This window comes from Dermochelys coriacea, chromosome 18 (assembly GCF_009764565.3).
Source record: "Dermochelys coriacea isolate rDerCor1 chromosome 18, rDerCor1.pri.v4, whole genome shotgun sequence".
Classification (NCBI taxonomy): domain Eukaryota; kingdom Metazoa; phylum Chordata; order Testudines; family Dermochelyidae; genus Dermochelys; species Dermochelys coriacea.
In genome coordinates this window covers 5,960,055-6,098,572 of record NC_050085.1, presented here as the reverse complement: position 1 = coordinate 6,098,572, position 138,518 = coordinate 5,960,055, and the positions used below count along the sequence as shown (strand labels likewise).

Sequence of the window (138,518 nt, the reverse complement as noted above, 5' to 3'; positions counted from 1 at the left end):
TGGACCACACACCAGCCTCTGGGGCGGGCTCTGGCTGTGCGCCTGGGCCCAGCGCCACCAGGAGAGTCTTGGGGAAGCAGGTGGCGTTCCCCTGCCAAGGTCTTTACTGTTCAATGCTTTGATCTGCACCTGGGCTCCATTCCTGGCTGGGCAGTAAACTGTACCCCAGCTTTTACCTATGACTGTGGCAGGCGAAAAGTGCTCCTGCTTGCCAAGCCCGGACCAGGGGCAGACAGGCAACCGAGGCAGGGTTCTGTGATGAGCTTTTTTGGTCTTAGCCCCGAGGCTGCACCAGTCCTGACCTCCCCAGCCTCCTCATCCACATCTTTTAAGTTTCTCTAGCACCTTTCGTCACAGTGTTGCCGAAATGCAGCCAGGTCTGGGGTAGGGCACAGACAGCATGATGCACAGTTTGGGGAAGGAGTAATTTTGGCCGAGGACATCTCGGCAAATCCCATGGCTTATCCACTGCAGGGGGAGAGGACCTCGGTTTAGGGGTCTCTTCTGAAAGATCCCCGCAGAGCAAACTGCCTGGACCTCCCTGTATCTGCAGGGCAGGTGGAAGGGCCAAGTCAGACATGCGGGTGTTGAAGTCCTAGGGAGTCACTCGCTACATCCTTGTGACCCCGGTGAAATGGGCGCTTGATCTTTGGAAGGGTTTAAACCACTGGGCCCTGCACACACTCCAGCGTTAACTGAATATGGAAGCAGTTAGTGAAGGGGCTGGATCTAAACATGGCCAGTCTCCACCCGTGCGCCATGCTCTGCAGAGGCTTTGGCTGGCTCAGGGCTGTCCCCCATGTCACTGGACCGGCATGTCCTCCTTCCTCCCGGCTCTCTGTGTGATGGGATATCCCTGAGTGCCTTGTGCCAGGGACTCAGCAGCCTCTGGGCTCGGCTGCCCAGTGAGCTTGGCTGGGACAATAAACCCTCGCTAAGTCCCTGTGCTCTTGGACTGGGCGGCAGAGCCAAGGGATCCCCATTGGCACCCTAGCAGCACTGTGGCTGCTCAGTGCGGCGGTGTGTGGACGCAGCTCATGGCATTGGCTGTAACAGAGCTGGGGTGGCAGATTGTACTGGCAGTGTGAACAGGCCCCATTCTGAATTCTCTGCCGCCCACTCCCCGGCTTCCAGGCAGTCCCCAGGGTCACAGGGTGCGAGGGTTCGCGGCCAGTCTGTGACAGGTGTGACCCGGGCAGCCAGGCGTTGGTTTCACTGTCCGAGCCGGGGGCAAGGTGACAAATCAAACAGCCTCCACAGGGAGCAGCCCTTTAGGTTTCCCAAGGTCCTTCGGTGTCGCCGAACCCAGGGCGAGCGCCAGTACCATGAGCTCGCCCATAGCAGCCTCCCATTGTGCATGCAGAGGAGTCACCGCTTCCCTCCTGAAAGTACCACCGCAGTGTGTGAAGTGAGCCAGGGCGCGGCACTGGCACCCGGGGGAACCTGGACCTGCTGGGTCCCCTGGGGCAAGTCACGTCCCCGCTCCAGGCCCCAGTTTCCGTGGCCCCGGTTGTCCAGTTAGACCGTAAGCTCTTCGGGGTACGTATTTGTACAGCGCTTGCCACAATGGGGGCCTGGTCTCAGCTGGGGGCTCCAGCTTCTGCTGTCATACAAAGAATAAATCGCAGCATCTTGCCCACTGAAAGTCCTAATGCCGGGGGGACCCGCCCCATTGACTGTAGCGAACTCAGACACTGGTTGCTTTCAGATCCCTAAGAAACGGGATCTCGTGTTAACCCGCCAGGGGCCATTCCCTGCAGATCACGGCAGGGCAGTTCTGCCCCTCAGCTTGTTACCACGAGAGGCACATCCTGAAGGATCCTTCATCAGTAGCTTGCAAGGCTCCCAGGCCAGCAGCGAGGTCGAGAACCCAGAGCTGAGAGCCCCGTTGGTGCCATTGGCTCGAACCTGACTCTGTGGCCCCCTGTGCCAGCAGAAACTGGGGGCCTGGCAAGCCTGGAAGGGGGTGGATGTCTCTCCTCGGGCGCCTGTTCCTCCGGGCCTTGCAATGGGCTGGCATCACCATGGAGGGATGCTCCAGCTCTTAAGGGCAGGTTTCCCCCCCAGGAGTTTCCAGAGTTGGCTGACAGGGGCTGGGGGACCTGGCTGGGCTTGGCAGCACACATGGACCTCACAACCTGACACCCCCCCCCATCTCCGGAGGCCCTCAGCAAAGCCCCGAGGCACGACGCCAGTTCTGGCAGGAGTAGGAGGGCATCTGGGCCCTGGGAACGCCCGCTGGTTTGGCTCCAGCTCTGTGGAGCTGCTCCAAGGGCGGTTTAGAAGCCAGAAGCCTGCCCTGTCTCCTTACCCCCAAGCCCTCGGGGACAGTGGAGATCCAAAGACGGTAAAGGGAGTGCCCAACCACTGAGGCTGGCGGGGCCCATCCCAGGGGCGCTGTGTGGATTCAAGCCCCTGGGATGGCACTGGGAAGCAACCAGGGCAGCACCTGGTGCACAGGGGCCCTGTGCCAGGAGGGGACGCCTCACTGCCCTGCGGGGTCTGGTGCATTCTGCCCCATCGGGGAACAGCCCAGCGAGAGCCAGCTCAGCTCGCATAGTGATGGCCAGGTCCATAGAATATCGGGATTGGAAGGGACCTCAGGAGTTCATCTCATCCAACCCCTGCTGAAAGCAGGGCCAAGCCCCAATTTTTGCCCCAGATCCCTAAAAGGCCCCCTCAAGGATTGAACTCACAACCCCGGGTTTAGCAGGCTAATGCTCAAACCACTGAGCTCTCCCTTCCCGCCAGCTACTTAGCCAGCGCGCAGAGAGGGGTGTAGGGCGGCCCCCCGCTGGGCTGTGACTGGGGACTCCAGAGCTGGGACAGCCGGGGGCTGCAAGAGACTCTGACATCCTGTGGTTCAGGCGCACACTGGGGAGCAGGTTACACTGGCCCTTGGCCACCTGGGGACTAGAAGCCGCTGGGGCTCCTTACGGGCCCCTTAGACTGCGAACCGCCTTGGCAAAGGATGGGTGCCCCCCTCCTCCCCACCAATTCCTCCGGGCGCTCCCTGCTACCCACCTGCACTACATCCAGTCAACTCCTCCTCTCCCAGACGCCTAGCATGGCCAAGCGATGGGAGAGCAGGGCGGGCCTGATGGAGGAGTGACCAGAGCCGCATGGCACCCCACACACTGCTGGCACTGCCCCCCCTGCTGCTTCAGACCAGGAGGGGACCCTGCGAACACAGGAGAGACCTTGGGGAGCAGGAGACTTGGTCCGACGCTGCCCTCTGAGCCTGGCACGGAAGGACCCATGTGGGCAGCCCTGCCATAGAGCGCTGCGCCCTAGCATTTCAAGGGAAGGTCGCGTCATTAGCTGCATTTTATGAATGGGAGAAACTGAAGCCCAGAAAAGTGAATCCAGTTCTTCCGCACCTGAGCCCTACCCACAGCTTGTCCAGTTCTGCCCCAGGACTATGATCACACTGGGGAACTCAACCAGCTTCCATGGAGCTACAGTGAATGACACCCGGTGGGATCTGGCCCATTGGCTTCAATGGAGGAAGGCTGAGTTACACCAGCTGAGGATCTGGCCTTATCCTACAGCCCCTCTTAGGGAGCAGATCACGAGGAGACACGTCCATGTTCCCTGAGCTTGGCCCCCTGAGCCAGCTGCTCCGCTGCTCCCCCTGCACACAGCAGGAGAGCCCCAAACCCAAACCGACTGCAGGAGTTTGTGACTTGGGAGCCCTCCCCCCCCCCCCGCCCGCAGTGGGGGCAGCACAAGCTTGGAGCTGTCAGGAAGCGGGAGGCTCCCAGTTCCTTGGGGGCGGAGGCGGAGTTTGGCACAGGGGAGCAGGGCAGCTGCAAATGCTGGCAGGTGTTTTTGTTCCATAGCTGTTGGCAGGGATCAGAGCCCTGCTCTGCCGGGCAGGGGTCTGTCTGGGTGGCAGTGAGGATGTGACAGGATGAGGGGTGCAGCAGGGGACTTCACATGCGGGGGGGTCTCTGCACCTATTGCAGCCCGTGCCCCTGGGGGCAGGAAGGGGAGCTATCCCCGTTCTGGGCCCAGGCTCTCCCGGGAAGGGTCACCAGGATGGGGAACAGTACTGGGGCCCAGGCAGTGGGGGAGCGCGGACACGCCAGTCCCAGCCTCTCCCAGCAGGAGGCGTTGTGGGAAATGGTGCAGGACCACTGACGGTGCTGGCATTCCCAGCTACTCCAGCCCCAGCCTCTCCCACCAGGAGGAGCTGCAGGGAATAGGGCAAAAGCAGCAGGTCTGATGGGGGACCCGAATGTCTTGCTCGAGCCCACATGGCAGAGGAGGGTCTCGAACCCAGGTCCGCTGCCTTGTAGGGCTGCCGGGCACGTTCTGATGCAAGCAGCGGACAAGCCGGGTCTTGGGAGCAGACAGGGAGTGGGGATGACGGGTGACATCTGGAGATGGGTTCTGAGATCCACTTGCAGGACAGCCAGACGGGTGCCCTGTTCCCTTCCCCTCGGGCTGGCCAGGCCAGCTGGGAGAACTGGGCTGTTTAATGGTTGCTGCAGATGCTACCCTCTAATGGGAGGTGGGGGACTGATCCCATTCGGAGACACCCCCCATCACTGACCCAGTTAGCTCCCCACCTGCTCCCAGCTGGACCTCGGGGGGCATTTCTGGCCCTCGCGTCACCTCCCACCTCAGAGGGAGACCTGGCCTGTGGCCTGCCCGTGCCTGACACGCTCCTGTTTTGCCTCCCCTACAGGTCTAGGGCAGGCCGGCCCTCGGTGATGGAATACCGCCCCCGGCCGGACTTCCAGCCACACCTGACATCGCTGCCCTACCGAGCGGGGAGCCAGCAGATGGGGATCCTCACTGTGGGCGGGCCCCAGGCCCTGGGGGACAGGCCTTGCCGAGCAAGGCACCATGTGGCCGTCTGCAAGCAGGAGAGTTTGTCCTTCGTGGAGCTGCCCAACCTCCAGCCTCCTAGTCAGGGGGACTTTAGTCTTGTCCCATGCTCCTCGGAGGGCCTGGGACTCCCCATCTCCCACAGCAGCCCCATGGATGGGCGGGGAAGCCCGCAATTGAGCCCCGAAGGCTGGTCTCCCAGTCATCACAGCTACTCAGATTTCCACCCCAGGCTGGGCTGGATCCCAGACTCTGGGGTCCCCTTTGGAGGCGATGCTGCGGGTGGGGGCTCTGGGACTCACCCAGGGGCGGTGGGGATTGCTGCCCCCCAGGGATGGCAGGTGGAGAGGAAAGCAGACAGCTGGCCTCACGGCACCTCCTTCGAGCTGCCCTCACCTGTCCACGACGTCGTCAGAGGGCCCACGAGCCCCCCGCCGCTGCCCAAGTCCCAGGGGCAAGGATCCCATGGGGTGGAGAAGGAGAAGTTGGCCTGTGAGTATTGCGTGCCGGGAAAAGGCTGGCCTCACGGGGGAGGCTGGATAGGAAGGGCAGGCAGAGGGGGTCCATCTGGCAGGGCAAGTTAGGGAGGAGGCATAGAGCTAAAGGCCAGAAGGGAACGTTCTCCGGTCATGCTCCTCCTGCACAGGGGTGAGGCCCGTGGTGTTCGAAGAGAAGGAGCAGGGGTCTAGTCCCGGGGGTCCCTGCAGTGACTTAAGAGCATGAGTGCTCACCTCAGAGCAGAGAGTTAGGGCAGAACCCCCTGGCTGGTTGTGAGTTCAATACTTTGATTTCCCCAAGAAAGGATCAAGGGCAAACCCCTCCGGCCCTGTAACAGCCCTAACCATGGTGTCCCAGCCAGTCCCCGTGGGCACTGCGAACTGTCTTGCCACCCAGCTGAGTCTGCCTTTGTGATAGATGGTCCCTTACACCAAGGATCACAGCAATACTCAGATTACTCCCAGTCGCAAAGGACCGGTCGCTTACCCCAGGTCAATAGAATTTTAGAGCCTACACCAAAGACAACGTTTGTAGCCAATTCTGTAATAAATGATCTGAAGATTTATTCTAGAGCAGCAGTTCTTGACCTTTTCCCATTTGCGGACCCCTAACAAACTTCAAATGGAGGTGTGGACACCTTTGGAAATCGTAGACACAGTCTGTGGACCCCCAGGGGTCTGCGGCCCACAGGCTGAAAAGCAAAGACGCAAGCCCTGTGTGTCCCTCAGGGCTAACCCAGGCGAAGCACTGGGGATCTTTTGCTTCTGCCCAGTAAACCTTGCCCCCCTCCCCCCCCAAGTCCAGGCAGCATAAAGATACAGTTCCTTCCATTTAGGGCTTTTCATTCCCTTCCCCTCTTCTGCTCTGAGCTGCAAACTCAGCTAATGAGAGGAATTCACCTGCAAGCCTCATCTTCATGGGCGGGAAGAGTAAACAACAAAGTCTTTTGTCTTCTTTAATGTTCCAGGCTAGTCCATCTGGTGCAATGGGCCTTCCTCGCTGGGCAGACATAATCCTGCCTTGGGAGCCCAGCATTTCACACTAGTCAGTGTCTCTCTCCTCTCTGTCGATTTACACAGTCCCAGAGGCTTGCAAGGCAAACGCTCAAATATTGCCCTGCAATACGGGCTGCAGGCATTATACGTGAGATGAACGCTGGCAGCCATGCACCAGCACTCCATAAAGTCAGAACGCTAAACACACTCGGATAACTTTAGTGCCTGTTTTAGCAATCCCAACACCCAGCTGAGCCAGACGGCTTGCAGCTAGGTGGTTGTCAGTATTCAGCTGAGGCAGGGGGACTGTGGCATGAGCTGGCACCTGGTCCGCCAGCATCACACCAGCACTGGAATTTGCCCCCCACCAGAGCCTGGATGTGGGACCCCACCAGGGATGCCAGTTTTGGTTGGACATGTGCCCTGAAGTTTCATTGCATGACATAATCTTTAATTCCTGGGGACTCCACACCCTATGGCAGGTGCTGAGGGAGTTTCTGGGAGGCTCCTGTGCTGAACCATTCTCCAAACCTCTAGGCTGAGCTTAGGGTGGCCACCTGTGCAGGGTTTCCTAGGTTGTCCCTGGTTTGAGGTAGCTGCCCCAGTAAATCTGTCAGGGTCCCAGTTCCCACTGCCAGGCCAGTTTTACAGGCTCAGGATCATCCCAGATGCCCTGCTGTTCTGTACCCCAGAAGTGGCAACCCAGCTCCTGTGTTCCGTGCCACACCCATGCCGAGAGAGCGCCGCAGCGCGGGCACGGCAAACCCGTCAGTAAATGACAGACCACTGAGCCCATCAGCCCCAAGAGAGAGCAGTAACTCGCTGTGCCGGATGCTGCAAATCATTCTGGGATAGCGTTTCTGCAAAACTAGCAAGCCCTGCCATGCTCCCCAGGGGCCCCGGAAGTATTGTCCAGGCCGTGTTTGCAGGGACTGGACCAGTTCAGGGAGCAGATAAGAGGAGCTCAGTGAACCGCAATCCAAAGTTCGAAACACTAGCACGCAATAGATCATATCACCTTGTTGTCCTGGTCACACATGGCCCTCTGCGATAGCCCCCTTGGATAGTGCCCGCTGGGATCATAGGAAGGCAGCTGATCCTGGAAAATGCTGTTTATTTGCTTACTGTGCAGCATCTGGTTTCTGACAGGCAGGACGGCCCAGTGGTTTTAAGGGCCTCGCCTGGGAGCCCCGGGTTCAGCTGGAACCCAATTAGCCCTACCATTGACTACGCAGGACCCGGAATTAAATCCAGCTCCCTGGCCTGGTGCAGGGCTGCGCTGGGAGCAGACTCCAGTGCTCTCTCCCCAAGCTGAGCTGGCTCCTGCACGTGTGACAGGAGCAGAGGGTGGCACGCACCTCTCGGGAGGCAGCACCTGTGACACACATCTGGGCAGATGCGCACTGCCTGCCATCTGCTCCCGTTGTCCGGGGGAACAAGGCTGCAGGTGAAATCCAGCTGGCTATGTGCACATCACATGCCCTGGTGCCCCAGGGGGGACACAGGCCTGTTGTGCCAGGGTCCGAGGCCCAGCTCCTCAAAGAGCTTAGGTGCCTAACTCCCATGGGCCCAACTAATTCCATCTGGAAACACGTCTGCAAACAGTAACGTGCACACATGAGCCCACAGCTTTGCTTGCTGGTGCAACCGCACGTTGGCTGCTCATGGTGCTCCAAGAGTGAGGCCAACCTGCTGGCTGGGAATCAGGAGTCCCAGATTCTATTTCAGGATCAGCCATCAGCTTCCTCTGTGCCTCAGTTTCCCCCTCTGTAGAACAGGAAACATCCTGTCTCACAATGGGGGCAGAGGAAGGGGCAGCTGTGGGGCTTGATTCTCTGCGGCCCCTGGCCAGAAGCTGCTGTAAAGGTCGGGCGTTGTTGTGAAAACAGGTAGGAGCAGGCAGAGATGGGCTCAGCATTCTGGGGTCCTGGGGGTGGAAGCTCACATACATGCCTTGTGTGTTTCATGCTCCCTTCTGATGACTAATCCACAGAGAGGATAATAGCCTTCTGCTGCTGCCAGTGGGTGGAGCTCCTCCTTCAGCTCAAGTGGGAGAGGTCTGTCTCCTGGGCTTGAGCCCTACTGATGCCCCGTGTGGCGGGTAGCACTGTAAGGCTGGAAAAGCTCCCAGCGTGGCAGGCCCTGAGTTCCAGGGGATGGAGCAGCCCCATGAGCTGTCTCCCCTGGGCAGCTCCGCTCTGTTGGACCCAATCAGCCCTGCTTCCACATGCCCCGCTTTCCTGCTAGCTGGGGCCCAATCCTCACTGTGGTTCCTCTCTCCTTCCAGGGAGGAAGATCAGGGTCTACTCCCCCGAGACCCTCAGTGACATGTCCCCCAGCCTGGATGGAGACGCTATTTTCCCAGGGTCCCCAGTCCATGAGGACGGCAGGTGTGCGGGAGAGCTCGCGCTGCAGAGGATGGAGCCGCTGGACCTGAGGCCAGCTCCTGAGGGGCCTCCCCACGAGGTGCCCGAGACACTAGACCTGGCGCTGCCCCCCTGCTTGGCTGGCCAGAGCGCCAAGGGCTCGGCAGAGCAGGAGAGGCGACGCTTCTCGGCCTCGGAGCTCATGAACAAGCTGCAGCTGTCTCAGCGCAAGGCCACCTTCTCCCTCAAGCTGGGCAAGTCTCTCTCTGCCAGGAGCGCTTCCAAGGAGAAAGGGGCTTGGGCAAGCCAGGAAGGTATTGGGATTCTCACACTGGGCTTACTGGTCAAACTGGTATGGTCAGCTTGGGGCCTTTCTTTCTTTCTTTCTTTCGACTCCAACCCCTTTGCATCAAATGCTCTGTCCCGCTATAGCGCCAGGTTAGCGGCTTTCATGCTGTGGTGTACAGGCCTGTGGTCCTTGGTGCCCATCCTGGGGATCTCCCTCCCAGTCCACATTCAGTGGGGAGGTCTGGGAGTGATGATGGTGGGTCCACAAGGTCTCTCTCATTGAGCGGTCCCCCCAAATGAAGACGGTGGAGAACCATGTTCCTGGGAGGAGACATGAGCGGAAGGGGCACATCTGTAATGCCAGCTCCCCCCATCCAGCAGGGACCCTCTGAAAGTGTGAGATGGGGGTGGAGTCTCCATGGCCATGGTGAAGAGACTGGGTGGAATCCTGGACAGCTGTCCCTCTCTTCCCCCATCATCGCACAGGTGCATGATGGGATTCTCCCTCTTCCCCTGAGCTGTTAGGTCTGTTGGAGGCAGGTTAGCGATGGACCAGTGGAGGCAGGGGAGGAAGGGCGGCCTGACACAGATGCCAGCCCAACTCCTCCCTGATCGGCTGTGAAGCTGCCGTCCATCCTTGCAGGTAAACTGAATGGAAGGGAGAAGAGCTGCAGCAGCATGGGCAGTGATGGCCTCCCGTCCCCAGAGTCACCCAGTGAGCCAGGGAATGTCTGGCCCAGGTAAGGTGTGCGGGGAGAGCCCATGGCCCTCAGGGGGTGTTCCCAGCCCACCAGAAGGCACAGGCTAATGGGCAGGCTGCAGGGATCTGGACTGTCGAGAGAGGGAGGATGGAGGAAGGTGATGCCGAGTTCTTTGGAGGAGCTGGATTTCCCAGGGCATGGGCTGGCGGGAACTGGGCTGCAAACCCAGTTATAGGTGAGAGCTGTGAACCAGACCCCAGATACCCAGCGCCACTAACTAAACTCAGCATCCTGATGGAGAAGGGGGTGAGCCCCCATGGCATCCGCCCCGTGGGCCTGAGCCGGCCTCATGATGTGGGGAGTGTGTCCCCCATTTCACCCACTGCAGCCCCGTAGGCACGTCTGAGCCAGGCTGGATGCCAAGGGGAGAGGCACACGGGAGGCGTTTCTCAGCCCGTCTGTTTTCTAATCATCTTTTATCTCTCTCCTTTTCTTTTCTTTTTTTTGAGTTTTTGATTTTTTTAAGATCCTAAAATAACCAATAAATGATCCACTCAGTGTTCACCTGGCGATAACACCTGGCCTAATAGGCAGGCCCTGGCCACTCTGGTGTTTGGAAGCGGGAGGGAACACCCAGCCAGGATGGCCCCACCCTCCTTGCAACATGCTGATGGCCTTGCAAGGTGCATGTCACACCCCTTGGGCTGGCGTGATGCCTGTCCCAGGTGCAGGGCAATGGAGGAGCAGGGCTGTGTCCATAGGGCTGGGCACAGTGTCTCCAGCTGCCGGGGGGTGGGGCAGTGAAAGTAGTGACAGCAGAGAGACCCTGGTCCCCCTGGCTCATTCCCACTGCCTGATCTTGGTCTGGGTGACACCTGCTGTCACTCCTGATTGACACTGGGGTGAGTGAGCTCAGGATCAGGCCCCATGGTGCAACTCAGCCTTCAGGCCCTGATCCTCCACCCTACAAGTCAATGGGGGGGAGGGGTGCAGACTCTGGATTACCTTGTACACTGGAGTAATAGTAATAGGATGAAATTTAATAGTGAGAAGTGTAAGGTTATGCATTTAGGGATTAATAACAAGAATTTTAGTTATAAATTGGGGACGCATCAATTAGAAGTAACGGAAGAGGAGAAGGACCTTGGAGTATTGGTTGATCATAGGATGACTATGAGCTGCCAATGTGATATGGCTGTGAAAAAAGCTAATGCGGTTTTGGGATGCATCAGGAGAGGCATTTCCAGTAGGGATAAGGAGGTTTTAGTACCGTTATACAAGGCACTGGTGAGACCTCACCTAGAATACTGTGTGCAGTTCTGGTCTCCCATGTTTAAAAAGGATGAATTCAAACTGGAGCAGGTACAGAGAAGGGCTACTAGGATGATCTGAGGAATGGAAAACTTGTCTTATGAAAGGAGAGTTAAGGAGCTTGGCTTGTTTAGCCTAACTAAAAGAAGGTTGAGGGGAGATATGATTGCTCTCTATAAATATATCAGAGGGATAAATACAGGAGAGGGAGAGGAATTATTTCAGCTCAGCACCAATGTGGACACAAGAACAAATGGGTATAAACTGGCCACCAGGAAGTTTAGACTTGAAATCAGACGAAGGTTTTTAACCATCAGAGGAGTGAAGTTTTGGAATAACCTTCCAAGGGAAGCAGTGGGGGCAAAAGATCTATCTGGTTTTAAGATTCTACTCGATAAGTTTATGGAGGAGATGGTATGATAGGATAATGGGATTTTGGTAAGTAATTGATCTTTAAATATTCAGGGTAAAAAGGCCAAATCCCCTGACATGGGATATTAGATGGATGGGATCTGAGTTACTATAGAAAATTCTTTCCGGGGTATCTGGCTGGTGAATCTTGCCCATATGCTCAGGGTTTAGCTGATCGCCATATTTGGGGTCGGGAAGGAATTTTCCTCCAGGGCAGATTGGAGAGGCCCTGGAGATTTTTCGCCTTCCTCTGTAGCATGGGGCATGGTTGACTTGAGGGAGGCTTCTCTGCTCCTTGAAGTCTTTGAACCATGATTTAAGGACTTCAATAGCTCAGACATGGGTGAGGTTTTTCATAGGAGTGGGTGGGTGAGATTCTGTGGCCTGCGCTGTGCAGGAGGTCGGACTAGATGATCAGAATGGTCCCTTCTGACTTTAGTATCTATGAATCTATGAATCTATGACTCCAGTCCTCACCCCCCACCTCCATGTGTTCCTCTCTGTAGGAGCGAGGTGGAGCCGGATGGGTGCCTGAGTGCTTTGGTCCAGCATGAGAGGCGGCAGTCGAGGTTCCTCCTGAACTGTAAGCACCTGGCTCATCCCTTCCGGGGGATTTCCCCTCTGCCTTTAGGAACCCATGTCCCAGCTGGAGCTGTGCTCAGGCTGCAGCTGGCAGGACAGCCGTGTCAGGCCCTTTAATGCCGGGGCAGGGCTTGCAGGCCCCCCAGCCAGCCAGCGAACCCCCATCTTGGGCGTCTGCTGCCTGGTCCAGAACCAGCTGGCAGCACAGGGCACAGAAGCCAGAGAGAAGTGCCTGCCTGAAATGGGCACAGAGGGAAAGAGCTGGCCTGGCTAGATGGCAGAGGGCAAAGCTGGTGCGGACCTTCCCCTCTGCCCTTATGGCCAGTCTGCTTCTCCCTACCCCAGCCCTTAGACCCAGGCCAGTCCCCCTGCTCCTAGCCATAGGGCCCCCCTCCCGCACCCAGACCATGTCCGCATGGGGTTACCCTAGGGCCCCCGGAGGGGTGCCTCATTCGCCCTGGGGATGGCGTCTCGTTTCCTGCTGAAGGGCCCCCTCGGCCCAGCTGACCCCTCCTCCCCCCAGCCATCCTGTACCAGGAATACAGCGACGCCGCCACCGCCCGGGAGATCCAGCGGCAGCAGCGGGAGGACGCCCTGGCGGTGGAGGAGGAGGAGGAGAAGGAGAAGGCCGCCCTGGCGCTGCCCAAGCCCAGCCTGTCGCCCAGCAGCTCCTTCTGTTTGCAGCGCTCATCCCGCGGCTCCACCTTCTCGCTGTGGCAGGACATCCCGGATGTGCGGAGCAGCGGGCTGCTCAGCACCATAAGCCTCCAGGAGTGCAAGCTGCAGGAGGTGAGGGGGCCGGCCCCCTGCTCGGAGCGTGGGCACCGTGACGCAAAGTGTTTCCCAGCGCTCGGCCAGCCACCGCCGACACAGAGCCAGGCCTGGCACTTACTGGGCGTCGTCCCTGCCCCGCGGCCACCAGGGCTGGCAGGACCTTCCTGGGCCAGCGGGTTCCTCCCATTGATTCCATTGTTCTTGGGCCCACGGTGTCCGTTCGCTTTGGTCGTTCTTCCCCCTCCCCGGGGCTCCCCCTGATGCATTCACAGGGCCATCACCAGCACTGGGCTAGCAGGGGGCTGTGGGTCAGGGCTGAGGGGCACTGGGAGCTGGGGAAAGAGGGAGCCCAGGGCTGGGCTAGCAGGGGGCTGCGGGTCAGGGCTGAGGGGCGCTGGGAGCTGGGGAAGGGGGGAGCCCAGGGCTGGGCTAGCAGGGGGCTGCGGGTCAGGGCTGAGGGGTGCTGGGAGCTGAGGAAGGGGAGAGCCAAGGCAGGGGTAGCAGGGGGCTGCGGGTCAGGGCTGAGAGGCGCTGGGAGCTGGGGAAGGGGGGAGCCCAGGGCTGGGCTAGCAGGGGGCTGCGGGTCAGGGCTGAGGGGCGCTGGGAGCTGGGGAAGGGGGGAGCCCAGGGCTGGGCTAGCAGGGGGCTGCAGGTCAGGGCTGAGGGGCACTGGCAGAGCTGAGGGAGGGGGAAGCCCAGGGAGACACAATGCCGCTGGTGCTGCACGCCCCTGTCACAGAGCCCGCGCCCTCTCTAGGGTGGCCAACTTTCTCATTTGTGAAAACCAGACACTGAGCACCGGAATCTCCCCCGCCCCTTGCTCCGCCTCTTCCCCGAGGCCCCGCCCCTTGCTCCGCCTCTTTCCTTGGAGGCCCCATCCCTGCTCCTTGCTCTCTCCCTGCCAGCTGAGCAGGGCTCTAGGAGTGGAGGGGTGACTGGGGCAGGGTGGGGGAGGGAGAGCCGGGCTCTGGGATTCGGGGGGGTGAGTGGGGCAGAATAGGGGAGCCGCTGGTACCCCTCTCCACCAGGGCCATTCCTGAGGGCTCCGGGCTCCAGCAGCGGCTGCTCTGCCCACCCCCCAGTGGCGGAGGCCCGTCACTGCAGGTAACCGGACTTTTAGTGTCCGGTCAGCCCTGCCGACTGGACACCGCCAGGGTCCCTTTTCGAGCGGCAGCAGCGTGAGGCCGCCCTGGTGGAGGAGGAGGAGGAGGCCGCCCTGGCGCCGCCCAAGACCAACCTGTCGAGGGTTCCCCCTCGCTCTCGCCCCGGCAGGCCAAGTTTGAGCTGATCACCTCGGAGGCCTCGTACATCCACAGCCTCTCCATCGCGGTGCAGCACTTCATGAACTCGCGGGAGCTGAACGAGTGCCTGGGAGCCCAGGAGAAGCAGTGGCTCTTCTCCAAGCTGCCCGAAGTGAAGGACGTCAGCAAAAGGTCAGCTCCTCCCAGGGGACGGGGCCTTTTGACTTCCTGCAAGGTGCTGCTGGGGAGCGGGGGGCGGGGTGGAGGGTGAGACAGGAGCGAGCCGAGGGGCCATTTCAGGTGACCAGGGAACTCGGTTCAGGTTCTTCTCCCTGCAGCTCTGCCCGGCGCCCTGGTCCAGGGGGGCCCAGGTTCTGGAGATGTTGGTGCTCAGAGCACCATGGGGTTGTGGTGCAGGCTTGTGTTGCTCTCGGGTGTTGTCTTGTGGCCCTATCTCAGGGTCTAACACCTTAGTCCAGGGCTGCGGGGAGCTGAGGACCCTTCTCCAGACCGGAGGGAGACCACTCCCAACAACGCTGTGATAGAGCCGGGGCCTCGAGCGTCCCCGGGCGTGACCAGGCAGTGGCATCACATCCCCACCCAGTGCTGGGAAAGGCCGGCGGTTTCCTCGGGGCCTCGGGTTTGCCTGCCCGCTACGGCCCCGTCTCACGCCCTGGCTCCCCGGCAGGTTCCTGCTGGAGCTGGAGGAGCGGCTGGAGGAGAACATCCTGCACTTCGACATCTGCGACATCGTGCTGCGCCACTGCCCGGCCTTCCGCCGGGTCTACCTGCCCTACGTCACCAACCAGGCCTACCAGGAGCAGACCTACCAGCGCCTGCTGTGCGTGAGCCCCACGCCGCCCACAGGCCTTGCTGCTCCACAGCACCGCCCCGGGGGCCACGCAGAGAGCAGAGCTGAGCGGGGAGCTCTGGGATGGGGGGCCAGTGATCAGCTGGGGGGGAGCTCTGGGCTGGGGCGGGTGAGCAAGTGGGGGGCTCTGGAGTGGGGGGCCAGTGAGCAGGTGGGGGGAGCTCTGGGCTGGGGGTGGGGGCTGGTGAGCAGGTGCGGGGAGCTCTGGGCTGGGGCGGGCGATGAGCAGGAGGGTGGGGGAGCTCTGGACTGGGGGGGCAGTGAGCAGGTGGGGGGAGCTCTGGGCTGGGTTGGGGGCTGGTGAGCAGGTGCGGGGAGCTCTGGGCTGGGGTGGGCGATGAGCAGGAGGGTGGGGGAGCTCTGGACTGGGGGGGCAGTGAGCAGGTGGGTGGGGAGCTCTGGGCTGGGGTGGGTGATGAGCAGGAGGGTGTGGGAGCTCTAGGCTGGGGGGCCAGTGAGCAGGTTGAAGGGAGCTCTGGGCTGGGGGTGCTCGTGAGGAGGTGGGGGGGAGCTTTGGGCTGGGGGGCAGTGAGCAGGCAGGGGGGAGCTCTGGGCTGCGGGGGCCAGTGAGCAGGTGGCGGGGAGCTCAGGATGGGGGGCTGGTGAGCAGGCAGGGGGGAGCTCTGGGCTTGGGGGTCCCCTGTGTCCCCCACAGCCTCCTTTCACCCTTCCCTTATCTCTATGTGTCCAGCTCTGTCTCCTCTTAGCTCCTCAGGGATTTGGTCCATCAGGGATGCAGGACGGTTCTCACCAGCTTCCCCTTCCCACCACCTCCCTCCCTGGCCAGTTAAGAAGGCTCCTGTCCTGCCCAGCCCTGGATCCTGCTAGTTCCTGCGGGGATGTCTCCTGGAGTGGGTGTGGGTGGGCCCTTGCCCAGTGCCAGGCCCTTCCTGTGGTGACGGCTTCTGGAGAGGGCCCTCGGGTGCTTCGATGGAGAGCCCCGGGTGCGTCGCACAGGCTCATCACTTGCTTCTGGCCTGATCCAACAGCCCACTCATGTCAGTGGAAAGCCTCCGCTAACTCCGGTGGGCTTTGGGGACCCGGCTGGGTGTGCTGCCCCTGACATCCTGGGAGCCTCTGCCCCTAGCACCGCGGCTCTGGAGACTTGTTAAAATTCCTGTTCACATTGTTCCAGGCAGGACAATCCTAAATTCCCAGGGATCCTGGCAAAGCTGGAAGAGGGGCCAATGTGTCAGCGCTTACCTCTCACCTCCTTCCTCATCCTGCCCTTCCAGAGGGTCATGCGCTTGCAGATGCTGGTGGAGGTGAGCCCCGGGGTGTGTGTGTGTGTGTGTGTGTGTGTGCAGGGATGTAATTGGAGAGTATCACTCCAGCCAGAGCCGGCCTGGCATTAAAGGGAAGTGCCCTGAATTATAGGGCACCACAGTGCAATCTAAGGCCTATCTCTGCCACTGACTCACTGTTTGCCCCAGGCACATTGCTTCCCCTCCCTTCGCCTCAGTTTCCCCCCCATCCCATGCAGATACCCCACCTTTGTGAAGTGCTTGGAGAGCTGCAGCTGAGGAGGGCTCAGTGTGACTACACAGCCCGTTGTTTGGATTCTGTTTGTATTGCTATTACTTGGGCCAAACTCCTGATGGGCTCCCTGGGGGCTGCACCCGAGTGACAAGCGGAGCTAAGCCATTGTCAGAATGGCAGGATGTCCCCCGGAGATTGTTAAAACCCATGTCACATTTCTTCACCAACCAACGGTGGCACTACATTGGTCAATCTTAGGCGGTTTCACTTTGCATCTCTCATGCCGAGCCCAGTCCTGCAGTGTTAGCAACCCAACAATGCAGTGATTGCTTACAACCTGCTTGCAGGGCATTCAGGCATTTCTGCTGTCTAGCTCTCTCTGTAGACCAGAGATCAGGTTCCCTCAGACCACCAGGTAGGGGTGTTTTAAGTGCCTTACAAGGGCACCAAGTCCCATTTTAGGGATGGGGAAACTGAGGCACGGAGGGGGTGACGAGGCTTGTCCAAGGCCGGGGAATTTAGGCTGAATCTGCTTGATTCAGAGCATGGTCTCTGGCAACCGTGGTGAGTGCTCTAACCACCCAGCTTCCGGCTCTTGTGGGGTGGGTCTCTCTCTCTCTCTCTCCAAACAATTTCAGCTGTGTCCCAATAAGAAACAGAAAATTTTTTTGAAACCTCGAAAATTGTCACAGGATGGGAACACCCATGTCCCGCCCAGCTCTGTTATGAAATCTTCCCCCAGCTGTCGGCAAACTTAACACGATCGCGAGCTGTTGGTGCTGTTGGGTGACAATGGGACAGAATAGCAGAGGGAGCCACTTTCTTCCAACACTGCACAAGGAACTCTCTCTGCTTCCCTGGAAAGCTTCTGCCTAGGGCTTCCCCCGTGTTACCCCTGGGCCTTCTCCAGATATAAAGAAACAGCTCCCAGACTGTCCCACGTGCTGCTTCCCACAGGCATAGATATCCGAACCAAGGCTTGGGGCAGCAGCCGCCTCCGGGATTCACGATTAGACCTATGGCATGAGCTGAAGCTTTCAGAGGCCCGGGATGTAGGGCACTGGTGACCTCAAGTGGCAGACTGGAGTCAGTGTACGCCACCCTCTCCCTTATGCCTCACTCGATCCACACACCTGCTGGGCTATCCCTTTCTTTGGTACCAGGCGCCTAACTCTCAGTGTCTGGAAACGAACTTCCTCCACTGGCAGCTGCCATGGTACTTAGCACTGGTCCGGAGTACTCGGGGAACCAAGGGAGGCAGCATGGCCTGGTGGATAGAGCAGACCTGAGTGGTTATTCCCAGCTCTGCTACTGCCTTGTTAGGTAACCTCCGGCAAGACACAGCCCCTTTGTGCCTCAGTTTCCCAGCTGTAAAATGGGGGTGAAGATACTGATCTCCTTTGGGCTGTGCTTTGAGATTTCCTGATAACGGAGCTGTGTAAGAGCTAGCTATTATTGTTATTTAATGTGCAGGAGAGACCAAAGCCTCCATGGAAAGCTACCGATTTGCACTGAACCCTGATCAGACACTCTAGATTGCCCTGAGATTTCCCCAGCTGCTGGAGCTCCCAGTACAGGGGGGGGAGGGCCCAATATAAGCCCCCAAATGGCCAGGTACTGTGCCCGGGACCAGGACTTGTTATAAATAGCTCCTAAGGTGCTTTTAGAACAGACTGGACCCCGTTCCTCGTGGCTCTGGACGGGGGGACAATCGCCGGCACCAGAGTGAGAGCGGATTGTTACCGCCCTGGATTTAGGCAGGGTTTGCCATCAACTTTGCCCTGGTCCGTGTTAGCCAGGAGGCCAGAGCAGAGCACAAAGGGCCCTGTAAAGGTTTGCCCAAGGGGCAGGGTCACAGTGCATTGGGCTCAGCCTACACCGGCAATGTTCCCTGCCATGGAAAGCTCACAATCGCACAAGGGCCCCGTTGTGCTACCGAGCACCTGTGCTGAGATTACCAAAGTCCCCCTGGATTCACATGGTGCCAGCCGAATTCGACCTCGAACACGCTACAGGCCTGAGTCTGTAGCTCTGGAATCAGCTGGTGCCATTGACCCATTCTGCTCCTGGGGCACTTCACGTTGGGTTCATGCTACTGATCTGTGCCCCTGGTACTGGTCAGGGCTGCTGATCTCTGGTGCTGAGGTGTTGGCTTGGGACTGACACCTGGGGCATCTGACGCTTCTTAAGTCGATACGTTTTCTGTCTCCTGCTGCAGAAACATCCTGAAACGCACATTGCAGGGCTCCCGGGACGAGGACACGGCCACCAAGGCCTTCAATCAGCTCAAGAAGGTAACTGGCGAAGGCCAGGAAGGGCTTTGAGAATGGTATAAAATCTCACCACATGGGCTGCGAGGACTGGGTGGGAGAGCAGGATGGGCACTGCTTTGTCTCTGTGACTGGAGCTGTGTGTGTGTGGGGAGGGAGGGTGTACCTTGGGGCCTTTCTGAGTTGGGGGTGTGTATGTGACTGGGACAGGTGTCCTTGCAGGGAGAATTGTGGGTCCTCTCTGTTGTCTTGGCTCAGATTCTCCATGGCACTGAGTAGCAATGTGGGGTGGCACAGAGGGGCCTGTCAGGGAACCGCTTACACCTTGGCAACACTCTGGCCATTGGCATAGGTTAGAGCGGCCTTAGGGCAGCTCTAACTTCCACCAGCTGGGAAAACACTCCCCCCATCCCCAGAGGACTGTATGCCAGCCAGGACTGTCTGGAGCCCAGAGCTCTCTGGGGATGACGCCGGGGCCATTTCTGCCGGATCTGCACCATCTGGGAGCTCCCTTGTCGGGGGGAGATTCTCAGCTGGCTGACCCTGGGGGCTTTCTGGCCCCTCTGCACTGGCTGAGTGGAGATTCGGCGTGGTGGCGGCTAACAGTTCCCTTACCTCCTCAGCTCGTGAAGGAGTGCAACGCCAGCGTCCAGTCCATGAAGAGAACCGAGGAGCTCATTCATCTGAACAAGAAAATCCACTTTGAAAGTAAGGTGAGTGCAGGGATTCGTCTGGGGGAAAGGGGAGGGGGGGCAGAGTCCTCAGAAAGCCGGTTCCCCCCAGAAAGCAGCGAACCCAGGGAACACAGACCGGACCCAGGGAACACAGACCGGATCTACCAGAGAAAGCACAGCCAGGGCGTGTGCGTCTTGGGCCGGGTGCATCTTGGGCCAACTCCAGGGACTGCGGGAGCTACCAAAGGGGCGAATCAGCCAGATCCTCAGCTGGTGCCAATCTGTGTCTAGTGGAGACAGACGAACACCCCATGGGGATCTGGACCAGGCTCTGAACAGGGTGTGCCGCCACCAAAAGCGTTCTAGACACAGACACTTCTGGTTCGATACCGTGTGTGAGTTCGACAGGGTGATGCTCGATCGGCCCTGCCTAGGAACCCAGGCTCCAGTGGGTTTTAAAGTCCAGTCTCGTAGCATGCAGGTGATGGGCTCTGAGTTCACATGCTGACTGGAGGCCTCCTCCATATGGCCACATATTCTGCCATGGAGACACCAGCTCCCTGCTCAGAACTGCCCCCAGAGCTGCTACCTCTGCAGGCATCTGCACAGACCACTGGCCTGCTCCTGTGACCAGAGCCCTTCGCGCTCTGTATCTTTCACTGATCCCCCAGCCACTCTCACTCCCACCACAGCCAGAATAAAATGTAAAGGGCTCCCCATCCTTACCGAGTCCCAGGCTTCAGCTGAGCCACTGGGCTCCACCAGCCAAGCCCCTGGTGCAGCTACATCATGGGAGGTTCACACCCTGGCCAGGCCGTTGGACCATTGATGTGTCGTGGGCTAGTGGTCATTGTGTCTCCGGGATGGAGCCTTGCAACATCCTCCCGGCTCTGACGTCTCCTTCTCCTTTTTGGGCCGGGGCCCTCGGCAGATCTTCCCGCTGATCTCGCAGTCGCGCTGGCTCGTGAAGCATGGGGAGCTAGTGGAAGTGGACATGCAGCTCATCAGCACCCTCGCCGCCAAGTTCAAGCTCTCCACCAAGATGGTGTATCTCCACCTCTTCAATGACTGCCTCTTGCTCTCCAGGAGGAAGGAGTGAGTGGTGGGGTGGGGCGGGGCAAGGCGAGCTGCGCGGGATGGATGGGATAGTCCTGCGGAGCGTGGGTCTAGCTGGCCTGGCTTTCCTCGGCTGGAGTTCATGCATTGGCCCCCTCGCACTCACAGGGCTGGAGGAGCAAGGCGGTGCGCTGTCCTCGCAGCAGTGGGACGAGAACCTGGGCTAACAGGCTGTAGACAGCTCTCCTTCCGGGTCTCCACTGGATGCCCCACTCATAGGTTCTCCTATGCTGGGAGGAGAAAGCAGGCCACAGCTCGGGAGCAGGTGCTTGAGGCTCCACATTCACCCTACGGTCGGTGCTCTGAGCCCAGACAAGTTCGTGGTAGTTTCTGGCCTGCAGGGGAGAGGTCCCGGCGGAGTCCGGGGGATGCATGACCTGGACCCATCTCATGCTGGGCAGGCCACAGGGTGAAAGCCGATCCTGTCTGTGCCTTGTTTCCCGGTTCCCTCCTGCACAGGAGCAGCTTGTCCTGCTCCCCAGGCGTCAGCGCCTGCCATGCGCCGGTGCCCCTCGGTCACCGTCTCTCTCCCTTTGCCCATCTCACCCAGGACAGGGAAGTTCGCTGTCTTTGTTCACGCCAAGATGCCGGAGCTGAAAGTGACTGACCTGAGCAGGAAGCTTCACGGGGTCCCGGGACAAATCTTCCACCTCCAGCTCTTTGACAGCCAGCGGCTGAAGCACCAGGTCTTGCTGCGGGCACAGACCGAGTGAGTGCCCAGTGGGAAGGGCCATCTCCATGTGACACCCCCAAACACCCCAGCCCAACTCCTCAGGGGAGGGGGAGAGAAGGCTCCTTCTCACTGGCACCTGGCTTGGGGGAGGGTTACGACCAGCCTGGGATGGGAGCCCTTATTGCCGGCCGGCTGGTGGGGACCAGCGGAGAGCCAGCATTTCTGGGGAGCTCCTGCTGAGCGATGCCGGGGAGCTGTCTCTCACTCCGCCAGCAGGGGGGGCCTGCTTAGCCCTTGAGCAGTGCCAGTGTCCCAGCAGCGGGCACAGCTGACACAGGCACCAAGCCCGCATCCCCCAAGCCACCAGGCTGCCAGGAGGGACCCAGCTGGCCCTGGAGGCAGGCTTACCAGAGTGGGAAGCATATAGTACCCAACAGGGCAGCTCCACAGGACCCCGGCAAGGACCAGAGCTGGTCCACAGGCTGCCAAGTTTGGCCCTGCCCCCGGGGCTGGATCAGAACCATCCCGGAGTTCTGGGGCATCAGGATCTGGGACTTGGGTTTGGCCTGTGTGGAGATGGGTGACCCGCTGCCAATTGGGGCTCTCCCCAGTTCTGAGCCTGTTCAGATCAGGGGGGCAGTCTGGGTGACTCTCTGGGAGCCTCGCCTGTCCTATTGGGCAGGGCTGGGCTGACCAGCTCCGTCTGGCCCTGCAGGAGTGAGAAGCAGCGGTGGATCTCGGCAATGGTCCCCTCCAGCCCCCAGACGGACAGGGAGCATGTCACCGAGAATGCAGGTACCCCTGAGAATGCGCTTGCCCCCCTCCTGCCAGGGCTTGAACCCAGCAAGGGACCAGCCTGGCTGCAGCAGGATCTTGGGTCGCAGGGACATGACAGCTCTGCTGTGACTTCTGGATTCTGTCCCTCATCCCTGGGTACTCCCCTGCCCCAAGCACCTAGCATCCAGGTGCCCCAATCACACACAGGTAACATGGTGCCATGGAGCAGTCAGTCCTCTGTCAGGCCAGCGCCAGCCTCCCCACTTCTGGAGTCACGTGCCCCTCACTGCTCCCAGCAGAGCTCAGACAGGGCTGGACTGGCTCAGGGGGGATGTGTCCGGCCACATCATAGGGAGATTTTGTCTCCGGTGGAACCTCGAGGTCCCAGAGTGGGTAGGAGCAGCCGGACACGGGCTCTGTGCTCTTCCCCCTGTTGGCGCTCCGAAAGCAGCACTGCCGTTTCCCTCTGCCGGGGGCTGCACCTGTGGGCCGATCCTCGCTCGGCACGTGGCCCAGTCCGGCCCAGATCGGCTCTCTGAACGGCAAAAGGTGGCAGCAGAATCCCAGCCGTGGCGGCTTCTGCTCCTGCCGCAACCCCGGCCACTCCCTCTCGAAGGGGATAGTAACCGGAGCTTGACAATCCCTGCGTTTCCCTCAGCACCTTCCCACAGATCCCAAACCCCGCTTACAAGGGCCCTGTCCGGGGTCCCGGGCGGTGCGTGACCCTCTGTGTCTTGCCGCTGCTTCCAGATACCGCCCAGGTCCAGTGCATCAAAGCCTACAAGGCCCAAGAGCACGACGAGCTGACCTTGGAGAAGGCGGACATCCTGGGGGTCAAGACGAGGACCAGCGACGGTGAGGGGTCCTGGCTTCGTCTCTCTTCTTCTCCCTCAAGCTGCCCTCTCCAGCCCCAACGCCGCAGCGGCTGGCAGGCCTGGCAGTGCCACCTGCCCCCCCCCACGAGCTAATGTTTCCTTCTCTCCCGCACAGGCTGGCTCGAGGGGATCCGTCTGTCGGACGGGGAGAGGGGCTGGGTCCCTCAGGGGCACGTGGAGGAGATCACCAGCCGGGGTGCCCGGCTGCGCAACCTGCGTGAGAATGACCGCATCAAGCATGCCACGAGCAAGCTGGTGGAGGAGCAGGCATGAGTCGGCCCGGGCGCCGGCCAAGGGAGACTCTGGGAACACAGTCGGAGCCCTGCGTCGTGGGCAGGGTGATGGGCAGAACGGTGGGGTCAGGGCTGCTCCCGTTGCTAAGGGGCTGCCGAGCAAGCATCCTGGGCACACCCACCAAACTGCACCGGGCGACGGTAGCAACAGGCTGCGGCTTGGTGGACGATCTGCCATGGCCTTCGTGCTCCCCGCTGCTGGCTGAGGCTCCAGGGAGGGAACGAGGCCCCGGGAACCCTGTCCACAAACAGACCTGCTGTTCTGTGCTCTCTACACAGTTTCCTGGGAAGGACACTGGCTGCGCTAGGTGGGATCCTAGCCTGGTCCCCACGGGCACGGCCGGCCGGGAGAACCATCTGGCAACGAACTGTCTGCCCTGGCCCCTGTCAAGAAACAGGATACCGGGCGAGGGGGACCCTTGGTTTGACCCAGTGCGGCCGTTCGTGTGTTCAGGCGCCACCCACCCAAAGCATCATCTGCCTGGAGGGCAGGGACCAGCCAAGCAAGTGTCTTCCCCAGCTGGGGAAGCAGGGGAACCTTGCGGGGGGAGCAGCGCGCCACCTCCATGGCCCAGGCTTCTCGGGGTAGGGTGGGGGCAAGTTCCTGCCGCTTCCAGCCTGGGCCAGCATCACACCAGGGAGGAGAAACCCCATTAGTGATCCCTGGAGCTGCCCATTCTTCGAGGGGGGCTGCAAGGCAGGGGGTCGCCCCGAAACAGCATCGCCAAAGCCGGGCTCCAGGCCCCTCCCTTCCCTGGAGGTTGTACTGCTCTGCCAGGGCACCGCTGGTGCATTCCCGCTGCAGGGGCTGGGTTTGCACAAGCCGCGCGTCAGTAAAGGCCTTAATTCACTGCTGGGGGACGGGTGTTTCTTTCACGGGTTCCATTAGGCTGCGCCCACTGCCAGGCTATTCCGCTGCTGACCCTCGCCTGCCCCAGCTCTGCTGATGCCCCTCAATCCCGACCCGCAGCCCCCTGCTGTTCACTCCTGAGCAGCCTCCCTGCCCCAGCTCTGCTGGTGCCCCTCAATCTCAACCCGCAGCCCCCTGCTGTTCCACTCCTCAGCCACCCCACCGTCCCCCAGCTCTGCTGGTGCCCTCAGCTACGGCAATGCACCTCAGTCCAGTCCTCTTGCTACCTCAGCCCAGGGCTCCCCACTAGCTCTGCCCCTCAGTCTTTCTCCACTGCATCCACTGTTGTCCTAGCCACGGCTGGGCTGTTCCCAACTGGTGCCCTGCGCAGCTTCCAGGTCACTCGCTTCTGCCCATTGGCCCCCCACATGAGCGTGGCCTGCTTGGTTATTTAGCACATGCTTAGCCCAGGTCTGGCAATCACCCACTACTGAGGGGTGTCAGGGAAGGTGTGTTGTTGGGAGGGGCCTAACCCATAGAAGAAGAAGAAGCAGAAGAAGATTAGGCTTGGAAGAGACCTCAGGAGGTCATCTCGTCCAGCGCCCTGTTCAAAGCAGGACCAACACCAACTAAATCATCCCAGCCAGGGCTTTGTCAAGCCTGACCTTAAAAACCTCTAAGGATGGAGATTCCACCACCTCCCTAGGGAACCCCTTCCAGTGCTTCACCACCCTCCTAGTGAAATAGTGTTTCCTAATATCCAACTTAGACCTCCCCCACTGCAACTTGAGACCATTGCTCCTTGTTCTGTCACCTGCTACCACTGAGAACAGCCGAGCTCCATCTGCTTTGGAGCCCCCCTTCAGGTAGTTGAAGGCTGCTATCAAATCCCCCCTCACTCTTCTCTTCTGCAAACTAAACAAGCCCAGTTCCCTCAGCCTCTCCTCGTAAGTCATGTGCCCCAGCTCCCTGATAATTTTCATTGCCCTCCACTGGACTCTCTCTCCAATTTCTCCACATCCTTTCTGTAGAGGTGGGCGCTCAAAACTGGACGCAATACTCCAGATGTGGCCTTACCAGTGCTGAATAGAGGGGAATAATCACTTCTCTCGATCTGCTGGCAATGCTCCTACTAAATGCAGCCCAATATGCTGTTAGCCTTCTTGGCAACAAGGGCACACTGCTGGCTCATATCCAGCTTCTTGTCCACGGTAATCCCCAGGTCCTTTTCTGCAGAACTGCTGCTTAGCCAGTCGGTCCCTAGTCTGTAGCAGTGCATAGGGTTATTCTGTCCTAAGTGCAGGACTCTGCACTTGTCCTTGTTGAACCTCATCAGTTTTCTTTTGGCCCAGTCCTCCAATTTGTCTAGGTCACTCTGGACCCTATCCCTACCCTCCAGCGTATCTCTCTCTCCCCCCATCTTAGTGTCATCTGCGAATTTGCTGAGGGTGCAATCCACACCATCATCCAGATCATTAATAAAGATGTTGAACAAAACCGGCGCCAGGACCGACCCCTGGGGCACTCCGCTTGATACTGGCTGCCAATTAGACATCGAGCCATTGATCACTACCCATTGAGTCCGACAATCTAGCCAGCTTTCTATCCACCTTATAGTCCATTCATCCAATCCATACTTCTTTAACTTGCTGGCAAGAATACTGTGGGAGACCGTATCAAAAGCTTTGCTAAAGTCAAGATAAAGTCAACGACCCCCCCAGACTCTGGGCGTGGGGGGAGGGTCTGGATCCAAACCTAGACCCAGATCCAAACATTGCTACAGGCCCCCGATGAATGGCTGAACCAAACCAGCTGGACGTGACCAACCCAGACCTTTGGATCCGGCCATCTCCAGCCCAGCCCATGCCTGAGCTGAGCTGGCTGCTGCGTTGCTGGGGGGAAGTGCTGGACAGCAGCGCAGGGTCCAATCCCCGATCCCAGGGCAGGTGCCACCGGGGCTGGGTTATGGGAAGTGCACCCCAGGGCTCTCCTTGGCCCAGGATTAGCAGGAAGGAGCCAGGGTCCTGGGGGAGCGGGTGCCGTGTTACTGGCTGACAGGCTGGGCTGTCTCCCCAGGCAGTCAGTGGAGCTCCCCCGTTCCCAGCGTCTGGGCCAAGGGGTGCTGGGACTTTGCTCTGCTGGCTGGCCCGGGCCCTGCTGCAGATTGCGGAGCGTCCTCTCCCTCCTAGAGCAGCAGGACCAGGGCTGGAGGCTGGGGCTGCTGATAGCCCTGGGCAGGCCAGGGTGGTAGCGAAAGAATCAAAGACAGGCCCTCTTGTGTTCTGCAAAAGAGGAGGTTCTGGGGGCCCAGGCCAGGAACAGCCTGCTGCAAAACAGAGTGTAAGGTGGGGAGAGCATCAGACATAAACACAAGGGCCAGACTCACGTGCTGGAGTAAATTGGGGCATCTCCTTGCTGCCAGTAGGGTTACACTGGTGTAAGCAACGGGAGTCTGGCCCCAGCAAGCAACTGAACTCAGGGGCACTCCTGGCCACTGCGGCTCCCTCTCCGGCACCAGAACCAGGGGGAAGTACCTCACAGCCCAGCCCCCCACAAAGCCCAGCAACTCCCTGCCCGGGGGCCAAGCCCACCCTGGTTCCCACCTGGGTCCTGTAAGGAGAAAGGCCTGGCCGGGGCAGGGCAGTTGACAGGCCAAAGTCAAAGCAAAGAGAAGGTCCTTGCCAGCCCCGAGCCAGCCCCGCGGTGTCACCAACTCCGCAAAGCAGGACGTCACCAGACAAACCCTGAAAAGTCGCTAGATGCAGCTGTTTAAGCACTCGAAGGAGTCCAAAATGTCACCAAAAAAATTTCCAGAGAATTCAGCAGAGAATTATACACACACACACCCCTTCACCCACACAGGCGAGTTACACACACACACACAGGCGAGTTTTACACACACACACACAGGCGAGTATAGTCACAAAATCATTCACAAGTGGCTCAATAGTGTTAATAAAATCCACCATGCTGTCTTACTACGTTCTGTTGCACACCAGAAGCAACTACACCAGGACACTGTCATCAGCAGGAGGATGCCCTCTGCTCATCGGGCAGGAAACTGCAGCCCTCTGCTCTTTGGGCAGGGCTCTCTGTACAGGGCAGACCAGTACAGCTGGGGTTGGTTCATTTCAGCCCATCCTCCCTTTCTTGCCAGCCTGGATTGGAGCCGACAGGTGAGTGAAAGAGGGAGCCCAGAGCCGGGGGGAAGAGGGGGAAGAGGGCATCCACCTGACCTGAGCTCGGCACTGCAGGAGCCAAAGAAAGTAGATTTAAAAACAAAAATGTGCTAGCCAGGTCCCTTCCCCCCACTTCCAGGGTTTCATTTCTGAAAAGAGCTGGGCAGGGAACCCCAGGCCAAGCCGGGGGAAGGAGTAAAGGGGAACTGAAATCAAGTGAGCTCCACCTTTGATCCTACAGAAAGGGCTTCATCCCTGAAGGCCTGGTGCCCCCGCCCCATTGGGGCACATGGCCCTGTCTCTCCACCTTCCATGCGTGTGGCTCTCGCTGGCTAACTTGCTCCCCGGCCCAGCTGCTTCATTAGCCATCTTCCCCTGCATCACAGGCTGGGCTACCTACTACAGAGCAGCGAGAAAAACATCTGGGTAAAAACAAGCCCTGGCTAACATGCTGCTCTCTCCAACGTGCACCTGGCTTTAGCAACGTATTTAAATAGCCTCCACAAACTTCTTTTCCTCACCGGAGATTATCGTGATCTCAGCCCAAGCAGCCCGGGAATGCGATTCCTTCCGAGGACGTGCTCAGCTGGGACGTAATGACACTGACTTGGGGTGCAGCAGAACGTAGTAAGAAGAGCACAGAGTGGATTTTATGAACACTATTGAGCGGCTTGTGAATGATTCGGTGACTACGCCTGTTGGTGACATCTTTCTCTCAATGTCACTCTCATTGGCAGTGAAAGTCGCTAGATTTGTCACAGGTCACTTGGACACTTATTTTCTTGCTAGGGAACCAAAAAGTCACTATATCTGGTGACAAAGTCGCTAAGCTGGCAACATGGCCGGCAGCACCTGTGAGCTCCGCGCACTCCTGGGGCCATGCCCACCACAGCCTGCAGCATGAGCCTAAGGCAAGGGGCGAGACCCAGAGGAGCCAGGAACTGGGAAAGCCCTTGTTCGGCTGGGGCGCTCAGCCAGAGGCCAGGCTAGCGCTGGGGAGGCTGGGGAGCATTGACCGAGCCCCGGTGCAGCACGCTGCAGAGGGGCCTGGCCTATTCCCTCCCTAGCGGAGGCAGCCAGTCCTGGAGATCCACCTGGGGTCCGTGTCCAGATCCAGATCCTGGTGCCCACTCACACCAGGAAGGGATCTCTGCTCCCTGGCTCCGTTCTCGCACTCAGCTATCTCCAACCTCCTCCCCCAGGCAATTCTGCTGGGACAGCGGCAGCATGAGCCGTGGGTTATCCCCAACACCCTGGCCCCTCTCCTGCCCTTTCTCCCCCAGATCTCTCAGGGCTTCCCAGCCCTGGCTCCGTGGACCACCACTAGCCAGGTGGAGACACTCAGGGCTCAGCCTACCCTGAAGTGGACCCAATGATCAAGAGGCAGAGCAATTCATGCAGGCAGCCGGGACAGGACAGAGCTGGGATTGAGGCCAGCCTCCAGGGCTAATCTCCCAGGGACTCAGGGCCTCTGTTTGCAGACTGGCCTCCACAGCTCCTCCCAAGCTTACAAACTGGGAATGGGCTCGTGCTGGGAGATCCCCACGTCCGCCCTTGCCTCTAGTTAGGATGGTAAATAGTCCCCACCTGGAGGTGCCAAGGGATCCCCCCAGCACAGCCCTCATTGCTTCGCTGCCATCTGCTCCATTGGGTGCCAACTAAGGGCAGCCTTTGGGAGCCCACGCTTGCTGCCCTCAGCTGATGAGGCCCCGGTGCACTGCCCCTTTAAGGAGGTGCTAACGAGGGAGTCCTGGAGGTTATTTATTGCAGGTGGGAGCAGCTGTACCTTCTTGCTCTCCCTGTCTGGGGGGATCCTCCAGGTAGGTGCTTTAGCCCCGGGAGCTGTGGCCCTGGCCAGCAGCTATGCCAAGGGCAGTGTGATTTGCCCAGGGCGGAGCAGGTGGGCAGTGGTGTGGCTCTTGCACTGAATCTCCCTGGCCATGGGTGGGAGGGGGCCAGCTGGCCCCCGGGCTGCCCAGCCCAGCCCAGAGCAGAGCTCCCTTCGGGTGCTTTGCCCCCATTTCAGCAGTTTGGCTGGTCCTGATCCCAGAGCACTGCGGGGCTTCCCTCCCCCAGCCTCCCGGAGGTGAGCTCAGGGTGGGGCATCTGCTCTAGCCTAGATGCTAGGCTTGGGCCAAGGACAGGCAGGTGGCAGAGAGGGCCTGAGCTGAGCCTGGGCTAGGGGGTTGCTGAGTCCACCCTGGCCCTCCTAGTGCCACCCAGGGACCTGCCCAGCAAGACACGGCCCAGCTTATGTACCTGGCGTTCGGGGTGTGGCACCGGGTGGCCCGGTGAGCACGGCAGGAGGGCACTTAAACCCGTTGGTGTTCCTGGGGGCCTTTCCTGGTGCCCAGCTGCTGAGAGAGGCCAGCCCCCAAGTGGGAGCAAGCCACCTGGCCAGGACTGAGCCCCCTTCTCCTCCGTCTGCCAGGCCTCTCATCACCCCATGGATTTCTCTGCCGGAAGCGTGCGCGCTCAGACTCGCGCCCAGGGCCGTGGCGCTGGTCAAGAGGCATGGCTCCTGCCCGGTGGCCAGAGACCCAGATGGCCGGCCAGAGAGCCGCCCGGAGCTCGGCCCCTTCCTGGCCGGCCTCTTCCGCCCAGGAGCGCCCAGAAGGGCCTTTCCGCGGCCCGCAGGGGAGGGTCCCGGGATCCAGCCTTGGCAGCGGAGGAGGAGAGGGTCCCGCTTCTGGTGGACAATCCGAAGGTCTGTGGCCGTCTGCCAGGGGTGTTCTCCTCCCCCACCCAGATAAACGGGGGGGAGGAGGGAGGAGTGCCCTGAAGGGGGTGAGTTTCAGTTCCCATAACTGGGACCAGGAAGAGTCCTGCTCTGACTCTAACTCTAGAAATTCATCTCAGACCTGACCCACAGCACCTGCTCTTCAAGCCCCCCCCCCCCCGCTCTGCCGGGGCCCCTCGGTCCTGACCTGCAGCCCCCCCCCCGCTCTGCCGGGGCCCTCGGTCCTGACCTGCAGCCCCCCCCCCGCTCTGCCGGGGCCCCTCGGTCCTGACCTGCAGCCCCCCCCCGCTCTGCCGGGGCCCCTCGGTCCTGACCTGCAGCCCCCCCCCCCGCTCTGCCGGGGCCCCTCGGTCCTGACCTGCAGCCCCCCCCCCCGCTCTGCCGGGGCCCCTCGGTCCTGACCTGCAGGCCCCCCCCCCGCTCTGCCGGGGCCCCTCGGTCCTGACCTGCAGGCCCCCCCCCCGCTCTGCCGGGGCCCTCGGTCCTGACCTGCAGGCCCCCCCCCGCTCTGCCGGGGCCCCTCGGTCCTGACCTGCAGGCCCCCCCCCCGCTCTGCCGGGGCCCCTCGGTCCTGACCTGCAGGCCCCCCCCCCGCTCTGCCGGGGCCCCTCGGTCCTGACCTGCAGGCCCCCCCCCGCTCTGCCGGGGCCCCTCGGTCCTGACCTGCAGGCCCCCCCCCCCGCTCTGCCGGGGCCCCTCGGTCCTGACCTGCAGGCCCCCCCCCCGCTCTGCCGGGGCCCCTCGGTCCTGACCTGCAGGCCCCCCCCCCCCGCTCTGCCGGGGCCCCTCGGTCCTGACCTGCAGGCCCCCCCCCCGCTCTGCCGGGGCCCCTCGGTCCTGACCTGCAGGCCCCCCCCCCGCTCTGCCGGGGCCCCTCGGTCCTGACCTGCAGGCCCCCCCCCGCTCTGCCGGGGCCCCTCGGTCCTGACCTGCAGGCCCCCCCCCCGCTCTGCCGGGGCCCCTCGGTCCTGACCTGCAGGCCCCCCCCCGCTCTGCCGGGGCCCCTCGGTCCTGACCTGCAGGCCCCCCCCCCGCTCTGCCGGGGCCCCTCGGTCCTGACCTGCAGGCCCCCCCCCCCCGCTCTGCTGGGGCCCCTCGGTCCTGACCTGCAGCCCCCCCCCGCTCTGCTGGGGCCCCTCGGTCCTGACCTGCAGCCCCTGCTGTTGCAGGCGAGTGCTCTCCCATTATAGGGTGATGGTAGGTGGCATCAGGCTTGCCAGGCAGAGGCAGTTGCCAAGTTCTCCAACTTGCCCTGCTGGTGTGGGGCTCTGATTGGGCCCCGTGAGGCTGGCAGCTCCCTGGGAGCGATGGGGAGCAGAGACGGGCGCGGGTTTGTTTTTGATGATGTGGCTCTGGTGCAGCGGGCGCTAGGCCGACCCCTCTGCCTGCCCCTGCACCATCCTCATCCCCTCGCTTCTGCTCTCCCTAGGGGCTGATCTGCCAGGCAGCGCTGTTCCTGTCCCGCCCCGCTGCCAACCCTCTCCTCCCACAGCTGAGCTGGCAGCCCTCGAGAGCATGGGCCCAGAGGAGCTGGTGGAGGAGCCCCCTAGCTCTGCAGGGCCAACGGGCCCCGCTGGCCTGCTGGAAATGAGGACAAAGCAGCCCACCCCGGTCCCCGGGAGGAAGGTCCTGCATGGCTCCCTGGAAGATCTCTCCAAAGCCACAGCTATGCAGATGTCAAGTCCGGAGCGCAGGTAACCCACCTCCCCCCGGGGAGCTCCCTGCATCACTGCCCTGGGGCTGGGAGATTGTCTCTTAGTTGCAATGTACCTTGTGTATAGAGAGGGATTCTTGCTTCCTTTTTCTTTAAGCTACTGGCATATCCATGACAATATCCACTAATCATTCCAGGTGGGGTGCAGAGGCTGAATGGGAGGGGTCCCAGCGATGCCCTTTAGTTCCCACCACAAACCAAGCTCTGCCCGTGAAGTGCCACTCTTTGGGAAAAGCTTTGTAATATGATTACATTTCTAAGTTCTCTGGTGCTTTGAGCATTGATATGGTATGTGCCATCTTTAGGTTTCAGAGTGAACAACCCCTTGGATTAAACAGAGGGCTGTTCCTCTCTGGTCTCCCATAACTGTGATTCCAGGCTGCCTCCTGGCTTAGTGTGTTTTGCCCCCCTCAGTTCCCATTTTTATAGTTATCATTGGAGCCAAAGGGCTAGAGGCTTCATTTGGGTTGAAACAAAAGATTTTCAAGCACAAGATGGCAACAACCAGAAAATGGCCTGGCTCTCTGAGCCTCTGCAGACTGGTTCAATTCAACCCCTGCCCAGATCCTTACACTTCCTGGACCCTGAAGCTGGCCTTTCCAGCTGCCACCTATTGCTATAATGGGATGATCCAAACATCTGGCACTTTGGGGACATTTGGAGCAGAGCTGGGCTTTACAATTCAGGCCCAGCTCTGATGATGATCTTATTCCTCTGGTACCTTTCAGAGCGGAAGCATAGCCCAGTGGGTAGGGCACTAGCCTAGTACTGGGGAAAGCTGGATTCAAAGCCCTGTTTTGCCGCAGGTTTCCTGTGTGACCTTGGGCAAGTCCTTACCTTGCTCTGCTGTGAGAACCTCCACTCCTGGGCTGTTCGTGCACAGCCTCTGGCATGTAAGCTGCTCCTTGGATTGTGCAACCAAATGACATTAGCCAATATCTCTGGTCCCAGACACAACCCTAGGAAACCTCCTTCTTGCAGTGTCCAGTTATGCCCCACTGGATGCCACAAGCTTATATGAGTTCATCAATTTAACAAAGAAATTGATATGTACCAGGCTTGTTATCCCAAGGGGAGTCTCTGACATGCTTTAAACCAAATGCGCTGCTTCAGGTAGAATAAACAAATTTATTAACTACAAAGATAGATTTTAAGTGATTATAAGTCAAAGCATAAGTCAGATTTGGTCAAATGAAATAAAAGCAAAATGCATTCTAAGCCGATCTTAACACTTTTAATGACCTTACAAACTTAGATGCTTCTCACCACGGGCTGGCTGGTTGCCCTTCAGCCAGGCTCTCTCCTTTGATCAGCACTTCAGTCACTTGGTGGTGGTGTCTGTAGATGGAAGTGGAAGAGAGAGGAAGAGTATGGCAAACGTCTCTCCCTTTTATCATGTTCTTTCTTCCCTCTTGGCTTTGTGCCTCCTTCCCCCGCCCTTCAGAGTCAGGCGAGCATTACCTCATTGCAGTCCCAAACTGACCAAAGGAAGGGGAGTGACTCACTCAAGAGTCCAACAGATCCTTTTGTTGTTGCCTAGGCCAGCGTCCTTTGTTCCTGTGAGGCTTGCCTGGGTTTGTTCCATACATGCCCTGATGATGTGTGAACTGCCGCTCTGCTCTTAGAGTTTTTGTCTGTGCTTGCTTTAAGCCATGAGGACACATTCTCAGCCTCATAACTATATACATGAAATTACAACCTATAACAACGATGACTATAACAACAATGCTCAGTATGTCATGTGCCTTCCGAAGACACCCGACATGACAAACTTTGCACTAGATACCACAGAATCATATGATAAGGATGAACATGGGTGTTCCCCTGTGGTACAGAACATCACAATTGTATATCACCCAATGTGCAGTTAGACTGTGGAACTCTCTGCCACATGATGTCGTTGACTCCAGAATTTGGCAAGATCCAAAAATGGATTGAATGCTAATATGGATAATGAGAAAACCCAGAATTTCCATGGTTTATGGTAACAGTTCTGGGGTGGATGTCAAACCTCCCACTTCAGAGTTTTAAAGCAATCTCTATCTATAAAAAATCAAGAAGAGACCTGATCTGAGGAGCAGATTATTCCATGCTGCTATTGTGGGTTCTCTCACCTTCTCTGGCTACTGTCAGAGACAGGACACTGGGCTAAGTGGACCTTAGTTCTGATCCACCTGGCATATTTCTACCTATCCATTTTACACCTGTGTACATTGAGGCACAGAGAGGTTTTGATTTGCACCAAGACACAAATGAGTGACAAAGCCCATCAGGAGGCGCTGTAGGGCATGAGGAAAGAGCCAGAGTTATGGGGGAAAGTTCGTTTGCTGTAGTATAGGGCTCTCCCGGTGGGACTCAGTTTAGAAGCTTCTTCTCACTGCCTTTTAGACTGTTCCGCCGACCACTGGGGAAAGGAACAAAGGACACGGACAAGTGGAGGAGGGAATCTAAATACGTGCAAACCCGTGAGTACTGACCTGCTCCTTGTGCGATGGCTGCAGGGTCTCGGGCATAGCAGGATGGAGGGAAATTCCTAGAAGGGCTTCCGGAGGCTGCTGCCGTGAACAAGCCCTTACATGGGCCACAGAGTGCTACTTCTACCACCTTGGCCCTAGACAGGAAAGGGAAACTGAGTCACTAAACATTACAAGCCTGTCCCGGAGCAGGCTGTGCCTTTAAGAGCCTACTGAATTGAGCTGTTGCAAAACCGTGATGTCTTTGTCAGCTGTGTGCTGGGCCTCAAATGTCTAAGACCTCTCCTGGCCTGCAAAGGGGAAGCCCACACCCTGTGCTCTCTCCTAGGGACTCTGCTCTTGTTCTTTCTAGTCTGGTTATTTCCCTTAAGGTAAAATAAGCTACACGTTGGAGTGAGACACATCACACTGAAATCAGAGCCACGAGACACTTTTACACAGCTCTCTCTGCACTAAATTCACTCTGAAGAGAACGATCTTTTCCTTGCATGCGGATTGCTTAATGACCTCCTGCAATTGTGGCAGTGGGGGAAGAAATGCTAGAACCACCGGGTTAGAAGAGACCACAAGGGTCAGCTAGTCTAAACACTAGACTGCAGGGTTTCTTGTGTCTAAACCATGAGACAACACGCACACACCTGCAACCTGGTCAGGACTGTTTTGAATTTGCTGAGGGCATCTCCAAGACCCAAGGGATGGTTGGAACAGAGATGGCTACTCCTTAGTGGTCCTTCAGTTCTCCATCCGTTAATGGTGAAGGCAGCATGCAGTGACTTCTATCTGAGTGGGCTACGGGCACGCATTGGAGAGCTGGCTGATGGGGACACTGTGCTGGGGCCCAGAAATGGCGAAGACCACCCCGAAGTCCAGGAGAGGGTTTCCCAGTGTCCAGGGCTATGTATGGAGCAGGCAGGTTGTGTCACTAGACCTGGGATTATATGAATTGTTCAAGGACTGCAATTATTCACGAAGCACTCTGGGAAGCCCTTGGCTGACCATTGACGGGCAGGTTCCTGTGGCTAATGTCATGCTCATTGCGCTCCTTCCCAGAGCCTCTCTACCAAGACTACTGGATGAAGCACCTCAAGGCAGTGGAGCGCAAGCCCAAGGATTCGTCTTTCCGGGTGGACGCCAGCCTACCCATCGCTGGCATCCTCTCCTCCTCCCTGCTCGGCGCAGCCTCGCAGATCTCTTCCCGCGACTACAGCTTCTGCTTCTGGCAGGAGATCCCAGAGGTGAAGAGCAGGCGGCTCCTGGAGAGTCTCACGCCCCGGCAGCACCACCTGCAGGAGGTATTGGAGGGCGGCTGCCCCTCGGACTGGGAGGGAGGGGCGGATCGTTTGATTGCGTGGCTGGCTGGCAAGTAGGGATGGGACGTTCCCACCTGCCAGAGGCGGGTTCAGCCCAAGCGAAAGCTGCCCCAGCTGAGGAGCCCCCCATGAGGCGAGGGGAGGGACAATGTTCTGCAGAGACCTGCCGTCTGCTGCAGCTACAGTTCGATCACTCTGGGGCACCTGCTGCGGTGTGGGGATGGTACCGCAGAGCGGGCAGTGCTGGGGAGCAGGGTGCCCCCTGAGCCAGCAGTTCCAGTCCCTGCCCTGGTGAAAGCAGAAGGAGACTGTGGGGCAGTGCTGAGACTGGGCAGTGCCACTGCGCGGGTCAACCCCAGACAAAACCCTGCCCACTGCGGGGGAGGGTCAACCAGTAACTGGCAACCTTGAAAACGGGGGCCAGGAGACCGATGCTCTATCAGCCTCGAGGGCAGCAGCAGGGCCTGTGGCTTGCTCTGGGATGCTCAGCTTCCTGTGGTCTCTGGGGCTGGCAGCCTGGCACCCACCCTGCTCTCCTACTCCAAAGAGGGCATTTGCCCCACCTCTGCCCACTGTACCCTGGCAGGTTCCTGGTGCTGTTGATCTAATAGAAATAGACGCACCATTGGAGAGCCTGGATTTCAGCATTTTCCCAGCGGGGCTGGTTGCTGATGCCTGGTCTCCTAGCACACGGTGCCACCCTCACCAGAAGGCCAAGATTATAACAGGGTTCAAAAAGGAACTAGATAAATTCATGCAGGATAGGTCCATCAATGGCTGTTTGCAGGGATGGTGTCCCTAGCCTCTGTTTGCCAGTAGCTGGGAATGGGCGACAGGATGGATCACTTGATGATGACCTGTTCTGTTCATTCCCTCTGGGGCACCTGGCATTGGCCACTGTTGGAAGATAGGACACTGGGCTAGATGGACCTTTGGTCTGACCCAATCTGGCCGTTCTCGCATGTTCTCATGTGCCTGTGTCAGTTGATGAAGCCGCAGGCCTGGAAGCTGGATTGTATTCCCGGCTCTGCCCTGTGCCCAGCAGGGATGCCAACTTTGGTTGGATGTATTCCTGGAGATTTCATCATAACAGTCTTTAATGAAAGACTACTATTTAATTCCTGGAGACTCCAGGACAATCCTGGAGGCTTGGCAACCCTACAGCGGCCAGAAGGCAATGCCCCTTGCCTGTCTGGCTGCCGCTCCCTGCAGGAGTCCTCAGAGCAAGAGGCCTGTAATGGAAGGGAAGTGCTTCCTGTAGGCGGACCAGGGAAGGGGCATGGCTGAGGCATTCCTCTATGCCAGCCCACTCTGGCTGTGGGAACAGCCCACAGGGCTGGCACGGAGCTGCCCAGGAAGCTGTGCCCCTTCCATGGTGGCTGTGCATTGGCCTGTCTTGGGTACTCGCATTTGCAAAGTGATTTAGATGCCTGGTTCCCACTGATTTCAGGGAGACACCTAAGTCCCTTGAACCAGCTGGACCAGAGCCCCTTGGCTGCGGGCACTAGAGGGGAGCAGCATGTTGCACCGTTTAGGGGGTTCCCAGGCCCTGCCGCACTGCCTCACTGTCCCCTGTCTTTTGATGCACGGTCTCCGCTCCAGGCCATGTTTGAGATGATCACATCAGAGGCCTCCTACCTGTGCAGCCTCTCGGTGGCCATGAGCCACTTCAAGGGATCGCTGGCGCTGCGGGAGACGCTGACCAGGGCCGAGGTGCACCGGCTCTTCTCCAACCTGCAGCAGGTGAAGGACATCAGTGAAAGGTAACTGCGGGCTAGTGGGGGAACGCCCAGTGATGCAGTCCCAGCCTCACCCAGTGGGGGGCGCTGTAGGGAGGGGGCAGGGGCGCTGGCTGTGGAGGGAGCTCCCAGCTACTCCAGCCTGAACCTTTCCCTGTGGCAGGATGCTTTCCCTCGACTCCTGGTCTCTGCAGGTTTCTCCTGGATCTCGAGGAGCACATGGACAAGGACATCTTCCTGGCGGGGCTGGGGGCCGTGGTCCTGAAGCACTGCCCCGCCTTCCACAGGGTCTACATTCCCTACGTCACCAACCAGATGTACCAGGAACAGCTCATGCAGCAGCTGATGTAAGGAGCTGCAGTGGCTCAGGGGGTGTGCTGGGGGGAGGAATAACTGGGGGCTGCTCATGCCCCAGTTGCTGTTCCTCACTGTCTGTGCCCCTTGGAACAGCCCATCTGTCCCTCTCTAGATGGCTCCTCTCTCAATGGGGACACTGAGGCTGCATACCAGTGAAACTTTCATGCCAGTGAGAGCTGAAAGTCTGCAGGGCGTCCTCCGGAGGATGTTTGGGCTGTTTGGAACTAGAATGGACACCGCTCAGGGGAGTGGACTGTAGGGGAAACCCCAGTAATGTCCCTTGGGGAGTATTCCATAACTCGCTAGGTCTCTGTCCTCTCCAACTTCTCCATCATGGAGAGGTGTTTCTGCTGAAAATGGTCACCAATTGTTACGCTACGTGGTTGTCATTAAGTTCCAGAGTTAACACATTGTTTTGATGCCTGAGGGCGGCTGACCCCATTCCCCTGCTTGCTCACCTATTTGGGAAGAGAGGAACACCCCCTTCCCCCACCACACACACAATCAGGACATGCTCCCAGCTGCAGGTTCTCTTTGGGGCCGGAATGGCTAGCAGCTTGCTGGCTTCTGGCCTAGGGGGTGCACAAGGGGTTAATGGGGAGCGGTAGATCAGGTCCCTCCTGGCCTCAGGCAGGAGAGATGAGCTGGGGCAGGAATTGATATGGGTCTGCATTTCAGTTTTGTACCTTCCCAGCTTGGCAGAGGATATCCTTCCACCACCCCATGCCCCACAGAAATAGCTCCCCACACACCCTTCCACACCTCACTGCTCTGGGAATCCCAGCATCAGGCCTTGCCCACACTCAACCTCTGGCTTTAGTGCAGACACAGCTGGGCTGGTCCAGCCAGGGTCTCTGGGCAGGGTTTGTCCTGGCGCCTGTAGCCCAGAGGGCGAGAGAATTCAGGGCCTCTCTACTGGGGTGGTTCTGGCCTCAGGGCCCCTCACCCACCCCCTTTCTCCTGCACGCTGCAGACGGGAGAACTGGCGCTTCCGGCAGGTCCTGAGGAAGCTGGAGGAGCAGCCGGTGTGCCAGCGGCAGCCCCTGAAATCCTTCCTGGTGCTGCCCTTCCAGAGGATCACCCGCCTGAAGATCCTGCTGGAGGTGAGGGGCTGGAGCAAGAATCCGTGTCTGGGATCTCACTCGGGATGGGGGGAGGGGGTTGGCTGGGGCTGGCCTCCCAAGGATCCTGCCTCAGAGGGGTACAGGCTGTCCCGGCCAGCGTCCGCTGAGCTGCAGCCAAAGTAAAACACTGGGGTGACCGAGGTGGCTTATGTGCAGGAGCAGAGGGGTAGGGATGGGCGGGGAGAGGGGAAAGCGCTGCCTGGGTATGGGGGCTGGGAGGGAGGGGGAAAAGGTCGGGAGGGAGATGATGGGGGGGCAGGAGGGAGGGGGTAGGGGTCTGTAGGCAGATGTGGGATGGGGTTGGGAGGGGGAGGCAGGCTGGGGTTGGGAGGGAGACCCTCTCCCATGACAGATCCTCCTGCTCTCCCGTCTGCCCCACAGAACATCCTGAAGCTGGCCCCGGCAGACTCCGAGCTGGCCAGTTCCATCAGCGCGGCCCTGATGGCAGTGGGAGAGGTAAGGGCACCGTTGGGTGCTTGTGGGAGGCAGCCGGAGGCTGGCTGTGTAGGTCCCCGCGCGGTAGCAGCCCTCACGCTGCCTGCCTTGACCCGCCGTTTGCGCCCCAGCGGCCCTGCAAGGCAGCATGTGGAGATGGGCTATGCTCTGGGGTGGGGGGAGGAGGCTTGGTCCTCGGCTCCCTGGCCCAGCTGGGGGAAGGGGTAGGAGAAGGTTCTGGTCTGAGTCTGTTCCTGGTTCTCTGCTCGTCCCCACGCTGGTCTCAGCTCACTCTGCCCGGTGCGGACTCAGCCCCCCACCGCTTCCTGCACGGGCTGCGTCCTGCTGGCCTCTGTGCTCGGGGCAGCTCTGGTCACTCAGCGACCCGCTGCCTTTTGTGCTTTGAAAACCTCTGGCATTGGGGGGGGGGCGTCTCTCTCTCGGCCTCCCCCCCATCCCTGGTCAGACCTGAGCTTGCTGAGCCGTCCAGCCAGCATGCCGTGAGGCCTTCCTGGGACATTACTCGGGGCCTCCGCTCCCCCTGGGGAGTGATTGTGCTTGTGGGTTTTTAGAGCTCCCGCCCGGTTTCCTTCCCCAAGGGAGGCCAGAATGCAGAACGTCCAGGATCTTACGTTCCCAGGCTCTGGGAAGCCCAAAAGGTGACTGCAAGGGGGGGATAAAACAGGCTTTGGCCATTTTATGCTGCTGGGAATGCCTGGAAGGTGTTTTTAAATAGGGGTTTTTCCTGCTTGTTTGCTTGTGTAGTAATAGCCCATCTTCTCTTCCCTGACTTGCCCCGAGGTCTCCAGCGACGGGGTGGGAGTGAACTAGAGCTTCCCCCTCTATTAACTGGGGGCACAGGTTGAATCTTTAACAAGTGCTTTTCTGCCAACTGTTTCTCTGGCCTTTGAGTTAATCGTGTTAACAAACAGCCAGAGTGTAAAAACAAAAATCCCTTCCCATCTGAATGAATCAGGCTTCGTTTCCTTGTCCTCAGACTTGCGTCGGTTCTTCCTGGATTCTTCCCCAGGAGTAACGGGGGAGGCAGGAGTTGGATTTATTACCTAGAACCAGCAGAAACACTGGGGTGAAAAGAATCTTCCGTCCCCACTTCAGATGTTCTAGCCGAGGTCTCCTCCCCAGTCAGAACATCACCTGTGCAAAGGGCTGTGGGGTGCCAGCATCCCAGGAGGTCACTGCGGGGTGGGACGCCTGAACGTCTGAGCCTCTGTCCCTGGCACCCAGGGACCTAATACACAGCCTATCCCAAACCTGGCTGGTGGCACCCCAAGGCGAGTGAGAGCTCAGCCCTGATTCTCACCCGGGGCAAAGCCCAGGCACCCATATGGGCCAGGAGGTGCCGTGTACACCTGACTCTTCAATCTTCGGCGGGAGCTGAGAAATGTCCCATAATCCCCCAGACCAGCAGTGTCCAAGGGCTGGACAACCTTCCTTCCCATCCCTTGGGTGCACCAAGTGTCCTGGATTCCCTGGTCTCTGCCCCCTCCCGTGGGACCAAGGGAGGCAGGGGGTGAGGGGAGCCCTGGCCAGAGCGCCCAGCTCCACCGTGCTGGGCCTGCAGCTTCCCGTGCCCGTCCTCAGATCGTGTTGGAGTGCAACGAGAACGTGTGGAGAATGAAGCAGACGGAGGAGCTGGTGCTGCTGGAGAAGCAAGTTGAGTTCGTAAAGACAAAGGTGAGTCCTGGCTCTGCACTGGGGCGGCTCTTGGTGATCCAGCCCCACAGGGGAGGGCTGGGGTGGCATGTGGTGGGAGGGCTAGACAGATGGGGGCTGGGGTGAGGTATGGGGGAGCTAGAGAGATGGGACGCTGGAGGGGCTGGGTTGGGACATGGGGAGCTAGAAGGGTGGGATGCCAGCATGGGACTTGGGGGGTGGGGTGGGGCGGGACATGTAGGGGCTAGAGTGATGCCTGTGATCTGGTGAACTGCACAGTGCCATGATCTACCTCTCGTAGCTGAGCGCCCTGTGGGACCTCCTGCCTCCCAGCCTGGACCTGGGTCCGTTGCTGATAGTGCCCTGCAGGGATCCAGTAGGGGGCGCTGGTGCATGGCTCAGGGCGGGACTGATCCTGCCCCTTGGGGCAGCGCAGTGACGGTCTCTGCGCAAGGTGATCCGTGTCTTTCTCTCTTCCCCCCCCAGTCCATCCCACTCATCAGCCGGGGCCGCTGGCTGGTCAGGGCTGGGGAGTTCTCCCAGGTCCTCATCCAGGAGGTGGGTGTGGGGTACAAACCCCGCCTGAGCACCAAGCCCATCTATCTGCACCTCCTCAGCGACCTGCTGCTCTTGTCCCGCCAGAGGGAGTAAGTCTGGGTGGCGCCCGTGCTCTACCCTCGGCACCCTGGGGGCCTTCCTGCCCTGGCCAGAGGCACTGAAACCTCCCGGGGTGGGGGGGTAGGAGTGCATCAATCTGCTGTTCCTGTGCCCACTGCACATCAGGGTGCCCACCTGCAATTCCCCACCAGTGTCCTGGTGGATCCAGCTGGCAGGGCGAGCCATTGGGGGGTTGCATTGTCTCCAGCCCTGGAAGAAGGAGCAGGCAGTGGGGCAGGATGGGGTGGTATGATGGCAGTGCTCATCTCTGTCGAGGAGGGAAAGCTGGAGGTCCCAGGTGGGGGTGCCCCGTCTGTGGGTACAGGATCTAATAGCCTGTTGCAGTGAGCATTGCCAGGAAGCCAGGCGCTGGGCGTTTGGGGCAGGGCTCCATTGCCCGGCTCCACCCCACGAATGCCACCCCTCTTTCTTCCCCCGCAGCAATGGCAGGTTTTCAGTCAAGGATTACGCCCAGACCTGCCATGTGAGAGCAGAGCAACTCAGAGCCAAGCCGCTGGGGCTCCCCGACACAACCTTCCTCTTGTACCTCTCCCGCAACCACTGCGGGGCCAGCACCGAGTTCATCCTCAAAGCAGCCAGCGAGTGAGTGCGGGGCTCCCGCTCGGGGTGGCTGGTGGGGTGGGAGGTGGATTCCTTGGCTGACTGGTGGCCGTGTGGGGCTGCTGCAGACCCAAAGCCATGCTGGCTGCCGAGGGGGCATTTGGCCTGCCAAGCTGGCACCATTGGCAGGAAGGGGGTTTTGAAGGAGATCTGCCAAGCTGTAAGTTGCTAGCAGCTCACCATCCAGGGAGCTTCGTAGCCTGGTTTCTTCGAGTGCCACCTGGGGGACCTTGGCAGAGGCCTTGAGAGCAGGTGCATGGGCTTGCAGACCCTCTCCCTGGCGAGATGGCTCTGAGTGTGTGTTGGAGGGGGCTGGGAGGCAGCTGGCTTTGGTGGGGAGGAAGGTATGTACCCGCTGCCCTAGGTGCAGCGTGAGGGGCAAACGCAGCCAGAGCTCACAGGTGGGGACCATGGCAAGGACCTGCCAAACCAGCCCTTCCGTCCCCTGGGGGCCCCTGGGAAAACAAGAGCCCTGCAGTGTCCTGAGGCCAGTGCATCCAGCTCTGACTCACCAAAGGGGTTCTGGAGCTGAGGACCCCTCCCCAAAATGTCCTGCTCCCAGCCCCCTCCTGTGAGCTCTCGGGGGCTGTGAACTGGTGGGACGTGGCTGGGGAAGGTACGGTGGGGTGTGAGTGGCCCACAGGGGAGAGGAAGAGGAGGATGGTGCTAGGGAGGGAGACAGTAGGAATGCCCAGCCCCTCCACAAACACGCCCCTGCTCACCCCGGGACCTCACCCTCAAACTGAGGGGTAGCTATGCAGCTTGCGGAGTTCCCCTTTTGGAAAGATGCAGCCCCCCCACGGGTGTGGATTACGGGGGCTTGGCATGTGATCCCTCTTCTGTCTGACCTCTCCTAGGGCCCAGAGGCAGGAGTGGATCTCGCTGATAACCAGCCAGGCGTCCCCTCGGCCTGCGGGTGTGATCAAAGCCCTGAGAGATGCCTGCGCTGGTCTCTGACTTGCTGGGGCCCAGGCCAGCCAGACTCCATGCTTGGCCTTTCCTTTTCCTGTCCCTGGCTGCTCCCCCAGAGGACGACCTCCCGCCTGCTGCACAAGGGGGTCTGCAGCCCCTCGCCTGTTTGGAGCCCTGTCCGGGCCCAGCTGTTCTTCACAGGCCTGGGAGCTCCGCTTGGGGACCTTGTGCGGGGTGCATGCAGCAAGCTGCACTGGACTCAGCGGTGGGGCGGGGCGGGGAGGGGTGGTGCATGGCATGGCAAGCTTCTCTCTCTCTCTCTCTCTCTCTCTCTCTCTCTCTCTCTCTCTCTCTCTCTCTCTCTGAAAGCCATATGCTCTTAGAAGCTGCGGTTGGGAGCCGATCTCTGAGTGCTGGTGTGTTTCTGGGGGTTCTGCCCAAATGGAGTCCCCTGACAGGTCCCAGTGCGGGGGGTACAGATTCCCAGCTAGGTGCCCAAGTAGTGCCGAGCCTTGGCATGCATCAGGCCAGTAGTGTTCTGGGGGGTGAGACCCTTTGCCAAGAAACCCTTTGGAAAACTGCCTGGGGTCTGAGCCAGAAGCCTGGCTCTGGCCCTCGACCTGCAGGGGAGCCAGTGGGAAGCACTAGATGGTAGCAAGTCTTCTGGGTTCTAAGCGCTTGTGTCTGTCAAGCGAGTTCCCGGCTTCTCCAGGAAATCTCCAGTTCTTCTGTTACACGGGGTCTTTGATCGGACTGTAACAGCCCTTGAGAAGCCAAAAACTCCCCAAATCTCCCAGCAAAGGGGAGGATGCTGCCCATTGCCTCTTGGAGGGAGGGGTGTCCCCTACATGTGCTTATTGCAGAGGACATGATCCCATGGAAGGCGCTCTGGGGGAGCTGGTCTCTCACTTGCTATAGCTCCCTGGCAGGATATTTGAGCTTTGGTCTCTGAATGTCCTCTTTCCCATTGGTTTATTTTTGCAAGCGGAGCTTGTAGGTTCCCCCTGACCCAGGCTCATTTGGAAATTTGGGGGGGTGATTCCCACAGAGGCCATGCTGGCTGGACCAAGCAGTGTCTTGGGTCCTGGTCTGTATGGGGCCATGGCGTGGGTTGGTGCTATTGGCACTAATCCCCTGTTCCCGGCCTGGATTGACCCAGGGCAGGGAGGGCTCTGGAGCAGGCCCACTCCAGAAGCACCGAGACCTGGTGTGTGGGTCCAGCTGTTCACACTTTGGGGTGGTTGATGGGGGATTTTCATTAGCTGTGGTTCTAAATGGGGCTCTGGGGGCCTCGTTCCTCCTGGGAGGAGCAGCTGAGGGTATGAGCCCCTGTCTCTCCTGCCTGGCCTGGGAACTGCTGGCCTTAGTGGGGGCTGGCTTTCCGAGCTGATCTTCCCCCAGCTCTACTGGGTATCACTGCCCCTCAGCCCCCACAGGACTGGGAAGCAAGAGGTGTCTGTCTGCTTCCCCCCACCAGCTGGGCAATTAGCAGATCCTGGGGAATGTTTGTTGGCACAGCTGGGCAGGAAATGCCTGGCTGGGGAGCTGCAGGGGGCCACTGCTCAGCAATGGAGGGGAGAGGGCTGGTGGCTGGGGATGGAAGACTGCAGGAAGCTGGGGTGCTACAACCAGGTGTGGCCAACATCTGTCCCCCTGCAAATCCCCACAAATCACGGCTGCAGGGAGGGGTTGATCTGGGCGCCACTGACGGAAGAGAAGATGCTTGGTTGGGGTGTGTTAGCTGGGAAGGGGTCTCTATCCAGACCTTGGTACCAGCCTGCATTGGAGGGGTTGAGGTCTCAACCCTCAGAGTCCAGCTGTGCTTTGTGTGTGGGGCAGCTCTCCTGAGTTTGGTAGGGAGGCCAGGGGCTTAGTCCCTCCTGTGTCTAACCCTGGCATAGGGGAGAGGGCCCAGGGCCCAGCTTGTAGGGGGCAAGCCTGGTGCCTGGGCTCAGTGCAGAGAAGCTGGGGGAGGAGGGCCGGATCTGCTGCTTTCGCTGAGCTACCCCCAGGCCGCAGCTGGGCTCTAGCCACACACAGTGTCTGAGGGGCTCACGCTTGTCAAAGTCTCTTGTTGTGTTGAAATAAATATTGACCTTGTTTTAAGGACCCGGCCTGCCCTTGTGTCTACAGCAGCATCCTTCAGGGGTGCGGGGGAGAGACCACCCCTTAGCCTGCAGGCCGCTAAGCCATGGTGTTTCCAGCAAAACTTGATTTAAAACAAGGCACCGAGGGCCAAGCTTTGGCCATGGGCTGGTCTGTAGCTGCTGAATCTCTCCCCCTTGCTGGGACCAGCAACAGCATCTGCATAAAAAATGAGATTCTGGCAGATGGAGGCTTAACCACTCCAACAAGTCCCCCCCCCCCCGCCTTCCCCAGGGGCTGGTGAGTGACTGAGGCTTTCTCCAGCTGTGCATTATCTGCTCCTCCAGGTAAGGACTAAGCTGAGCTTCCAGAACCTAGGGTCTGAGCTTGTCTTCCCCCTTCCTCGTTCCTCCCTCCCCGAATGCCTTGGCTTAGAGAAAGCACCTTTGTCTTGAGGTTAGAGGGGCTAGGCTGGGACTAGAGATGGGGTCATGTCCGGACTCTGCCCGAGCCTCTCGGAGCCCTTGGGCAAGTCACTTAGTCGCTCTGGGCCTCACTTTCCCTCAGCTGGAAGTGAAATTCCCTGTGTGGTTAGACTGTAAGCTCCTTGGAGCAGGGACTCTTAAGCCAGGGCATCTTTCACTCTGGCTGTAGAGGGCCTAGCACAATGGGGCCCTGATCTCGGGTGTGGCCCCAGGGCATCACCCGAATACAATGAATAATTGGTTATAAAGAACTAGGGCCCCGAGACTTGGGGGTAGGAAATCCAGCAGAGGCGTGTTTTCTCAACAAGCAATCTGGAGGAGGGCTGAGTGGAAGGCTTTTCAAAGGCTGAACAATTCGATGCTGGCACTGGATTCCAATTTGTGAGATGTGCCCTTGACCTTCGCCCCCTCCGTGCCCTACACCTGTAGGAGGGATTGCCGCATGCGTCCTGGCAGTGGCAAGCAAAGCTCTGGCGATGAGCCCTGTCCCTGGGACACGCCCACTCTGTGTGGGGCAGAGATCCCTCTCTGAGTCGCTGGTCTGTGCCCGGCAGGCTTGGGGGCGGGGGGGGAACGCGTTCTTCATTCCGCGCATGCTGCTTCCTGTGAGTTTGCGTTTTTTGGTGGGGAGGGGGGAGTTGGAAGATCCTTGGTCTCCCTCCACCCAGCACCCCCCCCCTTTCTGTGAGTCAGGGGCTGCCACGCACTGGACCCTAGTTCCAGACACCAGGGGGCAGCAGAGCTCTGGCTGTGAGTCTGGCTCCCTGGCCTTAGGCTGGCCCTGTGCCCGTCCTGTCACCCCACGGCTGCCTCTGGGCAGGGCCTGAGCCACTCAGAAGGAAACTGAGTCACTGGGCCAGGCCCAGCTCCCGCAGGGCTGCTTCGCATGCCCAGCTGCTGAGGTCCCAGACTGCAATGTGGGATGGTCCGCAACTGGTGTTGTTTTAGGGGTACATGCCTCCCCAGGGAGGGGAGTAGTGACTGGAGGGCTTGGTCCCCATGGTCAATGTCTATTAACTTGCACTGCAGTGGTGCCTCTCAACTGCAGCCATGGCCAAGCCCCCGTTGTGCTAGGCGCTGTACGAACCCACAGCACAAAGGACCTCACTGCCGCGGAAGGGGATAGCCCAAGCGCCCAGCGGTGGCTGCAGAGGGAGTGAGGAGCACAAGGCGAGAATGAGCTGCAGAGAAGTGAAATAGCAGCCCCCATGAGTGGTTGGTCAATGAACAGGGTCCTCCCCATGCAATTTGAGATGGCAATCCTGGCTTTCCCCCCACCTGGGTGTTGTCTAATTCTAGCTTGGTGCAGTTTTCCCTGGACAGTCAGATGCTGCAACCTCTACTCTTCATCTTCCTTGTCCTCGATGTACCTTGCCTTATGGCCCCTCTTCCCCACCCTCTAAAATGTGACTCCAGCCCAAATTTTCAGGAGTCAGGCCCCTCAAAAAATGCAAGAATAGCAAAACCTGACCTGAGCAAATGTTGAAAAGATAAGTGGGGGGATGGTTCTTATTCTTTGTATAACAGGAGGCTCGCCATTAAACCAAGAGCATTGGCCATGGCTGGCCTGTTTCTGTGTCAATCCCTGCTCTGCTTCCGGGCCAGCTGGCCTTTTATTTCAGATCAAGGGGAAAAAACAGCTGAAGAGTTCCCAGATGTGAGAGCATGGGGTTTGCAGGGTCTTGGCTGCTCCACTCTGTGCTGAACTAAACACACAGCAGCTGCTGTCTGGGTGCAGGCTGAGTATTTAGAGGTGGGAAGGCCTGGTACCCAGAAAGCAAAGGCAGAGCTGGTTTCTGGCCCCATCCACCCCACCCCACCCCCTGCTTCACCATTAGCATCACCTCCCAGGAATAAGGGAAGCTAAAAGACCCTCAGTCCCTCGGAGTTACAGAGGCAGGTGCTACCCATTCACCCTCAGTCTTCCTGGAAGCAGGACTCTATGCCCAGGGTGGTGCTCTACCCGTCTCTCTCCTCCATCCCCAGTGTGGTTTAGCAGGAAGAAGCATGTAATGCTGAGAGAGAGGCGCTAGCTCGCTCTTATGATCAGTAGCATTATCCCTATATTATAGGTGGGAAAACTGAGACATGGGGAGGAGACACAACTTGCCCAAAGTCAGTGGCGAAGCAGGGCTAGATGCCAGCTCTCCCCTCAACCTATGATCCACTAGGCCCCTGCAAACGCCTCAAAGACAAGGCTCTTGTCTTGCACTTGGTGCTGTACACACACCTCTCCTGAGTTGTGGGCTGGCTCTGCAGACACCCCATGGTTTCCATCGCAGCAGAGACGCCTCCCCCCTTGTTTCCCACCCACAGGCTGGGCTGCAGCAGGCCAGTCTCGTCTGTGGGTAGCGGTTCAAGCCCAGGTGTTGCTGGAGCCCAGGGCTGGATGTGCTGCCTGGCTCTTGGGGACTGCGGTTCTGGAATCCAACCTTCCCCGTCCCCCTAGCAAGCTGATGCTGGGCTCTAGCCCTCCTTCATTGCCTGGGCCGGGTCACCCGCCTGCTGGGGCTTCAGCTTTTGACCTGGGAGTTGCCCTCCTGCATGTGATGGATCAGTGCAGCCTCTGATGGGCCAATTTCAGGAGCCTGGGCAAGAAACCCCCTAGTGGGCAGTTCTGGAATAACCTGCTCCTAGGGCAGGCTCCTGCCTGACCCCCATTAGCTGGGGGCCGGCTGCTGCCCTGAAGGCATTTGTACAGCCCTTGGTTGTTTCATTCTTACTATTAAAACCCTCCAACCTCTTGTTCTCTATAGAAATATCCCATACTTTCTTTTTAATCCTGCTAAGCTCTCAGCCTCCAGCCTGCCTTGTGGCAATGAGTTCCACAGGCTAGTTGTGTCCCCACTCATCTTCATAGGGGGCAGGGGATATTTTTCCCCTTCCACGAGCCAGGAATCTGAACCCCAGTCCTATGGGGAATCGCTGGTCTGCAGGTCGGTGGCCTTTTAGCAAAGCCTCCCTGAGGAAACTGGTTTCAGAGTAGCAGCCGTGTTAGTCTGTATTCGCAAAAAGAAAAGGAGTACTTGTGGCACCTTAGAGACTAACAAATTTATTAGAGCATAAGCTTTCGTGAGCTACAGCTCACTTCATCGGATGCATTTTCCTGAGGAAACTGCCTTTCTTACCCACGGGGGGGTGGGGGAGCCAATGTATCGAGACCTGGGCAGGCCTGCTCTGTAAGTACCCTCACAGGCGGGGGGGAGGGGGGTCTCTGATGCAGCTGACTGATTGTATGGCTGCTCCCACCAAGTGGGCAGTGGATGCTTCCAGCAGGCAGGTTCCTGAGATCGTGGCTGTGACACTTCGAGCCCCTGGGGGTTTATGCTCTCAGCGGGTGGGTTTATGCTCTCAGCAGGCAAAGCCGCATTAGCCCCATTTCACAGATGGGGAAGTGAGGCAAGGGCTAGTTTAAATGACTCGCCCAAGGTGTCACAGTCGGTAGCGGAGCCGGGAATTGAACCCTTCACCCTGCCGTCCTTTTAGCAGTGTCATACACTGTCATCTTCTCCCATCCTGCCCCATTCCCACCTTATGTAACCTGACCTTTCCCACACCCACAGCTCTCTCCCTCCGCTAATTACCTGGCATTTGCAGGCTGCTGTTTGACTAACTGAGGCAGCGACAGGGTGGAGCCTGGTGCTTGTCTGTCCCCTGAGAGTGGCAGTCCTCTGTGGCCTCGGTAGGTGGCGCTCTTGTGCACGCAGTATCATTTATACAGGGCCATGGGACTTTACAGCACCCGTCTGGAATGCTGCTCAGTGGGATGCGGGGAGAGGCACAATCCTGGTGACTGGGGCGTCATGGTCCCTTGGAAAAGCAAAGCTGTGAAACGGGCCTTGTGCAAGACGGCAGCCGATGCATTGGCTGGGGCCTGGCTGATGTGGGGTTCTAGGGTGGGGCGAGGGCTGTGAGCTTTGGGGACATTGCCCTGCAACAGCAAGGCCACCGGGCAACTTTGCCCAGGTGATAGTGGGGCTGCCTCCTGGGGGGAGGAGCGCAGAGCGTGACATTCAGAGGGGAGGCGATCATTTGGTTTTGGTGTACTGTGCCTTTAAATATGGACGCTTCGCCCTGCCTGCTGCCATTTTTGCATATTCTTTCACATGCCGCATGGTAGAGTGAGGTGCACACTCTGCGCTCACCCCGGCTGGCAGCTCAGCTGAGGTGGGTCTGAGGCACAAAGCTGAGCTTTGAACTCCTGCTCCACTGGGCTCTGGGCCTCACCCGTCCCTGCCAGCCAGCCACCTGCATTGGTGTCCCTTCGCTGACACCTGGTGTTCCAAAAATCAGGAGTCAGGCCCCAACATGCTCATGAGATTTGTAGAGCTATGTTTGTAGACGATTATAAATTAGAGACGCTACCTCATAAGGGACAGTATTATGAACAGAGGAATTTGGTGATATGCCCTTGAGGCAGGGATTGGGAATGCTGTCTGGCTGTGTGCAGCGACTCACTCTCGAAGCTCACCAGTTTTTGTTATTAAAGTTTTATTCCTTTCTCATTCCCTGGTTTACTATTTAATTAACCCCAAGATCATTACATGGTGTGAGCAGTGCGATTTAAACCCATACCTCCACACGGAGACCACAACTTGAGTCTGTCATGAACCCCAAGATTGGCTCTGGCAATGATGGGATTTTTAAGTCATCATAAAGGTTCTTATTTGTCTTCTGGTTTTTTTGAGCCTTTAGGGCTTCAGCTTTCCAATTTTTCCTTTGCAGACACCAGGGCTTAAAAATGAAAGCTGAAAGTCTTGGCCGATCACGTGACTCCAGGAGCTGGAGCTGTATGAAAACCCTGGAATTAGTGCAAGACTCCTGAGAAAATTGTGATATTTGCCCATGCTGACTTTTTGAAGGCTGCTCCGCTACTGTAACTCACTGGTGTTAGCCCCCCCCCCCGCATCCCCCCTGGGCTCAGTCCATAGAGGATATGAGTCAGTTACAACCCCATGTAAGGATGCTTGGCTTCTTAGCTCATGCTTTTGGCTGTGGGGACCCCTGTGTCAGTCCTGGCTATGGTGGCCGTCACACCATTGTTGTTCATGGAGCACCTGGGCCCTGCTGGGTGCTGGATAGAATGAGGAGGAAGCAATCAATGCCACGCTCAAGGAGTTTCTCATCTAGCAGCTGATACGGGGCTGGTTTGGCAAAGGCCAGCTGCTGCAGGCTGTAGTCCTAGGCACTGCCGGCGGGTGAGGGGGAGGCAGCAGGGGGGCTGTGAGGCTAAGTACATTGACACCGGGGAGATGCTTAGTGAGTGTGGGGCTGGGGCCCAGAGCTGGCATCTGCATAGCCTTTGCAGGCTGGTGGGGCAGGGCTCAGTGGCTGCTGATGGGCAGCTGGGCTCCTGGCTCGGGGCCTGGAGCAGAAATAGTCTTTCTTGTGAGGCATGTCCTGTCCCAAATGTGTCTCCCGCGCCCCCATGTGCCCAGGCTGTGGGAGGGGCAGCTGGGGGGCTGCTTTTCATCAGCAGGAGGCAGCTTCCCCAGGCCTCCCCCGCCGGCTTATCCCTAGGTGGCACAAAATGGAGAGGCCTGGCCTCTTCTCGCAGCCCTGGGCTCTTTGCAGAAAGGCCAGGTCCATGCCAGACCTCGAGATCAGAACCTCCCAGGCTTGGAGGGAGGTGGGTCTGAGCTTGGAGCTTTGGAGCCCTCTAAATCCATAAGGGGATCCCCACGTCCCCTTTCTGTGGGGCAATGCCAGGGGTCCTGGGCTCAGATACCTGACAGGTTGCACATTTCTCCAAGGGGTGAGTGTAACAGTCCAGCTGCCGTGAAGATATTGGCAGGGGGCTTCCCACATGCTCGCCTTCAATCCACAAGCAGGTGCAGGGGTGAGTTAATAACTAGCCCGCTGTGTTGCTCTGTCCAGCCTTCCTCTGTAGCATGGGACACAGGTCACTTGCTGGAGGATTCTCTGCTCCTTGAAGTCTTTAAACCACGATTTGAGGATTTCAATAGCTCAGACATGGGTGAGAGGGTTATCGCAAGAGTGGGTGGGTGAGATTCTGTGGCCTGCGTTGTGCAAGAGGTCAGATCATAATGGTCCCTTCTGACCTTAATATCTATGAATCTATGATGCTGGTTCTAGTGGGACCCAACCGAGAGTGCCAATACAGGGCAAATTGCTTAAAGCAGGGCAGTTACAGCCCAAGGCTGGGGTTTTTCCACCTCTAAGGCAAACCAAACCAGCCAGACAGAGAGGACTTTGGTTTTACCCCACTGGCTAACCACAAGTCACACAAGCAAGTCCCTTAGACACTCCAGTTTTCCAGTATCACCACCAGTGTCACTCGTTATGGGGACAAATGGTTATGAAAACCGATACCCCAGTAAAAGAAAAAAGGTTCTCTCGATCCCAAAGGACCAAGCCCCAGATCCAGGTCAATATACATATCAGATCTTACCCACAAATCATGCTGTTGCCAATCCTTTAGAATCTAAAATCTAAAGGTTTATTCATACAAGGAAAAAGATATAGCTGAGAGCTAGAATTGGTTAAATGGAATCAATTTCATACAGTAACGGCAAAGTTCTTGGTTCACACTTGCAACAGTGATGGAATAAACTGCAGGTTCAAATCAAGTCTCTGGAGAACATGCACAGCTGGGATGGGTCATTCAGTGCTTTGTTCAAAGCTTCAGTGTAGCCAAATCCCTCCAGAGGTATGAAGCAGGACTGAAGACAAGATGGAGGAGAGGCATCAGCCTTTTATAGTCTTTTCCAGGTGTAAGAACAACTCTTTGTTCTTACTGTGGAAAATTACAGCAAAATGGAGTTTGGAGTCACACAGGCAAATCCCTGCATACCTTGCTGAGTCCCAAGGCGTGTCTGCCTTCTTTCAGTAGGTCAGCTGTATAGCTCATGGTCCTTAATGGGCCATCAAGCAGGCTAGGCAGAGCTGACACTGGCTTGTCTGGGGTGTCACCCAGAAGCATAGCAAGTTTGAACTACAGCCAGTATAGAGCCAATATTCATAACTTCAACTACAAAAATGATACACACATATAGACAGGATAATCATAATCAGCAAACCATAACCTTGTCTTAGACACCTCATTTGACCCCCTTTATATAAGATTTGGTGCCACTACAGGACCTTGGTTGCAACAATGATCTATATGGTCCCAGATTATGTCAATAACATCACACCATCTCCAAGTGTTTTACTGACCAGTCCAGCGATACCACCTGTCTCTTCTTGTCAGGCAGGGCGGTAGTGGTATTATTAAAATGCATGACTGGCAACTGCAGGCCCCAACCAACATTGGGGCCCTCCTGTTCTAGGCGCTGCGCATACCATAGCGAGAGACAGATCCTGCCTTCATGCGCGTATAATTATTATCCCCATTTTACAGATGAGGAAACTGAGGAACAGAGAAGTTAGGCCCAGGTCCTCCAAGGTAGTTAGGCTCTGAACTCCCACTGATTCCAATGGAAATTGAGCCTAAATACCATGAGGGTCTGGCCCTTAATGACTTGCCTAGTGTGCGTGAGTGGTATTGCTGGGAATAGCACCCAAGAGTCCTGCATTGTAGCCCTCTGTTCTAACTGCTGGACGGAGCGCATTGGGTGTGGGGCTGCTATTTGCTGACTGATTAGCTGGGCTGAGGGCTGGGAGTTTTAGTACAACGTGGTACCAATAGCACACGGCTAACTGATCTGTGCTGACGGTTAGCTGATATATGAAACTCCCTTCCCTCCTAAGCGCCTGGCCGTTCCCTTCAGCTTAGCGAGAAGAATTCCTTTGATGTAAAGGTTCTGTGACTGGGGTGTTAGTGCTGACCCAGTGGGTTATGTACACAGCTGGGCATTTTCATAGCAAACAATTACCCTTGCCTGTCCCCTTGGGGAGCTAGCTGTCCGTTGGAGCCAACTACTCCTGACCCTCTCATCCGTCTTCTTGTAAGTTTCACCAGAAGTTGATTAGAACAGTGGCTTCTGCTGACAAGCGGAGCGAATGCAACTGACAGCAGTGGGGTAACGTGGATTGATACATCCTCCCTGGACGGGAAAGCGAGCCAGCCTTTGATCTTCGATGGCTGCCTGGCCACCGGCCAGGAACACAATGCAATTGCAGAGGAAGAGTGGTGCGTTTGGCTGGTGCAAGGGTCTCGTTAGCTGGGCTGTATTTCATGAGAGAAGCATGTCCTCATTAGCTCTGGTATGTTTCCCCACAGGGAACACGTCCATGACTGTGGTATTTCTAATGCAGAGCAAGCTCATCAGTGAGGGTATATTTCACTCAGGCAGCGTGCTGCTTAGGTCGGGATTAATTTCACTCTGGGAACGCACGCCGGGGTGGCATACTTGGTAGCAGTGGTAAATTTCGCCATGGGGTTCTCATGCATCCGGGCCACGTGCATTCTGTTCTCTAGCCAGTAAAAATACAGTTCCCTTCCCCAGGGCGCTCCCTCCAACTGCCAGGCCCCTCTTTGAGTTCAGATCCTTCCCTAAGATGCACTTTTCAGGGTTAACGCTCCAAGGAAGCAAGCACATGGCTATGTGTGATCCATTGCTCTAGGATTGTCAGGTCCTTGAGGTAGGATCTGTCTATTCTACGTCTGTACAGCCCCGAGCACCAGGGGGTCCTGCTCCAGAACTCGGTCTCCTTAATTCGACCACTATACGGACTTGTCTTATCTTCCAATAAATTCTCATTTTCTGCTGCTAATCAAAACTGATTCTTTTAAAAAGGTATATTTTAGTAAATAAATAAATCCAATCCCATGACACTTGGTATGAATTTAACTGGCACGGCTTGAATTCAGATCTGTTGTTTCCCAGACTTCAGGGGAGGTCCGAGAAGGGCTTTTGATTCAACCACAACTCTTTATCTTCAATACAGCCAGCTTTGTTTGGCACTCAGATTTCCTCCCCACTGTATTCAGGGCTGGGGGAGCAGTGCTGTGTGAAGATTAGCCCAGTATTAGCTAATTTGGTAGAGCTGGTTGGGAAATAGGGGTTTTTTCCCTGCAAAAAATGTTGAATTTTAGTCTAAAACCTCAAAACTGAAAATTTTGCCCCAAAGATTACACATTTTGGCTGAAAATTGGGGGGGGGGGGTGGTTTTTCCAAGGAAACATCGAAAATGTTGGAGGAAAGCCGATGCTTTCTCAGAAATGTCCATTTAATTGACACTCCAAGTGTTCCGTTTAAAACAAAAAGTCTGAGCAGACCATTTTTGAGCAGCCCTGTGCTGTGCGTGCTGTGGTGAAGCTGTTCAGCACATACCATGTGGACAACCCCAAACTGCTGGGAGAGCGCTTAAAACAACAGCTCAGAGATGAGTGAACTGTCCAAGTCATGTGTGCCTTGCCCCATTGAACCGACGTACCTGATCCATAGGACTGTTCTCCCCGTCCCTTGTGACATACACATGCACTTGGATGCATCTTGTCTAGATGCAGGAAGGTGTGCCGGTGTTCACTCTGAAGTCTAATGGTGGTATTTAAATGTGAGCATTGTTAACCCTTTCATTGCTGGTCATTTTTGCAGAAACATCCAACTACTGCAGAGCTGTGGGTGGAGCTAGGGTCACCACCCAAATCTGACTTGCTCACATTAGAGTGCTGAGGCTGTAGGAGACTTGGGGAGCTCTGTTGTGTCACAGCAGAGGAAGCTGTGCCATCCAAGGTGAATACAGAGGGGTGCGATGCCGAAGGAGGGAGTCCACTTCCACGCTCACAAGACACTAGCAGTGAGTATTTGGAGCCAGAGCATTTTATTAAATGAGCTAAATGGGGGCTCTGGTTGTGGGGGCTGACTTGTTCTCATGGAGTTGCAGCAGATCATGTGACATGCCAGCCCTCATCTGGCCACTGCTCTGTGCATTCTGCCCTCAACCTGTAAAAACACGGTCCATTGACAATAGCGTGAACAGTTCTGTCCCGGGACAGTGAAGAGACTCCATAAAACCAGAGCCTGCCATGGGGGAGGCTATTAAGAACTGTCTCACTCCTCAGAGAAGGAAACAGAACAGTCTGCTATTGGGATGGCAGGACACTACTGGAGGTGTGTCCCTCGCTGTACCGCTCTGCCTGCCTCCATCACTGAGCTATGGAAAAAGCGGAAGCCAGACAAGCTCATCTGGTCCCGACAGTGTCAACAGGCCTTCAGGAAGCAGAAGGAAGCCTGGAGCACCAGCCCAGTTCTGGTAAGCCCAGACTTTGACGAGCCTTTCCTGGTGTTTGCAGGAGCCTCTGGCACTGGGCTTGGGACAGTCCTGATGCAAACGGATGGAAAGGGGCGGAGACACCCCGCAGCGCACCTGAGCAAGAAATTACGCAACAATGCAGAAAGGTTTGGCCATGGCGTGGGCTGTCCACAAACAACAGCCCTACCTGTTAGGCCACGTTGCCTGGTGTACAAGCACCACTCACCTGGCTACACCAGATTAAAGGGACTAGTGCCAAGTTGCTACACTGGAATTTAGTGCTCCAGGACGATGTCATGGAAGTGATTCATAAAGGGAACGCCAGGTTAGTGGCTGAAGCTCTATCCAGTAAATCAACCCTGGTCATACCCACTTCTTTAAGGGGAGATGTGGCAGACCTGTAATATCCTGGACAAACCGTATTGAATTGAATTTAACATTTTGGAGGCCATTTAATAAAGTGCCATTGTCTATGTGTTACTGAGGGCGTGTCTGTATTTCCATGGGAAAGGCCAGTAGGAGACCAGGAGGCCATGCTCAGGCAAATCCCTCAGGTTGTAACATCCCCAGAGGAACATGGCCCCATGGAGAGATCTGCGTATTCTAGGTCAGACTGGATTCTCCAGTGTCCATGGACAAAGAAAGGGGGTTTAGATAAATAACCCAGGAAAGAATTTTCTGTAGTATCTGGCTGGTGATTCTTGCCCATATGCTCAGGGTTTAGCTGATGGCCATATTTGGGGTCGGGAAGGAATTTTCCTCCAGGGCAGATTGGAAGAGGCCCTGGAGGTTTTTCGCCTTCCTCTGTAGCGTGGGGCACGGGTCACTTGAGGGAGGATTCTCTCAGCTCCTTGAAGTCTTTAAACCATGATTTGAGGACTTCAATAGCTCAGACATGGGTGAGGTTTTTCGCAGGAGCAGGTGGGTGAGATTCTGTGGCCTGCGTTGTGCAGGAGGTCGGATTAGATGATCAGAATGGTCCCTTCTGACCTTAGTATCTATGAATCTAAATAGTTCGGTTTTAACCTGGCTTGGGCCCTCGGTTCTGATCCGGCAAATGGCCAGGACTCTGCTCCAAGGTGAGCCCCGACCCTTAGGGAAGGGTTGGAAGGACTGGGTCTACTGAGGGTCCTAGAATGAGTGCTTGTTCTGAGCTGAAGCTGTGATGAACTTCTGACTTCAGGGATCAGCCCCGGGGTGGGTTTGAAGAGCTAATTGCCAGTCAGAGCCCTGGTCAGAGTGAGGGGATGATCTCTGGTTGGCTTATTAGCATGCATCTAGGTTCTTCTGTTGCTTTAATATGTTTTCTCTGCAATGCTTTTACCTTAAGAATAAAGGTGATTGCTTAGCAAGCGCTGGGTGGTACCTTCTCACTGGCAATTACAGCATGCAGCATCTCGGAGGAGAGATGTGAAACCAGCTGCTTAGGCAGTGGGTCTTTGGCTGGGAAAATCGCAGTACAGTCAGGGAGCTGCTCAGCCTGGCCATACCCCGGTCAGGCAGGAGAGAGACATGGAGTCTCCGCCCAGGAGAGGCACACCTGGGGCAGTGGAGGGGTCAGAGTGGTCGAGGTGGAACTACCGACTTTAGTGAACACATCCTGCCTGGATCCAGGTTGACCCCAAGCCGCTTGGTCGCCTCCCAAGTGCCTTAGGCCAGCATGCACTGGGTCTTGTGTTCAATCTGTGGAGGGGCTGTCTCTGCATCAGTTGTTCTGGAGTCTGCAGTGGCAGCATGGAGGAACCGTGCCAGCTGTGACACGTACGTGCCTCAGACCAGTCTGATGTTCCATGCACATCTGGCTGGATGGGAGGAAAGGGGGCTTGAGAGGGAGAACAGGGGGGCTCCCAGTCACCCCAACTGCCCTAGCATGGGGAGGCAGAGCCTGTGAATTAACTGTACCATCCCACTTTGGTATTATGGTGATATTAGTCCCTTCCCCCCCGCTAGCTCACCCAGAGTGCTGCCCTTGCCACCTTGCCGCCGCTGATCTCAAAGGCAGGGCCAGGCCTCGGTGTCTTGCCACCCAGGCCAGAAAACCTTTTTTTGGTGACCCCCATGTCCCCGAGTGGCTGAGAAAAAAAATGGCCGAGTGGAGCAGCTGAGCCATGTGGGGCCCCCACCTCTCCCGGATATGGATTTGGCACCTTCAGAAGTTGGCACAGGCACTCGCCCTGATCTCCCACCCCTAAGGCCCACCCTGCTCAAAGCACTTTACAAACTTTCATGAAGTCTCAACCCCCTCCCATACCTATTGTGAAGGGGGGAAACTGAGGCACAGAGCAAGGAAGTGACTTGCAGCCAGTCACCGGCAGGTGAGGAGGAGAGAGAGGAAAGGGTCCTGGATGCAAAGGATTAGCACCCGGCTCCCAAACCCTGTGACACTAAAAACCTGACGGAAGATTCAAACCATACAGCAGGCTTCATTGCCCTGCCTACAGGAAAAAGAACCAGGAAAATCCATTGTGCAAAGGCAGCTCTGGCCTGGCTCTGCGCCCTGCTGTAACATTAATTGGCGCATATTAATTACTGCAAACACTGTGATCTAATTGTGCCGGCTTGTGAAATAACTCAGCCAGCAGGTGCTGCTTATTTGTATTAGGACTTGACATGGGCATTTGAGGCGTGTGTTGCAATCACCCGACTGCAGCAAGGCCGGAACCCCGAGGGGCGTTCTGTCTCCGGAGCCCTGCTGCCATGGGGCTGCTGAGAAGTTGACTCTGATGGATGGGGAGAAGATCACGAGGTGCGGTGATGGGGGTGGGTGGAAACTCAGCAGGAAGAAAAGCAGCTGAATGGAGTCCGCCCAGGGATGAGACAGAGGCCAGATCTGCCCTCCCTCCCCCAGTGATAGTCAAACCAGAGGAAGGACAAAGTCTCACAGATCCGATCGCTCTTGCGAGGGTTGGACTCAGCCCTGTCTAAGAGCTGGTCTGGCCCTGATCTCCCCCAGACTCCAGCCACGTTCGGATCTGGGCTTTCCCCCACCCCAGCCCCGAGCTGAGCAGGGTGGGTTTGGGTCCGGTGCGACTTGAACCGGTGACGCCATCCCTTTGTGACAGCAGCTTAGACAGGCGGCTCTGCCGGATTCCACCCACCACCTCCGGGCGAGGGCAGGGCCTGCCGGGAGCTGCAGTGGGGAACCTGGCTCCCCGGCCCTGCTCCCTTCCCCCTCCGCCCCGCTGCAGGCATCACAGAGACTCGGCTGGCCCCAGGTGCCTGGAATGTGTCGAAAGGTGCTGAGATAAGGGCCTGAGCCAGGCACACAGAGTCTTGGCTGCTACTTCCACTTTTCCTGGCCTGGGCAGAGGGCGGGTTCGCCACCTTCGGCCTCTTCCTTTGGCTCATAAAAGGCCTTGTTAATTGCCGTGCTTGAGGCCTGTCCCATCCCTGCCTGGGAGCTGCCCAGGCATGACTTGCACATGGGCCCAGCTCCTGGCTAGGGAGCGGGATCAAGGCAGAACCCTTGTTTGTCCCCCAGCTTGTCTGTTGGAAACAGCAATTGGCGCTCCGCTGTGCCCCATAGGGGACTGATCCTCCCGGGCAGGCAGGGGCTGGGGATAACACAGGGAGGGCCCTGCTTGGCCTACTGCTTTGGACTCTGCTCTGTCCAACTCGGCAAAGCCCCCTTTGCCTTGGCCAGAAGGGCTTCGGCTGGGCGGGTGGCTCTCTGGGCTTGCAGGGGAGGATTAAGGGTGTCCTCCGGGGCTAGGCTGGGAAGATTTCAGGGAGAAGCTCGCAGCTGGCTCTGTTGGGGCTGGTTTCCCCTCTGCCCCACCGCAGGGTTCAGCCCTTCAGCCTCCCAGCACCTGGGCTGGGTCAGGCTGGACCCTCGGCTTGGGTCTGGGCCCGAACCTGGGCCTGGTCTGGATCCAGCCATGGGTCGAGTGTCATGCTGACCCCTGGCTGTATAATGGGCAGAACCAGGCCTCCGGGTCAGAACATCCCTGATAGGTTCCCCCTCCCGGCATCGTCAGAACCATGGAGACCCACCACCCTGAGCCCCTGCGGACAGGGAGCGCATGGTGGGGAGTGTGCAGAGCCTACCCCTCAGCTCTTCTTCCCCACATCTGTCCCCCCCACTAGCACAGACACCATTGGTTTAAGTGTAGTGAAGGTGAGGGCCGTGCCATTCTGCCACCTGAGAGGAAAAGTAGTCCCTGCCCCATTGAGCTGTGTGGCTTTATTGTGCCTTGTGGGGGCTGTGTGAGGCCCTCAAACACTAGCTGAGACTCACAGAGGATTATCGCCACAAGGAGTTGCAGAGCAAAGGCCTCATTCTGAATGGTGCTGAATCGAGCTCAGGTAATCAGCCTGTAGCAGGACTCAGTGTGGGATGGGGAGGGATTCCCGGAAGGATAGGAGGTGTAGTTCCCAATCCAAAGCCCCTGCAGCTCCCTCTTGGGGGCAGGTGAGGCACCGAGAGTCACAGCTGCTGATGGAGATTCAGTCCTTTAAAATAGTTCTCGTTGAACGTTGCCTTAGAACCAACATTCTCAGTGCGGGACGAGGGATGAGCATGAGAAGCGTGAGATATGCAGGAGACACTGGAAGTCAGGACTGGAAGAATGACACTCAAATCCTTCTGTGGGCATACAGGCGTTCACCTTAACTCTGCCCTCTTATCCGACATCAGCTACTGTCCTCCCAGGCTAATTTACAACCCCTCTCTACCCTCACAGGGACTAAGTCTCAGCTCACAGACACTAGTGGAAATCAGAAGACACCCACCGACGTCAATGGCATCTCACTCATGTCAAGTTGGCATCAGTGAACTCCGGCGCTGACAGTTCATACGCCTCTGAGGAGCCGGTCGGCTCAGCCTGGGTAGGGCTCACCCAAGCAGGGCTCTGTTTTCCACTGGTTTGAATGTTGCACCCCAAATGATCTCATTCCACCCAGGCTCGAAGGTGCAGCGGAAAGGACAAGCCACAAAAATGCTGGTGAAAGAATTCAGGCTTCTCAGATTAGCAGAGGGCGGCACTGGCAGGTGGGACCAGGGAAAGGCAGAAGAGCCATGGAGCAGACAGGATGCTGCAGGGCAGGTTTGATGGGGAAGGTGAAGTGCAGGGTGTGCTGGGAGAGCTTCTGCAATGCCTTGGTGCCACTCTGCCCTGGGAGCAGACTCAGGGTAGGGACGGGCCCCTTAGGACATGTCTGATCAGCCGCTCCAGTAATCTTTCCTTTTTCCTTCCTCCTGGATTGTTCTCATGAGCTCCTGCTCCCAGTGACTCCCACCCCAGGGCTCTGCTTCCATGTGACTCCCCAGGCTTCTCTCCGCCCTAGATACTCCCAGTCTCGCTCCCACTTGGGAGCAGCTGCTGTCAGCGGAGGGGGTTTATGTCAATATCACCGCATCCGTTTCCAGGCCCTGGCGGGTGCTGGAGGAGGGATTTTCCCTGCCGAGCCAGGAATGTGAATGAGCGCAGGGCGGAATCTGTAGCTGGGGCCTCGCTCCTGGGCCAGCCCAGAGAGCCCCTTTCTGCCCAGCCAGGTGCAGCGTGGAACGATGCTACCGTACTAATTACTGCAGACTGCTCCAGCCCAGAAAGACTATTTTAGCGCCGTGAGCCACCATAATCTCCTCTCTTCGGCTCTCAAACTCACAGTTTAGCTCCTGGCACTGTCTCAAAGGCAGGAATTCCCCAGCCCGCTTGGCACACCCCTTATGCAGGAGGGCGGGGGGGAGGAGCTCAGCCACCAAGACCCCCTGTCCCCCGTCTTGTCCCATCCTAGCCCACCAGGGGAAAACATCAGCCGCCTTTCATCGCAGGCTGAGTCGCCTGGGGAGAGCAGCTGGGCTAAATGGCCCGGCGGGTGCGAAAGGGTAATCTGGGGCTGGTTCTGTCAGGCTCGTCACCGGCCGCTGAGTGCCGGGTGTTCTGATTCAACTGCACCCCTTGACTGTGATGTGGTGCCACCGCCCGCTGCCCCTCCCCTGCTCTGTTTGATTCCTGGCTGTGGGGTGGTTGGAAAGGAAGCAGCTGCTTCCCCTGCCCCGAGGGGTAACTATATGATGGTTGGTAACGTGTCTGCAGCTCTGCACGCTGATGGGCCATGGGGTCCGGGGCACTTGAGAGTCTGATAAGACAAGGACCCTGCAATCTAGGCTAAGCCCAAGGCAGTGCAATGGCAGAAGCGCTACAGGGGTTAGACAGATTCCCCGCACCACCACCGCCCGCACTGTGCCCCAGATGGCATCTCACAATTGCCTCTGGGCATTAGAGCATGTTGGCCCTGCTGGAGGCGGGGTCGCAGACCAGCTGGGCCAATGCAGTGGAGGGAGGCTGGACTGAATGGGTGAAGGCTCTGCTCTGTCCAGAAACCCAGAGCTCCTAAGCTTAACCGTGGCAGGCTGCAGAAGGCATCGCATGCTCTAGACATCTCCTCCGGGAGCACAGCCCACCCCTGTGCATCAGGCACGTGGGCAGCCCTGGCCCTGGATGGTCTATGCTGAGATTGGGGGAACTCAGGTCACTTGTGACTCGGACTCCTGCTCCCAGTGGCAGTTCCAGCGAAGGGGGGCATGAGCGGGAATAACTGTAGCACCAGGATGTGCCAGGCGAGGAAAGAGCAGCAGGGCAGAGGCAGAGCCCCCCCTCTCCAGCACGGGATGGTGGGGCAGGCAGCTGGAGACACATTCCTTTCCCTGGGACAGGCTATTGCCTCTTCTCCCATGGATCAAGGCTCTTCTCTGCTGGCCGAATCCATCCCTGCTCCAGAGCAGAGCCAAGGGTGGAGGGGTTAGCTTGAACCCCTGATTCTGGGCCTGTCCTAACTGGGGTCTGGCTGCCCATGGCCCCTATGGGTCTTGTGGCACCCAGGAAATAGCTCCAATGCCAGGCCCCTGCGCTGAGGATTTTTGGAGGAGGCTGCAGAGCGGGTTCTGTGCCCAGCAGGGGTCTGTCTGTCCCAAGGGGGGGGTGAGGGTTGCAGTGGGGGGGGGTGCCCCTGCTTTGTGACCCTTTAGCCCCAGCTCTGTTGGTGCAAAGGAAAGGAAGTGACTGTGAGTGGGGCCCTGTGTCTGAGCCCTGAGGCTCCCCCCACCCTCCCGGCTCCTTTCTGGGGGGGGGGTCTGGGGTGCATTCTTCCCTAGGTTATCGCCACCCACCACATTCCTTAGCCGGGCTTCGTAGCCGGGAGCCAGGCAGTGTCTCCGAGGCGCACAGCCTGCAAGCCACAGCAGGAGCCTGGAATGCTGCTCACTGGGCTGCCGCGGGGTGGATGTACTGCCGGCAGTGTAGGGGTCACCCTCTCCCCTGGGGACAAGTGCCCCAAGCCAAACAGCAGCCAGGCTCCGTGTGGCGATCTGTACGCCGTCCCTGCTGGGCAGAGCTCAGCGCAAACCTGGGCGAAAGCGCTCGACGTGGCCGGAGCTGGGTCGTGCGCCTCGTGGCTAGTTAGTAAACACGGTATGTCGGTCCCACTGGGATTATGTTTGTTGTGTAAAGAGCAAAAAAAGCCAACACCTGACTTGCCAGCAGTCGGGTGCTGGCCTTGGGGAGAGCTGGGAAGGTTCCCCAAGAGAGGAGACTGGGCACCGGTTTTGTGTAATGACTTCTTTATCAGCTACCCCGTGGTTATGAAATCACAGAGCCGACAGCGAAGGTCTGTACGGTGCGACCGCCCCTGGGCCATTGTGCTCAGATCTGGGCTCCTCCTGACCTGCAAGACGTTGGAGAGAGCTGAGAGGAGGGCAATGAAAAACGAGCGGTGGGCTGGAGGGAGGGAGTCAGGCCTTGTCTGCATGGGGAAATTTACCAGCATTACTATAGCGGGATAGGTTTCAGAGTAGCAGCCGTGTTAGTCTGTATTCACAAAAAGAAAAGGAGTACTTGTGGCACCTTAGAGACTAACAAATTTATTTGAGCATAAGCTTTCGTGAGCTACAGCTCATGATCCGATGAAGTGAGCTGTAGCTCACGAAAGCTTATGCTCAAATAAATTTGTTAGTCTCTAAGGTGCCACAAGTACTCCTTTTCTTATAGCGGGATAGTTACACCGGATTAAATAGTCTTGTAACTCTCCTTTGGAATAAAAGGGACCTTAATCCAGTTTAGAATTATGGCTGTTTTATTCCAAATGAGAGCGGGCAGGAGACTGATGCAGGCCAGCAGGTTCCCCTGGGGATCGCTGGAGAGGGACTAACTGGCCGCTATGGGTGCGGAGTCAGGGGAAAGACCCGTTTGTTCGCATCTCATCCATCCCCGTGGGCCAGGGGGGCTTTGTTCCCTCCTGTGATTAGCTCGGTCCAGTTCCAGTGACCAAGCTACCGGGCTCCCACCCTTCCCCCACGCTCGAACAGATCTCACTGCTAACGGGTCTTTCCAGCCCACAGTTTGCTTTTCTGACAGGGCAGGGGGAGATTCATCCCATGCCACCTCATTACATCCCCTAGGACCACTCAGTGCTATCCTATTTCTAGACTCAGAGCATTCTCGGGCCAGAGGACCTGGCTAGGGAATGAACTTCCAGATGAGACCAGGAGACTCCAGAGTCTGTAGGAAATGCTGTAAAACCTTCCTCTTTGAAAAGATCATTTGCCAATGCCATGGCACTCCCATCCCTGACCCCATCCCCCTCTACACCCTAGTACTGACCCCCTCCCCCTCCTAAACCCCAGCACTGATGACACTGGTTGTGTCCTTGACCATCTTGGCTAATAGCCATGAATGTATCTAATTATTTTTTTAACCCAGTTATACTTTTGGCCTTCACAACATCCCCTGGCAAGGAGTTCCACAGGTTGACTGCGCGTAGTGTGAAGAAATACTTCCTTTTGTTTGTTTTAACCTGCTGCCTATTCATTTCATTGAGGGACCCCTGCTTCTTGAGTTCTCTGAAGGGGTAAATAACACTTCCCAGTTCACTTTCTCCACACCAGTCATGATTTTATAGACTTCCCTCATATCCCCTCTTAGTCGTCTCTTTTCCAAGCTGAAAAATCCCAGTCTCATTGATCTCGCCTCATATGGAAGCTGTTCCAAAACCCTCATCATTTTTATTGCCCTTCTCTGTACCTTTTCCAATTCTAATACAGTATCTCTTTTTGAGATGGGGTGACCAGAACTACACACAGTATTCAAAGTGTCATAGAATCTCAGGATTGGAAGGGACCTCAGGAAGTCATCTAGTCCAACCCCCTGCTCAAAGCAGGACCAATCCCCAATTTTTGCCCCAGATCCCTAAATGGCCCCCTCAAGGATTGAACTCACAACCCTGGGTTTAGCAGGCCAACGCTCAAATTACTGAGCTATCCCTCCCCCCGTCCCATGATTCTATGATCCCTTTCTTGACAAGTAACATCATTTTGTATGTATAGTTGGGATCATGTTTTCCAATGTGCATGAAGTGAGCTGTAGCTCACGAAAGCTTATGCTCAAATAAATTTGTTAGTCTCTAAGATGCCACAAGTACTCCTTTTCTTAATGTGCATTACTTAACACTTAACACTGAGTTTCATTTGCCATTTTGTTGACCTGTCACCTAGTTTTGTGAGATCTCTTTGTAACTCTTTGCAGTCAACTTTGGTCTTACCTATCATGAGTAATTTTGTATCATCTGCAAATTTTGCCAACTCACTATTCATCCCCTTTTCCAGATCATTTATTAATATGTTGAGGAAGCACTGGTCCCAGTACAGACCCCTGGGGGAAACCACTATTTACCTCTCTCCATTGTGAAAACTGACCATTTATTCCTATCCTGTTTCCTATCTATTAACCAGTTACTGATCCATGAGAGGACCTTCCCTTGTATCCCATGACTGCTTACTTTGCGTAAGAGCCTTTGGTGTGGGACGTTGTCAAAGGCTTTCTGAAAGTCCAAGTACACTATATCCATTGGATTACCCTTGTCCACATGTTGTTAACACCCTCAGAGAATTCTAATAGATTGGCGAGGCATGATTTCCCTTTACAAAAGCCATGCTGACACTTCCTCAACATATCGCATTCTTCTGTGTCTGATAATTCAGTTCTTCGTTATAGTTTCAACCAGTTTGTCTGGTAGTGAAGTCAGGCTTACTGGCCTGTAATTGCCAGGATTGTCTCTGGAGCCCTTTTTAAAAACAGGCATTACATTAGCTATCCTCCAGTCATCTGGTACAGAGGTTGGTTTAAGCGATAGGTTACATACCACAGTTAGTAGTTGTGCAATTTCATATTTGAGTTCCTTCAGAACTCTTGGGTGAATCCCATCTGGTCCTGGTGACTTATTACTGTTTAATTCATTAGTTTGTTCCAAAACCTCCTCTGTCTCAATCTGGGACAGTTCCTCTGCTTTGTCACCTACACCGAATGGCTCATATGTGAGAATCTCCCTCACATCCTCTGCAGTGAAGATCAATGCAAATAATTCCTTTAGCTTCTCCTCAACAATCTTATCTTCCTAGAGTGCTCCTTTTGCAGCTTGCTTGTCCAATGGCCCTACTGATTGTTTAACAGGCTTCCAGCTTCTGATGTACTTGAAATGTTTATTGCTGTAAAGTTTTTTTGTCTTTTGCTAGTTGCTCTTCAAATTCATTTTGGCCTGCCTAATGATAGTTTTACACTTGCCTTGCCAACAGTCACCCCTCCTACTCCCAAACCCTGACACTGACCCCTTCAACCCTTAATCCCCAGCATTGACCCCCTTTTACCCAATTAAACCCCAACCCCCATAGATTCATAGATTCCAAGGCCAGAGGGGACCACTGTGATCATCTACTCTGACCTCCGGTATAACACAAGCTGGAAAACTTCCCCAACATAATTCGTAGAGCAGATCTTTTAGAAAACCATCCGATCTTGAGTTAAAAATTGTCAGTGATGGAGAATCCACTATGACCCTGGGAACATTGTTCCAATGGCCAATTACTCTGGCTGTTAACAATGGACGCCTTATTTTCAATCTGAATTTGTCTAGCTTCCACTTCCAGCCACGAGATCCTTTTAAACCTTTCTCTGCTAGACTGAAGAGCCCATTATTAAATATTTGTTCCCCATGTAGATACTGACAGACTGTGATCAAGTCACCCCTTAACCTTCTCTTTGTTAAGTTAAATAAACTGAGCTCCTTGAGTCTATCACTATAAGGTAGGTTTTCTAATTCTTCAATCATGTTTCTGGCTCTTCTCTGAACCCCCTCCAATGTATCAACATCTTTCCTGAATTGTGGGAACCAGAACCAGACACAGGATTCCAGCAACAGTCGCACCAGTGTCAAATCAAAGGTAAAATAAACTCTCTGCTCCTACTTGCAATTCTCCTGTTTCTGCATCTCAAGACACCTGGCAGCAGGTCAGAGCTGCGTGTGCATTTCCCCTTTGGGCCCAAACACTCTTGAACGCCCCCGGTGATGTTGAGCCCTAGGCACAGAGCCGTGGGTGCCTGCTGGCTGCAGCCTGGCTGTCTCTGGCCTGGGCAGTCACCCCGCTCTGGGGTGTGCCGGCCGCCAGCGGGCAGGGGCTGGGAACAGCAGGAAGGATGTGAGTTTGGGGGTTAAATTGGAAGGAGCTGCATGGGGGGAGAGCAGCGTGGACATAGAGCTGGGCTTGGCAGGATTCAATTTCTCTTGTTTATAATTCTGACCAGTACCGGCCGGGTTTACAATGGCGCCAGTGGAGCCTGGCCCACCCTCAGAGGGGGCCCCCGGCATCTGGACCATGCCCCCCGCCCACGCTGCCTGTGCTCTGCCCGAGGCCCCGCCCACTGCTTGCTCCTCTCCGCTCCTCCCCTGCCATGTAAGCAGCAGGTAGGGCCTTGGGGGGAAGAGGCTGAGTGGGGGTGGGGTCTCGGCGCAGACTGTGGGCAGAGCAGGGGCGGGGCCCACAAACGATTAATCCAGCCCCGATTCCGACAGATAACATCAACGTCTATTTGAAAGCATTTTTAATTGTTTATAATCTATGCCAATGGTTATTTAATGACAGTAGATGTTGAGATTACAAAAGTCAGAGCTTTCTAACACAGCTTCTCCATGTCACATGCCAACAGATACACGGTAAAATATCCTTCCATCAAACTCTACCGAGCTCTCAGGCAGCATCTCTCTTACTTTGCCGAGCTGTACGTTTCCATTAGCGATGGCAATACGTTGCCCTGGGTTTGGGTGTGTGTGGTGAAATTGACCTTTACGGATAAAAATCGAATCCTGCCAAGCCTAATTATAAAGAGGCGAGGAGGAAATGGCGCCATCTCGAGGTGATTCTTGCCTCGCTCCTGAAATGATGCAAGACCAGCATTGTGCTGTGGCCATACCAGCAGGAAGGGGAGCTGAGCAGAGCAAGAGTCTCCAGGCTGGGATGGTGGAAATATTCCCTGGGTTTAATCCCTGCTCAGTGCAGTCAGAAAGGGGGCACCAGGATGGCTGCAAGAAATGGGGCATTTCATGGTAATTTTGCCCCGAAAGCATTTCAGGGAGTGAAAATCTTTCTAACTCCCCCGCCCCCGCTGCCCAACGTGCGTGTCCTTCTGGTGCTGACCCATTACAAGGCCTCTGTTTGGCCTGGTGGTGTCGCGAGGTGGCAGGGTGGTGGCACCCCCATCCGGCTGTGCTTGGCAGCGCCAACTCCTGGGCTATATTTATCCTGCCACTGGCATGATCCTGGACTCTTGCTGCAGTTTCACCTGCTTGGGCTTCCCTGGGTGTTTAGTTAGCTGGGCTGATCTGGCTGCCTGTCTCATGCTGTCTCATGCTGTCTCTTTCCATCCACAGGCGATGCTCCCGTTGTGCCGCTGGGCATCCCAAGTGAGGAATCCCGCTGGGTCCCTTCCTGCCAGCTGCTTCCCAGTCCTGCTCCCTGTGTCAGCGGCACCAAGAGAGAGCTGCCCCCACACAAAAGGCCAGACACCACAGCAAATGGCCAGCTCTGCTCCCTTACTGGGAATGGATCTGCCCCCGTGCCCCAGCCTCCTCCCATGAGCTCTCAGGGAAAATTCCCCTGGCTCCCTCTTTGCCAAGGTTTGGATTTGAGCTCCCCCTTTATTCCATCAATGCCGCTGTGCCCCAAAATGTTTCTTGGCTTGGTGCTCGCACCACAGCTGGCGTCTGTGGCATCCACAAGGTCGCTTTCCGAGCAGTTCCTGCCAGGCAACATTCATGGCGTTGGCGCAGGGGCTGGCAGGGCCTGCCTAGCTCTTCTGGGTACCTGAACCCATACCATCCTGCCACCCTCCTGCCAACACCACTTGGAGGGACTGGCCGTGGGTGTCACTGACAGAAGGGAGGTGGGTCTGGGGCCAGGGGCACCAACCTCCTTGGCTTCATGCCATCAGGGGTCATGCCTGCCCCATGAGCACTAGCCCAGAACAGTCTAGGTAGCAGTGGGGTGTCCGACGTGCAATCTGCTCTGTGCCACTTGGGTCTGCAGCATCAAGGTGAGAGCGTAAAGGGACCAGGCACCCTTCCCCTCCATGGCTTTCACGTCTGGGGCCTGGTGGGGATTTATTCCTTTTGCCAAGCTGGGTCACCACCCTAGAGAGAACCAGGGGGCGTACCCTGTCTGAGATTAGAGCAGGAAGATGGGAGGCAGGACCAATCTCCCCTGGTTCAGCCCCTCCCGCTGTGTGACTTTCAGCCTCGGCAGGCTCTTTTCATGGAATACTCCGTGTAAAAGTGGTGGCCACGCTCATGGCCAACCCAGCGGTGATTGAACCATGGACCTCCAGAGCTAAGCCCAAGAGCTGCAGAACCACAGCTGGGGGCTGCGCCCACTCACGTCCCCTGCAGAGCAGTGTGGAGAGGGACACACAGTCCCCAGTGGGTTACATAGACCCAGCCTTGGTTCTGGACCAGTTCGAGTGGGTATGGCCCAGTGGAGAGCACCTGCCTGTGCCTTGGTCCATCAGCTTGCAAAGGTCCAAAGAGCCCACATGGTGGCCCTCCAGCTGCAGAGCCTGGGGCATGGCGAAGCCGGTTCCTGTCCCAGCTTGCGGCACAGTGGGGACCGGCTGTGGAGATGGTAGAGCGGAGCAGCGCCCGGGCATGTGTGCTGAGGAGGAATGGTGCAGCAAAAGCCAGGCATGGAGGGGCAATAATCTGAGAAGCAAGTGGGAGGCAAAACAGCTCCCAGAGGAAAATCAGGGGTCTCCTGAAAATCAGGGGTGTTCCAGAGGAAAATCAGGAGGTTGCTTGTTTCCGCATGTGCCCAACCCATGCAGCCTGCCTGATGCCCCCGTGACATCTCTCTTCCCCATGCCCCAGGGAAGAGAGTTGAGTTGACACCTTCAGTTATTGCCACAGGCTGAGGCTGGATGAACTCAGCCCCTGCACGGCTGCCTGAGGCTCGCTCCTCATTTAAAGGCAGGCGTGCACCTGGCTGGGATCTGACCGGGCTGCATGCACCTGGCTGGGATCTGGCCGGGCTGCGTGCACCTGGCTGGGATCTGGCCAGGCTGCGTGCACCTGGCTGGGATCTGGCCGGGCTGCGTGCACCTGGCTGGGATCTGGCCGGGCTGCGTGCACTTGTCTGGGATCTGGCCAGGCTGCGTGCACGTGGCTGGGATCTGGCCAGGCTGCGTGCACCTGTCTGGGATCTGGCCGGGCTGCGTACACCTGGTTGGGATCTGGCCGGGCTGCGTGCACCTGGCTGGGATCTGGCCGGGCTGCGTGCACTTGGCTGGGATCTGGCCAGGCTGCGTGCACTTGGCTGGGATCTGGCCGGGCTGCGTGCACTTGGCTGGGATCTGGCCAGGCTGCGTGCACTTGGCTGGGATCTGGCCGGGCTGCGCGCACTTGGTTGGGATCTGGCCAGGCTGCGCGCACTTGGTTGGGATCTGGCCAGGCTGCGTGCACTTGGCTGGGATCTGGCCGGGCTGCGTGCACCTGGCTGGGATCTGGCCGGGCTGCGTGCACCTGGCTGGGATCTGGCCAGGCTGCGTGCACCTGGCTGGGATCTGGCCGGGCTGCGTGCACCTGGCTGGGATCTGGCCGGGCTGCGCGCACTTGGTTGGGATCTGGCCGGGCTGCGTGCACCTGGCTGGGATCTGGCCGGGCTGCGCGCACTTGGTTGGGATCTGGCCGGGCTGCGTGCACCTGGCTGGGATCTGGCCGGGCTGCGTGCACCTGGCTGGGATCTAGCCGGGCTGCGTGCACCTGGTTGGGATCTGGTCGGGCTGCGTGCACCTGGCTGGGATCTGGCTAGGTTTATGTGGCTGTCGCTGGGATCCAGTGGGACCCGCATGGATCCGGCTGCAAAGAGCCCAAGGTGACGAGTGCTATTGAAAGGTAAGAGGCTGCCCGACTCATCCTGTGCTGCCCTTCACACCCCTGGCATCCCCTCCTCCCCTGCCAGCTAATCCCTGGCCTCGGCCAGCAACCTCTGAACTTCCTGTTTGTGTTGCTAAGGCCGTCGCCAGGGCCGGCTGAAAAGGAAGTGTCAGCCTCATCAGGTCTGGGGGATAATGCGGCCTGGCTACAGACTGCCGGCCTTGGCCCGGGACCGCGCTGGGAACCAGCTCCCCTATTCAGCGCCTGAGCCCCGGGGCTTTGCGCGCTTTGTCAGCCTAACAAAACACAGGAGATCGGCTCATCCCGGTTGCTTTGTGCTGCCGGCCCCTCTCGCTGCGGGCGGGCGGCTCGCAGGGCGGATCTCGCTCCCCCCGCCCCCGGTTCCGCTGCGCTCAGCCCCCGGGGAGGCGGTGGCACAAGGCCCTGGGGCTCTGCTCCCCCTGCAAAGGGCCCCGCAGAGGTGGGCGCAGGACGGCCAAACAAAACCAGGCACCCCCCACGGCAAGCGCGGCGCCACGCTCGGTTCCTCACGGCGACATCCTCAGCACGGCTCCCGCTGGGTGCGATGTCTTCTGGGGCGCTCCAGGCCCCTGGTTTGAGGCCGTGCAAAGGGGCCACGTTCTGCAGTTATCGCTGCTCTTGGGGCCTACTAGGATCGTAACAGATGTGTGGGTACCTAGGACCCCCTGCAGTGGTCACGGCTAGAACTTAGTCCGTCCTGTGGCAACAGCACCCACCCCTGCCTCTTGAGCTAAAGGAGAATCCCCATGAGCGGTCAGCAGTACAAGGCTAGGACAGGCAGTGGAGCAGTTCTGATCCCATGCAGCAGAGGGCAGTGGTGCACACAATATTGCTAGCTGACCGGAGACCCCATTGCTCAGTTTCCACGCTTCGCCCTTTCTCTTGCAGTGGCCACATCTCCTCCTGCCCGCTGGGCTGAAGCTGCTGCCCCTTTAAAGAAGTGACACCTCTTGCCCTTTACTCCCATGCTGGGATCTAGCTGAGGGGCCGAGCAGGGGCGCCAGGGGCATGTACCTCTCATGAGATGCCTGGATCCCTGAGGGGGAAAACATCCCCTCCTTCCCAGCCAGCCGACAGACCCATCCGTGCCAACGCGTGCGGAGAAACAGCAGAGATGGGGCCAGGGTGTCTGAAGGGTGAGGCGTGCAGGCAGCAAGGGGTTAAAGATGACCGGCGAGAGAACGTTTGCCGTTACTCACTGAGAGCCCTGCGAGCAGATTCCTAAAGTGTGATGAGCGGAGCTGGGCTCTGCTGAGTCATTGCCAGGCGTGCTCTGGAATGGGGCAGTGCAGTGCTGGGCAGAGAGCTGGGTGAACTGCCCCAGTGCATGGTGGGCAGAGTGGGACCCCAGCCGTAGGGTTCACACCCCCAGTCTTTGGATCTGGGGCTCTGGCCCATCTCTAACAGCGAGAGAAGGTTTCATGAGCATCGGGTGTTGGAGGCAGCTACCCAACTGAAGGGACCAGCTCCCGGCTCCCCCAACCAGGAGAGAGATGCATGGGGTGCCAGCACTGCCCCCATGCAGCAGCCCTGAGGGGCAGCTGGGCTCACCTCTCTCGGGGATGTCCCAGCCAGGCCTGCGGCAATGAACAGAGGCTATGCTGCAAAGGGGACTGTACCAGAGCCATTCGGGGAGGGGCAGCGCCCTTTGGGGTCTTTCATCCCCCTCCCTGGGTTTCCCCCTTCCTGCTCCGCACTGCGAGCACCCGTCCTTCCTTCCTCGTGCAGCGGGCCCGGAATGCCAGCTGCATTTTTCCCGGGGGCGTGTCCCGCTGCGGCTCCTCTGGGGTGGGAAGGTGGACTGTGTTTGTTGAGGCCGGTTGCTAAGCGGAGCACTGCGGGGGCTGTGCGGGGCCATGGGCTCCTCGGGCTGGCGTGAGTCAGCGGAAGGAGCCACTCTGTCACCTGCAGGAAATCCTGATGGCTCAGCCAGGGCTGGGGAGGAAATTCAGGCCATATATAGAGCAAGGATGGGCTCTTGGCCCGCAGGGGGGTAAATCTGGAGCAGCGGCTCTGCGTTTACACCACTGGGCCCCATGGCAGGCGCCACCACTTTGTTTGCATTTGGCCTTGGCATTAGATTTGCCCTCATTGCTGCACCCACGGGAGCCCTAGCGGAGACAGAGGGCAGAGAGGAAGCCGGGCCACCTCTCCTGCCCAGGCGCTGTGGGAACCCCTGGCACAGGCTAAGCCCAGCCAAGGGGCTGCCCTATGTTGAGCCCCTGCTGCAGTAGTCCCTAGGGGGCGCTGCACGGGTGCAGACCCACCCACACTGGCCAGGAGCTAGTGATCCACCCCATCCTGCCTCCAGCCCTGCCCCTGCTCTGCCCAGAGCCTGCCCTCAAACGGCCCTGGGCCAGGGAGGTGGCATCCAGAGGGCAGCGCTGGCTCTGTGCCGGCACTGGGACCCTCTGCCCCAGGGGCATTCCCTGTGCGGTGGCACCCTTGCCCCGACCTGGCTGGCACAGAGGGGCCATGGCACATCGATGAACCAGGCGCGTGATGGGAACCACTCCCACAGGCCCCGGCACGCAGGGTGCAGGCAGCAGTGACAGCTGCCCCATTATGGCACAGCTGTGCCGTGTGGCTGGCGTGGCTCCTTCCTCCGTGGGCTGGCAGGGAAATTCCTTGCTTGCCTTGTGTACTGGCCTGTGGCACCCTTTCCCCCACATCCCTGCCACTTGCCTCCTGCCGCTGGGCAGGTATTTGCTTTAGATCAGGCCCTTTCCCCTATTTCTTTTATCTTCCCCAGCTTTGATCTTCCCATCAGCCGCTTCCGTCCCTCTTCATATTTCCTTTATCTTTATTGTTCCCCTCCCAGCTCTGCCCTCCCAGCTGCAGGGTTCCTGGGTTCACAGGCCTGTCTTCTCTGGTTGGCGCATTAGGAAGGGACCCCCGATCAGGGGGGTGTAGCCGTGCCAGGTTCAGCAACGGGAGGAGGAGGGGGCCCCCAGCATGCACTCAGCCCTCCCCCAAGGCCTCCCTGGAGACTCCATTCCAGTGGTGTGGGCAGAGGGGAGCAGCTGGATCACTCAGCGGTGAGGTGCTAGGAGGGGCCAGTACCCGTGGTGGGGAAGGGGGGCAGCAGAGGCAGGGTATAAGTGGCACAAATCTGGTATCTGGTATAAAAGGGCTGTAATGCACATGCAGAGGGGGAAAGGGAGGAGGAGGGATTGAGGCTTCTGGATTAATGTGCACCCCGATATACCACCCTGACAGCCCCCAGTACGTGTCCCCCTCCCTTTGCAGCCCCCTGCCTGCCAGGTCCCCGCCATTTCAACGTTCCAGCCACTGCACCCCTTTTCTGATCAACCCGCCCCCAGGGCCCAATTCATCATTGGCCGGCAGCTCAACTGTTAGGCTAATGCAAAGGGCCCACATGGGCCAGTGTAAACCCCTAAGCCTGGAGGGCAGCAGCAGGAGCAGATTGGGGGGTGCGGGCAGGGCAGAGCAGCACAGGGTCCCCGCATCTGTAGTATCAGGAGCGAAGCTAAGATAAGCATCAGGGCTTCCCATACCACCCAGTTGCCTCCCAGCTGTCCTGCCCCAGGGTGATCCAGGCCCCTGCTGTGTAACTTACCCCCCCCCATTGCAGCTGATTGGTCCATATGGCAGGGGGCTCCCCCATCTGGCAGATTATGGGGAGCTGCTCCCCTGCCTGAGAGCCCCAGGGTCCCCTGCAGGAGCAGGAGCAATTGCTCCTCTCACCCCATGGCACACTCCTTGTTGCCAGCCCGGGGCTCACACTGACGCCTGGAGATCCACCTTTGCCTTCCCTGGTGCCAGGGCTGATGCCAGTGCAGTTACTCCAAATTTATGCCAGCGTAACCAAGATCAGAATCTGTCTCTTAGGGGCTTTAATTTACTCTAGAAAGCTACAGACCAGGGGTCAGTGCCCAGCACTCCCGCAGCCACCGGCTGTGGCTTTCAGCAAGTCCCATCCTCTCTCGGGGGCCCAGCTCCCCATCGGTGCAGTGGGGCTAACATCCCGGCCTGGCCGCACAGGGGTGTCCAAGCGAGCTCCGTTACAGGGTATGAGGTGCTCGGATCCTCCAGTCCATGGGGTCTGTGTGCACCCCTCAACAGACAGAACTGGCCCCAGTGCTCCACTTTCCCCAGTGCTGAATGGGGGGGGGGCTGCAGAACAAGTCACCATGATGAAGCCCAAGAGGGGGCTGCTTTTCTGTTTGTGCCCCCCCTCCAACCCCTCTGCAAAGCTGGAGGGGGCCCCTGCAGCCCCTTCCTTGCGTTCATTTCCCCAGGGCTCTTTGTTGGGATGAGCCAGGCGATTCACAGCTTAGCAGCCTCGGCTCTAAACTCCTCTAATCCTCCTGTGTGATTTTGGGGTCCTGCCCCGTCGGTCGCCCCGCTGGGCAGCAGAGCAGACACCGTAACACAGCGGGTGAGTGACGGGCTGCTCAGCCTGGCTCCAGGACCCCGGGGTTCCCTGCCCGTTTCCACAGTGGCTCTAGCCCTTGTCACGGGCTACCCCATGGCATGTGGCTGTCCCCAGAGCACTGTTTCTTAATGCTCCCTGACCCACTCTCCAACTCGGGATCTCTCTGGGGCCGCTGTTCTCCTCCAGCATCGCTCCTCCGCCCCTAAATCTGTGATCGCAGGCAGAGAGGGGACGGGTCCAGATTCCCAGATTGTGACACCCTGGGAATTTCCAGGGAGCCACGTTTCACGCTTCGGCCCTCTCTGATCTCCCATCCCATGGGTGCTGGCAGTGGTGGGCTAGAAGCCGTGACGCCCTGGCTGAGGGACCTATGGCATGCAGCCTGCCCAGATGTGCCTTGGACCAACCTGCCTCTCAGATCCCGCCTGGGGAATCCAGGCGACCAGAAGGAAGCACCTGTTTCGCTCCCCGGGCGACAGCTGGCGAGCTGCGGACTCTGCTCCTGCACCCGGGCTATTGTGTATTGTGCTACACAGCCACTTCCTCCCCCCCGCAATGCACACAGGAACTGCTGGGGAAAGCTCCCCCACCCCCATGCTCCTTCTCTGGGCCCCTCCCGGGTTGTGGGATTTCACATTGGCTAGGCCTGAGTCCTCCCCGCACCCGATCCCTTTGTCTTCCCGGCTCTTGGCTACAAATCTGATCAGGGCTGAATTCCAGCCAGGGAAGGTTCAGAAGCTGCCTCTCACGAGGGCAGAGACAGGGTTTGGGGGAGTCAGGGAAGCACTTAAAGCCCCTGGGCTATGCCCATTGAAGACCGGCAGGTTCTTCTGTGCCATGAGAGGAACCCCTGGCACTGCCCATGGGCCCGTCTGAGAGCAGGAGCTACAGGGCCTTATCACACGCCCATCACTGCAGCATCTGAGCACCTCCCCGTCAGATGTAAAGCAAGAAGGTTGACATCTGTCATGAGGGGTTTGGTCGCTCCCCAGGGGACATGTGTGCTGAGGAGTGGTTTGTTTTGGGAGGGTTTTCGGTTTTACTGTACACATTGCTCTGTGTGTACTTTAGAGAAGGAGGTGAAAGAACTGCACCTAGCACTGGGGGGGGAAGTTTGGGCCAGTCCCTAGGCCCTGGGGGCGTTTGCTCCAGTCTGGGATCGGGCCCGCTTTGTACAGACCCCTTTAAGCACTGGAAGCGTTGTATGGCCCCGAGGGGCTGTGGCTTAACCGGAGCAGCCACACGGAGCCCGGAGTCATGGTGGCAGCATTGCAGGACTCACGAGTCAGGCCCAAAGTTTGAGGGTTTTTAAAATAATTGTGAGGGGGTTTTCTGGCTTTGGAGCCTTTAAGTCCCACTCAGGTCCCATTTTCAAGCTTTTCACCCCAACCACGGGGGATGGAAACCTGCTTTTTTACCCAATGGCAGCTGAGATTCTCACCACATCCCGTGACACTGGGAGCTGGGGCTTGATGGAAGCCCCCCAAATGCCGTGAGACTTGTGCTGACATTGCAGGAGCTGGTGACGCGGCCATTGCCCTGCAAAACACATGGGATGTGGCCATAGTGTCTGTGAGCTCACTTTTCACGCCCCTCGCACTGGTGGAAGACAGTGCGCCGGGGCAGACCCAAGACACACGGCAAGGATGATCTAGGCCCTTGTTCCTGCCAGTTGGGAGTCAGAGCAGATCCAATGAGCCAGATTCTCCTCCCGTTTCCCCTGCATTTACCCCATTCACTCCAGTGGGGTGACTCCTGATTTACACCTGTGTGGAGCAAAAATCAGGCCCTTTGCATGTGGCATACCAAAAAGCTGATTGAAGGCTGGAGCCAAACCCTGGCCCCAAATACCCCCAGCCCCAAAGGGATCCGGATCCCCATATGGGCCCAAATCTGGATTTTGTGACCGGAGCCCTGCATCTCCCTTTGCTGCTTATCCTGGCGCTGGGGGAACCTGCCCGTGACAATGACTTTCCCAGCCTCCTGTCGGCGGAGATTAAGAGAACAGGAGGAGACAGAAGCTGACCGCGGCCGAGCACCTGCCCCATCCGGGGAGCCAGCTGTTCCGTTCCACTTGTCCAGACAAAGCGGAGCCGATCGCTAAACGGTCCCAGAGCCCAGAGAGAACCTTAAAGGCACAGTGCCCCAATTCGGGAGCCTCTCTGCTCGCTGGGCATATGACAGTACAGGTCCTGGAGCAGCCTGGCAGAGAACGGGTCCTGGCTCCGGAGTGGAACTGGCCAAGGGGATTCCAGCGACATTGGGCCCAAGAACCCTGCTGTCCCAAAGTGCTGGGCTGTTTGGCTTGTGGATCCGGAGCTCGCTGGGAGGTTCTGGGCCGGAGCCTGACACCACCGATCCGGGCTGTCCAGATCCAGGCTGGTCCCCATTCCTGACAGCTGCCCGGGGAGGTGCCAGCCGATGGGAACCCCCCACCCCCACACGCAGCAAGGACAGCTGGATACAGGGTGCATGGCCTGAGGCAAGGTCAGCGCCCTGTCGAAACCCCTGCTGCAGCCCACCAGACTCTCTTGCAGCCCCACGCCTCCGCCTTGCGACAACCCTTTCTCCCCACACTTATGGGATCCAAGCTGCAGCCCAGAACCAGGTGCCCTGCTCCTGGGCTGCAGACAGACTGCGTAGTGAACCCTAAGCTGCACTGCTTGGCTGGCCTGCAACGGCTGTTCTACCAGCCAGAGATAGCCACGGTGCAGGGGAACACACACAGCCTCAGCTCCTTCCCCCGCCACGTCCCATGAGACAGGAGCCAGATGGTGTCACTGTGCCAGAGAATCCCCCTGCATCAGTGAAGCCAGATGTAAATCAGCAACACCAGACAGGGAAATGGGGCGTTTTGCCTCTTGCGGGGAGGGGGGTGACCACGTCTCCCCCTGCCTGGCACCTTGTGCCCTCAGCCATGCAAGGTGAGTGCCAAATGCTACCAAGGTCGGGACACCATCCACTGGACACCAGTGTAAATCTCTCTTCTGGCAGCAGGGGATCAGTATCTGTGTCATGAGATGCATTGGACCCCTGGATCCAAAAGACTCCAGGCCTCCTGCCTCTCTAGCTCTCCAGGCTCTGGGGAGGCCTGGAAGTTTTCTCTCCCTCGCTCCACAAGCTGACTCTGTTTGGCCCCAACGGGAAACATGGGCGCAAGAGAAGGTGCTGGGGGTGTGTGCGCTGCTGTCAATAAAGCCGAGCGCTGGGGTGAGGGTGTAGTGGCCCCAGGACATCGAGGAACATTCTTGCAGCTCATCTCCCCAGCACATCAGGAGCCCTGGGGGGCTGGGAAAGGGGAGTCCTCAGGTGCCCCCAGCCCTAGACATTTGGGCACCCCACCCATCTCCAGGCTAGATCATAAGAGCATTCAAATAACACTCTTCTTTCGATCTCAGGGGCATCCTCAGCCCCATTTTGCAGACAGGAAAACTGAGGCACTCGGCAGGGCAGAGACTCGCCCCTGGGCACAGCATGAGTCGGGAATAGGACCCATGCCTGTGCGATGGACCACGTGGCGTGGACGGGAGGCTGCATTGATTATGTGGGGCTGGGCAGGGAGCCTGCTCTGGCACTCTCAGGAAAGCAGGGGAGATGGCAACCATGGCAGGATTTGCCAGGTCGTCCCCAGCAGCCTGCGTGCCCAGAAGCTGTTGTCTGGGTCTCTACCTGCGCCTTCTCTACAGCTGTGCTGTGCTTCCAGAGCGTCGGAGGGTTCCTGCCAGCCCTCAGTAATTCCTAAGCAGCTTCCTGGTACAGGCACAGCTCCAGGGGAGAAAAGGTTTGGGCTCCTGTGTATGCACCTGCCTGCTCTTTCATCCTGCCCTTCCCTGAGCCGGGCATGCCCTGCCCGGCAATGGACGCCAGTGCCAGCTGAAGGGCGGCCTGCCAGGCCTGTGGAAGGGGCTCTCGGGCTGCAGGCATCGTCTGGGGCAGGCACAAGAACCAGGGCACACAGACTCAATCCCTGCCTGCCCTGCGGTGCTGCCACTGGGGAAGGGAAGGCCTGGTTCCTGTTGGCCCCTGTGGTGAACAGAGGGTTACTAGATAAAGGGGGCTGAGGTCTGGTGGGCAGAGGACTGAGGGCTAGGATGCGTGGGTTCTGTTCTCAGCTCTGGGAGGGAGTGTGGCCTAGTGGCTAGAGTACAGGATTAGCTGGCTGGGCTCTAGTCCTTGCTCCAGGAAGGCGTGCCCGAGAAGGGGAGAGGGGATCGGGACGCTGGGGTCTATTTCTGGTGCTTCTCCTCCCATGCAGCGTGATCCTGGGCTCCAGCTTCCCCAGCAGGAGACCGGGGGCAGCCATTCCCTACTGCCCCGTCAGGGAGGAGGGGTTAGGCGTCAAAGCGCTGTGATCAGGGTAGGAAGATGTGGGTAGCATGAAGAACTGTTCCAAAGTCCCACCTCCTGATAGCCATGACCGGAGCAGCCATTCCATCGGCCTTTTGGCTGCTGCCCATTTGGCTTTAGCCAAGCGCCAGGAGCAGCATCCGGAAGCTGCAGGAATTGCAGAAACTCCCACGGCCAAGTGCCGACCCGCCCCACCTCCCTTGCCGTCCTTCGGGGCAGGAAGGAAGGGCTTCTGCAGCTCCGGGGGCAGGAAGCGCCAGCTGGGCCGGATCCGCATTCCAGCACACCCGATGGCTATCACCCGTCCTGCTGCAGGGCTGGCGTCCCCAAGAGAGTGGCAGAGACCTGCGCCCTGGAGGTGCCAACGGCCCCCCACTGATCCTGGCAGGCATGGGGCCAGGCTCTGGACTCGGTTACTGGGGTGGCTCAGTGGGGTGTCTCTGCTTTACACCAGGGTAACTGAGATCCCAACCTGGCCCTGAGTCGGGGCCCACTCCCCAAGCCCAGCTCTAAGGGGCCCTCTGCTGAGATGGCCAGCTTTCGCCCCACAGAACTTGCCCTCCTCTCTTGGGCCTCCCCAGGAGCTACCCCGAAGCTGCCAGTCCCAGTGGTGGAGAGGGGGTGAGTGGCTGGCTTGCTGCTGCAGGAGACTCGCCAAGAGCAGGGTGGGCTCTAGCAGCAGAAACTCCTCCCCCTCCTCTGAGGTCTCCCCCACAGACCTGCCGGCGGGTTTCAGAGTATGACTCTAGGAGGCTTAGACTATCCAGGTGAACCCAAGGGCACCTTGTGTAAGTATGTGCACGTGTTTTGTGCCAGGGATCTGCGTCTGCCCCAATCTCCTGGGACAACATCTTCCTTGCTCCCTCCCCTGTCTGTGAGGCACTGTGCGAGGTTGCTTCTCACCCCAGAGGTGGCTGCATCTCACCTGGGTTCTGCACCTGTGCAGTCACGAACCATGAGGATGACGTCCCTCATTGAACCAATGCAGAGAATGACACGAACTGCTCCTTCTCAACTGTGCACAAGGTGGGACTAGCAACGGGCTGGATGCCGGAGCTTGGGGTTCAGTGCTTTTCAGAGGACTTTCTGCATCTTGTCTGAATAGCACTGGGCTGGAGTGCTCAGGAGGGATCCAGTCCATCTTGTGGGGCTGGATGCCCTCCCAAAGAGCAGGGTTTTCTGAAAGGCAGCCCAGCCCAGTGGTGAGGGCCTGGGCTAAGACCTGAGAGACCACGTTGTATTCCCGGCCCTGCCCCTGGCCTGCTGTGTGACTTTGGGGAAGTCACATCACTGCCTCGTGCCTCAGTTTCCCCTCCCACCCTTTGTCTATCATGCCAGCTTAGCTTAAGTTCTTTTGGGCAGGGACTGTCTCGCACAGAAGACTGGTAGATGAGAAGACCGGGTGCCCTGGAGGCTTGTGAGCAAGGACTGGCAGCCCATCATCTGTCGCTCCTGGGAGCGGGTGTGGCTGCACAGTGTCGTTTGCAGACACCTCCAGTTAGCAGAAAGCCAGATCAATTCATTTCCAGGCTGCCCTACACCCCAGAGCCGGGTGCTGGGGGTAACATCACACTCTGCCCTACACCCCAGAGCCAGGCAGCTGGGGGTAACCTCACACTCCGCCCTACACCCCAAAGCCGGGTGGCTGGGGGGTAATCTCACACTCCACCCAGAGCCTGGCAGCTGGGGGTAACCTCACACTCTGCCCTATACCCCAGAGCCTGGTGGCTGGGGGTAACCCATACTTCACCCTACACCCCAGAGCTGGGCAGCTGGGAGTAACCCATGCTTCGCCTTACACCCCAGAGCCAGGTGGCTGGGGGGGGGAACCCCACGCTCCGCCCTGCGCCCCAGAGCCGGGCAGCTGGGGAGGGTCACCCACGCTCCGCCCTATGCCCCAGAGCCGGGCAGCTGGGGAGATGGGTCGCCCACGCTCCGCCCTGTGCCTCAGAGCCTGGCGGCTGGGGGTTGCCCATGCTCTGCCCTTCACCCCAGAGCTGGGCGGCTGGGGGGTTGTCGCCCACGCTTCCCCCTGCGCCCCAGTGTGGGGCAGCTGCCTCGTGGTGGGGCTGACTGGCACTGCTGAGGGAGGCTGGTGCCTGCCCATGGAGCGTGTTACTCTCGAGTCACAGGGCGTTAAATATGTGCCTGCCCAGTGCCTGGCGTGATGGGCCCCTGACCGCAGCCACAGCCACGGTGGAGACATTAATCCTTCCTCGGCCCTGGCTGGGGCGTACGGATGCTGCAGCGAACATGGAAAAATGACGCTAACCACAGCTTCCCCCCATCGCAGGACATGTTTCGTTTGTGTCGGCTCCTACTGGATCCACCCCGCTTCCTGCTGCCCCTCCTCCCCCCCGCGGTGGGACACAGAAGGGGGGGGCAGGGCACACTTTCCGCCGAGCAGGAGTAACAGTTTGGGTACCACATTTCCCTGAGTCAGCGCTCGGGAGGCCGCTCGTCGACGCTAATGCCAGTGAGGGAGCAGCGGGCTGGCGCGGGACGGGGAAATGTGGGTCCAAAAGGGGACATGAGTGAGTTATGGGAGGAAGAGCCGTGGCGTGGCTAAGACGCAGGCCTGGCCACACAGAGCCGAGGCTCTGACAGTGACGAAGATGCTGATGATTTGGTTGTATTGTGGTAGCACTCGGGAATCTCATTCATGGCTCCGGGCCCCATTCTGCTAAGCACTGTGTAGACAAATAACAAAGGAGACAGGCCCTGCCCTTGAGAGTTTTCTGCCACTGTCTTCTTGGGTGAGCTTGGGCAAGCTCGCTATGCCTCAGTTTCCCCATCCCCATAACAATGCTGCCCTGCCTCCCAGGGAGTTGTGTAAAGTGTTTGATCATTGGCCGGAAGGAGCCACAGAGTAGCCAAAGGTTCCTGGCTACTGATTTCTGGATGAAATGAGTGGGGGACAATCCTTCCAGTAACTCCCAGGGAGCTGCCACTGGGATGAAATTGGCCTAGTGTGACCAGGAAACATGCCGTACTACAGCAGCCCCTTGCAGGCTCCCTTAGTAATGGTGGCCAGCTGGCTGCTGGGGGTAGAAATGTCTTCCCATCCCCACCTGGCTGCTGCACGGGCAGGGTGGAAATCCCCCCCACTCCGTTCTGATCTCTGTTCCCAGCTCCAGGAGGGTCTTTGCCCCCTCCCTAGGGCCTAGGCCTGTCCACTGACATCGGTGGTGCTCTTGGCCATTTGTAACAAAGGCAGCGGGATCAGACCCTCCATTTCCTTGTGGATCGTTTGCTAAATTCCTGAGAATGGACTGTGCCCATTGGCCATGGCTTCAGGGCTTCCCCCTTGGCAAGCTGGCATCAACCACTGGCCTTGCTCATGGGGCAAAGAGATTGATTGTGGCTGTTTGGCTGAGGCAGCTGGCGCCCATCACGCCCTATGATGTGCAGTCTGGAACCAGAATCACACTGGATCTGACATGGGGGGCAGAGGTGAGCTCATCTGGAGCCAGACGCCTGGAGCTAGCCACCTGCATCCCGAACCAGATGGTACCAGTCTCCCCCATCCCGCTAGGATGTCTGTTACTGAATGCAAACACCCCGAAACCAGGGCACAGCTGGAAGCTGGATCCTGATTTTGCAGCCTGGCCCCATCTCGGTGTATCTAAAGCGTAGGCCTTGTCCACACACACTGCCAGAAACCAGTTCAGCTTAAATCGGTGTCTAAACTGGGTTAGCGAAGCCAGTGCCGGCCCCTTTGTGGGCGCTTGAATTTCAGTTCCAGAGGGGCTGATTTTAGCTTAGCGTTAACGTCTTCCCAAGCATTGATCCGTGCCGGGGTTGTACAGCTTCAAGAGGCGCCGCGCAGCTTCAGAAGTCAGAGGGAAGCCTGAACTGGGGTAGGGGGCTGACCTGACCTGTCTGAGTCGGCGCGGTGAGGAGCCCCTGCTCTGTGTTGCCTCCGGGTGGGATGCGGATGGCTGACAGTGGGGTGGGTGGCAGGATAGTGGATAGTGACCCCCCTCCGCCCGCCCGCCAGCACATCCAAGGCTTTATGGAGATTTAATGACAGAGGAAGCAGCCCTGTGTGACACCAGCGCCCTATTCAGACTGTTTGCGCCCTCCTCCCCCAGCGATACACAAACAGCTTCCTCCCCCTTCCCCAGTTAACAGCTTTACGAGGGGGCCTGGGGTTTTCTCCCTTTGAATGAGCCGAGGCCCATAAAACGCAGGCCGCCCATGGCAGGGGCTGTGAGGAGCAGCACCTGGTTTACAAGGCGGATGCAGGAAGCGGGGGGGCGCTGGGAGGTGATTTAGCAGGCCGGATGGTTGCGAGGAGGGGAGCCAGGCTGGCCCTCGGAATGCAGGCGGGGATGGGCAGAGAAGGACTGGCTCGGGGTAGGCATAGGTGCCCCACTTAGCTGGCACCTTACGGACCCGAATGCACCCAGCTTTAATAAAGGTGGTGCCCACAAGACTACCGGTTCTAACACGCCACGTTCCATCTTGCACAAAGCAGCCGGCCACGTTGCATGCTGGGTGCCCGTAGGCATAGACAGTGCGGGGCGGGGGGCTCCCCTCCCTCCTGAAAAATGCAGGGGTTGCATTCATGACTACAGTGATTTCTTTTTTGCACCTTGAAAACAGACACTTTGGTTTTGGGCTCCCCTCAGTCACGGCTCAGTGAGGATGGTGCAGACCTAAAACCACACACACCATGGGTGGAAAGCACGAAGCAACCTAACTTCTACTTAAGCACCTAACCCCCATGGGTTTCAATGCAGCATGGTTGTAGCTGTGTTCGTCCCAGGAGATGAGAGAGACAGCGTGTGCAAGGGAGTATCTTTTATTGGACCAGCGTCTGGGGGTGGGAGAGACACGCTTTTGAGCCACCCAGCGAGCGCTCTTCTTCAGCTCTGGGAACCGTACTCAGCTTTCAAGGGAAGTTAGGAGCCTACGGGCTGGTCTGCACCTACGTCACTCAGAGTTGTGGAAAATTTTGCACCTTCAGCTCTATAGTTAGGTCCACCTGACCCCTGGTATAGCAACAGCGAGGTGGATAGAAGGAGTCTTCCATCGATCTAGCTATGCCTCTCCGAGAGTCGGACTAACCACACAGACAGGAAAACCCCATCCGGCGATGTGGGACGCGTCCGCACGACAGAGCTACGGCAACACAGCTGCAGTGGTGTAGACAGACCCTAATGGGCTTTGCGGCTTGCACCCAGTGCTCCCTGGCAAGCTGGCCCATTGAGCTGGCCTCTTGCTTGCAACCTGTAGTTGCTTCACTCCTACTAGATCCGTCTGGAACGTGGCCGTGGGGAGAAGGGGGGCAGCCAACAGCCGATCGGTCGATGCATCTGGAAAAATAATTGCTTTTCGGGTCTCTGTTCCTCTCCCCCCGTGACTCTGGCAAGGAAATGACAGCCAAGAAGATGGAAGCCCTTTGAGTCCACCCAGGGGCTAACTATAGAGGCAGTGAAAGGGTAGCCAAGGAGTCTTGCCGAGCGCCATGATGGCTGGGCTTTTCCGGGAGGAGCGCGAGACCCTTGAGCTGGGGGGGGGGGTAGGAGAGCAGAGAAGAGCCAATCAGGAGGCTCTGGAAGTCAGCCCCTGAGGAGTGACAGCTGGCTGGACCTATCCCAGGTCTCTCTAGAGAGGTTTAAAAGTCCCCATGCGGATCCACAGCCTTCGGGAAACGGCCAGGCTGGGTGGGTCCCAGCCATGCACAATTCCCCATCACAGCAAGGGCAGAGCCCTCCCAGCCAGGGCAGCAAGGAGCCAGAACCCACTGCAGGAGAGCCCTACCCTCGGGCCTGGCTACCAGAGCCAGCGGGGCAAATGGAGCAGTGCTCACCTGGCTGGAGAGAGCCTAGGGTCCGTTTTCAGGGGACGCCCTGCGACAATAACTGGAGTGTAGCGAAACACCATTCAGCCGCTGTGATTTTAGCCCCTTGCCGATGCCCCTGAACCTAGGATCTGCCAGGGCCTCATCTCTCCCCAGACGAACGGCAAACCCCGGGGCTGCGTTTGGCTGCCCCGCAGGCAGCAGGCACGTTGGCCATCCTGGGCCTCGCTACGTTGCAGAAGGAGCCAAACATCTTCTGAAGCCAGCGGCCTTCTTCATGGGCTGCCTTGAATGTCCCAGTCCGTGTCCAGTTTCAGAGTAGCAGCCGTGTTAGTCTGTATTCGCAAAAAGAAAAGGAGGACTTGTGGCACCTTAGAGACTAACCAATTTATTTGAGCATAAGCTTTCGTGAGCTACAGCTCACTTCATCGGATGCATTCAGTCCGTGTCGGCTGCTTCCCCAGCCAGTGCAGCTCATAACAACGGCTCTGCTCTGGAGTTGGGGAAGCTCCGGCCCAAGGCTGGTAAAGCTGGGTGAAGATCCTGCTGCATGTGAGGCTGATTCTTTGCGCTCTCCCTGCTCTGCTCCCCGGGGCTCCCCAAAGCCCGGAGGGGGAGCCTTCCCCTGGTATTCCCACTCTGAGATATTCTTCCAGGGGATCGGCTAGACGGGCCAGTGACCAATAGATGGTAAGGACCATGTGTGCACGGACATCCAGTAATGGGCAACATGGGACCCAGTGGGCTTTTCTGTCTATCTGGCGGGGCGCTGAGGAGATGGAGGCCCAGAGAGGCTCATTACAAATGGTGCTGGGCAAAGCCCTGGGGCGCCATGGTAACGGTGATGGGGGCCGCTGTGCTAGGAGGCGGGAGATGGGCTCAGGAGCCCGCTGGACCGTTCCCATCTCTAAGGGCTCTGCTCCCACGTGGGGTCCTTCCCCAGTATCGCCCAGCAGCTGGTGGTCCCTCCCCTGCTTTGCTGGATGGGAGCAAGGAGGGGCCTTACCCTGCCTCAGAACATGGTGAAGCAAAGAGCCCGGAGTTAAAGGAGGGAACCGTCATCCTAGACTGTCGGAGGAAGGGTGGCCTGGAGGGCAGGGCACCAGCCTGGGGCTTGGGCAACCTGGGGTCTATGCCCTGCTTTGCCACAGGCTCCCTGAGTGATCTAGGGCATATCCCTGAATAAGAGATTAAGCACGGTCCTGTCTCTGCGGGGTGCTGTGGGGCGCAGGCCTGGAGCAGCTCCTCCTCCTGAGACGTGACTAATCCACCATGGCGCAGCCAAGGCAAAGGACTCGCAGCCACTCTTGGCCCAGCCCTGCTCCACTGCTCACTGAAATCAGGGGGGAAAGCTCCCGCTGACTCCCCTGGGCCTTGAGTCAGGCCCTCAGAGCAGGAACAATGGGCTCCCCTCGCCCCTACCCCACTCCTGTGCCTAGGCCTGGCTTTGGAAACCGGCCTGTTAGATTTGCCTGGCGACCGTCTCTCCAGGCTCCTCAAGAGACCTTGTTCTGGGGCTGCGAGCAAGGGGAGGGGGCTGGGATGAAAGGTTAACAAGCCGTTTAATTGCTGATTGCTGTGAAATGGCTTGACACAGGCCTGAAACGGCTTCCTATCTCCTGATGTGTGGCTATCTCCAACTGCGTTGCTTGCTGACCTCCAAGCAGGGCAGGGGAGCTAAGTCCCTGTTAGCCAAGAGCTGTGTTATCTCTGGGATTTGCATTCCTGGCTGTGAACTGCTGCATTCCACACCCCAACCTGTAGCTTTCCAGTCCCCTCCGGACCTTGCAGTCTGCAGCCCCTTGGTGAGGAGCAGGCTGGGAGCCTCTCCCCCTGTTTATTTCATTCTGCCTTCTTTCACGCTGGGAATGCTGGACGTCTCACAGCCCTGGAGCATGGAGTCATCCGTCCATCTACAGACCAGGCACCGAATTCCCCCTGGAGTGCCTCAGCGCTGAGCCAAATCCTACATTTTCAGCAATGACTAGTGATTTTCAGAGGTCAGGTGCTGAAGATCAAGCCCTTTTAAGGTGTCTCAAGTTGCCCCCCAAGCAGAGGCACCCAAAATCACTAGTCACTCTGGAAAACTGAGCCCACTTAAACTCCTAATTCTGTCTCCTCGTCTGTCCAGCCCTAGGCCTCTCTGCTGAAACCGCCAGCGCAGGGGCCACTTAGCACCAAGAGCACTAGTGGGTTTGGATTCCCACTAAGAAAAATGTTGAGTCCCATCAAACTCATTTCACAGAGGCTGGTGAACAGCTTAGTAGATGGGAACAGCCCCAACCCAATCCTGAACTTGCAGGCCTGCCAACCAGTGAGCTGCAGGGGAACACTGCTGCATCTCATTGCCAGTTCTCTGAGCCACCTGGGACCCCTTGGGAAAATGGGTCAAAGCCCTACATATTTCTGTGCTTCTTTGGCTCCATTTAAGCCTCATTTCCTTTGCACTAAGCCCTGTTAATGTGCAGCTTTTGGAAGAATAACCGCAGATGATAATTAAAGGAGGTAACTAGCAAATTTGAGTTTTAGTCTTTTAAGATCTTTTCTCTGCGGGCTGGGTCCTTCGCTGTCTCCAGTGGGTCGTTTGGCTCTTGACCAGATGTCAGCCGTGCTTTAGCTCCTGGCTTCTGGCTCAGGGCACACGGTTCTGGCCCAGCTCTGGGATAAATAGCGATGCAGAGCGAGATTAAGATGAGGGCTAGATAAACGAGGGCAATCAGTTCCTGGCCGCTCTGGGGTAAACCGTGGTGGAAGGGATTGTGGTAGAGGAGGAGAATGAATGAATGATCTCAACAGAGATTTGGGGAAACCAGAAGTCCTCAGGGCATTTTATGGAAGGGAGGAGAAGTTTCCTGTGGAAGCCCCACAGAACCTACCTCAGCCACACCCTTGCAGCCTTGGTGGCACCCGCATCGACCTGGCAGACAAAAGTTGTCCCAGATGATGTGCTTTGCTCAGCCAGAGGGGGCGCTGCTGAGTGAGTGACAGAAGGGATTCACTCCCTTCCCAGTTGTCCAGCTTCGCCCATCTCAGGGAGCCACAGAGACCAAGACTTGAACTCAGGTTTCTATTGGGAGCAGCGGAGAGGGGAGCATGCGGAGCTGCTGGGCTGAAGGTTCAAGCCCTACCTTGCACCCCACCATCAGCACATCCTGCTGTTCCATCCTAGATCCAATGCAGAAGCACTGGGTTTGCTGTCCTGCCCAATCCCTGCCCAAGAAGCTCACAGATGTTTCCACCTCTCAGCTGCGTTGATCTGGATGGAGAGGTGAGGTCTCCTTTGATGATAGGACTGAGGGTGATGCTTTGGCCCCTGCCCACATGCTGAACTCCCCCCCAGGATCCCCTGTGGGCCCTGGGCTTTCCCACACACTACGTTTCCTGCAGGCTCCCGGACCAGCCCCAGGCAGGTGCCAGAATACTTGGGAAAACTGATTGGAACAGGGCAAGAAAAACTCCGGTTGCTAGAAGGATGAAAGGGGAAGGGGAAGGCGAATGGGCTTGCTAGTGTGCCAAGATAAGTTGCCACTTAGCGGGGTCACGAGTCCATGGCCTATGTTTACCCACTGGCCTCTCAGGGTGTGAAAGGGTGGAGAGGGCGTCCTCATGAATGGCCCCTTGTGTGCAGGGATAACTCTGGTGAAATGGGGCTGCTTCCAGGGCCCCCATGGCTCAGCCCCTCCCTGTGTCCACTCCAAGGCTGCCAGGTGGGTGCCAAGTACCTTCCTGGCCACGCCCCCCTCTGTGGCCACTCCCCCTGCCATTGAAAGGAGCGACACAATTGGATAGTCTCTTCCCCCTCCATAACACTGTCAATCAACCTTTTTCTGAATGAATAAAATGTAAAGTGACTCAGTGACCCTGGTCCTGTTTAACTCTTTCCTCCCTGCACTCTGCTGTCTTTTCACAGTGAAAGCTGTCACATGACTGCAGGAGCTGGGGTTTTAAGAAAAGCACCAAATACCACAAGACTTGCACTAAAATCATTGCATAATGACAGGTTTCAGAGTAGCAGCTATGTTATTCTGTATTCGCAAAAAGAAAAGGAGGACTTGTGGCACCTTAGAGACTAACAAATTTATTAGAGCATAAGCTTTCGTGAGCTACAGCTCACTTCATCGGATGCATTTGAAATTTCCACCAAATGCATCCGATGAAGTGAGCTGTAGCTCACGAAAGCTTATGCTCTAATAAATTTGTTAGTCTCTAAGGTGCCACAAGTACTCCTTTTCTTTTTACTAAAATCATTGGCATGGGCAATCCTGGCATAGGTCCAGAGCCCAGGGTGGGAATAGCCCAGGGAGCAGCCGGTCAAGATCAAAGGCCTCAGCAGAGCTGATCGGGCCTGGGAAGGCACGCAGGTAGGAAGGCAGACTGGACCATCAAGGAATGTTGCAGAGAAGGATGGAGGTGCGGCAGACAAGCTGTTGGGACTAGCAAAGCAGAGGCTGCTGCTGCTCAGAAATAGAAAGAGGCATTGGCAGAGTTAGGATGGGGCAGGCTGGAATAGCGAGGCTGTTGCAGGGCAGGCATATGGGGGAAGGTCCCAAGGCACCTGGCTCTAACTTGGTAACTTCCTCACTTAGACGGACAAGAGAAATCAAACTTGGAATTCCAAACCAAAAATAGCAAGAGACCCGGCAAATAGCAGGGGAGTCTCTGGCACCAAACCCAGAGATCAAGGTGTGGCTGGCAAACCCCAGGCAGGCGGGAGTTACAGTTACACTTGCTGGCTAATGGGTAGGATTTTGCAGGAATTTACTTCAAAGGCTTCCGTGAAACGTGCTGATCCAGGCAGGAAGTCACGTCTGTGATGCTCACCTTGAAAGCAACTGGAGCCGACAGCAGATTGCATGAGGGGAGAGAAAGAGCAGCAATTAATTATCGCACGGGGACTTTCTGCACAGGGACTTCAAACGCAGCTCAGTGCAATGAGCTGCTGCACCCACTCAGATGTTAGCAGAGCCAGCTGTGCCCGCTTGTTACTCCCCATCCGAGCACTAGCAGGGGGAGCAAGGGGATCATGCTCCATCTGGGCTCGATAATCCTGGAGCCAGGGATACTGCAGGTACTATCTTGGCGTTTTACAATCCTACTCATGTGGCAGAGGATCTCTTGCCCTGCAGGGTGAATTCCATTGAATGACACCGAGTTCCTGTAAAAAATGACACTCCCTCCCTTGAGGACTGGAAGCTTTCTGAACCTCAGGACCGTAGCAGCTCTGCAAACTGCTCCACAACCCTGGGACTGCACCTCACTGCTGTTTGGCAGCCCCTCTACGATTCCAGTCCTGGGGTCCCCACACACATCTCTGCCGACGCCCCTCAATCCTGACCTCCAGCTCCTGCTAGTCCAGTCCTGAGTTTCCTGCTCCCAACAGCTGTCAGTGCACCTCAGTCCTGATCTGAATCACACTCTGCACATCTAGTTCCTGAACCTCATTGATCTTTGCTTGGCACTTTGCAGGGACAAGTCTGGTCCCCACTGAAGGCTGTGGAGCAGCATCTCATATCTAACCAAGGGCAGAATTCAGCCCATACAACGCTCAGTTTTGTACTAAATCCACGCTGCTCTATGTCAGCTATGGAAAGGAGATAAGAGGGGATGCAACCTTTTTTACCCTGCACAATGTTGCTGAAAAAATGTTGCAATTTCATGTTAGACAATTACGTGATGCAAGATGAAGCTACCTGGTTCACACTGAAAACATGGGACATTAGAAACTTCCCACAGTCCTGAATTTTTTGAGCAGTTTGTGGGTATTGCTTGAAAACAGGATCAGTTCAGAATGCAGGGGAGCCTCATTCCTGAACGCAGCCCCACACTCCCAGCCACATTTCAAAACTTTTCTTCTTCTTCTTCTTATCAGATTGAACCCTTTGGGGTGAGCCCTCAAATGAAACATGAAAACCTTGATTTTGTCCTGGGATTTTACATGTTATTCCAGCTAGATCCTCACCCCCCAAATTAGTAGTAGTATATTGCATCGAGGGCCCTCAGACAGGGCTCAAGGACGGATTGTGCTACCAGTAATACAAAGACAGTTCCTGCCCTCAGGAACTCACAGTGTAGGAGCTAGACCAAACGTGATTGAGAAACGGTGGGAGGACTAGGTAACAGCAGGGAACGGGGCGAGTGTGCAGTGGAAAAGTCACGATGGTCTCTGCAGTCACAGGTTAACTTCCAGGTCTGGAAGTCACATCTTACAGTGATTTATTTGGGCTGCCCATCCTGCGAACCCCAGATGCATTGAACTCTACGGAAGCCAGCTGGGCCTCAGTCCTGGTGCTAATTGCATGCAGGCTGCCACACAAAGCCTCTTGGACTTTAATAGGAAGGCATCAAATGGTGGGATCAGAGTCTTTCCTGCTGGAACCAAACTGGCAGGATCAGGCCCAGCTGTAGTATGCTTTCCACTTGAATAAACCCCACTGGGGTGACAGGCCCTGCAGCAGCTAGGAGCTCAAGGCAAACCCTCGGAGGCTTGACTAGGCCATGATAAGGGATCATGGGACGTTATCATAATTCACGCCTCCCGGAATGGTGTTGCCATCACATTACACTTCCCAATACACTAAACACGAGGTTAAGGCTGGAGTTTTACGAGTGCTTTGTCGGCTCGGAATGGCATTCAGCACCTCGGGCCCTTCCCTGGACTTTATGGGAGAGTTCCTTCTTCATTAGGGTTTATGGTGGCAGCATAAATACCACCCTCGATTATTTTTTATAAGGCTCACCTATAATCTTTCATTTGTAAAGGCTGTTTGGAAGGGGCCCTTGGGGGGCTGTTCTCAGCTGGTCAGAGTGCAGGACTGGGGGCTACATCGGCTCGATATAAAATCACAAATACATAGTAGGGAATGATCCCACCGCGCCGTCTGTTGGTAGGATGGGTCCTAGTGCTAGGGAATGGATTCTGATCTCATGTCACCTGCTGGTCCCAGTGCTCAAGAACAAGGTTAAGCATGTGAACAGCCCCCTGGATCTTTGCACGACTAATTCTGGGCTTAAAGCTGGTATCACTGTAGCCAGCACCTTTTGTGAAGCCAGCCAAAGTGGGAGCCCCAGTCGGCCCAATGTCTTGAGTCTCCTCAAGCCCACCCTCAGCCATCACTCCAGGGAAGTTGGTGGAGTCACACCAGTGTCTGTGGAACAATTGGCCTCAAGAGCAGAATCACACAAAAATCAGCCTCCCCAGAGAAGTCAGGACCTGCTTGCCCCCTGGCTTTGCTCTGGTGTTGCTTCACTGCCTGCCGTGGAGTGATTCCTTCCGGTTTACAGGGGTGAGACACTGATGACTGGGTCAAATAGAATTTCAGTGGAATTTTCAGGCTGCTTTGGAGGGTTCGCATGACACGTTGCGTTGAGAGAGCAGCACATGGGGTGATTTTTCTGAAGCGCTTGGGGCCGGTGTTTCAAGTGTTCGGCATCCAGTACCAGAGCTGGATTTTAAAAAGTGCTCTGCCCCCAGCATGCTGAGTGCGTTTACAGGCTAGGTTCTGATTCTGAGTACTGGACCGGGCAGGTTTGAAAATCCAGGCCATAGTGCAAGTTCTGCCCCAGGCATTTAAAAAAAAAAAACAAAAAAACAAAGCTGTACTCAGCTGCAGGGGAAATGATGAGACATTAAAAAAAAAAAGATTTCTGAGCAGGTGAAAAGAAAGTCAATATCTCAGTGTATCAGTGTGAATTACATCAAGGGAGTGTGGAAAGTTTGCTGGAGGATTAGAATATTACAAGGACATTTCCTCCCAATTATTTGTCTCCTTTGAACTAAACTCTGTGAGTGTGTGTGTGTGGTCGGGCGCTAGTGGGAGGAGAGGGAGGATATTTCTGTGTGTGTACCAGGAGTCCAGCTGCAAAAGGGTGCGAGATCTCTTAAATACATTCTACTTTGACACCCAAATGTGTCCTTGTCCCTAAGGAGGAGGGGGGATGGACAGCATTTCTCATCTTGCTCTGTTCCCAAGGATCTACCATATGCCCCCACCCGAAGCTTTGCTGCCCAGTAGAAGAATTCCCCCCCCCATGGGGTGAACAGGATGGCACCGAGATGAGAGGTGATAAAAGATCAAAGCTCCTGGGGGCAAACGCGCTCGGTCTCATTACACCCCGTTGCTCACTCATTTTGGTGCTGTCTCTTTAAGGCATTCCTCAGGGCGTGGCTTGGGTGACATCAGCTCAGGGCATGAATGAACAGGACTGAAGTTTCCCACAAACTCCCATTCAGTTGCTCATGGCAGGAGGGCGCAGATAAGGAACCAGCCGCCGCCGGAGACACTCGGGTCTTCCCAGCCTCGCCCGAGGGCCCGAAGCTAGAACCATGAAAGGCGGATGGGCACAAGCGCCCGTCTACATCGCCCTCCTGCTGCTCCCCAGCGCCCTGCTCGGCTCCCGGGCCAAAGAAGGTAAGAGCCAGGCTTTGCCCCTGGCTTTTTAAGCCTTGTTCCGCCAGATGCAATTGATGTGCCGGGTCCCACCCCTCCCGCCGGCCCCTTGGAAACTCGGCGCCCCTTGCTGGGGGGGGGGGACACGAGTGTCTGTCCCTTGCCTTTATCTCGGGTTGATCCGCCGCCCATCGCCCCGCGTGGGGCCCCCGACCCGTGTGTGGGGCAGAGAGGGGCTGAGAACCGAGGCCGTGGCCACGACAGGGGGCTGTGGCCCCGGCTGTGAGTGGGGGGCCGGAGCTGGCTTGGCCCGGGGCGGAATCCGGAGGGGCCCGAAGGGAAAACGCGTCGCGGGAAAGATTTGCAGGGCACCGGGCGAGTTTGATAAACCCCCGTCGGCACCTCGCTGTCTCACAGGCAGGTTGTTTTAGCGGCGCGTGGGATTGGGTGTGACTCCGGATCGGGAGGAGCGCTCAGACCAGCGCGGACCTTGGCGGATTGACTGGGAGCGGGCATTAGCGAGGAGGCACATTTCGGCCAGCAGAGGCTGGGAAGTGTCACGCGTGGGGGCTGTCCGGTGCAGGAGCCTGCTGCCGGGGTAGGTGGGGGAGACTCGCCCCGGGTGAATGGATTTTCCCCGGCTTCAAATACCCGGGGAAAGGCGAGAGGGCCCTTCTGCCTGCTCCGATTCTTTGTAAGCCCCTGGCGCCCGGGAGAAGTCGCGATTGCCCCACTTCGCCCAGGGCGGCTGATTCAGGGCGATGTCACTCTTGGGCTGGAAGTGCGAGCAGTGACACCTCGGTTACACAACCGCCTGGCTCGCCCCGATGACAGGGCCAGGCAGGAGGGGAGGGGGCTGACTCACTGGTCGGAAGGTGCATGAGGTGTTGCGTTGCATGGTGTGAACCATTAAAGGGTGTGTATGGGGGGGAGGGGGGCTTTCCTTATTTTGTCCAGAAGATTCCTTCTTTCCATGCAGTTTTTATTGAGAGACATTATTAATGTGTGGCCTGAATGCTGCTTTTGTAAAAATGTAAATTGCATGAGTGGTCTTTCTCCTGATTTAGAAACCCCCCCAGACACACCCAGGATATATCAGAGAGAGGGCCAGATTCTGCTTTCAGTGACACCAGAATAAATCTGAAGTTACCACCACTGATTTTTAGTAAAGCTGCTCCAGATTGACTCTGGCCTTTAGCACTCTGAAGACAGAATTATTACATTCCATTTTGGGGGGGCGGCTAGAGGAAAATTGGTCCCAACTTCCAATCCGTACTTTTACCATGTAATGCTTCCAGCCAGGCGGGGCCGAGGTCCGACTCAAAGCCTTTCTGGAGTTTGGATCTAGGCTTTTGGGTTTGGGCCCATGTCTGAAACATTCCCAGCGTTCTAGGATTTCACCTACACTCCTGGGGATTGCTGCCCTGGGAGAAAAATTGAAGCAGAATTCCTGCCTTGAATATTTAGGACAATATTAAGAGTTGTTTAAAAATCAAATAAACTTTTCCCCATCCTTCACTCACCCCTTCGTGCTAAGTGATTACAATTACCAGGATAAGGGTGCTTCTAGGGGTTTGTCTTATTTCTGTGTCCTGAGTAAGCAGACGCACCTTTATACTGGTATAACTGTGCATCCATGTACTGCTTTAACGAGATCTGTTTCTAAACTGATATAGTCATCAGATGGCTACAAAACCCTGTGTGCAGACAAGCTCGCAGGGGTCAGTAACTGATCTGCGCAGTGGTCAGACTCCCACTGGCTTTGAGCTTTGGCCTAGGTCCAGAGAGCAACTCTGGCACGCGGCTTGGCAGCTCCCTGGGATGGCTCCCAACTTCTGATCAGCTCCAGATTCAGCTCAGAACTTTCCCAACGCATGGTGCTGTTCCGATCTGGCGTTTGAGTTCTCTCCATTATAGAGATCTGGGGCTACTTGCGAAATTCCCACCTAGAACTGAACGTTGGGATCAAGGATGTTTGTCTGGACCCGTCTTTCATTCAAAGAAGCCATTAGAAAAGGGAGCAGCTGTATCGAACTCTGAAATTTTGTAAGTGTGTATCTTAGAAAAAAAAAAGTGTTGTAAAGAAATCCAAACCGTCAGCGTGGGCACATGACACCAGGATGGTTTTGGTCCGATGCTGAGTTATTGGATTTCTTTTAAAAAACCAAGCCGAATGTGGCTTAGGCATGGAATAATATGCACACTTGGGCAGATGGGCTCAGTAATTGCCCAGAAAGAAGCATAAGAATCTATCGTGTAAATAGTGATTTAAGGCAACCCCCCCAACAATTTAATAGCAGCTTCTAATTTGGGGTGCTTGGATTTTTAAGTACTCAGCAGAGGAGCTTGGTTTTGGTTTTTTTTGGTTTTGGGTGCCCAGGTTTTGTATTGCTGCCTCTCAGGTTGGCCACCCACAACTAGTAGCCGCTTTTGGCTATTAGACCATCCTTAAAACCAGGCATCGCTACATCAGCTTCCCCAGGCAGCTTGATTCGCTCCCCCCCCCCCCGAGAAGAAGCCGCTGGAAGGTAGCTGCAGTTTTTCAGATTAACGTTTGCGTTTGTTGTTTTCCAAGTGCCAAAAGTAATTGGTGTTTAATGTGGACTAATCTCTTGCCAAATTGCAGTTTCCAATTAACATAGCTGTGGAATAGAAGAGGGCTCCTTACTCAGTAAACTCCCAAGGTCTATTTTTATGCTTTTTATGCTGCAATATACCAGTGAAATCAGCTATTTTAAGAACACGGGCTTTCAATCAGTCCTTGGGCTATAACCTTAGAAGTATATGCAAGGGTGAAATTCTCCTCTCCGATCTGCATGACGGATCTTGACAGTACTATTCTATTCCCCCTCGGAGTAACGATTCTGCATTAAGGAAAAAACCTGGAGTTCCTCCATATGTAAGGAGAGCAAAACATGCTAGAAGAAGTCCACAGTAGAGGGGCCAGAGGAGACCTTTGCCATTAGTCCAGAGCGATGTTATTACAGATAAGGTACTCTGAGGGTCTGAATGCAGATCTACAAAACTGGAGAGCTAATCCTACTCTGACAACCGGCTCCCTTTCGGGGCTGGGCTGCATTGGCTAGAATACGGTAGGTAATTCTCCACCAAAGATAGAAGCTATAGTGTAGACAGGTCTCAGGTGTTCTCAGTGGGGCAACGCATGCGGTGGGGGAGGTGTCCCATTTTATCAGCCTTTGTGGTCTTGAGCAGATCACTTAACTTCTCAAATAAGATTTTTTCTTTGTTGATTTAATGTTTTTAATAGTCAATTAAGACAGATTAAACAAGACACTGAAAAGGGAGGGGGAGAAAGGATTAAAATGTGGGGGAGGGGGAGGAATGGGGGGAATCTCTTTCAGCCTGTGAAAGCTTTGCCTGGATGACAGCACAAGCACAGACAGACAGACAGACTATGACTGGGGTTTTTTCCCCCTCCTGCGTAAAACACTTAAAAGGCAACTTGAAGATAAAACCTCGGAGCTGGGGCTGCTTCAGTGACCAGGCTCGGCCTGCTGAGATGTTTGTATTATTCACATCGCCTTCCGAATAGATTGGAGCGGGAGATAGTTAAAGTTACAGAGCATGTATGGCAGTTGGGGGAGCTTTGCTCACTGAGGTCCCGATCCGCCACATACTGAAGTCAAGGAAAGCACTAAGCTCAGATCTTCAAAGGTATTTTGGTTCCTAACTCCCACTGGAAGTTAGGAACCTAGATCCTTTTGGGAATCGGGGCCTAAATGCCCCCAAAGTCAAATGGGATTTAAACTGGGCTGAAACTGGTGCTTGCAAAGGCTGGGGCTCTGAGTCAAGAGATCCGGGTTCCAGGCTCTGCCATAGATTCACTGTGCAGCATCACTGCCTCGCTCCGTGCCTCAGTTTCCCCAGTAGAGGCATGGGGGAGCAATCAGCCCTGCCCTGTCAGCTACAAAACGGGGCGATAATTCTGGGAGATTCAGATGAATCTTTGCAAAGCGCTGGAGAGGGGGGAAGATAAATGGGTGAAGAAAGCAGACAAAACAGCACCATCCAGCGCCCTGCAATGACGGGGATGGAAACCAGCTGAGCCCACCTTTGCATATAAATAAGCCAATGGGGTTTGCGTTAGCTGGGCAGATTGAAATCCCCGGTGAGATGTCGACTCCATGCACAGCCCGGTTTCTGAGTTCCCATGCAGCCAGCTCCTCCGGGCTGGGGGTTCCTGCCGAGGGCCGTGTTGGTGACTCGCCAGGAGCTGTACACCACACCCGGTTTGCCTGTGGATTGCAGCCACCCTTATCTTTCATATGGAGGCGCGGCTGGCGGAGGGGCAGGTCCCAGCACGCGATATAGCAATGCTGAGCGGGTCGGGCTGGGAAACAGGACGCTAGGATGGGTCGCCTCCATATGCTGCAAGGGGAGGGTGGTGGTGCCCCAGGAATCTTGTTGGGTTAAGAGATAGCCAGCCCCTTTCAGGAGTGCAGGGCCCAGATCGGGACGTGAGGAGACGCAGGGTGGTGACGTTAAGCGGCATGGGCTGAGTTAATTAGTGTGGGGACCAGAGGGAACCCCAGCGTCTGTATGCAGCTGGCAGCCTGGAGGATGAATCCTTTTTGTGTTTATCACAGGCTCTCCTGTGTTTACAATGCTAAACTCTCCTCCCAACAGCTGCCCAGCTCAGGGGTGTTGCTCACGAGACCCGCCCCGTCCCAAGCACATGGGAGCGCACATGGGAGCTCGGCACACAGGAGAAAGCCCCTGTATCAGACCAGTCATCAGCGTGTCTTTAACTCCTTGGCTGGTCCTTCAAAACCTGCAGTGACTTGACAGGTGCAACCTGCAGCCGGAGCAGGAGGGTGTGCCCTCTCCCTGCGTGGGCCAGGGGCTCGTCCCTGCTGCTAGCCAATATGCAGGGGGGTGGGACTGGTATTCGGGCTGAGAACTCTCCAACTCAGCTCGCTGCCGTGGTACGAGATCCTGGCTGTGCCTTGCCTCACTGCCACGGGGGAGGAGGGGGCCTGGGGGTGCAGGAGAGCCGGGAGAGACCTCCTGTGTCAGGGAGTGTATTCGGATCGGACCTGCAGCACTAGCCTTCCACATCCTTTATTCCTGCACAGATTGGGGTGCTGGCACCTGGATCAAAGAGATGGGGTGGAGGGAGCCTGTGGAGCTGGGCTGTCCCATGTTAGCCGGGTGGGCCCAAACCCCATCCCCAAGCTCCCTAATGGGGCTCTTCTTAGCCACGGGTTCATTTGCCTCTGGATTAAAGGCATTTCCAGCCCTAGGTCTGGGGCCCAAAGGCAGGTAGCAAAAGATGGATCCACAGAACCAAAGGGGGCTCGCTGCCCAGCCTGCTTCCCAGATCCAGTCCACTCCACGGATCCACCCTATACTTGCCCCAATCCAGGGACCTGCCCTTAACTGCACCACTGCAGGCAGTGCAGAGGGGGCGCTCGGCTGGGTATAAGCAGGGAACTGTGAAGAAGAAATGGGGTCTGGAGCAACCTTCAGCAACTGCCCTGGGTGGGAGCCGAAATGCAGGAGCTTGTTGGAAAAGCAGGGCCCAAGCTGGGTCACGTGTGGGGGGTGCAACAGGGCTTAGGGACTCCCTGGGGTGCAGGGCGTGGATTGCCTGATCTGTTTGGTCCTCCTGCAATCCAGCCCCACCAAGGAGCCGTCCAGTTAGCTCTGAGGGGACATCAACACTGTGATAAAACGCAGCCACAGGTCTTGCGGCCTGGGTCTGCTGTCTCGGGCTGCAGGACTATAAAACTGCAGTGTAGACGTTCAGGCTCGGCCTGGTGCCTGGCGTCAGAGACCCCTCAGCCTGGGCATCTACACTGTTGTCCAGCCCTGTGAGCCGGAGTCAGCTGACCCGGGCCAGCCGCGGGACTTTCAGTGCCACGTAGCCCTACCCTGAGACGTCGAGGCAGGGAGCATGCCCATGCCGCAGGCAGAGTCCAGCTCTTTCCGCTCCAAACCTCCCTCCCCAGAAGCCAGCTGGTGGGTAGCAGGAGTTGCAGGCACTTTGGGAGGAGCAGAGGCCCTGCTGTTTCTCATGCCCACCTGGCGGGGCTGGCAAGGGGGCATGTTTCTTTAAGGGAAGTTGGAGCAGGGTGATCTGGCCAGTGCTGCTTTATAGAGGGAGGGAGGGTGGGCATGGAGCCAGCTCTGCTGCCCTGGGAGAATAACCATAAAGAGATTTCCTCCACCATCCCAGCAATGAGTTAGAGCGGGATGGGCTGGGGGACCGCAGCCCGTCCCACGCGACCTGGGGCCCCTCGGTGTCCAGGCTGCAGCCCTGGCACCGAGACCTCAGGCCTGGCGCTCCTCCCCCTGACTGCCCCTGGCTTGTACAGATCTGGGGGGGGGGGAGAGTCGGGCCCCTTCCCCAGCCTGAATCCTGGGTTCCTTAACAGCATGAGCCCGGAGCCCATGGGGTGCATGCGCTTCTGGCCTGCCCCCGATGCCCTCCACCGCTCGCTCAGAGATCCCTGATGCTAACACATTCCTGACTGGCTGATTCACCGGGGCTTGGCAGGGCCCTGATGGGCTGGGTAATTGCTTCCGTTCAGGCCTGGGCCGCTCGCCCTTTGATTTCACTGCCTCAGTCATGCGGCTGCTGGGTTATTTATTTTTCTTTCCTTCTTTCCTTCCTCTTTTCAAACCTATCTGGTTTGGACCTATCTGGACCTTGGCAGGTCCCAGCCTCCGCCCCTGTGCTGATGGGGACAGGAGGCTCCGGCCCCGGCATGTCTGAACATGTCTTGTGAGGGTTTGGCTGGCTGAGGATAGGGGCTGGCCATGGCAGATCCGATCACTGGCCAGTCAAGGCCAACAGTGGCCAGTGCCTGAGGCTACCTGTCTGTAATGTGTCTATGCAATGGTGCAGTGCTCCAACTGGTGCGGTTGGGGGTGTATTTCTTTCCTGACCCCTGTGCCATGATCTGCCTTGTTGTCATTACCTTCACTTTGCATGGCTCCAGTTTTCACTTGTGGTTGCAAAATAGACTCGTTCTCTCAAAGACTCCCAACCACAATGTTTGCCTTGATGAGGAAAGATGGCCTTGTGGTGAAAGCCCTGGGCTGAGACTCAGGAGGGCTGGCTTTTAGTCCCAGCTTTTCCACAGGCTCCCTGGATGATCTTAGGCAAGTCATTTACTCCTTCTGAGCCTCAGTTTCCCCACTTTAGAATGAGGGTAATCACACTCCCCTAATCACACTCAGAGGGTTATGAGGGTAAATCTGTCGGTAATGAATTAAGAAGGACTTAGAGTGATGAGGCTGCGGAAATGCTTAGAAATCCTGCAGCTGTGAGTTACACAGGTTGGCAGTATGGTGTGTGAAGATGGGAGGGTCTTGTGGTTACAGCAATGGTTTTAGGAGCCAGAGCTAGGAAAATGGGGGTTACCCCCTCCCCACCCCAGTCTTTCTTCCAGGCATAGATATCACCAAGCAAGGCCTAGCTCCTGGGGCTGATTCTGCTCTCACTCCCAGTGGTGTAAAGCAGGAAGGCAATGGGGTTATAGTGCTGCAAGTCAGGGACTAAGCAAGAGCAGAATGAGTGGGGTGAGGCTTCCTCCAGCAATCCTAGCCCAGCGCATGTGCTGAGACCTGGAGAATGGAGACAGACACCCTCCACCCCCACCCCGTTCCAAGCCCCCTTGGAGGCAACAGGGTTGGTTTGCAAGCTGCAATGTAATGTTAATGAATGGTTTGCAGCCTTGGCAGCTGCGAGCAGCCACTGGATCCAAACTGGCGTCTGGAAGAGATTTTGTTCCCCCAGCGCCGTGGCTTCTTTTCACACAGTGGAAAAAAATCTGGAGAATGGGAGCACTAAAGAGGAAAACTCTGGAGGCGACAGGGATCATGCCTGTTTGGGGTGAAGGACCAGCGAGTCGGGGTGGGCGTGCAGCAGGAAGAGCTGAATTGGATGCTGCCAGCACAGGAGTTAGCAGAGCAAAGGGGCATCCTGCCTGCTATCCTGTCTCCGAAGCCGCATGCTTCCAAGAAAGGCATCAGACTTGCTACTGCAGTGATAGGGGGAGGAAATTTCTGCCTGACCTCTGCTGAGCTGGTGCCCTGAAGCATGAGGGCTGATAGCTTCGTAATCCTTATACCAGCCAGCGCAGATTCATCTCTGGCATAACACCATTGACTTCACAGGGGTTATGCCAGGGATGATTTGGCCCTATTGTCTAACCCGACCTGGCTTTCTCTTAGCTGTGAGCAGAACTGGGCCGGCCTGACTTTTGCCGAAACCTCCCTCCTGCACCTTTGGATCCTCTGCCCTTTCCTCTCAGGCTGCCGCCCTGTTCCTAAATAAAAAGCCTCTAGCTTGTTAGTTAGCTGTTCAGGTAATGGGAATGAGGGCAAATAAAAAAGCAGCCCTGAGATAAGCGCGAGATAAGGGTGCTGGTGTCTCCACCCTGATGGTGACTGCCCAGCACTGGGGCCATAATGCTCCTGCAGCCCCTGCAGCTTTGGGGACCCAGCCTAAAGGTGCGGGGAAGAGTAGAGGCCAAGGCCAAAGGAGGCAGGTGCCTGCGTTGAGAGGTTACTCCTGGGCAGAGCTGTCCTGCTCTGGCTCTGCGCTGAGCTGCAGGGCCACCCAGATTTCGTATTGCCCCGCTCCGGGGAACAGCCACCATTGGCCCCTTGGCTTAGCCAGAGCAGGGAGCCAAGCGCTTGTCGCGGCAAGGGCTGAGCTGAGCCATGGGGCTGGGCCCTTTATGGTCCCTTGTGGTGCCCGCAGGAGGCGCGAGAGGTTTGTTTAAAACAAAAGTTGCCGGGCGTGGCTGCTGGATCTTTAACAAAGAGGCGTTTTCTCCCCACTGCACAGCCGGTGTTTGGCGTTAAATAGGTGTGAATGAAACCAGCCTCTGGCCTTGCACCCTCTCTCACACCTGTGCAAAGTGCTACGCCACTGTGCGAGAGTGGAGGGTTCTGATCTGGGGGGCTTTTGCCCCCGCGGCTAGGCTCAGAGCATGCGCCAGACATTTGGTTGTCTGTTGGTGGGATGAGGTGCCTGCGGCTGGGTTGTATATTCCCCCTCCCCTGGTCTAACCGCGTTTGTTTGCTTTCCCTTTCAGTTGTCCTGCTGGATTTTGCCAAAGCCCACGGGGAGCTCGGCTGGCTGACCCATCCCTATGGGAAGGGGGTAAGTCTGAATCCCTAGCGCTAGGCGGGAGCTCTCAGGGCAGGGGAGGGGCTCACTCCATAGATCTGCTCCTGATTCACCCTCAGGTTAGCGAGAGGAGAATCCGCTTCGACATCCGTTGGAAGGCACAGGACACAGGAGGTGCCCATGCCTCAATTGGTGACCAGACCCTCTGGGAGTAGCAGCCAGGGCTTAGGGAATTCTTTGCCTTTCCTTTCTGGATCCTGCCCACCCTCAATTCAATTTAAATCCAGAGTAACCACTCTAGTGTAAACGACAGCAGAATCTGGCCCAGCAATGCTGGCTAGTGATGGGTGGGGAGCTTTTCAAACTCAGCCCTCTCCTCGAGAGGGAGTGCCCAGCTCTGCCATTGGAGTAGCACGTGATGTGAATTGGGTGGGCTGTACAGGGTACATTTGCTTTAAACATAACATGGGCCCAGGGCCAAAGCACAAGGTGGGGGGAGGGGTGGTTTGTCCTCCATAAGCAGGTTCGGTTTATTGTCCATAGATGGAAGATGGGCGTTGTGATCTCGTCCGTGATCTCAGGGGGGCTGGGAAGAAGGCTGGGCACCCCCGGGGCTTTGGGTGGTGGCTTTAGGGGCTCACCGCAATCACTGCTTTATCGCAGCCCCTTTTTAAAGTTGATCAGGTCAGTTCAAACCAATCCATGCGTGACTCCGGCCCTTTGAGAGCCCCTTTGCTGTGATGAGCTCAAAGCACTTTTCAGTCTGGATTAACCTCCCTGCCCCCACCCCATTTACACTGGTGAGGTAGGTCACTGTGATTGTCCCCTTGTACAGATTGGGAAACTGAGGCACAGGGAGGGGAAGAGATGTGCTCACATCCCGAGCCAGTGGAAAAGTCAGAAATTAAATCCTGGTCCCCTGGCTCCTGGTCCCCCTGGCTCTAACCAGACTCAGTTTCCTGGCTCCCGGTCCTCCCCGCCCCAAGTTCTAACCAGACCCAGGTTCGCTGGCTTCCGTCCCCCCACTCTAACCAGCCTCGGGACCCCTGACTCCTGGTCCCCCTGCTCTAACTGCTAGACTTTCCCCTTGAACGCTGTGGCTGGAGGCTGTAATAGTGCTGGGCTGTATCAGCGTATTTGGAGAAAATCGGCTCATCGCTGCCTGCTGGGAGGGGGCCACGTCTGGTGCCCCTGTGGGAGGCGGTGGTCAGCTCCCAGGGGAGGCTCTTGGTCAAGAAAGTGGGATGGGGATGGGAAGAAACCTGAATTCTTGGCCCTAGAGGGGGTAGAGCTGTGCTGGGGGCCTCAGGAAAGAGCCGGGCCCTGCCTGTGGGGTGGTGCACATCCCGATGCACGGAAGGCCACGGGGGGCATTTCTCCCAGCAAGGAGCCGAAGATCAGTCTCTGGAAGGAAGGCATGGCCTTGCTTGGCAGGCCTCTGTGGTGGGGTCTTTGGAAGCGATGTAGGCTAGAGATCAGAGTCCTATTGTTGCGGAGGGCGGGGCGCTGCACTTACTGACTAAGACCAGACCCCCAGTGGGAGTTAGGCACCTATGAGGATCTGGGCTTGAGTGTACACAGGCAGACCAACCCTGTACTGCCCCAGTGCCTTCACCCCCCATCCATTGACCCTTCCTCTATATGGCCCGAGGTCGCACATCCTGGGCCAGGCGCTGAGCTCCGGCCATCCGGCGTGCCACCACCGATGCTAGAGAGACTGCTCTGGATTTCCCTGAGGTCATTGGGATCAGAGCCTGCCCCCCCTCCCCATTTCCTTGATCAGGGAGCAGAGATCGAGGTGGGGGGGTTATACTCTGGGGCCCCCCGCGGTCACCCCATTGCAGGGGGATGCGGCGCATGTGGGGCTAAGCGCCAGCTGCGGGGTATCAGCCTAGCTGTGTGGGGAGGTCCAAGGCCAGAATAGCAGGGGCAAGTCTGCAGTGGGGCTGCAGAAGTGAGTGGCTTCGGCACAACGGGGGGTGCGGCACCTAGGGCCAGCATAGCAGGTCGGTGCACTGGGGATGGGCCGGAGGGCGGCTGGAGCTCTCAACACACTCTGAACGTTGTCTTGGGGGATCTCTTCTCCGGCCCTGCCGGACTGCCAGGAAACATTCCAGCCCCGGGCTCCCCAGGGAGAGCCACATGGAGTGGGCAGGGGACAAGGAGGCCAGGGGGGTGCCATATGGGATCAGATATCCCTTGTTTGCAGCAGTGCAGAAACCCCCAGGCTGGCTGCCCTTTCCTCTTCCTCCATCAACCCCAACCTGAGCAGCTATTTGTTTTGGTCTTTCCTGGCAGGTTTCCTATCTGCTGCCCTCCCGTGGGCCATGTCAGGAGGTTAATTGGCCAGTGTGTTCTGCCCTCCGTCCGCCCGCAGGACTGTGCTGACAAGTTAATCCCCTGGGTTTGTTAAACCTCGGCTGTTTCCAAGAGCCAGGTGGAATCCGGCCGCAGCCCCAGCCCCGCCTGCCTCTCCCAGACACCGCCTCCACCCCAGCCATGCTGACAGCCTGATCTCGCTCCCAGTGGAAAGATACTCACTGATGTCAAGGAGCGCTGGGATCAGAGTGTCCTTGGCTGGCCAGGCTTCCCAGGAATGGGATGAGATTTAATTTAATTTCCAGCATCTGGAATAATTTGGGAGCAGCGTCCCCACCACCCCCCCATGGACGGGGTGAGAACTGGTCGACAGCGCTGGCTCCAGCAGGGAGCGGGCAGCTTGGTCTGAGCTCTGTGTTTGCACTTTGCAGGCTTGTGTTGGGCACCCAGAATCAGAGGCCCCTTAATAATGTGGGGCCTGAACTGCCACAAGCCTCAGTTTCTCCACCTGTAAAACCAAGGTTGGTCTCTTGACCTGACGAGCGCACAGGAGGGTCGAGGGTCAATATCCATCAATGGACAATGGCAGTGTGTCTGTAGGAGGCCAGGATAGGCAGCGGAGGGGGCGGGCATGGGGCGAGCACACTGAGACCGGGTGTAATTGCAGGGCGGTATTGGGATCAAATCGCCCGTGGCTGCCTTCGGTTGCAGGGCGGAGCCGAGGTAGATGCTGGGTTCACCAGGTCCCAGCTCCCCGCTTCAGGGCATGAGCCAACCTCCAGCTGAGGGGGTCAGGAAGAAACTTAGCCAGGGGCCCTGCAGGGTTTCTTGCACCTTCTTCTGACCATCCGATAGAGGAGCTGGGCTGGCAGTGCCTAGGCTCTAGCCCATGTTGCTCTCATGTAACCCCTCGTCTCCCCCGGGCAGTGGGACCTCCTCCAGAACGTCATGAACGAATCCCTCATCTACATCTACTCAGTCTGCAACGTGATGGAAGGCGACCAGGACAACTGGCTGCGGACCAACTGGATCTACCGCAGCGAGGCTGAGCGCATCTTCATCGAGCTGAAGTTCACGGTGCGGGACTGCAACAGCTTCCCGGGTGGGGCCAGCTCCTGCAAGGAGACCTTCAACCTGTACTACACTGAGTCAGACGTGGACTACGGCACCAACTTCCAGAAGCGCCAGTTCAGGAAGATCGCCACCATTGCGCCCGACGAGATCACCGTGCGCGACGACTTCGCCTCCCGCAACGTCAAGCTCAACATGGAGGTGCGCTCAGTGGGGCCTCTGAGCCGCAAGGGCTTCTACCTGGCCTTCCAGGACATCGGGGCCTGTGTGGCCCTGCTCTCCGTCCGCATCTACTACAAGAAGTGCCCCAGCGTGCTGCAGAACATGGCGCTCTTCCCCGAGACCATCGCTGGCGCCGACTCACAGGTGCTGGCCAAGGTCGGGGGCACGTGCGTGGAGGACGCGGTGGCCAGCGAGGAGCCCAGCATGCATTGCAACTCGGACGGGGAATGGCTGGTGCCCATCGGGCAGTGCCTGTGTCGGGAGGGCTACGAGAAAGTGGAGGAGAGCTGCAAAGGTAAGGGCGTCCGGACGGGGGTGCGCGTGGGGGGGTGGCGGGGGGGAAGATCTCGTGTGTACGAGGCTGCTGGGGCTGGCGCAGCATAGGCAGGGGCTGTGCAGAACTCCCCAGTCGATACCAGTGTTATTGAGGGCTCCCACACTCAGCTCTGCTGGTGCCCCCCAGTGCCCCCTGCTGGTGGCCCCCCCCCCGATCTGCACCCCCCCCACCTCCACCTCGCTTTCCTGGCTATTCCAGCCCTGAGCGCCCTCTTACCCCCCCAATCTAGTGATGCCTCTCAGTCCTGACCCAGCCCCCAGTCTTCCCAGCCCTGGACCTGGGCATTGACAATCAACCTCAACCCTGACCTGTGGCCACGTGACATCTCAGCCCTGGGCTCTCCACACAACTCTGCTGATGGCCCTGAACCCTGCCCCGCAGCCCCCCTCCTCTCCCAGCCCTGGGCAAATGCTTCTATTTCCATTCATTCTCTTCTCTGCCCTGCTCCCCTTGGGGGCGCCCCACTGGGCCGGGTCTCAAGGCTGTTTCCCTGCTCCGGGAGGGGCACCAGCAAGCCGGAGAGCAGAGATCTGAGCCTCCCTGATAAAACCCTCCTAAACAATAGGCATCAGTGTTGGGAGCGGTGGGGGAGGGGGCAGGGGGTCCGGCCATGGAGCAGATGCCTGTGCCGGCCTGGCAGCTCCCTCATGACATGAGTGGTGAGGAATGCTGTGGGAGAGGGGCCGGCAGGATAAACCCTGGCAATGCAAAAAGTGGTGCTGGGGGGTAGGGGGGAGCTCAGACCTTGGCAGGGTGGAATCGACCCCCCCAATCCCCTCCCACACATACCTGCTGTCGACCCTTGACAGCTTGGGGGACTCTGGGGTCCCCCAGGTCAAGGAGCAGGGAAGGGTTTGATTTATGGGGATTAGCTGCAAACAAAGCAGCCACGAGTCCAGGGACAGTGGGGTCGGGGTGGGGGTGGGGGATGGAGCCGTTCTGCGGGGTAGGGGGCTAAAAACCCAGGCCATGTCCCGCTTGGTGCTGGGGCTGTTCTTCCTAGCCCAGCACGTCCCCCAGAGACACCCCCTGGGTGTCTATTGGCCCTGGGTGTCTTTTTGCCACCACCCCCCCAGACAAGCCCAACATGGGCAGCAGCCTGGCATGCCCCTGCCCCAGTGCCCCCCGGAGGGATCCCTCTAGGAGAGACTCCACGGCCCGTTCAGTCCTCAGCTGCCCAGCTGCTGTCAGCTCCTTGCCTTGGGCCTGAGAAATATCGGCCGCCAGGTGCGGGAGAGGAGCGGAGTACGGAGCCCTGCTCCGCCCTGGTGTCTGTGGGGGCCTGAGCCGCATCTGGGCTCTGGATTGGCCCCCCTCCCTGGATCAGGGCCTCGCCGGCCCCACAGGAGGGCAGTTAAAGTGCCAGGGGTGAGCCCCGCCTTCGCAGGGAGCTCGCATGCGTCAGTGGGATCCCCCGGCTGGGAGTTGTGCAGGAGCGCTCGCAGTTATGTCACAACTGACAGCTGCTGGGATCCAGCTGTTCCCCTCACCTTGGGCTGCTTGTGCCCTCGTTCCAGCACCACTGCCCGGCTTTGCGGCTCAACCCCCCGGATGGTGGGGCTCATGGGCCGTGCAGGGCCTACGCCCTCTCCCCCTGCCGTGGCCGCCCGGCTCCCTCTGGCCCAGCTGGGTGAGGATGGTGTTGAGCCCTCGCATGGCCCAAGAGCCCCCTGGCCGGGCAGTGGGAGCCAGGATGGGGGGGAAGGGAGCTGCCCTCTCCCACCCTGAATTGCTGAGGCCGGGGGGGCTGCTAACGGCCATCCTGTCTTAGTACGGCCTCGGCCAGCTCTGCAGCCCAAAGGAGCCTCTTGACTTCAAACCACAGGCTCCTGGGGCTCCATTTTCTCCCCAGCTTCCCTTGTGCAAAGGGGGAGCTTGACAGGTCAATGCATCAGGCTCCCTCCGACACCTGCCTTGGGTCACAAGTGACTCGAGTTTGTTGGTCTCAGCCCTACTCTTGGAGGGGAAGGTGTGCTTGGGGACCTTCAGGGATGGGCCCAGGACTGTTGGAGCAGGGGTGGGGTGTGGGTTGGCATTGTCCTTACAGTCCCTGAGCCCAGTTAAGCTACGATTCCCTCTGTGTCTGGAGAACTTCACCCAAGGAGAAGCCAGGTGTGTCTGGGTGTCTGAGGATTGGGGTGGGGGGTGTCTTTGGATCTTGCTGCCTGCGTCGGAGACAAGGGGTCTCTGGCAGTTAGCAAGGAGGTTGAGTGGCAGCTATAAATTGCCCCAGCCTTGTGACCCCGGAGCTGGGAGAACCAATCTGCCTTTTCCAGGGGCTCCAGGGAAGCAGCAATAAATTGGGAAGTGCCTTTCCCCAGCTTCCTTCTCGGGGACTGCAGAGGGCACCAGCTTCCATCCCAGGTGCACTGTCTTCTGGCCGGGTTCCCCGGCTGCTGGGAGCAGGTGGGCTGGGATCAAGGCCTTGGGGTCCTGGTGCTGAAGTCTCTCTGGAGATTCAGCTCTTTCAGATGTGTGCCCCCGAGTCAGGAACAGAGGGTTGTGTCTCTGCTTTGTACACAGGAGAATCCTTGGGCTATAACAGCAGTGGGGGGCTCAGCGTGATTGAGGGGGGCTGGCAGAGCTGTGGATGGGGAGCTCAGGGCTGGGATAGCAGGAGGCTGCGGGTCGAGATTGAGGGGCACTGGCAGAACTGCCCACATGGGGCCCACGCGTGGAATGGCAGAGTTGTGGGTGGGGAGCCCAGGGCTGGGATCGCTGGGGGCTGCGGGTCAGGATTGAGGGGTGCTGGCAGGAAGCCCAAACGTGGACTGGCAGAGCTGTGTGGGGAAGCTTGTCCCACCCCTGCCTGGGCCATGCCTGGCTTAGTCCAGGGTTGTCACAAGGCGAGTCCAACCATGTCACAGGCTGGTCAGCCACCCCTGAGTTGTGGGGACTCTGCCCTGGAGAAGGGCACAGAGGGTCAGGGCCTGGGTCATAGACCCCCGAAGTTAAAGGGAGCTTTGTGCCAACTCAGACCCTGCCCGGTGCTGAGCCAGCCATGGCTGCTGTCAGTGGGAGGGGAGGGCGCTGGGCCACAGTATTATCCTGGGATCCTAACCATGGCCTTGGGCGCTCCCACAGACAGCCTTGGACCTGCGAGTCCAGGGGAGAAAGCAGCCGGATAAGGGGTGATGGCAAAGCAGGAAGCTGGGGTTCACCCCCCACCCCAAGTTTACCTGGGGGGGCACTGTGAGCAGAGGGGCCTTCACAACCCACACACAGAACATGCCATGAGAGGGGGCACCATCTACTGCCAGCCCCTGCTCCCTGCAGAGCTCAGCCTTCCCGGGGGCGGAGAGGAAGGGAATGAAACAAACGGGAGATAAAGGGTTGGGGGCTGGAGAGGGAGTGGGAGGGGCCCCCTCCATTTTGTTGGGGTCAGGAATGTGACGGGAGATAATTCATGGGTTTGCATAAAGCTTCCGTTCAGTGCCGGATCTCCAGCCGGATAAGGAGCCTTCCAGCACCGTGGGCGCTCTGTGTAACCGATTCCATTGCCTGATACCGGCGGTTATCGCGCCTTCCTCCCACCCTGGCTGGATACGTCCCAGCGTTAGCGGGGCCTGGGCTCTGGCATTGCAGGGGAAGATAGAGGGGAATCTAGCTGTGCCTTTTCAAACAATGATCGGCTCCCTGCACTTTGCTGTTTGCCAGTGGGCCGTGATGGAGTTGGGGTCAGGGACAACCTGGCCAGCTCGGTCTCCGGTGGACACAGCTCCACTCCCGAGTGCAGGGAAATCCGCTTGGTAAGCCTGGCCCCTTGGGTGATGGCAGCTCCTTCCTGAAATGCACAGCCTGGTGCTGCAAGGGGCAGGCTGGAATCAGCTGGCGAGGCCCTGGATTCCTGGGGGGCATGAGCGGTGCAGCCATGTGCGTGCGTGTGAGTGACCCTGTCTCACCCTGTGACCCCTTCACTCAAGCTATAGGGCCCGGGTGCAGCCCCCCACCCCCGGGGTGCCAGTCTTGGGGGGCAGCCCTGTGTTGTCACAGGAGCACTAGGCTTGGCCCAGGATGGGGGATGGGGAGAAGTTCCCCATTGAGCCCGCTTCTGTTAGAAGCACAGATCAGCCTGGTGTGTAGCCATTGAGGAGGGGATTAGGGGGCAAAGGCGGATCTCAGAGGGCCTGTACTGTCCCCCCTTCCCAAGCCAACAACCAAAGGAAAAGCGTTGTTCATACAGACTCCTCTCCCTCTCCCCGGCCCGTAGAGGGCTCTCTGGCCCCTCCCCAGTACTGCAGAGGTCACCCCAGAACTGCAGACCATGTACCCCCTTCCCTCAAGGCCAGGCTTGACCGTGGCGTAGGCCCAGTGGGTCACCATGGTGACAGCATCCTTGCTGCCCTCCAGTCCCCTCTGCCTCCAGCTGGTACATGAGGGGAGCAAGCGGCAGCTCCCTGGGGTGGGGTGGGCCAGACCCCCCAGGGTAGCTGTCATCAGCCAAAGCCCAAACCACCCCATGCTGACATTAGGTGGGACTCTGCTCTCTTCCACTCCTCCTCATTCTTTCTTCATCAGCTTCGCAAAGGGATATGCATAGTGCCCCCTTTCCATTCCCGGGCACGCTGAGAGAAGCTTTAGGGCAGGGCCCTGCAGTGCTCCCCCCGGCAATGCACCCTCATTCATCCTGCCCCCCTCCCCTGGCTGAGTCTGCTTGCCCCAGTGCCTTGGTAGCCAGGTGCCAGCTGCACAGCGAGACCCAGCGGAGAGTGCCTGGGCACCAAAGCACGTGTGCGGAGTGTAGTTGCGCAAGCATTCCCCAGGGCATGTCCCGTGCCAGCCGGCCTGGCTTGCTGGTGCCACCCACTTGAGCCCCCGACCCTTTGGCATTGACAGATGTCTTCCCTCCTCTCCTGGGCAGCACGGTGCCTGCTTCCCCCTCCCCCATGTTCTTGTTTGTCAGCCACACTCCATCCGTCTTCCTCTCATGCCTTACTTGTGTTTTCCCCTCCCTCCCCCAGCCCATCCGCCACCCCCCATCGTCCTGGGAAAACAAGACTTGCTAAGGGTTTGCACCCCCTCCCCAGTGCAAACACTAGCTCTCTATGCTTGCTGAATGGAGGCATTGTGTCTGCAGGAGTGTGTATGTGTGTGTGTTGGGGGGGGTATAGGGACCCTGCCTTCTGATGGTCTCCCTCATTAAGTCAGACAGCCCTTTGGGACTGTGACCCGTGCGGGCTGATGCCTCCCTTTGTCCTAGGCAGGCCCTGCTCTTCCTGCTGTCTCTTGTGGTGAGTCAGACGTGCTTAACTGACAGGCCCTGCAGTGGGTGTCCTTGGCCTTTTGGGGGTCCCCTGCCAGCTGGGGTGGAGCGAGTCCTGACCACAAGGTCCAGATGTGGCTCACAGAAATCCAGCACCCAGAGCGCGGCTGCCCCTTCATTTGAGCCCAGTGGTGCAGCCTGCAGAGACTCCAGGCCACAGCGTGCAGGGCAGGATGGCTGCCCACTGGTGCAGCTCCGCCAGTATCATGGGGGAGCACGGCACGATAGACGCTGGCGTCACCCTGGGCTGCCCCTTTGTTTGGCGCCAGGTGGAGCATTGCATGCTGGGACTCGTAGTCTCTATGGGCCATCCCTCTGTAGGAACGATGGCAATTGGGTTCACTAGTGCCTTGCCTGGGAGCCCAGGAGGCCTTCAGATGGGCAGAGCTTGGGTGACCGGGACGTAACCGTTCCACACTCCTCCCCCCACCCCCAGCCAGCTCACAGCAGTTACCTGAAGAAGGCTACAGTGTTATGGGGGCTACCCCAAAGGTTGGGTAGGATGGGCCCCAGCTGCTGGGGGACTATGAACCCTCAAGGAGCCTCAGTTCCTGGAGGCCCTCCATGGAAGCTCAATGGGGGGTCGTTTCTGGCATTGCATGGCAAGTGTGAGGCCTCTCTGCGTGCTTTGCGCCCGTCACTGTCTGTCTGATTCTGCCCCCTTGCCTGTAGGAGCTGAGTGCCTGCGGAGTGCCCTGCGGGCAGGGAGGGAGGGACCAGCCAGTCAGTGCTACTGGCAGGGCTGCACATCCTGGCAGTGGCTCCCAACCTGACTGGTTTCCTTGCCCTCAGGGCAGGCCAGCAAGCACCTTGCTCCCCTGGCCACTTGCCACGTGCCTGTGAGCTGCCCCTGTGATCTCTCCCTGGTCGGATGGAGGTGCTTCCTACCAAAGATGGGGGGCGGGGATGGAGAATGGAATTTGCCCTTTGTGCAGAGAGATTCTCTGACCTCTGGGAGCAGCGCCCGGAGCCTGCTGGCCTCTGTGACAGGGAGCCCAGTGAGCAGGAAACAAAGGAGTTTATCTCGGGGAATAAACACAGATATTCTTAGCCTCTCCTCCTGCTGCCAGAGTCCCACCCCCTCTCCATGAAAGCTTCACCCCCACCTTCCGTCTAGGGGACACAAAGAGGCGTCCATACCCTGTGCGTCTCACAGGGGTCTGAGTGAGTCAGACCCTGCATTCTCTATCTATCTATCTATCTATCTATCTATCTATCTATCTATCTATCTATCTACCTACCTACCTATCTATCTATCTATCTATCTCCTATGGTGAAATCTCCTTCCTTTGAAGTTTTTAAGGTCAGGCTTGACAAAGCCCTGGCTGGGATGATTTAGTTGGGGTTGGTCCTACTTTGAGCAGGGGGTTGGACTAGATGACCTCCTGAGGTCCCTTCCAACCCTAACCTTCTATGATTCTATGATTCTGTCTGTCCCCATACACTCTATCTATCTATCTATCTAATCTCAGCCATCATCAGTTTTTAATAGTTGGAAGTTAATTCCTATAAGTCTAATTGCTCCAGAGAGGCCCAGGGTCCCTCCTGCCCCCTCCCCCTCCTGTCCTGCTCTGGGGAAGGAAGCCAGCCTCTGGGCACCAGTGAAATCCTGACAGGTTTACTGCCCTATTGTTTCAAGGTGCAGCCAAAGCCACCCAGCGGGGCAAGCGGAGACCACACACGAAATAAGCAGCCTCGCTTTGGGAGAAGTGTTGTTTTTTTCTTTAACAGCCCGGGAAAAGAGGCAGTCGGGAGGGGAAACTTTCCTAACATTAGGGCTGGAGGGGTACTTAGCTGCTGTGGGGGAAGGGGTTTGTGAACATCTACAACACCCCTTCACATAACCCCCCACCACTGCGGGCACAGCACCGCTGGGCTGGCCTGCAGGCCCCTTGTTTGCTTAGCTGCCTGTAGATGGGCGCTGGGGCCAGGGCCGTCAGAGCATTTGGTCGAGATCTTTGTGTTTTTATTAAAGAAACATGACAACCGAGAGGGGGGATCAGTGCCCAGCGTCACTGCCCCAGGCAGAGTGGAGGAAAGGGCCTTCCTGAAAAGCCACGCCGTGTGGCTTCTGAAACCGCTTCCTCTTCGGATTGCTGGAGGAAGCAACCCCCACAGCCTGGGGCGGGGTGAAGAGGCGGAAATTGGGTTCCTGTGGAAAACCCAGATCGGATGGGGAATGAGTCAGGCTTCCCCCCAACCCTGCTACTCTCTTTGTTTAAAGATACCAAAGAAAAGAAACTAACTGAGTCTGCAAACAATCCCAACCCAACCATTTGGGGGGGGGGTATGTGTGTGTGGGGTAACTTAGCCTTTTGTTGTCCCATGGGGCCCCCATCACCTTGAGATAAGGCCTTGTCTACACAAGGCACTTGTGGCACTTCAACTCCGGTCTAGGTCTAGTTACAGTGGCACCACCCCCTTGTGTGCATGGCCATAATGGTAGAAAGGTGCCGTAGACTGGAATAGCTGGAGGGATGGGGAAAAAGGCACACCAGTATAAGGCACCTCTGTGCTGGTACAACTGTGTGCACACTGGGGGTTGTACTGGTATAACCATATTGGTAAAAAGTTGCCTCTCTAACTGGCAGGGTTAAAGCAGGATAAAATCATCATGTGGACGAGGACTGTGGTATCTCCCAAAACCGAGTGAAAATTAATTTGAAGCTCCGTATCTGCCCCTGATTCCCCCAGGCCAATTTCTGTGGTTTGTCAGGCACATTCTCCTGCATTTACACATGGTTTTCTCATCCCTGTTGCTGCGGAAAAAACCCCCAATGTTGGTGGGAGCCATCGCCTTGTTCTCTGTAGCGCGGTTATGATTGGGTGAAATTACAGTCAAGACGCCAAGCAGACAGTGGGGGCCCATTATGATAGGTGCTGTACAAACTGCCCAACCCCAAAGAGCTGACAGCCTAAGCGCTGTCCTCTCGTTGCATGTATCTGGGATCCGTTCCTACGCTGGGGGCTGCAGAGGGAGCGAGCTGAGCTCCTCGGGAGAGCGGGAGTCCTCATGTCAGTCAGCGGCTGCTCATTCAGGTGGGGGCCCTGAGCAGTCCCCCCTCTCAGGGTTGGCTGCAAGCCTGGAGTGGGGGAGTTTGAAGTGCCAGGTTGGGGGAGGAATGTACTGGTCTTGGATTGGAAATGTGCGTGTGTCTGTTGGCCTGTCCCATTAATAATACCGGAGGGGAGGCTGGGCAGGCACGGAGGGGAAATCTCCCCCGTCTTGCCTTCTGTGAGCCGGGACTGATGGGAGCAGGAGTTGAGGCTGCAGAGCTGCCCGGATCTCTGCAGTGAAGGGGAGATCTGCGTCTGGACGGGGGAGGTTAACACCGAAAGCTAAACCTACCCCAGGCCTCAGAAAGTCCAGCCCTGTCCCCACATCCCGGCTGGTCTCCACGCTTACGTCGTGGCTCTCAGTTACTTTTAGAAAGGAAGCCCCCAACACCACCCCCTCCTGGAAACATCCAACCCCATCAACGTGCCTTGGGGGGCCAGCGTTGGAGGCTGTGCATACCCACGGTAGTGCCCCACACTGCCTCCTTCCCCCTAACTGCAACGCCACCTCCCAGCGTCCTGGTTGTTAGGCCGTCCGAGGAGCTATCCCCGGGCTCTGCAGACCCACTGGTCACCGTCTCCTTTCGCAGTCCTTCCTGTGTTTCCTCCATCACTTTGCATCTCCTGCTTTCTCCTGGATCACAGGGGGTCAGGCCGGGCTCCGGGGAGGCTCCGCGAGAGCGGGATGCGTTGCCCGCTGCACGTTCAGGGCCATGAATGGTTGTTACCCCCATGAGTGTCCGCATTGCCTAACCTGTGCCTTGCTCTCCCCTCGCAGCCTGCCCTGCTGGGTTCTTCAAGCCGGACATCTCTGGTGATGCCTGCTCCATGTGTCCCCTGCACACGCTCTCCTCTCCTGAAGGTTCCACCGAGTGTCCATGTGAGGAAGGCTATTTCCGGGCGGCAGATGATCCAGTGTCTTTTCCCTGCACCCGTAAGTATGAGACCCTGCTGTGGTGACAAACCTCCGCTGTTTTCACCCGCGTTCCCACCCCAGCTGCCCCTGGGACAAGTCAGAGCCTACTCCATTTTCCCAACCTGTAATAGTAACCCTCAGCTAATCTAGACTAGTACTGACCCCTGAGGATCTCAGGGTGCTTTGTGAGCATTAGTGCTTTCAGCGTGGGAGGTAAGTAAGGGCTCCTCCTTGTTTTATAAGTGGAGAAACTGAGGCACAGAGCGGTCAAGTGACTTGCCCGTTGTCACACAGTGAGCCAGTGGCAGAGCTGGGACTAGAACCCAGGAGTCCTGCCTCCCAGTCCCCAGCTCTGAGAACCAGACCCGCAACTCTCTCCAGTAGCCCACATAAAGCTCCTCCCCCTCATCCTTATGAGGCTGTGAATTGTCAGGCTGGCTATGAGACAGCCCAGTCTAGACCCTTGGATCACCTCAGCCCAGTGAGCGCCACCCCCTGAGAGCTGGGATGAACTCAGTCTCATTGCCCGCCATGGGAACACCTCAAATGACAGGAAGTCTTGCCCCTCATGCCCAGAGAAACATCCCGCGCCTTTGGGGGCGGCACTTCTGGGAGTGACATCATTCAAATAGTGAATATACTGGTGGGGGCAGCCATGGGGGATGGATCTGGCTGCTGTTCCCCAGGGCTGGGGATGGGGCATATCGGTTGGGTCTCCCTCCTCCAGTTCCAGAAGCTCCAAGCTTGTCAGTCCAGCTCCTCTCTGCTCTGGGAGCCATGTGCTCTCTTTACCCTGCCCCCAAAAGGAAATGCTCTTGGCACCATCACCTATGGCACCATGACCTTTCCCCTCCCCCATCCAGGTCCCCCTTCCGCCCCCCACAACGTCATGGCCATCGGCTTGGGTGCTAAGGTGCAGCTGCGCTGGTCCCCGCCCCACGACACGGGGGGCCGTAAGGATGTCACCTACAGTGTCACTTGTGAGCAGTGCTCACCGGAGTCGAGGGACTGTCGGCCCTGTGACAACAGCATCCGTTACTCGGACCAGCCCCAGGGGCTGACCAGGACATCTCTAACTGTCAGCGACCTGGAGCCACATGTTAATTACACCTTCACCGTGGAGGCCAGGAACGGGGTGTCTGCCTACGGCACCAGCCACAGCTATGGCACTGCGAGCATCAGCGTCAACCAGACAGGTAAGGGGCGGTCAGGATGTATAACTGGTGGGCTTGTATCAACATGCCTGTTACATTCGGTTGGGGAGGTGGGATTTATATACAGATGAGGGATAGCTCAGTGGTTTGAGCATTGGCCTGTTAAACCCAGGTTGTGAGTTCAATCATTGAGGGGGCCATTTGGGGATCTGGGGCAAAAATTGGAGATTGGTCCTGCTTTGAGCAGGGGGTTGGACTAGATGACCTCCTGAGGTCCCTTCCAACCCTGAGATTCTATGATCTTATGAGGGAGGTGCACTGGTTAACGTGGGAAAGCCATGAACGCCAGGTATGGGGTTTGATGGGGCTCGGAAGGCATCAGAGAAGGGGTGAGATTGGGTGCGGTAAAGCAGCTGAAGTCACCTGTGCAGCAGAGGAGACCATCCGCTGGCAAGTATGGTAAAGCAGAAGGACTCGTGCATAGTTAGAAGGACTCGTACATAGCCATGCCTGTGTAGGGGCAGCTCTACCAAAGCCTCGGGGGCTGCTGGGCCCGGCATCCCTCCACCCAATGATTGAGGTAATGGCTTGACGCCTCGTAGCACCCACCTGACTGTTGCCTTCTTCTCCATTGGCCAGAGCCTCCCCGGGTGACATCGGTGAATTTGGACAGCCAGACTGAAACCAGCCTGAGCATCTCCTGGACCGTCCAGCCCCGGCAGCAGAGCCGCGTCTGGAAGTATGAGGTCACCTACAGCAAGAAGGTAGCGCTGGCCGTTCACTTTCCGAGCTAGTCACGCCCTCTGGGCTTAGAGGACCGGGAGGGAAAGGAGGGGGGCCCACAGCTTCCTAGTGGATCTGCCCATAGAGCCAGTTGGAAGGGAAGGTCCTGGCTCGGATGCACAAGTCACAGCATGAATCAAGCTGTTGGAGTGGCCCCCAGGAATACTCAGAGGGACATCAGGTCACTGGGGGTGCCTGGTGGTGAAGCCAGATTGTCCTTACTGGCTTGGCCTCAGCCACTGATCCTTGAGCCAGGCTGATGCTGTCACTGGCTTGCCCCTCTCCCATCCCTGGCTGCCAGCAGGGCCCAGTCTGCACATGCTGGGCTCTGGGGCACTGCCTGGTCCCGCAAGACTGCTGATCTTTGTGGTGGGGGTTGTGTGTTTTGCTTTCTGAAGATGGATGAGAACAGCTACTCGGTCCTGCGCTCTGAAGGGAACTCGGTGACCCTCTCCAAGCTCGCACCGGGCACCAAGTACTTGGTGCGGGTCCAGGCCCTGACACAAGAAGGCCAGGGGACCTACAGCATGGAGTATGAGTTTGAGACGCGTGCTGAGGGTGAGTATGTGAGGGAGAGGCAGATCGCACTGTTACTACCTCCATTTCCCCAGATGGGGAAACTGAGGCACAGGGAAGAGAAGTGACTTGCCCCTGGCCACGCGGCAAGTCAATGGCAGAGTCTATGGGACTAGAACTCAGGTATCCTGTCTCTGAGTTCCCAGCTCTGATCACTTGCCACATGCGGCTTCCAACTCTGCCTCTCCTTGTGCCCCACCTTTGAAACGTACCGACACTCAGTGCAGGACAGAGATCAGAATGAAGGGACTCAAGAGCAACAGAGGGAGCGAGTGCTCACTCTGCCTGGACATTGCTAAATCTCAGTTGCAGAGGGACTCCTCTCCCGCCACCCGCCACCCTTGGAGAGGCCTGGGCAGAGCCCACCCAGTAAGGAACCATGCTGGGAGTGTACGGTTAGTTTCTCCGTGGCTTCCTTCACAGTCTTTCCTTCCTCCTGCAGGCTCCGAGGGCATGAACACGGCAGCCGTGGTCGGCGGCTCTATCTCCGGGATCGTTTTGATACTGGCCTTGGTAGCTGTTGTCCTCTACCTTCACCGAAGGTATTTGCATTTCCCCCCCTTTGTCATTAGGGCGTCCATAGCCCAGGAGTGGCTGCCTGTCCCTTCCCCATTGGACCTGCATTCCCTCACAGACACTGCACCCACTGGTCTGGAGGTGCGGAGGGGGCAGTATTGGGGGCAGCTAACCTGTGCCTTGCTGCCAGCCCAGGCGTCTGTTATCACGTGATTCCCCGCTGCTGACCTGGCATCATCTGCTGAGACGTACAGGGGCAGGGTTGGGTCCAGCTTAGGCTGTGTAAGAGCAACCGAAATGTTTGCTTAAGGAACTGACTTTTTGCAACCCAGACATCATGGCAGGAGAGCCTGGATGTGAAACTGACCAGAGACAGAAGTGAAACAGACTAATCTGTTCACACTAGGCCCTCAGGTCCTTACTCACTGGTTACCCAGCCTGGGTGTCACTGGGAGCTTTGCCCAAGGAAGGACTGAGTGCAGGACTCCCCAGGATCTGGTCCCATATTAAGAGTCAGGGCAGGTGGCTGGATCTATCTGGGGTCTCTTCAAGACACCAAAGGAGGATGTGGGGGAGATGAGCTTGTCTGGTATTTTCTGTCATGGGGGGCTGCTGGTCATCTGATTCAGGATGCAGTGGGGAACATCTCCAGGCCTAACCCTCCTTGTTGTTGTAGGAGAAGGCGCTCACGGGCCCGTCAGTCGTCCGAGGATGTTTATTTCTCCAAGTCTGGTGAGTGAGAGACGCCAGCGGGAGCTGGGTCGGACCCACGCCATGGAGTCTGTTCCCAGGGGGCTGGCAGGGATCATGTGCCCCTTAGAGACAAATGTGGCAGATTCCAGCTCTGTGCTCAGCTAGCTCCACCGGCTGGGGCAGGGAGGGTGGAGACAGGGCCCCTGCACCCCATGGAGGCAGGGACCATGCTTACCCCGCAAGGCGGTGAGCAGACCCAGCGCAGTCCCTATGTCTTTCCTCACCTGCCCATGCAGGGGCTGGGCAGAATGTGGCCCTACAAGCCCCGGCCCCCTGTGAGAGACCTGCTGGCCCCACAGCCTGCTGCTGAAGAAAGGCCCAAGCGTGAGTCCCAGGTGGTGGCCATGCGGGGTGTAGCTCGGCTGCACGGTCTGTGCTATGGCCTCTGGAGCCACCTCGAGAGCGGGGCCCTTGGAGCCCTGGGGCTACAGCCAATCCCATGAGTGAACAGGAACCCAGAGTGTGACCCATAAGTATATGTGCAGGCTCAAGGGAGACTCCACCCCCTGCTGCCAGCCTGACATCGGCGGAGCCCCTGCCTACAGCAGGGGGAGGAAACAGGTGTTGGGTTGAGGAGGCCAGGGCGGCTGGGCTTCAAATGGCCATGAGTTGAACTGTACTTTCGGTAGGATGAGATCTCTCTGGGGTCCTGAGCCCCAGCCTCATGCCTGCTTCCATGTGTCCCCTTCCTCCCTCCCTCTGCCCCACAGAACAGCTGAAGCCCCTGAAGACCTATGTGGACCCCCACACCTATGAAGACCCCAACCAAGCAGTGCTGAAATTTACAACCGAGATTCACCCCTCGTGCATCACCCGGCAGAAGGTGATCGGTGCAGGTAGGTCACTCCCTCTTCCTGCTGCGAGCGGCTGGTGCAGGTGGGGCCCGCCTTCCTCAAGCAGGCTGTGATTGGTGTAGGAGGCATACGGCCTCCTGGTGCAGCCAGTAGTTGAAGGGGTTTTCCCACCATAGAAGAGGCAGACGGGCATTTCCTTTGTGTCGCCCAGCAGTGGACATGCCCAGGTCTGCAGTAGCCTCAGGAAGATCACCCTCTTCCTCCTTTCCTCCTGCCAGGCGAATTCGGGGAAGTTTACAAGGGGACACTGAAACACGGGAAGAAGGACGTCCCGGTGGCAATCAAGACCCTGAAGGTTGGCTACACGGAGAAGCAGCGCATCGACTTCCTGAGCGAGGCCAGTATCATGGGCCAGTTCTGCCATCACAACATCATCCGGCTGGAGGGCGTCGTCTCCAAGTGTAAGCACCCCCCCATCCCGTACACCCCCCATGGCCCTTTCTCACCTGAGGGATCCCTGGGTGACAGCCAGTAGTTTTCCTGCCAAGAGCACTAATTTAGCTGCAAAAATGGCAAGGTTTGTGCTGGGGCGACTCGGGGAAAGTCGCTGTTCTGAAACCCAGCTTCAAAAAATCCCCTCGCCCCTCATTGCCGGACTTTGAGCAGGATCATTCCTACCGAAAGGTATCTGAATCCTGGGGTTGCACCAGAACAGCTGCTTGAAGCAGAATGTGGCGACTGACTTGGCTACTAGCCACACTACAGTGGACCCCTCCCACAAGCATGACCCTTTTCCAGTCATGTTCCCTGCCATGTGTCCATCAGCGCAGATGACGCCCACGCTCAGCGGAATCTTGATCACCTTTTCTGGGCTTGTTCTCCTGGGAGGCTGATCCAGCCACCTCTCCACCCCATGACCAGCACCCGGCTCCCCTTCCTGCTCTGCGTACACAAATGCCCACGGGCTGTCACCAGGCGGTGCTGGGGCCTGGGAGAGGGAGCTCTGCCAGGACTTCTCATGATTTACCCTTCTCTTTTCAGACAAACCTTTCATGATCATCACTGAGTACATGGAGAATGGAGCCCTGGACAAGTTCCTGCGGGTAGGTGTTGAGGTTCCTCACTCATGAACAGAGAGTGGAGAAGCACAATTCAGTCCTAGCCAGGCCCACCCATTTTTAAAGGGATGCTGTCGAGAACTGAAGGCCACACCCTCGGATTTCTGTTTTGTCCGATAACAAGGAAGAGAATCACCAAGATTTAACAGTCAGGGTGAACTTCTGCCTTAGTTATTTGCTTTTTCAGTTCCACTGAAATAGGTGTAAGCATGTGGGCTGATGAGAGTCTACGAAATTCTCCCCTACAGCCTTTGCATCCCGGGCATCTCCACCCTGGGCTAGTGCATTCCAGATGGGAAGTGCAACCGATGAAACTGAGCAGCCCATGTCCCATGTCTGGAGCTGAGCAAAATGCGAAATTAAACGAGCTGCATCAGTGATGCAAAGTCCACTGGGTTGTCAGAATGCTCCTGATCCGAATCACGTGAGCGGGAATTGGCTCCTTAAATGTCTCCTTTTTTTACCACCACTTAATAAGAAAAAGAGCCGGACTGTCTAACCCAGTGCTCTTCAATATTTTTTTGCTCAGCAACCCACAAACCACCATATCCCACAATCCTTTGCAGGTGCAGCAAGAGGACAGTCAAGCCCGTAGATTTACATGAAGAGTGCTGTAGGGGAGCCAAGCCCATAACTCCTGAGGTTCCACATGGGATTAAAGACCCTTCGAGCGGTTCCTTTGGGTTTGGATTCGTGTCCCCCCATTGTTCTGTGCACTGATGGGCAGCCACCCTCCACCTCAGAGGTGGCTGCATTCTGGCTGCATGGCATAGATATAGTTTGTGGCATGCTCTGGGTTCAAGGAGCCATGTAAATGCGATATGGTGATAGGAGCACAGTGCGTGCGGGGAAAGCAGTCGGCTTAACCCCCTGCCGTCCTGAGCACATCTCTTCTTATAATGCAGGAGAAGGACGGTGAGTTCTGCATGATCCAGCTAGTGGGCATGCTGCGGGGCATCGCTGCGGGCATGAAGTACCTGGCCAGCATGAACTATGTGCACCGGGACCTGGCTGCCCGCAACATCCTCGTCAACAGCCAGCTGGTCTGCAAGGTGTCTGACTTTGGCCTGTCCCGCGTCCTAGAGGATGATCCTGAGGCCACGTACACCACCAGTGTAAGTGCTGTCGGCTGCACTACCCTGCTCCCCTGGGGTCATCGGGTGTCTTCTGTGGTGGGGAGACTGAGTCCCCCTGCTATTCTGGGGCATAAGACCCCCAACATCTCTGGCTACATAGCTCTGCCAAAGCCCCTCAATCCCTGCCCACAGCCCCTCCTGTTATTCCAGGCCTGCTCCCTGATTTAGGTCCACTGATACCCCTGTATCCCAACCTGCAGCCCCTCCTGCTAATCTAATCTTCAGACCCCCCCAGCCAGTTCCCCTGATACAGCCCTTGCTTAGGCTTGCAAGAGAGTGGGAGAGAGGATGGGTAACACCAGACAGGATCCAAGACTTGGCAGCCACAGTAAATCAGAACTCAAATATAAGGTTCCCTTCGAGCAGGGGCAGACACAGCGGGATTGATGATGGGACACAGGGGCACAAAGTGAGGTTGGAGCCAGCACTGTCGTGGCAGATCCAGGCCTGACTGTTCCTGGTGCTAGCGGGAGTTTGGAGAACGCCCCCACTGCTCCCACTGCCCTTACAGTGCTCCCCTTGGCCAAGAGGAGTTTATTGTGTCTCTCCCAGGGAACAAGCCCCAGCTGGTGGACAAGGGGAATGTAGATGACTCCTTCCTTCCCCCCCCCCGGGGCGTGGGGCTGATCCAACCCCATTCTCGGGATGGGGAAGGGCAGTAGAAGAGTCCCCAAGATCATGATGGGAGCCCCCCCTGGAAATCTGCTCCCTCAGCCATGGTGGGTGGACACACCCCTGGGCTGGGGGCAGCTGAGCTCCTTCCGGCATGGAGGGACTACAGCCAGGGACTGTGCCTGCCCCTCTTTGTTGGCGTAGGACCTACACTAAGTGGGCATGTTGGCTGGGGCTGATGAGATGTCAGAAAAACTCTTTCCCCCCCACACCCAGCAAGAAGCACGTTTCTGCCCGCACTAGAATCCTGCAGCGCATCAGTTACAGTCAGTCCCTGTGGGGCTGCGTGGCCATGAGAGCCCGCCTGGCTCCTCGAGCCTGAGCCCAGCTTGGTCTGGGCCCTGCTGGTGCTGCCCCTTGCGTAGCCCCGTCTGGATCCAGCAAGCTTTGGCATGCCCAGTGGGCACAGGAGGAAGCCCTGTGGGTCGCATCCTCCCTTGGTATCAGCCAGGGACAGAGCAGGCAGGCAGCAGTGTCAATCCCTGGGCTGTGTGGTTCTCGCAGGGCGGCAAGATCCCCATACGCTGGACGGCCCCGGAAGCCATCTCCTACCGGAAGTTCACCTCGGCCAGCGACGTGTGGAGCTACGGCATCGTCATGTGGGAGGTGATGTCCTACGGCGAGCGGCCCTACTGGGAGCTCTCCAACCATGAGGTGAGCGCAGCCGGTGGGGGACGGGGGCAGAGCCGGCCTGTCTGTCTGAATGGCCCTGATGGGGATGGATGGCCAGGCTACCGCTGGGAATGGCCGCTGCATGTCCATAGAGTGGGGATCCGGCCCCATGCACCGGCTATTCGCTGTGCCCACTGCCCTGGCACTGACAACGCAATGGTCGGCGTCTGGGGGGAGGATAAAACTATCTGTCTGTCCATCTCTCTCCACCCATCCATCACCCTTCTTGAAGGGCTTGGGTATCCGAGAGGCCTGGATGGAGGCACCGGGAAGGGGCTAGGGACCAGACTCCAGCCTGGCTTGTTTGTGAAACGCTGCCCCGTCTGATGGTCCTTTGTGGCCCATGTGAAATGCACTGGGGGGTCCAGACTTCCGGGGACAGATGCCCACAGGACAAAGCCCACCGCTGTGGCCGGCAATCGCAGCTGCAGGGCCAGGGAGTGAATGGGCCATGAAGACCGAGCTCCTCTTTTGGGCCGAGCAGGGGACACATCACAGGGCAGTGCGGGGGAAGCCTGCACTGCTGTTAGCCTGGCAGCGCTGTGGTGCTGGCTCCTTGGGCATCTGGAATGGGTGTGGTTAACACGGCAAGGGGCTTTCCTGAGCCTCCACGACGGGCAGCATGAGGCCTCCCCTTACACAGCAGAGCCCCCGGGCTGTGCCATTGCAGCCAGCCTGGTTTATGCTCCAGGCACAGCTTGGGTTGCTTGGCGGGTGATGAACGAGGCGCTCTGACCCCCTGTGGGGCTCTCTGGGATGGTCTGAGCCATGTGTCCATTCTCAAAGCAAGAGACAAGGAGACATTCCTTGTTCAGCCAGGGATATATGGGAGAGCTCCCCGCCTGCCTGCCCCACATGCCTCCAGGCAGCTCTCCGCAGCACCGGGCTGGGAGGCCAGCCCCTTGACTGCAACGAATGGCACAGAGCTAGCTGCGTTCGCCTTGCCAGCACATGAGAGGTGAGTGCCTCTGATATGCAGGCCACGTCTCTCACCCTCCATCCACCTTCCCTTGGTAGGTCATGAAAGCCATCAACGAAGGCTTCCGGCTCCCCGCCCCCATGGAGTGCCCTTCTGCCATCTACCAGCTGATGATGCAGTGCTGGCAGCAGGAGAGGAGCCGCCGGCCCAAGTTCAATGACATCGTCAGCATCCTTGACAAACTCATCCGGGCCCCCGAGTCACTCAAGACCTTGGCGGACTTCGACCCCCGGTAGGCAGCTGGCCACCAGTCCTCTCCACATGTCCGGAGCCCACCCGCCAGAGATTCCCCTGGGTGGAGGGTGGGATTCGCAAACCCAGGGCAGCAGGAGGCAGCTGGTCCGAGCCACCTCTGCTTCCTGATGACAAGACACCGTCGAATAAGGGCCTGGCAGCAGGGACTGAGGCCGGGCTGGTCCCAGAGGAGGCAGGGTAGCTGGCCAGGCAACGCGGGTTATAGGAGAGGGTGTTTCTGCAGGGCTCTGGCCTGCAGAGGGTGGGAACCGCAAGAGGAGCTGTGAAAGCAAGAGAGGGCTGGGTGCAGCGCCAGCGTCCCTGAGCACTTTGTGGCACTGGCAGGAGGCTGCTGCAGGAAGGTGAAGACCTGGGCTCCTCGGGGTCGGGGAATTCCAGGTGGTGCTAATGGGATGGGCTGCCAACTGTCTGGTGCCCGGGAGCAGGGCTCGGACCAAGTGTAGGGGATGCAGGGCCGAACCCAGTCCTTGAGCCAACAGGGCCGTGACAGGGCTGAACTTGATGCAGGCCCATGGGGCAGCAGATGTGGGATGCGTGGAGCACAGGCTGCTGGGGATGGGAACCCTCCCACTGCAGCGTGCAGGCAGCCAGGGCTCTCCCATGGCTTCTGTCCCACATCGCGCCCCCCCAGGGATCCCCTTGAAGCCAAGCTCCTGTGAAAGCTGTGAAGCGGCTGGGCCCAGCGAGCCCCCACCAGACTAACAATGAGCAGTAGTTAAAAAGCATTTAGTACTGACCCAGCCCTTTACAGACGTGATGCAATTAAGCCTCCCAGCTGCCCTGCCCCATGGAGCGGGGATTTGTTGCCCCCACCTTCCTCTGACAGATGGGGAAACTGAGGCACGGCTCAAGCTCTTTCCAAGGTCACCCAGCAAGCCGGTCGCAGTGCTGGGTTGGAATGTCGGGGATCCTGGCTCCCGGCCCTGTGCTCAGTCCATTAGCACATGACGTCCGCTCTCCAGCCCTGACACGTCTGTAGCTCAGCACCTCCTCCCATGGGGTTTGATGCCTTTGAGATGAAAGGGAGGCATGGCGGGGGCGTGGAAGCATGCCCCTACCTTGAGGATGGGAGGTGTGAATCTCCCTGCAGTTCAGGGGATGGGGGTGCTTTACCCATATGGCTCATAGAGGAAGGAGAAATGACCTGTCGAGTACCTGCCCCCATGTCTTGCCCCCCTTGGTCTAACTGTCCCGGGTGTTGGGCAGAGGAGATGGGACGCTAACGTCTGGGGGCTTTGTGTCCTTGCAGGGTGTCCATCCGCCTGCCCAGTACCAGCGGCTCGGAGGGCCTTCCCTTCAGGACTGTCTCCGAGTGGCTGGACTCCATCAAAATGAACCAGTACACGGAGAATTTCCTATCATGCGGCTACAACGCCATCGAGAAAGTGGTGCAGATGAGCAACGAGTGAGTCACACTCCCCCCTCCACTGCCTTTGTCTCACGTCTCTCTGAGGGCTTCCAGGGCAGGGCCCTGTGCGGATCTGACCCAGTCCTTCACTGCGGGCAGGCTCTGGCTCCGCAGGCAGATGCGTGCACCAGCTTCCCACACTGGCTGCTTCATGTCTTGCCAGGGCAAGCGGGTCCTGGGCATTCCAGCACTGGCCAGTTTAGATGGGCTGCAGCAGGCACCGACCGCGAGCCGGATTGTCTCTGCCTGTGGCACTCGGAAAGGAGCCAGATCACCTGGCTCTTAAAGCCCCGTCGGTCTGATCCTTGCCAGCCACCGGGACTGAGCCCTGGGTGTGGGGGAGAGAGCTCTGATCCGGGGGCAACACTGGGCCTGGCACCAGAGTCCCCCTTGTGCTGGTACGTTGGGCCATCAGGCTGATGCCCTCTGAGCTGCTCTTCTTAGCTCCAGGGCCGAGCTGTCCCTGTTCCCCTGGTGGAACTTCTGGTTCCCTGCCAGTGTCGTTCTCCTGCCCTTGTCACCATCTGGCATTACCTCCCCCACCCGTACCTGCTTTCTGCCCAAGGAGGGCAGAATCCCATCAGCTGTCCCTGAGAGACAGCGGGGGAAACCTGCTAGCTCCCCACCCCCCGGAGTTTCACCTTTCTCCAGCGCTCCCAGCTCCAGCTGGCCCCAGAAGAGGGGGGCCGGCCCGGAGAGCTGAGCCCAGAGCTGCTGTGTGCAGTGCACTTTGCTAACCACTGCCCCCTCCCCCCTCTGCATCGCCCCCCTCTCCAGCTGGGCCAGGGGCCGACGCGGGGAAATGGAGCCCCACCCCCACCCCTTCGGGTTCTCTCTTTCCTTGGAGCTGGTGGTCTGGGCTCAGTTTTGTCCCTCTGCCTTCCCTGCTCCCAACCCCCACAGTGGTTCCTGGCAGAGCCACTGGAAGCTGCGTCCTTCTCCGTGCTGGGACCCTGCTCAGAGTCACCCAGGAGGGAGAAGCGCTGTCATCTCCCCCTGCTTCCCCCCAGGCACTCTTGGAAGGAGGGGAGGGACCCTCTTTTCCTTCCCTCCCCGCTCCAAATCCTCATCCCCCAGGAAATAGCTACACCCCAAGCCCTGTAGATTAAATATAGCCTGTGTGAACAGCAGGGCTGGCTGGCTGCTGGACCAGGCTGGGAATGGTTTCTGTATGCCCCAGGGACAGGGATGGGGGGGAGCACCCGGGGATAGCTGCAGAACATCACGTTCCCTAAACAAAGCTGGCTCAGCTTGGCCCAAGGGGATTCTCCACTGCCGCCCAGCCTGCAGGGGAGGCAGTGTGGCCTAGTGGCTTGGGCACTAGATTAGCACTCAGAAGACCTGGGCTCTATTCCCAGTTCTGCCACCAGCCTGCTGGGCAGGTCATCCCTCACCTCCATGCCTCAGTTTCCCTTTCTACCCTAAGCTGTTCAGGACAAGGGCTGAGTCTGGGGCTGGATTTCTGTTGGGGCCTCCTGGTGTTCCTGGGCTGCCAGCAAGGCTGGGGGAGTTTACCCATCTTCTGGAGCTGGCTGTTTCCAAGGCTGGAAGGCAGACTAGCTGGACGGCTGGCCTTTTCCTCTATATCTGTAGGGAGACAGCATTGTCTAGTGGCTAGAGCATAGCACTGGGCAGGGGGCATGTTGGATCTGGTTCCTGGCTCCACCATGCCTGTGACCTTTGGCAAAGCCACGCCTGACCACCTGGGTTCCCCAATGTTGACAAAGCTCCCTTTGTGAAGGGCCTGGAGACATGCTGCAGAGCCCAACGAGACTAATTGCCCTTGTTAATTACCTGTGGAGGTGTGTGGAGCTGCTTGTTTTCTCCGCTGGCCTTGCCTTAGCCCACAAGGTGGCTCAGCGATGTCTCAAGAGGTGCTGCCGATCTGAGCACGCACCCTGTAATTAACTGGCTTTACAGGGAAACAAGGGAGAGGCTCATTAACAGACAGGCTGGTCTGCCCTCCCCTTATTGTTCAAGCGCTGGGGCTGCCAAAAGGAAGCAGTGTCAGGACAGGGCATGAGAAAGATTCTCCCAGCTCCAGCTGGGAACACGGGGCCTTCCCCAGAGCCCACTGGAGCCTGGGAGTCTTTCCTTTGGCTTCACTAGCTTTGGATCGGGCCATCGGCAGTTGTCCACAGGGAAGGATCAGGCTGGGTTGGGGGGGAAGGAGAAGATGAGAGAGGAACGGGGACAAAGAAAGGGTAGGGGGAGATCATGACAAGGCAGGAGAGGACACCAGTCCTTAGTGGTGGTCACAAGAGGTGCAGGTGGCTCCTTGGTCCTGAAGCCAGTTCAACACCATCAGCTGCATAGTTTAGGACAGCCTTAAGGCTGCTCTCAGCTCTGCCAGCTGGCTGTGACCCTGGGGGGCTAATGCACCAGACAGGGATGGCAGGGGCACAGCCGCACTCCAACCACGCCCCCTTTCCCTGGCCATGCCCCACACGCTCGGGCTGCTAGGCCAACTTTCATGGCCACTTGTTAAATGTGGGATGAGTCCTTCTCCCTTTGGGGATAGCAGGTCAAACCAGCCCGGACCGGAAGGCCGGCCCTCGCCCGCTCCTGGCATTCACGCATCATGGGAGTGGCTGGGCCTGGCTGACATTCCCCTTGCCTTTTTGTTCCCCAGTGACATTAAGAAAATTGGGGTGCGCCTGCCGGGTCACCAGAAACGCATCGCTTACAGCCTGCTGGGGCTGAAGGAGCAGGTGAGCACGGTTGGCATCCCTATCTGAGCAGAAGCCAGCCCCAGCCCTGGCTGCCTCGTCACCTGCGTGGAGAAGGAATCACTACGGGAGAGAAAGCGACACTTGGCGGCTCTGCAAACTGGGAAATACTTGAAGTGGAGAATTGAAGTGCGCTTGGCATCGTTCCCTAGCCAAGAGCCTCTGAGAACACTGACCTCCTGGATGGCAGTGCCCAGAGCAGAGTCAGCCAGTCTCTCATCCCATTAGTATTGGGTGATCTCTTCCGTACCTAGAAACTGCAACCGCTGCTTTGCAATGTTAGCCGGCTCCAGGGGGAGGCGCTAGGCCACAGCCTGTTCTGAAGGAACGCCCTCCTTGGGTTTGATCAGGGCACCAGCTGCCATCCTTGGAAAGCGTTCCAGCTGCCCTGCTGGCAGCCTTGTGGCTGGATGTCAGGCAGGTTCTGTGCTTGCTGAGGTGGTCCGTGGCGAACTCTTCCTCCACCTGCGGCTTACACAGAGCTGGCCAAAGCAGACCGGGGCTCCTCGGGCTTGTCTTTAGTTCCCTGCCGTGCTGACCCTCTCCTGACTGGCGGGAGTGTGTGGATTTTCCAGAACGACTTCCATTTCTAAGCAGAGAGTAGGCTGGGACTTTGCTGAGACAAAGCAACATTGATTTTTCCTTTGCTCTTTATAAGAGGATGAAGATTTCTAGTAAATAAAATGATAAAGTTTAAACTTCAAAACAACCAAGTTTCCAGGTGCAGGGAACCTGCATCTTGACCAGGCTCGATCTATTTCCTTGCTCATTTCCTTTCACCGGGCACCAAGATGCTGCTCCAGTGGGTTTGCTTTTTAAGCAACTGGCTGTATCAAGGACCTTTTGCTAAGTAGTTTTATTCTCCTGTCTGTGCCACAAGAGAAGGGCAGATGCCAGTGCCTTAAATTTGACATTGCTCTAGTAGCGAGTGAAACAGCTTTGCAGTTTGACAGTTGATAGCTGTGCCCAAGGTCATGTAACCATTTTCCTTCTCTCTATTTATTCTTCCACTCCGCCCCCACCCTGTGCTCCTTTATGTTTTCCTAGATGCCCTTTGATAGTCTGTCAGTGTTAACTTTTTTTTAATGTAATTTATTATATTTTTTTATATTTATTGATGGAAATCAGAGATTTTTGGCCCTTTCTCAAAATTGCTGTTCAGATTAAAACAGGCCAATGGAACTGAGTTTCCTCATGGGTTCCAGGAAAATTTGTTCTGTGATTTTAATAAAATGTGCAGGGTTTTTTTAAAATACTTTCCGTTGAGCGTGCAGTCTTGTGTGGTGCAGGGAACACACAGGGTTACTTTATTGCTTGCACAACATTTGGAGAATCGACACAGTAATACAGAATGACCCATTGCTTGAGTCATCAGCTGGGATTGACCCCACAGCCTCTAGATTCAATGCAGAGACCTTCACTGAGTCAGCTAATTTATTAAAGCATGTGACGTTCCCTTCAATGGGATGTAAATACTTGCTGATGTTAAGCATGTGTGTTAAGGGAGCTTTTCAAAGGCATAAACAGTCGTTATGTAACCAGCTCCCACTGAGCTGGATTTCTGGGTCCAGATGCAGGGACTAGGTAGGGTGCAGGGGATTCTGGGAAGGCGCGCTCGAGGGGAGCTAACCTGCGTCCACATTACAGAGCAGTCCCGTTAGTAGCTGATGAGTTGTGCTCACTCTGCTTTTGCCCTATACTCCCGCTCCGGCTGACCATCTCAAATTAACAGCAGCATCACACTTGCGCGCCAACTCAGGTAATGCTGCCATGTAGACAAGCTGACCTGCCCGGAGTGCATTGGGCATTGGAACCCAAGCCAGAAGCAGTCGCTGGGGGCTGCCCACTCTGGAAAGAGGGGCAGGGGGCACACACTGGAAGCTTTGGGCTTGTCGACACCCAAAAAGTGTCTCACTTGGATTGAACCTGGCTCGTTAAAGCAGTACAACCCCACTGATGTGGATGCAGTAGCACTGATAGAAAGGTGCTGATAACCAGTACAGCTAGTCCCAGATGGGGAGGAGAATAAGCTATACTGGTATAAAGTGCTTGTATGCTGTTTTAACTGCATTCACACAAGGAGTTGTACTGGTAGAAGTATCAGTAAAAATCAGCCCACCCCCTGCCCACGTGGTTCTACTAGGATAAAATCTCTGCATTGTCTCCACGGGGTGATTCACTTTATGGGGTGTGATTTCTAAAGCACACAGAGGGGTTGCGCATTAATTGGTCTGTGGAGCCCCTGCTGGTGTGCACTAAAGGTTCCTTGATGCGCTTTAATGCAGTGCTGTTTCACACTGCACTACGTTACAGTGTGTCAGCAGGGTCTACACCGCCCAGTTCATGCCCAGCGCGTTAGTGTGCTTTGGAAACCACGCCTGCGGAGCGCATTACCCCACCATGTAAACAAGCCCATTGCCGATGTGACCTCCCTCCTGGCTGCAGAAGCTTCTCCTGAGCTGTTGAGCTCCCCAGCAAGTCAAATCATCGCGCCAGCAGGTGCCAGGTTCAGTGTTTGCTGCCAGCTTAGCCAGGGGTCGTTGCATGTGTATTGGGGGCTCCAAGGGCTTCACTCAGCCCAGCTAGGTGGTCAGATACCTCCGAGGTGCGACTCCCATTGGAGATTCACTCTTCAGACCAAACGAGAAAAGGCCAGTACAGTTTGGGTTCTGGACAGAGGCCTGGTGGCATGGAGAATCCATTGTGCCCCCCTCTGCACGGCTCGGGTGAGGTCCCCCATGCAGCTCTGTACCCACAGTGGAGTTGCACCAGTGCCAGATTTTGCACCAGCACAAGATCTCCCCTTGCATGTCCAGCGCCGTGCAGAGAGGTATCTGTGGGTTGCTTGCTGTGTGGGAACGTGTCCGTGCTCGCAGTTGCAAACTCGTGCTGCTAGCTGCCGGAGCCAGTTCTTAGGCAAAGGAGATTTATTTGCATGGCCGAGCCCAGCTTAGTCAGCAGCATCCTCCTAAAATTGCAAAACTGCCTTGGAAGAATTGCGTTAGAGCCACAGCTTACAAATTGCTCCAGCCCAGCTCTGAAGCTGAATGCTCCTAAAGGAATAAGCCAGGCTTTGCACATGAGGACCTAGCCGAAAGTCTGTTCCCATAAGGACGACTCCCAAATGACAGGAACAAGATAAAACTGGAAAGGCAAAGGGCAGTGCTGGGGTCAGCACATGGGAAAGAGTTTTCTCCACACAGAGGCATATGCAGCCTCCCAGAGAGACTGTTTCTTTGCAGAGTTCTGGCAACGATTTGTGGCAAAGACTGACTAAGATGGCAGTAGTTTAATGGGGTCCATTTAATGGCAAATTAAACAGCAAAAAGAGACCAATCAATTAACCCGTAAGCTTCCAGGGCCACTCAACAGGAAGCAGTGTTTGCCTCTGGATTAAGACAGGGACTGGCAGTTGAGGCTGTGGAGTCCTAGTTCCAATTCAGGCCCCAATCCTCAAAGGTATTTGAGTCCATGGGAGTTAAGCACTTCCCTTGAGGATCAAGTCCTCTGCCACTGACCGTGGGCAAGTCACTTAATGGCTCTGTACGTCTGTCTTCCTTTCAAAGGGGCCTACCCTGTGGTTCTCCCCTAAGCTGATCCAGCTGAGCTGAGGCAAGCACAGTGGTTGCAAGCGGATGTGCTCTCTCCAAACCAATGTCTGCATGAAAGCGAACAGGAATGTAACCTCACTGTGCTTGCCAGCAGCTCTCAAGCGAGTGTCCCTTGGCCCAGAGGAGCTGCATATTTCACAAAGTCTCGGCCCTGATTTTTAAGCATAAGTAATTCCATTAGGCTCAGATTCCACCTTTAAATTGAAGCCCAGTTCAGAGATGGAAACCGAGTGATGTTGGCCTCAGTGCATCATTCCCTAGTGGTGATGTGTTGTGTCAAGCGCACTGGCATCACCCTGAACATCTTCCCTCTGCATCATGTCATGTTTTAAAACCCAACTGTCTCATCTAATCGTGGTCAGCAAAGCACCGTGAGGGATAAACGCTGGGTTCAAAATTCAATGATTGTTCCTATCTCTGGCTTCCGGGAGTCTGGGCCTCTCTGGAAACAGGGAGGGAGGTTAATGACAGATAAACATGGCCCTTTTTTGCTTCTTCAAAGCCAAGAAGAAATAAATCCATCAACTGTCCCAATCCTCCAAATAAAGCAGGGAGAGGGGAGAAAGCCCTTAAAGAAAGATGTTTAGATTGAAAGAAGAACCCAATCCACAGGCTGTTTTATAGATCCGCGGATGGTCAAATCAGAAGGGACCATCATGGTCATCTAGCTCAGCCTCCTGCATATGGAAAGACCCTCAACCGGCGATTCCTGTACGGAGCCTGGAGCAGCCAGTTGAGCTAGAGTGGATCCGGTGCTGATTTAAAGATGCCCCGTGACAGAGCTGCCACGGCCCGCCTAGGGCAATTAGCCCAGTGGTGAATTTCACTCAGTAGAAATTTGCACATCAGGTCTAGTCTGAATTCAACTCTCTGCCACTGGAGCTCGTTTTGTCCTTGTACCAGCGATGTTCCTTTGCCAGCCGAGTATGCTGGGATTTTAGCAATGACAGGGTGAAGCAGAAGAGACCAGCAAGCCATTGGAGAGGTTTTAGTTGGGGGCTGAAGGTGATGGCTAGTGGCGTTCTGTTGTTTACTTTGTTGGGCCTGTCCTGTAATAGGTGACTTCTGGGTACTCTTCTGGCTCTGTCAATCTGTTTCTTCACTTCAGCAGGTGGGTATTGTAGTTGTAGGAATGCATGATAGAGATCTTGTAGGTGTTTGTCTCTGTCTGAGGGGTTGGAGCAAATGCGGTTATATCGTAGCGCTTGGCTGTAGACAATGGATCGAGTGGTATGATCTGGATGAAAGCTAGAGGCATGTAGGTAGGAATAGTGGTCAGTAGGTTTCCGATATAGGGTGGTGTTTATGTGACCATTGCTTATTAGCACCGTAGTGTCCAGGAAGTGGATCTCTTGTGTGGACTGGTCCAGGCTGAGGTTAATGGTGGGATGGAAATTGTTGAAATCATGGTGGAATTCCTCAAGAGCTTCTTTTCCATGGGTCCAGATGATGAAGATGTCATCAATGTAGCGCAAAACCTCTCCAACGCATCATCAAGGATCTACAACCTATCCTGAAGGACGACCCATCACTCTCACAGATCTTGGGAGACAGACCAGTCCTTGCTTACAGACAGCCCTCCAATCTGAAGCAAATACTCACCAGCAACCACACACCACACAACAGAACCACTAACCCAGGAACCTATCCTTGCAACAAAGCCCGTTGCCAACTCTGTCCACATATCTATTCAGGGGATACCATCATAGGGCCTAATCACATCAGCCACACTATCAGAGGCTCGTTCACCTGCGCATCTACCAATGTGATATATGCCATCATGTGCCAGCAATGCCCCTCTGCCATGTACATTGGCCAAACTGGACAGTCTCTACGTAAAAGAATGAATGGACACAAATCAGACGTCAAGAATTATAACATTCAAAAACCAGTTGGAGAACACTTCAATCTCTCTGGTCACTCGATCACAGACCTAAGAGTGGCTATACTTCAACAAAAAAGCTTCAAAAACAGACTCCAACGAGAGACTGCTGAATTGGAATTAATTTGCAAACTGGATACAATTAACTTAGGCTTGAATAGAGACTGGGAATGGATGAGTCATTACACAAAGTAAAACTATTTCCCCATGGTATTTCTCTCTCCCACCCCCCCCCCCACTGTTCCTCTGATATTCTTAGGTTTCAGAGTAGCAGCCGTGTTAGTCTGTATTCTCAAAAAGAAAAGGAGTACTTGTGGCACCTTAGAGACTAACAAATTTATTAGAGCATAAGCTTTCGTGAGCTACAGCTCACTTCATCGGATGCATTTGGTGGAAAAAACAGAGTAGAGATTTATATACACACACACAGAGAACATGAAACAATGGGTTTATCATACACACTGTAAGGAGAGTGATCACTTAAGATAAGCCATCACCAACAGCAGGGGGGGGAAGGAGGAAAACCTTTCATGGTGACAAGCAGGTAGGCTAATTCCAGCAGTTAACAAGAATATCAGAGGAACAGGACAGAGCCAGAAGAGTACCCAGAAGTCACCTACTACAGGACAGGCCCAACAAAGAAAACAACAGAACGCCACTAGCCATCACCTTCAGCCCCCAACTAAAACCCCTCCAACGCATCATCAAGGATCTACAACCTATCCTGAAGGACGAGCCATCGCTCTCTCAGATCTTGGGAGATAGACCAGTCCTTGCTTACAGACAGCCCCCCAATCTGAAGCAAATACTCACCAGCAACCACACACCACACAACAGAACCACTAACCCAGGAACCTATCCTTGCAACAAAGCCCGTTGCCAACTCTGTCCACATATCTATTCAGGGGATACCATCATAGGGCCTAATCACATCAGCCACACTATCAGAGGCTCCTTCACCTGCGCATCTACCAATGTGATATATGCCATCATGTGCCAGCAATGCCCCTCTGCCATGTACATTGGCCAAACTGGACAGTCTCTACGTAAAAGAATGAATGGACACAAATCAGACGTCAAGAATTATAACATTCAAAAACCAGTTGGAGAACACTTCAATCTCTCTGGTCACTCGATCACAGACCTAAGAGTGGCTATACTTCAACAAAAAGCTTCAAAAACAGACTCCAACGAGAGACTGCTGAATTGGAATTAATTTGCAAACTGGATACAATTAACTTAGGCTTGAATAGAGACTGGGAATGGATGAGTCATTACACAAAGTAAAACTATTTCCCCATGGTATTTCTCCCTCCCACCCCACCCCCCACTGTTCCTCTGATATTCTTAGGTTTCAGAGTAGCAGCCGTGTTAGTCTGTATTCGCAAAAAGAAAAGGAGTACTTGTGGCACCTTAGAGACTAACAAATTTATTAGAGCATAAGCTTTCGTGAGCTACAGCTCACTTCATCGGATGCATCCGATGAAGTGAGCTGTAGCTCACGAAAGCTTATGCTCTAATAAATTTGTTAGTCTCTAAGGTGCCACAAGTACTCCTTTTCTTTTTCTGATATTCTTGTTAACTGCTGGAATTAGCCTACCTGCTTGTCACCATGAAAGGTTTTCCTCCTTCCCCCCCCTGCTGTTGGTGATGGCTTATCTTAAGTGATCACTCTCCTTACAGTGTGTATGATAAACCCATTGTTTCATGTTCTCTGTGTGTGTGTATATAAATCTCTACTCTGTTTTTTCCACCAAATGCATCCGATGAAGTGAGCTGTAGCTCACGAAAGCTTATGCTCTAATAAATTTGTTAGTCTCTAAGGTGCCACAAGTACTCCTTTTCTTTCTGATATTCTTGTTAACTGCTGGAATTAGCCTACCTTGCTTGTCACCATGAAAGGTTTTCCTCCTTTCCCCCCCCTGCTGCTGCTGATGGCTTATCTTAAGTGATCACTCTCCTTACAGTGTGTATGATAAACCCATTGTTTCATGTTCTCTGTGTGTGTGTATATAAATCTCTCCTCTGCTTTTTCCACCAAATGCATCCGATGAAGTGAGCTGTAGCTCACGAAAGCTTATGCTCTAATAAATTTGTTAGTCTCTAAGGTGCCACAAGTACTCCTTTTCTTTTTGCGAATACAGACTAACACGGCTGCTACTCTGAAAAATAATCAATCAAGGAGGTCTTACTCTCCTGCCCACCCTTCACAGTGGGGATTGCCCCCAACACCGCCCGCTCCAGAGGCCCAGCTCCCTGCTGGCTGAGCTAGAGGAGAGTCCGGTGTCTCTGTTCATAATACAGGGCCTAGGACACAGGAGAGCAGCTCTGCTTCCGAGCCGCTGCATTCCTGCCTCTCAGGTCAGCCCTTTGAGATGCTCCCAGCAAGCACGCGGCGGGCCTGAGCAGCTACCTTCCCGTCTGATGCCACTGCCTGAGGATGGGGCATTGGCCTTCTTTTGCCTTCCTGGCTGCTGCTAGGACCACAGGAGGGATAATTTGCCTGTGGCTTTGGTCTATTCAGGTTCTTCCCCTGGGCACATCACCAAGGTATCCAGGCCCAGAGCTTCTGGGCTGCTGAGGCTCTCCGGGAAGCAGTCCTCATTTCCAGAGGTGCTGAGCGCCTGCCATGCCAGCTGAACTTGGTGGGAGAGTCAATGCAGGCCCAGGCTGTCTCTGGGGACCCAGGCAGGTGTTCCCGCCACGAGAGGTTAATGTCTTCATTGACGGACCCTTTTTGGGCTGATCCAGTGAGGCCCCTGCTCCCCTCGCCCTGGCTTTTACACAGCCATTCCCTGGGGCATTGTTCTAAGGCCCCTGGAGAGCTCAGCATGAGGCTAGTGGCCTTTGTCCAGAGAAGCATTTCTTTAAGAAGCCCCCTTTGTCCTGGCTTTGGAAATGCATCTTGTTTGCATTTTAACACACTTCCCCAAATTAGCCAGGCAGCCTGCGCTGGCTGTGTCATTAAGGCCTGGCTGGTGAAGCTCTGGTAATTACAGCAACACTTGGCTGGGGGCTTGCTTTTGTGGTCTCCACCGTAAAAAGTGACTAGCCAAGCCAAGCGCTCCATGCCATTTAACGAGGAGCCCTCGGCCTATTCCGGTCCTTCCATGTAAATGCAGCACATGGCTGCAGTGAGCACAACAGAATCTGGTGCCCGGGCCAAAGGCAATGTTTGGCTTGTTGTTTATGAGGCTGCAGGAGGATTCATCTAGGACGTGCAGCCAGGGTAAAGATACTGAACTCTGCAAAGACACTGTCCCAGCTGGGCCCTGCACCCAGAGCGTGGAACCCTGAATGGCTGCTTGCGTTCTGTGCTTTGCCGAGAGACGTGAGGTGGTTCCGTGGGCACCACGCAGGGGCAGAGTCCAGCCCAAATGCCCATCCAGAGCCGCTGGCTGCCTGGGTTTAGCCATTGGCCTGGGCTGGCTGCTACCCCATGGACTGAAAATCTAGACGTGGCCGACC

At 57.0% G+C, this 138,518-nt stretch overlaps 3 protein-coding genes across 5 annotated transcripts in view; all 3 read left to right on the top strand.

Annotated features, from left to right (window-relative positions):
• The window catches only part of LOC119845065 (rho guanine nucleotide exchange factor 19-like), a 28,073-nt gene extending 4,074 nt beyond the window's left edge, over positions 1-23,999 (top strand). For both annotated transcript variants that reach the window (XM_038376827.2, XM_043499990.1), the window contains exons 2-16: positions 4,694-5,328; positions 8,617-9,009; positions 9,627-9,723; positions 11,913-11,989; positions 12,512-12,777; positions 14,035-14,195; positions 14,692-14,844; positions 16,010-16,139; positions 18,573-18,647; positions 19,247-19,336; positions 20,229-20,392; positions 20,964-21,122; positions 21,802-21,881; positions 22,614-22,718; positions 22,854-23,999. In XM_038376827.2, the coding sequence (XP_038232755.1) occupies positions 4,694-5,328; positions 8,617-9,009; positions 9,627-9,723; positions 11,913-11,989; positions 12,512-12,777; positions 14,035-14,195; positions 14,692-14,844; positions 16,010-16,139; positions 18,573-18,647; positions 19,247-19,336; positions 20,229-20,392; positions 20,964-21,122; positions 21,802-21,881; positions 22,614-22,718; positions 22,854-23,011 (2,743 nt within the window). In that variant the 3' untranslated portion in view covers positions 23,012-23,999. The remainder of the gene's footprint in view (positions 1-4,693; positions 5,329-8,616; positions 9,010-9,626; positions 9,724-11,912; positions 11,990-12,511; positions 12,778-14,034; positions 14,196-14,691; positions 14,845-16,009; positions 16,140-18,572; positions 18,648-19,246; positions 19,337-20,228; positions 20,393-20,963; positions 21,123-21,801; positions 21,882-22,613; positions 22,719-22,853) is intronic.
• A 4,835-nt stretch (positions 24,000-28,834) lies between these two features.
• LOC119844914 (rho guanine nucleotide exchange factor 19-like) lies at positions 28,835-43,124 on the top strand. The gene is made up of 13 exons (XM_043499992.1): positions 28,835-28,880; positions 29,492-29,767; positions 31,230-31,494; positions 33,903-33,979; positions 35,039-35,280; positions 36,901-37,061; positions 37,232-37,384; positions 38,368-38,497; positions 38,900-38,974; positions 40,556-40,648; positions 41,114-41,274; positions 41,726-41,887; positions 42,763-43,124. The coding sequence occupies exons 2-13, from the start codon at positions 29,575-29,577 to the stop codon at positions 42,860-42,862; spliced, it is 1,812 nt and encodes a 603-aa protein (XP_043355927.1). The 5' UTR covers positions 28,835-28,880; positions 29,492-29,574; the 3' UTR covers positions 42,863-43,124.
• A 50,371-nt stretch (positions 43,125-93,495) lies between these two features.
• Positions 93,496-130,263, top strand: EPHA2 (EPH receptor A2). Of its 2 annotated transcripts, none has more exons than XM_038376896.2 (17): positions 93,496-93,742; positions 102,793-102,860; positions 106,074-106,734; positions 115,875-116,030; positions 116,876-117,208; positions 117,806-117,930; positions 118,348-118,507; positions 118,968-119,067; positions 119,718-119,773; positions 120,505-120,630; positions 120,867-121,049; positions 121,630-121,691; positions 122,612-122,821; positions 124,019-124,168; positions 125,204-125,397; positions 126,670-126,825; positions 129,461-130,263. In XM_038376896.2, exons 1-17 carry the CDS (start codon positions 93,658-93,660, stop codon positions 129,564-129,566), a joined length of 2,931 nt encoding a protein of 976 aa, XP_038232824.1. In that variant the 5' UTR covers positions 93,496-93,657; the 3' UTR covers positions 129,567-130,263. The 2 variants fall into 2 exon arrangements, with proteins under 2 accessions (XP_038232824.1, XP_043355934.1); XM_043499999.1 differs by having other exon boundaries at positions 93,523-93,742; positions 119,721-119,773.
• Positions 130,264-138,518: the final 8,255 nt, after the last annotated feature.

Bases quoted from the DNA above. Each gene is read 5' to 3' on its own strand.
- LOC119844914 (XM_043499992.1), top strand. From the start codon at position 29,575: ATGGCTCCTGCCCGGTGGCCAGAGACCCAGATGGCCGGCCAGAGAGCC. The intron at 35,281-36,900 runs GTATTGGAGGGC...TCTCCGCTCCAG, and splicing joins GGCAGCACCACCTGCAGGAG to GCCATGTTTGAGATGATCAC. The intron at 38,975-40,555 runs GTAAGGGCACCG...GCCCGTCCTCAG, and splicing joins CCCTGATGGCAGTGGGAGAG to ATCGTGTTGGAGTGCAACGA.
- EPHA2 (XM_038376896.2), top strand. From the start codon at position 93,658: ATGAAAGGCGGATGGGCACAAGCGCCCGTCTACATCGCCCTCCTGCTG. The intron at 106,735-115,874 runs GTAAGGGCGTCC...CTCCCCTCGCAG, and splicing joins AGTGGAGGAGAGCTGCAAAG to CCTGCCCTGCTGGGTTCTTC. The intron at 116,031-116,875 runs GTAAGTATGAGA...TCCCCCATCCAG, and splicing joins AGTGTCTTTTCCCTGCACCC to GTCCCCCTTCCGCCCCCCAC.